Below are 125,607 nucleotides of genomic sequence, written 5' to 3' on the forward strand. Positions count from 1 at the left end.
CCACATTTGACAATTTGTCAGACACCTTGTCATAATTTTCTTTCATTGCCTCTTTAAATTCATTAATTTCTTTCTTCATTTCCTGTTGTGATTTTTGAAATTTATCATCCAGAGCCTGGGTAATAAAATCTTTCAAACTTTGTACATCAAAATCCTTTCCCTCACTCTGCTGACTGGGAGGGGGCTGCTGTTCCGGTTTGTGAGTGGGAGATCCCTCCCCTGCAACCTTTGCTTCCTGTTTCTTTGAAGCCATTCTGCCACGTAAATTAACTTTTCTGAAAAAAGGAAGTCTTTTTTTTTCCCCCTTTGCACCTCCACAAAGTCCTTTAAAAAAGTCCCCCAGATTTGATCAAATTAGAAATTAAGTAAGCTGGAGCAAGCTCAGGTTTATTTTAAAAAGGAATTTTTCTTCCACTCTTCTCTGTTCGCTTGCTACAAGCAATGCTACAATGTAGCTTGTTGAAATAGCTTTGCGAGATCACTCTCCCTTTCAGCTCGTTAACACTGGAGCGGCGCCATTTTTTCAAGCCGTTTCCGCTCGCTCTAACTTTTCCCAAATCAAAAGTTCAAAAACAGGAAAATACTTGCAGTTTCTTGGTTTAGGGGTTGAGGTTGTGTTATAGCAAAATTATTTTTTAAATGTTTGCTGCAGCCGGCTTGCTCTGACAGGCAGAGTCGTCCCACGCCGTCCGGAGTCTCCGCAAGTTAAAAGGGAGCCGCGCCCGTTTCCTCCCCAGTAGCAGACTTCTGGGGGTTCACGGGGGCTCAACCTGCCTCTTGCTTCCCTCTTCTCCTCAAATCCTCAGGATTTTGGAGTTTTCAAGCCGCTCCCCTCGCTCGGAGCGGCTCTACAGGCGGCGGGGCTGGCGGTCCTTCAGAAGCGACCGTCTTCGCCGGTGGCAGACAAACCCGGAAGTCCCACCATAATTATTCTTAATATCTTTATTCTTCTGCCCACTCCCCTAGAAAAATATTCCCTTATGTAAATAAAATCCTAAAAGAAAAAAAACTTTAAGCTTGTAATCCATATAGCATCTTCTGTAATATCCTTCAACTGGATGATAAACTCCATCACCCATGTTAGGGTAACATCGCATCCTTATTCCAGCAGTATTTTCAGTATCTTCAATACTGAATTGAATAATTGAAGATACTGAAAACCCCATTACATTTAGACCACATATGAGCATATGTCCCGAGTTCCACTTTACATCTCCAACACATTTTATCCACTTTATTATCCATTTGAAAAAGTCTTATTGGGGTCAAATACCACTTCCAAATAACTTTATAGTTATGTTCTTTAATCCTTATTGATAATGTCCTCATTATTCTACTAACCCAGTTCATATTCCAATTTTGATCAGAAATTTCAATACCCAGTTCTTTTACCCAATTCTCTTTGATTACCCTTTGTGAATTATTATCAAAGTTAATAATTTTATAAATTTTACTAACTAATCCCTTTGGCCCAATTTCATCTTTTATTATTCGAGATGTCAAGTTTTCAAATTCCGTTTCCTTTCTACTCTCATCATTCCTTTCTTTGCATTTCCTATTCCATTTATTCATTTGAATTCTTTCAAACCAATTAATATTTAATTTTCCATAAATTTCCTCTTTCCTCATTTCATTTTCTATAAATTTCAACCATTCACTAATTGTTTCCACTTTCTCTTCTATTATAATCCTCTCTCTGTTGCTATTTAAATTCATTGGGCAATTCTCTTTCAGTTTACCTAAATACAATGCGTCTGGTATTAATTTTTTTGCTACTCTGTCCCAGTTTTTAGTCAAACTATTTAACCAATAATTACAAATTTTAACCTTACCTTTAAGATTTTCCAAAAACCATTTATAACCAAACTTCTTTATTTCCTTCATTTCCAAGTTACCCCAAAGTTTAACATCTCCTTTTAAAATTTTTACTACTGTTTTTATATTAAATGCTCTATAATAGTTTAATAATTTTGGAATTCCTAAACCACCTTGTTTTTGGTTCTGATACCACATTTTCTTAATCAATCTTGGTTTTTTATCCCCATTACAAAATTTATCTAATTTTTTTTTATATACTTCAATGTCCTTCTCGGTTAAAAAAATCGGAAGCATCTCAAATAAAAAGTTAAATTTAGGAAGTAACATCATTTTACATAAAGCTACTCTACCAAACCAAGATAACTTAAGTTTTTTATATTTCCCAATTTTCTCTTCAATTTCTTTTATTACTATGTCATAATTTAGTTTCTTTAAATTTTTAATTTTAAGTGAAAGTATAATACCTAAATATCTTAAATTATCCTTTATCCTAATTCCAAATTGATTTTGTAATTTTTCTAATTTGTTTTCCCTCTCAATTTCCATTAATAATTCTGATTTTGCCCAATTTACTTTCAAACCAGTCATATCTTCAAATTCTTCCAAATGTATTTGAACTCTTTTTATATCATTTGTAATATTATTTAAAATGAGTGTCATCTGCATATAAATTAACTTTGACGCCTTTATAACCTATTAATTCTGAATCCTCTTCAATCAAAGTTGTTAAAATTTCCATTGCTAATAAAAATAGGGTCGGAGACAGAGGACAACCCTGTCTTGTCCCTGCTTCCAAATTTATATCTTGTGTAAATATACCATTTACCTTCACTCTTGCCGTACCCCTCTGGTACAATTTGGAAATAATATGAATAAATTTATTACCAAATCCTAATGCAGAAATCATTTCTTTTATAGTATCCCATTTTATAGAATCAAAGGCTTTAAAAATATCTAAGGCAAGAATACCTATCTTATCACCGTTATTCTCAGCAATATCAATAACATTTAATACTCTTCTAACTAAATCACACATATAACGCCCTTTAACAAAACCTACTTGATTATAGTTTATATATTTATCTATAAAATTATTCAATCTATTTGCTAGAATTGCAGTAAATATCTTAGCATCTTGGTTAATCAAGGAAATGGGCCAATAGGATTCAATCTTTTCTAGATCTTTACCTGGTTTCGGGATTAAGGATATAATTGTTCTATTCCAGGACATGGGAATATCATCTCCATGTAATATCTTATTATACAATTTCTGTAGTTTTGGGATCAAAATTTCTTTAAACTCTTTATAAAATTCTGCTGGTAACCCATCCTCACCTGGAGATTTTCCAAGTTTTAGCTTCTGAATCACATCTTTAATTTCCTCAGAGGTAATATCCTTTTCCATTTTTTCTTTATGTTTATTATCAATTTTCTTCTGACCATATTTTTCTAAGAAATTTTTTAATTTGCAATTATCAATTTATCGGGTTTGAAGTTTGAGCCAAAGGCTCAGCTACTGGCAGCCTTCGCGGGCGGAGAGCGACCAGCCAGTAAAAGCAGGGATTGGACTACCTTTCTTCTTCTCCTCCTCCTCTGCCGCCGCCAGCCCTTCCCAGCACACCTCTTCTGGGGCCTGCCTCTCTCAGCCTAGGCAAAGCTGGGTGGCGCGGGAGGCGGGCACGGGTAGCTGAAGCCCCGAGAGCGAGAATGTTCAAGGCTGCCCGCCCGCCCCAGTCACCCACAGAAGCGCTGGAGGGCAGGGGGCTCTGCAGGCAGCAAGGGGCAGCTGGGGACCCTGCTCCCTGTGGCCAGGTGACTGGCCCTGGGCCAAGCGTGTGGGAAGTTACTCCCCCTGTCTTTTAGGTGAAGGTGGGCCCAAAATGGCAACATCTACTGCAAGCATGAGAAGGCCAAGGGCAGGAGGTGCCTGGAGAAATTCTGGGCTGGAAGAAAGAAGCCTGCACCGCCCTGAGTCCTATTTGGAGAAGGGCGGTATAGAAATTTAAACAAATAAATAAATAAATAAATTAAAGTTTCCGGGAGAAACATCAGCAAGGCGCAGCCCAGGTCTCTCCATCTTCTCCTTCAAGCGCCATCTGTGCTCTTACTTTGAAATCTCTGCTTTGTTTTCAGGCCACATTTTGTTAGAAACTGGATCTAGCCCAATAACTCAAAGACAGACTCCAATTCTTTTCTGTAGTTTTATTGTTGATCTGTTGGTACTGGAGGTCACTGACCTTGTACCTTTCTCTTTCAGGTATACATCTGGAATCAACTGTGGAACATGTGGTTGGACCTTTGGTACCCAGGAGGAGGGGCTAAGAGGTAAGGAGTGGTTACAGGGATTATGGGATATGTGGTTAGTTAACCCTTGAAGGTCCGGGTGGTCAGGGAGATGTAGTAGTTAGGCATTTATTATGACAAAACCCCCTCTAAATGCCTAACTGGGTACCTGGGGCAATGTTTGCATACATACAGGAAATACACAAGTACAGGCATGAATTACAAGCAAACACGCATTTTTGACATTAGGTAAGCATGTTGTTTATGTGGTAGGGGTTTAGTGAGAATATCTGCTGTTTGCTCCTCCGTGTCACAGTGTACTGCTCTAATGAAGCCTATCTCTGAAAACTGCCTGACGTGTTTGTATTTAATGTCAATGTGCCTAGAATGCTGACCTATGGCATCGGCCCTAGAGATCTCTATTGCTGCTTTGTTGTCTTCGTGGATAACTATTGGATATGAGGGTTCAGCCCAGATGTCGCAGAGCAGGTCATCGAACCATACTAAATTGTTTGCGGCCTTTGATAGGCAGACAAATTCTGCTTCCGTAGTTGATGTGGCCACCAGTTTTTGCTTTCCAGTGTACCAATGGATGGGGCAATTGTTGAGTAGTAGCACGTAGCCAGAGGTGCTTTTTCTGCACCCTATGTCCCCAGCCCAGTCAGCGTCAGCGTAGCAGGTTAGCTTTGGTTTCTCGGATGTTTCTGGTTCTAGGCAGAGTAGGGCATCCGCACTGAATTTTAGGTATCTGAGTAGTCTTTTTATGGCGTTCCAGTGTGTTAACGTGGGCTTGCTTACATGCCTGGACAGTAGATTGACGGCTAAGGCGATGTCGGGCCTGGTCCAGTTGGATATGTACAGCAGTGACCCTATCGTTGATCTATACAATTTGTTGTCTGTGAAAGGCTCAGACTCCTCATACATGGTCTTCAGGAACTCAGGCTGCATGGGGGTCTCGCTGGGTTTTGCTTCGGACATGTTGCATTTGGACAGTAGCTCGATGATCTTTTCTCTCTGGGAGAGGCGGAAGCCCTTGTTGGTTTTCATCACTTGGACCCCTAGGTATCTGTCAATCTTTCCAAGTGACTTTAGGGAGAAGTGGCTACCCAGGTCAGTGGCGAACTTGTCACATCTGTCCTTGTGTTTGCTGATGTACAAGATGTCGTCCACGTAAACGAGCACACCCTCGAATGTGTTGTTTTCTCTCCTCGTAAAGAAGCATTTGTCGGCTGAGGTGGCCTCGAAGCCCATGGATCTGAGTGCCTTGGCCAGGCAGTCATACCACCTTTTGCCTGACTGCTTGAGCCCGTACAGGCTTTTGTTCAGCAGCCAGGTTTGGTCCTCGCCTTTGTTGTACCCAGGCGGCGCTTTGACGTATATTTCTTTATCCAGCTCGGCGTGTAAGTACGCTGTTTGTACGTCGAACTGGAAGACCTCCAAGCCCAGGATGGTGGCCACCACCAGGGCGCTTTTGACGCTTTCCGCCCTGACGGTTGGCGAGTAGGTGTCTGTATAGTCTTCGGGGTATCTTTGGGCGAAACCCTGCGCGACTAGTCTTGCCTTGTATAGGACCTTGTTGTCCTCTAATGTCTTAACCCTGAACACCCATTTGGTTCCTATTGGTTTTTTGTCCTCTGGAACTTGGGCAGGTGAGTATACCTGGAGGTTCCTTAGGCTTTCCATCTCCTTCTCCATGGCAGACATCCATTTTTCTTTTTCTTCCTGGGGGAGCCCGAGGATGTCTTCATATGAGCTGGGCGTGAAATGGGTGTTGTGGATGGTCATAACGTAGTCCTCTAACTTCTTTGGTAGCTTGTTTCTGGTTTCTCTGATTGGCCTGCTGGGGGTTGGCTCGGTTTCCTGCATGTTGTCTGCCTCATTGTCCGTCAGGTCATCTATCTTCAGTGAAGGGTGCCCTTCTTTCCAACCTTTGACGCTTGCCTTGCGATGGTTGGCTTTGTGCCCTGTGACCTCTCTGACCTCCCTTTCCCCTTGGTCATGCTCGAACGTGACCCTATTGGTTGGGATGTCATTGGAGTGTACCCTCGACCAGTTTGCGTTTTCGTGGAAACTGGCTGATCTGGAAACCACAAAACGGTTATTGTTGTCGACAAATCTGTAGCCCTTTGTGCCCGGTTCGTAACCCACGAACCTTAACCTTTTTGATAATTTCTCCCCCTTTCTTCTTAGCTGCCTGGGAATGTGGACATCAGCTGGGGCGCCAAATATGTGTAAGTGAGCAATGTTGGGCTTTCTGTTGTATAGCATCTCGTATGGCGTCTTATTGATAGAGCTTGACCACAGTCTATTCAGGGTGTAATTGGCGTAGTGTAATGCCTCTGACCAGAAATGCTGCCCCATCCCAGCATCCTCCAGGGCGCACCTCATCATGGTTTGCAACACCCCGTTTTTTCTCTCTGAGATTCCATTTTGGAATGGGGAGAAAGGTGAAGAGGTGTAATGCGCTATGCCCTGCTCCCTCAGCCACCTTGTGAATTCTTTGGCCATGAACTCTGAGCCCCTATCAGTCATTATCTGCCTTATTCTCATGTTGTGTTGCATATCTACTCTCCTGTGGAATTCTTTAAACCTTTGGAATACTTCATTTTTGTATCTGAGGGAGTAGACGTACCCGTATCTGGTGTAGTCATCTACAATCGTGAGGAAGAATCGCTTCCTATGTCCTACAGAGGGTTTCATTGGCCCTACCAAGTCCATATGCACCAATTGGAAGGGGTATTCCGTGGTTCGTTTGGATCTCCTGGGGATGGCCTTAACCTTGATCTTAGAACGCTTACAAACTGAACACTCCAAGTAGTTTTCGCAGTTCTTTACTTTGAGACCCTCGGTACATTCCGTCATTTTCTTTACAATGGGGAAGCTTATGTGTCCCAGTCTCCTGTGGAGGAGGTGGGCGCAGTTATCATGTAATGGCTTGCCGATAGATACAGACTTGTTTGTCTTCTCATGGCTACATCCTGCCTCCTGCTGCACCCCCTCTGTTTCTGGATACTTATCTACCCTGTGGTTTGTGCTGGTATCAATGCCTTCTTCCTCCCTTGCGTTGGGTGTGAAGTAGGGAAGTCCCTCGTGTATGGTTACCTTTCCTATCTCTTTCCCTTGCTTGATCAAGTGTGCCTTTCCATCTTTAAATTTTATTTCTATATTTGTGTCTCGTGTTAGCCTTGTGATGGCTAGCACATTGTGGGGAATCTCTGGTATGTACAGTACTTCTTTTAAGTCCCCTACCTGTGTGATGTGTACGTTTCCTTTCCCCACTACTCTGACCTTGCTTTGGTTTGCCACCTTTATTTCTGAGTCTATTTCTGTGAGTGAGTCTAGCAGCTCTGGGTTACAGGTAGTGTGACTTGTGGCCCCTGAATCTAGAAGCCATGAGTTTCTCTCTATCTTATGTTTGTCATTTGGGTCATCGTGCCTGATCCCGTACATGGAGCCAGAGCTACTCTCCCTGGAGTGGTCTCTGCGCTCGTGGTGTTTCCTGGGGTTGGGTGACCACCCTCGCCCCCTTTCCTTTGGGTACCTGCGTTCAGGTGACCTTCCCCCTCTACTGTCGTGCTGTCCCCTATCCCTATGGTTCCTGGGGCAATCCTTCTTTAAGTGGTTCCTCGATCCACAAGAATAACATTCTGAGGTATCCCTGGCCCTATCCTGGAAATCCACCCTCTTTGTGGGTCTAGGGTCCCCTTTGGCTAGTTGGCGTTCCCTCCTCAGAGTGTCCTCTGCAACGAGCTGACTGGTCAGTGAGCCTAGTGTGAGGTATTGCAAGCTGAGGCTATTTAGTTGGGTCATAAAGATGTCCCAGCTGCTATCAAGAGAGTTATGATTATGCTTATCATGCTCTCTTCAGTGATGATTTCCCCCCTCTGCATGAGTTCTGTCCTTGCAGCATTCATCTTTAAGATGTGCTCACTCATGGGGACCCCTGCCTTATGCTTGGTGGAGTGGAACTCCCTAGATAGTCTAGTGGTGGTGGCTCTGCTTTGGCTATAAAACAGGTTACATAGTTTTTGCATAATATCATAAACAGTTAGATTGTCCTCAATAGATGGATACATGGCAGATGGAATGGAGGTTAACATGATGCAAAATGCCCTGTGATGAATGCAGTCAATTTCCAGTGACCAGGGCTTTTGGGGAGGTTTGTTAGCTAGGAACAGTGCATTCTCTCTCATGAGAGCAACCCTTAATTGTTGGCTCCATTCTATAATATTACCCCCATCTAACTGCAGTTTTGGCAAATTGGCATAATTTGCCCCAGAAATGTTAGTAAGGTTACTTACTGGGGGGAGCTGTCCATGGTCCAAGTTGTGATTAAACTCACAATAAGGCTTTGGGATGTCTGTGGCCATTCTGTACTTGCTTGGATCTATGTAACTTGCTTCTCTTATTACAGGCAGGTACTGGGCATGCGCGAAGCTCATTCCGCGCTGGAGTCCATCGGGTGAGGTTCCTGTTGCTGGAGCTCCCAGGCCTAGGCCTAGGCCTGTCGGTGGGAGGCTGGACCCGCCCCCGGTGGGTCCGAAGATTCCTCCTGAAGGTGGACACCACTGCTGGATGGCCGGATCCCCGGCGAAGAAGGGCAGAAGGTGAGGGGGCGACGCGGTTGCAAGTCGAGGACTTTCGCGGGTCGGCGGCGCGGTAGCAGCGGAGGTCGTAGGTCGAGGATTCCCTGCACCCAGCGGCTCGGCGGTAATGGCGGCGGCGGCGGCTGATCCTCCCTCGTGGTCGCTGGTCCCTGGTCGCGTGGACTGGCCCGATGGGTGTCGTGGCGTTGGTGAGTAGCCGGTTCTTCTCTTCTGCCTCGGGCCTCGCGTTGCCGGTGTAGCGGGTGGTGAGTTCGAGTTCTGCGGTTGATTTTTCCTGCAGGTGGGCGGTCTTTTGTGCCGGTTGTTGGCGCGCGCGGTGTTTTTTGTAGGCTGTGACTCGGTTGCCTGGTCTTTGTTGGTTGTCCTGGCCTTCTTGTGCCCTCCAGGATTTTTCTTTGGTTTATTGAGTGCCGCAGGGGGCTCGAAAGCAGAGCCTAGGGCAGCGGTGATGGTCTCGATTGCCTTTTGCAATTCGAGATCGGTAGGCGTTTTTCTTTTTGTTATTGCGATCTCTTCGTGGTCGCTTTCAGAGTCGGGCTCTTCGTAGTCGCTTTCTGAGCCCCCCTCGTCTGTTTCGGGGTTCGGGCATTTTCGCGCCAAGGGATTCAAATCCTGGCTTCCCATTGGCTGGTGCTCGTCCCAAGATGGCCGCCGGGAAGGGGGCGCGGAAATGGATTCTGCCGGCTCAGGATCATCGGGTTGGGGTGGCTTACCCTTTTTTGCTGGCTTTTCTTTCTCGGTGGTCTTTGGGGCCTCAATCGCTGCTTCTTGTTGCTCGAAGAGGCTTTGAAGGTCCGCGATGAGGTTTTCTTTGTCGCTGTTTCCCTCCATCAGTTTCAGGATGGAGAGTTTGAATTTTTTCATTTTCTGTGCTGTTTCTTCTTCCGGGGCGGTGATTTCCTTGGATGGCCCCTCTTCATCTGATTGTGAGTCCAGGCTGGAGTCCTGTTCGCTTCCAGCTTCTGTCTCCTCCATGGCTGTGGCTTTGGTTGCAAGCTTCTCAGCCATCTTCTTGGTAAGAGCTCTGGTCTGTGCTCTGTTTGTTTCTTCAGGGTAGGTGTTGGGTTCAGTCATTGTCTGGAGTTATGGGCAACCGACCTCTGCTACCATTTTGTTAGAAACTGGATCTAGCCCAATAACTCAAAGACAGACTCCAATTCTTTTCTGTAGTTTTATTGTTGATCTGTTGGTACTGGAGGTCACTGACCTTGTACCTTTCTCTTTCAGGTATACATCTGGAATCAACTGTGGAACATGTGGTTGGACCTTTTGTACCCAGGAGGAGGGGCTAAGAGGTAAGGAGTGGTTACAGGGATTATGGGATATGTGGTTAGTTAACCCTTGAAGGTCCGGGTGGTCAGGGAGATGTAGTAGTTAGGCATTTATTATGACACATTTTACCAACCCACAGCATCCAACGGAAATATCTTACTATATACCAAATAGTATCAAATAGCTATGACTGTTACCAAGTAACTACCCCGATATGGGCGGCAAACAAACATAATAAATGTATAACTATTAGAAGTCCCACCCGCCCATAACCTGAATTCAGTAGTTTATGAAGTTTGGTCTGAACTTAGCATCGTCTGTTTTGTTGTTGTTAGTTACGAAGTTGTGTCTGACCCATCACAATCCCATGGACAACTTTCCTCTAGGTCTTCCTGTCCTCTACCATCCTCTGGAGTCCATTTAAGCTCACGCCTACTGCTTCAGTGACTGCATCCAGCCACCTCATTCTCTGCTGTCCTCTTCTTCTTTTGCCCTCAATCTTTCTCAGCATTAGGCTCTTCTCCAGTGAGACCTTCCTTCTCCTTAGGTGGCCAAAGTATTTGAGTTTCATCTTCAGGATCTGGCCTTCTAAAGAGTGATCAGGATTGATCTTCTCTAGGACTGACCGGTTTGATCGCCTTGCAGTCCAAGGGACTCGCAGAGTCTTCTCCAGCACCATAGTTCAAAGACGCAATTCTTTGGCGCTCAGCCTTTCTTATGGTCCAACTTTCACAGCCATACATTGCAACTAGGAAAACCATAGCCTTGACTATACGCACTTTTGTTGGCAGGGTGATGTCTCTGCTTTTTAGTATGCTGTCTAGATTTGCCATAGCTTTCCTCCCCAGGAGCAAGCGTCTTTTAATTCCTTGGCTGTAGCCCCCATCTGCGGTGATCTTGGAGGCCAGGAAAATAAAATCATTACCTCCATTTCTTCCCCATTTATTTGCCAGGAATTAAGAAAGCTAGATGCCATGATCTTAGTTTTCTTTTTTTTTTTCCAAAAAGTTTTTTATTTTTTAGACAAAAACAACATAAAAACATCAACTTTCCAAATGCTTACAGACAGTATTTCGATCGATGAAAATCATTTTGTGCTCTCAAAATTTTCAAACTCTCATTATATGACAAATATTCTTATCTCTATCAGAGAAAAAAAAACAAGTGCTTAACCATTTTATCCACATTTCATTTCATATATAATATTTCATCTCCATGCTTTATTATCTATCCCCGTGATGGCGAACCTATGGCACACGTGCCACAGGTGGCACGCAGAGCCATATTGGTGGGCACATGAGCTCAGCTGATTTTCGGACCTTCTGGGCCATCCGGAAGTAGGGAAACAGGCTGTTTCCTGCCTCCAGGGGGACCTGGGGGGATGGGGAAGGCCCGTTTTTTGCTCTCCCCAGGCTCCAGAGCCTCTCTAGAAGCCTGGGGAGGGTGAAAAAGTCTTCGCCACCCCCCAGAGGTCATCTGGAGGCCGGAAACGGCCCATTTGCCAACTTCCGGAAGTTGGCAAACAGGCTGTTTCCGGCTTCTGGAGGGCCTCCCAGAGGGTGGGGGGAGAGAAAGGCCGTTTTTGCCCTCCCCAGGCTCCTAGAGAGGTTCTGGAGCCTGGGGAGATCGCGTGCCAAAAGCCTGGAGAGCATAGAATTATGGGTGTGGGCACATGACACCCCCCCCACACTTTTGGCACACAATGGCAAAAAGGTTAGCCATCACTGATCTATCCATTGATAAAATAGTTCCCATATCAAATAATATTGTTTATCTTCCTGTTCTCTTATTTCAAATGTCAATCTACTCATTTCAGCACAGTCCAACATTTTCCTAATAATTTCTTCATCAGTAATCATCTTAATTTAATTTTCAATTTATATACCGCCCTTCTCCCTGAGGACTCAGGGCGGTGTACAGCCAAGATAAGAACATAGAATACAAATATTAAAAACAGTTAAAAATATATATAAATTTGGCCCGAAAGTTAAGAAGTCACAAACTGATTAAAAGAATTTAAAAATTTCTTCTTAAGCCAGCCCGGCTTGCTGGAAAAGATGAGTTTTAAGGGCACGACGGAAGGCATCTTCTCTCCTTTCCAGTTTTTTGCAAATACAATTCTAGCCGCTGTTAATATATTAATAATCAAATATTGTAATTCTTTGATAAATGTCTCTGGTAAGATCCCTAATAAAAATATCTCTGGTTTAAGGTCAATATGTCTCTTTGTCATTTTTTCCAACCATGTGTGTATCTTAGTCCAAAATCTCCTTGCTTCTACACATGTCCACCACATATGGTAATAAGATCCTGGGGTCTGATGGCACTTCCAGCACTTCTCTGATTTGTTCTTGAACATTCTGGCTATCCTCGTCGCGGGTAAATGCCACCTGTAAAACATCTTATACAAATTCTCCTTATATGCTGTAGACATTGTCATTTTATAATTATGTGACCACAATTTTTGCCATTTCTCTAAATCAATACTATAACCAAAAATTTTCCCCCATGCTATCATTGTCTCTTTAACTTGTTCTTCTTCCAATTTTGCCTCTAGCAAGTGTCCATATAACTTTTTAATTAAATGGTCATCAGAGCCCATCAGTATCTTATCTAAGGTAGTCAAAGCATTGTAAAAACCTTCTTGTTTGAGATCTTCTCGATATCTAGAAAATATTTGCATATATGAAAACCAATCCATCTTAAATCCCTGATCTTCTAAATCTTGCTTTAATTTAAGTTCACCCTTTTCATCCAATAATTCACTATATCTAACAATTTGTTCCCTTTTGAATATCACTGGATATGAAAAAGCTTCAATTGTAGATACCCAGACTGGAATCTTCAAATAATGATATTTTTTAATCCTCTCCCAATTCAAAAGCACCGCTTCCCGTATCTGATGTCTTCTAAAATACCCCTGTATTTTGGTTCCTTTGTACCATAAAAAGGCATGCCACCCCATCAACAAATCATGTCCCTCCAAATTCAAAAGTCTAGTATTTTTCAGTGTTACCCATTCTTTGATCCACATTAAACTAGCTGCTTGATAATATAATTCAAAGTTAGGTAAACCAAAGCCACCCCTCACTTTAGCATCTTGTAACAACTTAATTTTTATTCTTGCCTTTTTCCCTTGCCAAATGTATTTCAATATCATTTTATTCAAATCTGTAAAAAATTCCTTATCCAACTTTATCGGAATTGTCTGAAACAAATACAACATTCTAGGCAAAATATTCATCTTAATAGTTGCAATTCTCCCAATTAAAGATAGTTGCAAGTTTCGCCGTTGAAATGTCTTGGCTGGATCAAGGACGATGGACAATGCGAAGATCATGTAATTAACTGTTTATTAACAACAGCTGGGCTAACTGCCACAGCTATAACTGAAACTGCTTGGAACTCTGCCTGACAGCTCTTATATTGCCAGCTGTCAGGCGGCTTAACCAATCAACGAACAGAACATTACTTTAACCAATCAACAAACAGAATGTTACTTCCTACTTCAGCAGACTTAATACATTGCACCCTTTTCCACCTGGATGGCGCATGTGTAGTCCTGGAGGTATGCCGATCGGCGCCGGCTTCTGATCGAACATCTTAACCCTGCCTCACTCACAGACTCTTGCGAGGAATTACTTTCCCCAGCAGTTCTAATAACTACAGGTACGTTACTGCTTTCGACCTGTGTTTCAATTTCTCCCTCGGGGTTTGTATTGTCCGAAGTAATCTGTCAGCTCAAAATCTGCTGCTCATTGTCTGGTAGCTTCTCAGCTTCTGGTATGCCCCTTAACCCTTGGCTGAAACTTTCTCCTGCCTGGTTCTCTCTTTCTGTTATATCGTGTTCAGTACCCCATCTGACCCGTAGCTGGTCTTGGTGACATCTCCAAACCTTACCTTGTCTCATATCAACCTTATATGAGCATGGACCTGTAATATCCACCACCTTACCTGGTAACCATAACGGCTGACCCCCATAATTCCTGGCATACACTTTATCACCCACACTAAAAGGTTTAGATGTCCTACTTGAATCCAAAGGCTTGGCAGGGGCGTAACAGGGGTGTAACCTATCCAAAATTGTACGCAGCTGGCGACCCATTAGTAATTCTGCCGGACTCCGATTGGTAACCTGACAAGGGGTGGTGTGTTGCACTAACATATACTCCACTATATGGTCATGCCATTTCCCTGGTCCCATGCGGCCTAATGCCTCCTTTGCGGATCTCACAGCCCTTTCTACAAGGCCATTACTGGCCGGGTGGTAAGGAGAGATAAGGGCATGCCTGATACCTAAGGAACAACTCAAATGTGGTAGAAGTTAATTGGGGCCCATTATCTGACACCAATAGGTCGGGCAACCCGTGGGTTGAGAATAGTGTATGAAGGGCCTTTATGACGGCCTCTGAGGATGTTGAGTGCATAAGTATCAGTTCAATCCATTTAGAGTACGCGTCAACCACCACTAAAAAAATTTGACCATGAAATTGCCCCGCAAAATCTATATGAAGGCGGGACCACGGGCCAGCGGGGTCTTCCCATTCCCTGGGCTTACCCTTAGGGGGCATTGGCCGAGACTCTTGACAAGGGCGGCAAGTGGCCACCCAGTCGGTGATACATTGATCAAGAGTAGGCCACCAGAGATAGGCTCTAGCTAGAGCCTTCATTTGGACTATTCCTGGATATCCGGAATGCAATGATTTTAACACAGAATCCCGTAAAGATTTTGGAATCACCACCGTGTCCCCACAGTAAACAACCACCCATGGTAAATAATTCCGTTTTACAGATAGTGTACGGTTTCCACTTCATGTCCACGGGCCCTTGCGGCCACCCCCTTAGCACCTAGTCCATGACTGTAGAGATCTCTGGATCATGGGATGAAACTCGAGCAATGTCAGCCGCCGTCAAAATGAAAGGTGAGTCTTCAATCATCAGGAATGACGAGGCGGGAGCTGGGTCAGAGAGCAATGTTGGCACGGGGCTGAGGGCGTCAGCATGGGCCAGATTCTTGCCTGGCACGTACAGGAGCGTGTAGTCGTAGGCAGATAAAAACACAGACCACCTGGTGAATCTCAGGGATAGAAATTGCGGAGTTTGATGGTCAGCTGCTAGTAGACCAAGCAGAGGTTTATGATCTGTCACTAGTGTAAAAGGTCGACCATATAGGTAATAGGCTGGCCCTCCAACCACTCTCCAGGCGTCTTTTCCGGCGCTTCATCTCCCTCAGCTCCTCGGAGAACCAGGGACCTAAGTGAGATCGGCGCCGGGTCAGAGGCTGCAAAGGCATGACACGGTCCAAAGCTCCAGCACCGCTCTATCCCAGGCGGCCACCAGGTCTTCAGTCGAGTCGTGAGCCAGAGCCTCAGGGAATGGCCCAAGCTCCGTCCGGAACCTATCAGGATCCATCAGGCGCCTGGGGCGGAACCACCTAGTCAGTTCTGCCTCCCTGCGGTGGGGTGTAGTGGTACGGAAGACGAGTCAAAGGAGAGAATGATCTGACCATGACAAGGGCTCAATCACTATATCCCCTATATCTAGACCATTCAGCCACTGGCCAGTATACTGGACTATAGGTAGTCCAGGCAGGAAGTGACGAGGGCATGAGTGACCATGCGCAAGGCATCCCAATCCAGAAAGGGACGCAACTAGCGAATCAGGCGAACCTGATAGAAAGCCCCCCTGGCTACAGCCATCACATCTTCTTGCTGTGGAGGGAAGGTGTCTTGGAGGCCTGTCTGCACCGCCCAAGCAAGTTGGGCCGAGCAGGGGGTCGCAGGCGGTTGAAGGCCTCGCCTGGATGTTCCATTCTACTGCCTTGACCCCCGGACTGCTTCTGCTGCAACCACTTGGATGGGTGATGGCATCTAGAGCCCTTGTCCCCCCCCTTCTTTCCAGCCCTATAATGGTAGGTTCTCTGGGTGTGATTGCCCGCCGCTGTGAGAGGGCGGCTGTGGACCTATTGTGTGACCAAGTCGTGTTGCGGTGGGAGAGCATCAACGACCTGTGGATCCCACCCAGATGATTGTCCATCTGGCCTAGGAATCTCGCTGCGGTGAGAGGGCAGTGAGGATTACCATCGTCTGTTTTTTCCTATTGCTGTGAGAGGGCGTTTGGAAATGCAGACTTTATTGCCTATTGCTAGGATGGATTTTTGGATTGTAGATCTTGAACTACTGACCTGAGATCTTGATAGCCCCTGCTACCATGAACATGCCCATCTCTATGTTTGAGTATGACTATACGAACTTATACAACCGCGGACTTGGTCGCCTTGAGAAACTCCCCCCATTCTTGGGTATGGCCAGTGGGCCTTGCAAAAACTTACCTTAAGGACGGGTCTTGGAACCCCGAGAGGTGGCACAAGGATTTTAAGGGTTTTAAGGGTTTTAAGGGATATAGATTGAGAGGTTTTCTAACAAAATTCTTAGCGAAAATTTTAAGGGGACCCGGGCGGGCGACTAGGGTGGGTTTGGGGGGTAACCCACAGGGGTCGGGGGAGCTGGGGGGGCTAGTTCCTATATTGGGGAGGGCGTTGCCATCGACATCGTGGGTGGGAGGGGCAGATATGGCGGGAGCAGGGGGCCATATCGTGTTAGGGGAGGACGCATTCGCTATCTGCGAGCGTTTGCGTGCTCCGGCCCTCAATGCTCATCTCGCACCCCGGTTTGTTCAGATCCTCAGGCCCTGGGCCTTTGGTTGATGTTGTGCAATGCCAGGTCTGTGGTAAATAAAGCCCCCCTCGTGATCTGGTTCAGGAGGGGTGTGCGGACCTGGTAGGGATTACAGAGACCTGGTTGGGCCAGGAGGGGGGGTCCCCCTCGTTGAGATGTGCCCTCCGGGTTTCTATGCATTCCATCAGCCGAGGTCCCAGGGGAGGGGTGGGGGGGTGGCAGTTCTAGTAAAGGAAGGTCTCGCCCCAAGGGAGGCCACTGTACCTCAGATAGCCGGATGTGAGTCGCTCCTTGTAAAGTGGGGACAAGGGAGGCAGATGGGCTTGCTGATTACATACCTGGCTCCCTGCCACGTGTCGGTGGCCCTGCCCGAGCTCCTCAACGTGATTGCCGAGGTGGCAGTCGAGACTCCCAGGCTTATGGTCATGGGGGACTTTAACCTGCCGTCTGTCGGCGAAGCGTCTGAGGCGGCTCGGGAGTTCATGGCTTCCATGACGGCCATGGACCTGACCCAATTAATTTGTGGACCCACACACATGGGAGGACACACTCTGGATCTGATTTTTGTCTTTGGGCAGTGGATGAATGATCTCGAGATGGGGAGATAGTGATTGAGCCCTTGTCATGGTCAGATCATTCCCTTCTTAGGCTTGACTTTCTAACCGCCACACCCCACCGCAGGGAGGTTCCGCCCCAGGCGCCTGATGGATCCTGATAGGTTCCAGATGGAGCTTGGGCCATTTCCTGAGACTCTGACTCATGGCTCGGCTGAGGAGCTGGTGGCCGCCTGGGATAGGGTGGCTGCTGATGCTTTGGACCGAGTTGTGCCTGTGCGGCCTCTGACAGGCTCCGACTCAACCCTTCAAAGACCGAGTGGCTGTGGCTTCCAGTGTCCCGATATAGCCAGCTGGTGCCATCGCTGGCTACTGGGGGCGAGTTATTGGCCCCCACGGATAGGGCTCGCAACTTGGGCGTCCTCCTGGATGCATGGCTGTCTTTAGAAGAGCACATGACGGCCGTGGCCAGGGGGGCTTTTTATCAGGTCCGCCTGATTCGCCAGTTGCGTCCCTTTCTGGATCGGGATTCCTTATGCACAGTCACTCAGGCACTCGTCACTTCCCACCTGGACTATTGCAATGCTCTCTACATGGGGCTCCCCTTGAGGAGTACCTGGAGGCTCCAACTGGTACAGAATGCAGCCATGCAGGGGATTATGGGAGCGAGGGATCGCTCCCATGTGACACCTCTCCTGCGTGAGCTGCATTGGCTTCCAGTGGTCTTCCGGGTGCGCTTCAAGGTGTTGGTTACCACCTTTAAAGCGCTCCATGGCATAGGACCTGGGTATTTGCGGGACCGCCTTCTGCCGCTGATAGCCTCCCACCAACCAGTACACTCCCACAGAGAGGGACTCCTCAGGGTGCCGTCAGCCAGGCAATGTCGGCTGGCGAACCCCAGGGGGAGGGCCTTCTCTGTGGCAGCTCCCGCCCTCTGGAATTATTTGCCCCCGGAGATAAGAAGGATATCGGATCTCCAGGTCTTTCGCCATGCCCTGAAAACTTTTCTTTTCCATCAAGCAGGGCTGGCGTGAACCCCGCCCCCTTTTTTAGTTTTTTAATTGTTTAGCTTTTAATCTGTTAATGGGTTTTAATTCGAATTGTTTTAAATTTGGGCCAAAGTATATAATTCTTTTAATAATTTTAAATTTTGTATTGTTATGTGTTTTAGTTCTGGCTGTGCACTGCCCTGAGTCCACTAGGAGAAGGGCGGTATATAAATTGAATAAAATAAATAAATAAATAAATAAATAAATAAATAAAGACAGCTGTGCATCCAGGAGGACACCCAAGTTGCGAGCCCTCTCCGCGGGGGCCAATCACTTGCCCCCAATAGTCAGAGATGGCACCAACTGACTATATCGGGACGCCGGAAACCACAGCCACTCGGTCTTGGATGGGTTGAGCTTGAGCCTGTTTGTCCCCATCCAGATCCGCATGGCCTCCAGACACTGGGACATCACATCAAGGGCATCATTGGGATGGTCTGGGGTGGAGATGTACAGCTGAGTGTCATCAGCATACTGATGGGCTGTACCCCGAAACCACGGATGATCTCACCCAGCGGCTTCACATAAATGTTGAACAAAAGGGGTGAGAGGACCCACCCCTGTGGCATCCCACATATAAGGCGCCTCGAGGTCGACCTCTGACCCACCACCAACACCGACTGCGACCGGTCGGAGAGATAGGAGGAGAACCACCGCAGAACGGTGCCCCCCACCCCTCCAACCGGCGCAGCATGATACCATGGTCGATGGTATCAAAAGCCGCTGCGAGATCTAACAGGACCAGGACAGAGGAACAACCCCTATCCCGAGCCCTCCAGAGATCATCCACCAACGCGACCAATGCCGTTTCCGTGCTGTGCCCAGGCCGGAAGCCAGACTGGAGCAGATCCAGACAGACTGCTTCATCCAGGTACCCAGGAAGCTGTCGCGCCACCACACTCTCAACAACCTTTGCCAAAAAGGGAAGGTTGGAGACCGGACAATAGTTAGCCAAAACAGCCGGTTCCAGAGCAGGCTTCTCGAGGAGGGGCCTCACCACCGCCTCTTTCAAGGCGGTGGGAAAGTAACCCTCACTCAAGGAAGCGTTGCTAATCCCCTGGAGCCAGCCTTGTGTAACCTCCCGAGAGGCCAGCACCAACCAGGAGGGACATGGGTCCAATAAACATGTGGTCGCGTTCAGCCACCCCAGTATCCTGTCCATGTCCTCGGGAGCAACAGGGTCGAACTCCTCCCAAATGGCAGTCTCAAGACTGGCACCCATCATCCCGTCTGTACCTGCCCAGTCAGAGACCAAGCCTTCCCGAATCTGAGTGATTTTATCGTGCAGATACTGGACAAAATCCTCGGCACGACCCTGCAAGGGATCCTCCCGGGCTCCCAGATGGAGGAGGGAATGGGTCACCCTAAACAGGGCAGCTGGGCGATTATCTGCTAATGCGATAAAAGCGGCAAAATAATTACATTTTGCCGCTTTTATCGCCACTAGGTAAGTCTTAATATGAGACCTCACCTGTGTTCAGTCGGATTCGGAAAGGCTGGCCCTCCAACCGCTCTCCAGGCGTCTTTTCTGGCGCTTCATCTCCCTCAGCTCCTCGGAGAACCAGGGAGCTAAGTGAGATCGGTGCCGGGTCAGAGGCTGCAAAGGCATGACATGGTCTAAAGCTCCAGCGCCGCTCTATCCCAGGCAGCCACCAGGTCTTCAGTCGAGTCGTGAGCCAGAGCCGCAGGGAATGGCCCAAGCTCCGTCCGGAACCTATCAGGATCCATCAGGTGCCTGGGGCGAAACCACCTAGTCAGTTCCGCCTCCCTGCAGTGGGGTGTAGTGGTACGGAAGACGAGTCAAAGGAGAGAATGATCTGACCATGACAAGGGCTCAATCACTATATCCCCTATATCTAGACCATTCAACCACTGGCCAGAGATAAAAACCAAGTCCAGAGTGTGTCCCCCCATGTGAGTAGGGCCGTGAACTAACTGGGTCAGGTCCATGGCCATCATGGAAGCCATGAACTCCCGAGCCGCCTCAGACGTTTCATCGATGGATGGCAGGTTGAAATTCCCCATAGCCATAAGTCTGGGGGTATCAACTGCCACCCTGGCTATCACGTCGAGCAGTTCAGGCAGGGCCGCCACCACATGGCAGGGAGCCAGGTACGCGATCAAGCACGCCCATTTGCACCCCATGACCTCACTTCACAAAGAGGGACTCACTTCCGGCTATCTGAGGTACAGTGGCCTCCTTCGGACTAAGACCCTCCTTTATAACAACCGCTACCCCCCCTGCCCCTCCCCTGAGACCTCAGCTGATGAAATGCGCGGAAACCTGGTGGGCACATTTCAACAAGGGGGACCCCCCCCCTTCCTGGCCCAACCAGGTCTCTGTAATACCCGCCAGGTCCGCACCCCCCTCCTGTACAAGATCACAAATGAGCCCCGCCCCCTCACTTAGTGCCACACGGGGGAGTCCTTTCAGAGGTTATTATTAGAGAAGGCCTTAGGCCCAGGGAGACCACTGTACCTCAGACAGCTGGTTGTGAGTCCCTCCTTGTGAAGTGGGGCCATGGGGTTCAGATGGGCTTGCTGATCATGTACCTGGCTCCCTGCCGCGTGGCAGCAACCCTGCCTGAGCTACTCAACGTTATTGCTGCGGTGGCGGTTGATACCCCCAGACTTATGGTCATGGGGGATTTCAACCTGCCGTCCGTGGGCGAGACGTCTGAGGTGGCTCGGGAGTTCATGGCTTCCATGACGGCCATGGATCTGACCCAACTAATTCATGGCCCTACGCACACTGGGGGAAACACACTGGACTTGCTTTTTGTCTCTGGACAGTGGTTGAGTGATCTTGAGATAGGGGATGTAGTCATCGAGCCCTTGTCATGGTCGGATCACTCTCTCCTTCGCCTTGACCTTCGTACCGCGGCACCCCGCTGCAGGGAGGCGGAACCGATAAGATGGTACCGCCCCAGGCGCCTGATGGAACCCGATAGGTTCCAGACGGAGCTTGGGCCAATTCCTGAGGTTCTGGCTCACGCCTCGACTGGAGACCTAGTGGCCGCCTGGGATAGGGCGGCCGCTGGGGCCCTGGATCGAGTCGTGCCTTTGCGGCCTCTGACCCGGCGCGGATCTCGCCTGGCTCCTTGGTTTACCGAGGAGCTGAGGGAGATGAAGCGCCAGAAAAGACGCCTAGAGAGTAGTTGGAGAGCTAGTCTTTCTGAATTGGACCGGACACTGGTTAGATCCCATATTAGGACTTACCTAGTGGCGATAAAAGCAGCAAAATGTACACATTTTGCTGCTCTTATTGCGTCATCAGATAATCGCCCGGCCGCCCTGTTTAGGGTGACCCGCTCCCTGCTCCACCAGGAAGCGCGGGAGGACCCCTTGGAGGGAAGAGCCGAGGACTTTGTTCAGTATCTGTATGACAAAATCACTCAGATTCGGGAAGGTCTGGACTCTGACTGGGTAGATCCAGCGAGAGTGACGGAGGCAGGTCTTGAGACTGTTATCTGGGATGAGTTTGATCCTGTGACCCCAGATGACATGGACAGGATTCTGGGTAGATTGAACGCGACCACATGTTTGTTGGACCCGTGTCCCTCCTGGTTAGTGCTGGCTTCCCGGGAGGTGACGCGAGGCTGGCTCCAGGGGATTATAAATGCTTCATTGGGTGAGGGTGTCTTCCCCGCCGCCCTTAAGGAGGCGGTGGTGAGGCCCCTTCTCAAGAAGCCTTCCCTGGACCCGGCAATATTGGCTAATTATCGTCCAGTCTCCAACCTTCGTTTTGTGGCGAAGGTTGTTGAGAGTGTGGTTGCGGGACAGCTTCCCCAGTACCTGGATGAAGCGTCGTATCTGGATCCGTTCCAGTCGGGTTTCAGGCCTGGATACAGCACGGAAACGGCATTGGTCACGTTGGTTGATGATCTCTGGAGGGCTCGGGACAGGGGCTGCTCCTCTGTCCTGGTCCTGTTAGATCTCTCAGCGGCTTTTGATACCATCGACCATGGTATCATGCTGCACCGGTTGGAAGAGTTGGGGGTGGGAGGCACCATACTAAGGTGGTTCTCCTCCTTTCTCTCTGACCGGTCGCAGTCTGTGTTGACAGGGGGGCAGAGGTCGACCCCGAGGCCCCTCATATGTGGGGTGCCGCAGGGATCGGTCCTCTCGCCCCTTTTGTTCAACATTTATGTAAAGCCGCTGGGCGAGATCATCCGTGGTTTTGGGGTGAAGTACCATCAGTACGCGGATGACACCCAGCTGTACATCTCCACCCTGGACCACCCCAACGATGCCCTTGAAGTGATGTCCCAGTGCCTGGAGGCCGTACGGATCTGGATGGGGAGGAACAGGCTCAGGCTCAACCCATCCAAGACTGAGTGGCTGTGGTTTCCGACGTCCCGATATAGTCAGCTAGTGCCATCGCTGACTATTGGGGGCGAATCATTGGCCCCCACAGATAGGGCTCGCAACTTGGGTGTCCTCCTGGATTCACGGCTGTCGTTAGAAGAGCATGTGACGGCCGTGTCCGGGAGGATTTTTCATCAGGTTCGCCTGATCCGCCAGTTGCGTCCCTATCTAGATCGGGACTCCCTACACACAGTCACTCATGCCCTCGTTACTTCTCATCTGGACTACTGCAACACTCTCTACATGGGACTCCCCTTGAGGTGCACTGGGAGGCTCCAACTGGCGCAGAGTGCGGCCGCGCGGGTGGTGATGGGAGCGACATGGAGTTCCCATGTGACACCTCTCCTGTGCGAGCTGCACTGGCTCCCGGTGGTCTTCCGAGTGCGCTTCAAGGTTCTGGTTATCACCTTTAAAGCGCTCCATGGTTTAGGACCTGGTTATTTACGGGACCGCCTGCTACCACCAATAGCCTCCCACCGGCCAGTACGCTCCCATAGAGAGGGGCTCCTCCGGGTGCCGTCGGCCAAACAATGTCGGCTGTCGGCCCCTAGGGGGAGAGCCTTCTCTGTGGGGGCACCTACGATTTGGAATGAGCTCCCCCCGGAGATACGTAGGATCCCGGATCTGCGCACCTTCCGCCGTGCGCTTAAGACTTTTCTATTTTATCAAGCTGGCCTGGCCTAAATCTTCCCCCTTTTTAAATGTGGAAATTTTAAATTTTTAAATTTTAAATTCGTCTTATTTATAGGGGTATGGGTAAGGCGTTTTAAATTGGGGAGCCATTTTAGATTTAATTCTGTTTTAAACGTATTTTAATAGTTTATATTGTATGTTTTTAACTTTGGCTGTTCACCACCCCGAGTCCTTCGGGAGAGGGGGCGGTATAAAAATCTAATAAATAAATAAATAAATAAATAAATAGAGGGGGGAAGGAGGAAGAGGTAGAGTCCATAGGAGGGACATCCACCCCAAAGGGGGGGAGGGAGGGAGGAGCATGCCATCTGTAATTTCTAGGTTTTGTCAGTGGAGGCTGCCAATCGACTGCCTCATTTCTTTGCCAACTGAGCTCCTCAAACACCAGCAAGAGGGTAGACAGATACAGCTGGAGGGCAAAGGTCGTGGAGATGAACTCAGAGGTCAAAGGGCACCCAACTGCAGAGAGTCCAAACCACCTCCAGGCATGAAGGGGCTGTTGGCGCTTTGTCCTGGGGTCTCTCATGCCTGGCAAGGGCTGCAGGGCATCCTCTGACCCTCCCATGAGGTGATCGAGGGGCAGGAAGGCCAGCCCCTTCCATTGGGGCTGCAGGTGGGTCTCCTCTCTGAGGCCCACAGACAATGGAGGATGTAGCCTCCCAGGGACTGCAAAGGATGAATAATGGAATGGATGAGACTAGGGCATTGTGGCCGGGTCCATCCTGCGGGACTGGAGCGGCTCTAGTCCAGCATCCCACCTTTGGCTATTTTCCTCAGAAGGCAAAAGGCAGGAGGGCCTACAAATATGAAAGCTGAAGTGATAGAAATTTTAACTGTACATTAAACATTGTTCTAAAAATGGGGGGGGAGAGAACCATCCTTCAAAGGGGCAGCAGTCAGATTGTGGAGCAGAGCATAAGATGGGTTTCTAGTTTGCTTTTGTGCAAGATGTTGTGAGAATACAACCAAAGCACTTCCTGAACGCAGGCATTTGTGCTCTGGACCAGCAACATACAGGAGCGAGCTGGGCATCCAAACCACAAGCCCTTGAACCTGGCCTTGTTGATGCCTCAGAAGACCCTGGAAGGAGCCGGCGATTGCCAATCCACCCCCCTCCCGGCCTGGGCTTCAACGTGTGTGGGTGTGGGTGAGAGAGTGGAGCCACTTTCTTTGAGACATCATCACAGCCTCCTTGCTAACATGGGTGTCAGATGACACATCACACATACAGAGAAGAAAGATCCACCCATCAGTGCCAGGAACAGCAAGGCTTAATTATAGCAGGACATCTTCCATGGGGGAATGGGGGGGAATCCCCTTCAAATCTGGAAACTGCAGATATTGGTGGCCGGGGGGGGGGGGGAGTTGGCTATACAGAGCTTTAACTGTGAGAAGAGCTGTTTTACTTTACTTCAGTTTACTTTTACAGGGCTTGAGGGGCAACCTTCCTCCCAGTTTTCTTACCTCTTGTGGAGGCAGCCACATTTACCAGCTTATTTGCCCCTCTCTATGAGGGGTAGGCCTGGGAGGGACTGGAAGGGAGCCAAGTAGTCCGTCTGTCATCAAAGCAAGGAGCTTCCTAAAACAGTGCCTGCCTCCCCCGTTTCTCCAGAAGGTAAGTAGCTTCCCTGGCATCCCCCTTGCCTGTCAGGTAAATGCCACCCCTCCAGAGCAGGAGGCGGGACAGAAAGTGCCATCCGGGGATGGACTTCCCCCCGCCCCGACACGAAATACTGCAGGGAAAACCAGTTCAGGATGCTTGGGAAACCCTTGAAAATGAGATAATAAAGTCCCAAACAGAAACAATAAACAGAGACAGAAAAAAAAGGGACACCTGATGAGACTAGTGTGGTTGCAGAAACAGCTCTCTGACAAAAATGACAAATATAAAATTTGGAAAGGGGGAGCTTGTAACAGGGGTGAAATGCTACCGGTTCGCCGTCCAAACCGGTATTTTTGACGATCAGCTGTGCCACAAGATGTATATTCGCTAGAAAGCAGGAAATCCTGCTTTCTAGCGAATCTAAATCGTGCGGCACAGCTGTTCCCCCTCTTGTTGTACTTACCTTCAAACGGCTCCTTTTTCCATGCAAAGCGCATTTGGTGTGTATTGTGCATGTGCACACGTGCGTTTGGTGTGCACTGTGCATGTGCAGCATGCGCTTGATGTGCATTGTGCATGCAGCATGCGTTTGGTGCACACTGCATTCACGGGCAGCGAACTGGTAGCAACCCGTGGAGGATTTCACCACTGGTTTGTAACCAGAGCAGAATACCAGCAAATAGCCAGTCGACTTCCAGTGCAGCAGTCAGGGCGAAAGGATCGGCGCTGCGTTAGCTCCGCAGGACCGAGCGATTTTCCAGACCTCCGCAGCGTTTTTTTTGCCGTTCTCAGCCCCGGAGAGGTTGGGAGAGCAGAGGGGCTTGCTTCGGAGGTGAGGAGGGGGAGTGCGACCCCTCGCCGCAACGAAGCGTGAGCTCCGAGGATCCGGAGGACAGGAAGGCCGCGAAACAGCGGCCCCGAAGCCAATGACGCTGTGATTTTGACCGGCTCGGGGAGACAAGACGGAATGGAATAGAGAAAGCAGAAGAAGGAGAGGGATTTGAAGATCAAAGGGACTGTGCAGCGACTGGCGAAAATAGTGGCAGCCTAAACTACAAGTGAAAGAAGCGTTTACTTATTAACTTTGCGATCATCTTGCTGCTGTGGAATCAGAAAGAAACGGAAGTAAGATTAATTGGACTACTGAACTATAGTGGACAAAAGAATAATAAGCTTGGATCTACTAACTACAAGAAGTGGGGGATGATTAGGGGGTAAAGCTCCTCCCGATCCCCCTTCCTCCCAGAAGCTTTAACAGTGAGCCCTTTCCGGTTTAATTTAATTATCCTGATGAACTGTATTAATTAATTTGATACTGGCAATCAATACCCTCCTGAAGAGTCAATTGACAATTTATATATACTTGTTTAATATCTTTAATATTTATTAACTGTTTACAATGATTGTGGATTGATTGACTAATTACTTACTCTTCCCTTTTTTTTTCTTTTGATTTACTACTTAGCATAACTTAAGTGTATTAATATATATATATTTATGCTTAGATTGTATTTAATTGTAGATAAGACAAATTAGATCTGATTTATAATTATATAGGATTGAGATTGAACAATAGTAAGAGCTTAAAGAGCTCAAAGGGGGGTGTTAAGTTAAGCAAACGAAATAATATTTGTGTATGATAAGTTGGAAAAACCTCATATTGCTTAGCCAATATGTCCACCACAGTCACATCTAGAAAAGTGACAAAGAAACATATAGCTTCTACAGTGGCATCCTCCCCGATAACTACTCCTCCAGGGTTAAGAAAATCGTCTGAAAACTTACCAACAACAGAGAAGCCAATTACGATGCAAGTTATGCAGGCGATGTTTCAAAATATCCAAGAAATTATGGAAAAAAACCAAGAATCAATTGCTAAAAATTTTGATGATCTGAAAACCGAGATGAGTGGGTTAAGAGGAGAAATTATACAAATATAATGTCCAGGAGCCTGTTTTAGCTCAACAGAAGCACTGTAATTTAACACCAGCTATCTGCAATTAAAGTAAGATCGAATCTCGCCAGGCTCAAGGTTGACTCAGCCTTTCATCCTTTCTAAGATAGGTAAATTGAGGACCCAGTTTGTGGGGGCAATAAGCTGACTTTGTATAAATATACAAAAGTATGAAGGCTATTGCTTAAGGCACTGTAAGCCGCCCTGAGTCTCCGGAGAAGGGCAGCATATAAATCAAATTAAAAAAAAATAAAAAATAAAAAAATAAAAGAGACTTTGGGAGAAATGAAATCAACCATCCTGGAACACGAAGAGCGATTGATAGAGGTGGAAAAAACTTCCGAAAGAGTTGAAATTCAGATTGATAAATGTGAAAAGAAATGTGTGCAAGTGGTGGGGAAACTTGAGGATGAAATAGTCTTCTTAGAGATGGAAAAATCCGCCTTTTTCCTTCGTCTCCAAAATGTGGTTGAGGACAAAGAGGAACAGCTGGATGAAATTGTGGGAGAAATAATTGCAGAAGTAGTGGGGAGGAAAAAAGAGGAAATATGTGGCGCTATAGATGAAGCATATCGTGTATACACTAACTATGCGAGACATCACAACCTGCCTAGAGAAATACACGTGAGGTTAACTAAAAAGGCATTAAGAGACGAAACTCTCCACAAGGCCAGGGATCAGAGTGTTACATATAAAGGACGGCAGATTACAATTTTAAAACAGATCCCTAGAAGAGTGAGAGAGCAAAGACACAATTATCAATTCATAACCTCACAATTGAGAAAACACAACGCGCCGTATCGATGGTTATTACCTGAAGGACTCTTAGTGACATGGCAAGAGCGGAAAATTAAAATTGAGAGCATATACGACGCACAAGACTTTTGTGAGAATCACTTTGGACATGGCGAAAGTGAAAGAGACAAAGAAGTAGTCAAAGAGAGTGAGAGAGATCAGAAAGAGGAGTGGAGAAAGGAGAGAGGAGCACAAGCAGATTATGGAAAGGGGAAAAGAAATGGGAGGAGGGGGAAGAAGGAGGAGTAGAAGAATACGGGGTAGAGACTCGCTTAGCAGCTAAGACTAAAGGGGCTAACAGATAGAAATGAATCAAGGAGTGAGATTACTGACGGTAAATGTTAACAGTCTCAATGCCTCGACAAAAAGAAGACGCATTTTATCCAAAATAGTCAAAGCCAAAATGGATATAACATGTTTACAAGAGACTCACATCAAATTGTCACAAACAAATTTACTGAAATGCCCCAAGGCAGGGAAACTATTTGTAGCGGCTTCAGAGGAGAGGAAAAGAGGAGTAGCTATATTTGTAAAAGAACATCTCTCGCCAAAACAATTATTTGCAGACGAAGAGGGAAGAATACTAATATTAGAGGTGGAACTATTACAAAATAAGGTACTATTGATTGGAATCTACGCCCCTAACACTAAACAAATCTCATTCTTCCGAAGAATACGAAGAGAAATCCGAGAACTGGAATACGAGCAGGTAAGTCTTATGGGTGACTTTAATGCAATTATTAACAGGACACAAGATTATAAAACAGGGGAAAATAAAGGACAAGAGGATTTTACCAGCCATTTGCAAGGAAATGAGAGACAAATTAGGACTGAAAGACACCTGGCGTGATCACAATCGGACTATGGAGCAATTTACTTATTACTCTTCCAGACATAAATCGTGGTCCAGATTGGACATGATTTGGATGTCACAGGAACTCAACTCCCAAATAGCAGAAATTAGAATTCTACCGAATGATTGGGCAGATCATAATCCAGTTTTGGCAGTGTTAAAGGAAGAGGGGAAAAATAGAAGGAGATGGATGATGAGAACAGAGATTCTAAACGAAAGTGAATTTACACAAAAACTGAAGACAGAAATAACCCTTTTCTTTCAAGAAAATAAGACACCAGGAATGCCACTACAAATAATTTGGGATACTGCTAAGGCTTTCATAGGAGGTCTTATTATAAAACATATGGCCATCAAACATAAAAAAGAAGAGCAAGAAAGGGGTGGAATATTAAACAAAATAACAAAAGCTGAGGAACAGCTACAAGATAATCCACTATCCAGGGAAGCGAAAGAACAGATAATATTGCTAAAACACTGGCTTAATCTCCTAGAGCTGGACAAATTGAAAAATAAGATAAAAGTAGCAAAGCAAAAACTTTGAATCAGCTAATAAATTAGGAAGATGGCTCACTTATAGACTTAAAAAAGAAAAACAAAATAGACGAATTGACCAGTTAGAAGGAGGGAAATTTAATAAAAGATAAAAGAGGAAAGGAAAAAATTGCAGTGGATTTTTATAAAGAATTATACAAAGAAGAGACTTTAGCAGATGCGATAAAAAATTATATAGAGAATTCGGATTTACCTAAAATACCCAATTTAATGAAAGAAATATTAGAAGAGGAAATTACCTTAACAAAAAATTGAAAGAGCAGTGAAGAAACAAGGGAATCTGAAAACACCTGGCACAGATGGACTCCCGGCGGAGCTATATAAGACAATGTTTGAGGTAATGGGAGAACATATGAAAGATCTATTTAATGAAATTCTGGGAAAAGCAGAAATTCCCCATTCATGGAGGGAGGCCAATATTAGCTTAATTCCAAAAGAATACCCCCCCTCGACAGACATAAAAAATTACAGACCAATATCTCTTCTGAATTCCAATTATAAAATTTTCACAACAATTTTGGCAAATAGATTAAAAAGTTTCCTGAATGAATTTATACATACTGACCAGAATGGGTTTTTACCATCACGTCAAATACGAGATAATTTGAGAGTCATGTTAAACGTATTGGAATATTATGAAGAGCATCCAGGCAAACAAGTTGCACTAGTTTTTATAGACACCCAGAAGGCTTTCGATAGGGTTATCTGGCAGTTTATATTACTACAGCTAGAACATATGGGTTTTGGACAGAGATTTATAAATGCAATCAAAGCTATTTATTCTAAACAGCCAGATTATTGATAAATGGGGATTTAACAGAAGAGTTTTCTATTAACAAAGGCACAAGACAGGGCTGCCCCCTCTCCCCCTTACTTTTTATTTTATCATTAGAAACTTTACTACGAAAAATAAGGAATGAGGGGAAAATAAAAGGCCTTAGAATAGGACAACAGTATATAAGACCCAGGCCTTTGCAGATGACATGGTTTTCATCCTGGAAGAGCCGATAAAATCCTGCACATACCTATTAGAGATGTTTGAGGAATTCGGGGCAGTAGCTGGATTATTGATTAATAAAAAGAAAACAAATTTATTAACAAGGAATATTTCAGAGGAAGATAAAAAAGACCTACAGGAAGTGACTGGGTTGAAAATAGTTAAAAAAATTAAATACCTGGGAATTTGGTTATCTGGTAGATGTTCGAGTATACAAGAAGATAATTACAATAAATTATTAACTCAAACAAGGAAAGATTTAGACAAATGGAGTAAAATACAACTCTCATTTCTGGGACGAGTAACAACAGTCAAATCTTACATCTTACCAAAATTTAACTTTCTATTTCAAACTGCCCCAGCGAATTTATCCCAAAAATTTTTTAGGGAATTAAATCAAATAATAAAACTATAAAATAATAAAATAAAAAAAAATTGGGTACTCAATCCACTTAGACAAATGGCAAGGGATATGGGGGGAGAATATGAAATTAGTAGTTTCTACGGCATACAAAGAAAACATTTACAAGATGATATATAGGTGGCACCTCACCCGATAGACTGGCTAAAATGTTTACTGGACAATCGGCTGATTGTTGGAAGTGTGGGCTAGAAAGAGGCACTTACTATCATCAATGGTGGACATGCCCGGAAGCAGAAAAATTTTGGGGAAAAATAAAAAAATGGCTGAATGAGATTTTAAATCAAAAAATCGAATGGTCACCAGAGACATGCCTGCTCGGCTCCAAACCGGATAAGATTAAGAAAGATTTATAGTATTTAGCCCTTCACATTATCACAGCAGCGAGATTGACATACACTCAATTTTGGAAAAATCAAAATATCCCATCAGAGGAAGCAATTATAAAAAAGATTTTGGACTGTGCGGAAGCAGATAAATTGACTAAAAAATTAAAAGATAGAGACCAAACACAAACATGTTTATCCTGGGAAAAACTATATACTTGGCTAGAGAAGAGAAAATCATAACCCAACCAAAAAGAGGAAAGGTTGTTATGGAGAAAACTATATTATACAAGGAAAGTGAGGTCGGTTAGACCTAATTGATATATAAAGAAATATGAGTTGTTCTATCTCCCCTAGAATGTAATACTATATTGAATATATAGTTGCTAAGGTGCTATCTGCACCTATCACTTGTTTGTTATTTGTAATGTTTTTGTGTTGTATGTTATTTATATGGTGTGTTGTTATTTTTTGTTTGTTTTTAATGGAAAATGTAAATAAAGATTTTTTTAAAAAAAAAAAAGAATACCAGCAAATAGCCCAAATCTGCAAAGACCAATTTAAGAACGTTTAGGCTCCAAAAGAGCAACAAATGCCAAAAATAAGTTTTTTTTCAATATATAAGCACCAAGAGGAAAGTCAAGAAAATGATTGGTCGACCTAGTGGGTAAAGATGGCCAGGTGACAGGTAACAAGAAAAAAGCAGAACTGCTTAATTTCTGACTTTACATCTGTTTTTACACAAAAGGAAAAAACAGTCCAATCTATCAAAAGCAGCACTATGGGAGACAGAACAAGATAGGCGAGGATTTGGCAAGAGAGTGCCTGTCTGCTTTTGATGAGCATTTACATCCCAGGTTTTTGAAGGAGCCAGCAGACATGATTTCAGAACCACTGATCTGAATCTCTCTGAGCACCAGCAGCACAGGGGAACTGCCAGTGGGCTGGAAAAGAGCTCATGTGGCTCCAACCTCCAAAAAGGGTGAAAAGGAGGTCTAGGAAACTCCAAGCCAAAAAGCTTGACATCAATACCTGGGAAAATCCTGGAAAAGATATAGTAATCAAGCAGGTGGTTTGTGAGTATCCAGAAATGAATAAGGCGATTCCTGGAAGTCAGCGTGCATTTGTTAAAAGCATTTGTTGTACCAAATAAACATTATTGCCTTCTTTGATAAAGTGATCAATTAGCAGATCAGGCTAATGCTGTGAATATCATATATTTGGACTTCAGTAAGGCATTTGACAAAGTAGACCGCAGCCTACTTCTTGGTAAGATGGAACAACGGGACAGGCGGCATCACCACCCGATGGATTGGTCAGTGGCTGACCAACCGCAATCAGCGTGTGGTTCTCAGTAGAGCTGGATCTACATGGAGGGAAGCGTGCAGTGGGGTACTGTCTTAAGGCCAGTTCTCTTCAATATTTTCATAAATGTTTTAGCTGAGGGGATAGAAGGGGAACTCATCAAGTTTGCAGAAAACAGTAGGTTGGGGGGAATTGCTAACACTTTGGAAGATAGGCTCAAAATTCAGAAGCATCTTGACAGGCTTGAGCATTGGGCCCAATCCACAAAGACATACATCAGTGGTGGGAAAAGGAAGGTGCTGCACTTAGGCAGGAAAAAGATGCCCAGATACAGGATAGGCTAGTCCAGGCTCAACTGCAGTGCCTGTGAGAGATCTCAGTGTGTTACCATTTGAGCTGCAGCTCTCAAAAAAGCCCCGATTTAAAAGGCCCAAATGCCCACAAAGCCAGAGGCCTGCAGCAGGACGAGACCCACCTGGGCCTGACTCTAAAGCCGAGGTGGCCCAAGGTGGCCTGGGTCGGGCCCTCCTGCCTGCAGGGGGAAGCGCTCGGTCTGTCACCCAGGTTTTGGAGGAATGTGCAGGGTTTTTGCCCCATTTCAAGACAAATAGTCAAAGAATAACAGCCTTTGCGTTTTCTTTCCAGCTACAATAAAATGTATTTCAGTTCTAAAAGGTTTACATTTCATAAAAATCCTACAATCCCAGTTTTCAAATAAGTGCCAGCAGCGACTCCTTAACGTTGCAGTGAAGCGCACAGATCCTAAGAGGCACTAGGAAAATGGGGCAGCAGCCATCGGCCGTGGCATAAGGACACAGACGTCCCTGCTGGGAAACTGGCTCCATCCCGGCTCTTCTGTGCCAAAGGGAGGCAGGGCTCTTCAGAGGTGCAGCAAGCCGAGCCAGGCCACTCTGGAGGCTGAGCCTGGAGTGCCTCACGATGCACATGGAGGTGCTGAAGCAGGGACCTCAGAAGTCACAGGGCGGCCTCTCACAAGGAAGGCGTTCTGCACTGCTGGCCACTGGCCAGCCCGCCTGCTGCTCAGCTGACTTTGAGCTTGGCTGGACCTGGAAAGAGAGAGAGAGACGCGCATTCGAATGCAATTCTGCCCCCCCCCCCACTCAGCAAAGATGAAAGGTACCCCTCCCAGGGTTCGGGGGGGGGGGGGCTCCTCTTGCCACGGGGCCGAGAACTCTTGCAGAGTTAATCCTGGCCAGACCCCAAAGGTGGTGGTGGTGGGGGGGGAGCTGGGTAAATTCTGTCTCTCCAGAGGGGCCTCCCCCACCAGCACAAGAGACGTTTGCTGTGACAGGAGTCTTCCAGCACCCCAGAGACACACGCACCCCTTCAGGAGCAGAGACGATGAGGAAGAAAGCAGCGCTCACCTGGACCGGCTGGCTAAGGCCCACGAGGGACCGCAGCGCGTTGCTGTAGTACCCCAAGAGGAATTCTCCCCCCAGTTTGGGGAGGCCCTCGGCCCCGAGATAAACCTGCAAGCAAGGAGGCCGCCATCAACTTTTCAGCAGGAGCAGAAAAGCAGCCAAGCAGAAGAAAGTCCCGGGAGCCGTCCTTCACCTGCTTTGCCCCGTCCTCGGAGGAAATTTCATTGTCCTGCACCCAAACGTACGTGACGTAGTCATTCACATGTCGGAAGGATACCTGCCAGGAGAGAGGAACAGCTACAAGGGGAGCCCACAGGCCCACCTGCCAGCACAGGTGAGGGGCTCCCAGTGAGAGGGAGCAAATGTCCAGACCAGCTGTCCCTTCAGGCTGAGTGAGAAGCAGTTGCCAGGCCAGACGGGCTCCACAAGGGACCATTCTCCCTGGAGCCCATCATGCTCTGGGCAGGCAGGAGCCTTTCCCATCCTTTGGGGGTGTTAAAAACGGGAAGAGGGTCTTTCCCGGCAGAGGCTGCTGCTCTGAGGCAGCCAGCTTGCTCCCCTTCTTGCAAGACTAAATTGGGGGGGGGGGGCATTGCAGCCTCTGCTGAGGAGGCTGGGAAAATGACCTCTATCTGGCCTCAGAAGAGCCCTGGTGCCTGGGTAGCAGAGCAGGGCTGGGCCAGGCCTGAGCACCAGCCTAAGCACCCTCCCTTCTGCACCCCTTGTGCCATTTACCCGGTAGAGACCAATCCAGTCCCAGGCGCTGCTGGTGAATTCTGAAGCGGTGACGTAGCTGACCGTGGCGTCCTGCTCAGCACTCCAGGTGCCCACTGGGCAGAGCACAACCAGGGGCTCCGTCTGCAGGGGCTGCACCTGCAGGAACAAAGCCGCCCAACCCAAGGTGAGAAAGGCCAGGGAGCATCCCCACCCTGGAACCCAGCCAGGCTCTGTTCCTTCTCCCAAGACGCAGCCCCCTTGGCACCCAGCCTGCTTCACACTTGGGGTCACAAAGGCCCTGCTGTCAGGCTAAGAGGCCCACCCTGTAAACCAGGACAAAACAACAAACTGGGATTTAATATGAGTTTCAGCTTACTAACAGGCTTGCTTCAGTATGGTTTGGGGCTGCAATTCCTCCCTCCGCCCAAAGGCTCGTCCAGAGGAGCGCCAGCTTCGGCCAGCCCCTCCCCTGATCAGTCCTCTCGGTCAGGTGGCACCAGTCCTCCTTACATCCCCTTGAGGAAAGGAATCCCTTCCGTTCCATCGGGGAGCTGGACCTGGGGATTGTACTTACTTTGCTAAGGCTGAGTTTTAGTGTCGGGTTTTTTTTTTCTGTTGAAGGGGGCTGCTTCTTGATAAAGGTGCGTAAGGCAGAATCTCCATAGACAGAAAAGTTGCCAACAACCCACAGAGGTCCTGGGGGCCATACCTGCGGGGGAGGGGAGTGACATGCAGCCCTTGGGCCATCGTCAGTGCTTGCCTTCATGCAGGGTCTGTGCCCAGGCAAGGCTGGCTTATTCAATCCAACCTGGTTAAGCAAGCCACAGCTTGGCCTGAAGTGCCTTGGTACTACAGTGGTTTAAAGCACCCTGTTATTAACACAGCTGCCTGCAATTTACTGCTGGTTCGAATCTCTCCAAGGCTCAAGGTTGACTCAGACTTCCATCCTTTCTAAGGTAGGTTAAATGAGGACCCAGTTTGTGGGGGCAATAAGCTGACTTTGTATAAATATACAAAAGTATGAAGGCTATTGCTTAACGCACTGTAAGCCGCCCTGAGTCTCCGGAGAAGGGCGGCATATAAATCAAATTTAAAAAAAAAAAAAAAAGTGCGCATGGAGCCCCCAGTTCGGACATGCAGGACTCTGTTCCTAGCTGGAGGCTTCAACAGGTGCCCCTTGGAGACCCTGCAGCAACCACAGAACCGGTGGCATCGGGGAAGACTTCCGGTTTGGCGTCGTGGCGATGAAGTCGGGGAAATAGCGGGGCTCTCATGAGCCCTGCAAAAACCCCAACTGGCAAACCGCAGCTGACAGGTCTGCGGATCGATCCTGTCCTGAAGGGACAGGGAAAGAGAGGGACCCCTTGGGCGACCGAGAGGAACAGGCAAGTTCCTCGGAGGCCGGAGGCAACCCTCTGAGTCAGCGACGGGGGACAGCAGCCATGGCGGCTGCCATGAAGCCGCGACAAATCGGGACAAGAAATGCGCAGGAGGAAGGAAGAAAGGACAATGTGCTTCGGAGCGGGGTGAGTGACACCAACCCAGGCGAGAAACAACTTGTGAATAAGGATATTTACAAATAAGACCTCCAGCCTTACCTAACGGCTGAAGATCTGAGGAGCTTGAAGATTTTGCAAAATAAGGAAAGGAGTTAAAGACCCTTTAAAAAATTTACTTTAGCACTGATTGATTGGAATGAATTGCTTATTAACCAAATAGAGCTGGATATTTGAATTTTCTTGTTAAAATTGAAATGGATTTGACTTTTGGAAAAGAGAAAAGCAATAATTAAGGATTTAGCATCTTTAAAAGCCAGACAAAGAGATTAAACGGACAGCTACATAAATGTTTCAAAATGGCGATTGAAGCTGTGACTAAGTGAAAGTGTTGATTGCGGAAACTTGTTTTTTCCTGAAAAGAACCTATTTGACTTGTTACATAATGTGGATTACTTTGAAAAGAACTATGGTTTTTTGAACTTTGGAGATTGCTATTCTGTCTTCTAATGGCTTTACAAAGAAAGAAGAAACACAATGGAACTAATAAACTTTTAACTAACTGGCGCAGCAACAAAAGGTCTGGCGCAGGAACGGAAGTGGAGAAGCTGATTTACTGGAAACAGACTTTACAATAGAATTAAAAAGGATATGCAGAGTTTTAAGCGTGGAAGTATTGACTTTGAATTGAAATGCTTATGGACAGATAAGGAAATGAAGAAGCAAAATAGATAAGTCAGATGGCAATGTTTGAATGCTTAATTGTTTAAATGGTTCAAAGTTTAAGTGAGCTTTAAATAAAAACAAGACGTGCTTATGGTATAATATAGATAGAAAATAAAAAATAAAAGATAATTAAAATAGAAGTGGGAAGTTAAGGTGACTAAAAGTGATATCTTCATAAAAGCATAATTTGATGTAACATATTTTAGTTTTAATTTGATAACAAAGTGGATGATAATTATGATCAATTGTTAATGATTATAGATGATATAATAAGGTACACAGATGAAAGTAATAACTGAGATTGAATTTAACACATGTTGGAAATGATTAATATTAAGAAATAGATGGGGATACACCCTGGAAGAGTATAGCTGGAAACAGTGGATTAATAGACAAAATATTGAAAAAGAAATTTTTAAAATAATTTAGCAGAATAGTAGTTGGAGTTATGGAGGAGAATATGCTGAAAACTCAGCCAAAATAATGTAATGCTGGAAATCAGCCAAATAATAGGTGGACTTATGGAGGAGAATGCTGGTAATCAGCCAAAATAAAGCATGCTGGAAATCAGCCAAAACCATGGAAAATGCTGGAAATCAGCCAAATAATAGTTGGAGATGGAGGAGAATATGCTGAAAACTCAGCCAAAATATGTTATGCTGGAAATCAGCCAAAATAAGAGAAAATGCTGGAAATCAGACAAATAATAGTTGGAGTTATGGAGGAGAATATGCTGAAAACTCAGCCAAAAAATCTTATGCTGGAAATCAGCCAAACAATAGGTGGAGTGATGGAGGAGAATGCTGAAATTAGCTAAAATAAACCATGCTGGAAATTAGCAAAATAATAATTGGAGATATAGAGGAGAATACATTGAAGAATAATTATTAATAAGGGGTGAAAAAGAAAATGTTGGGCGATAATTAAAATGAAATGAAAAATTCTGAGATGTCTGTGTAAAAGTTTAAGATTAAAAGATTGGATGAATTGGGTCTAGAAAACTAGAAAAATAAAAGAAATTTTGATTAATAAAATGAAATAAAAATTGAGTTGTATACATTTGGAAATTAAGATTCGTGGTGATAAAATTGTAAGGTAAATATATAGAATAACAGATTAGACTGTTTTTGTGTTTAATATTGATGTTAAAAGGAGTAATGGAGAAAAATTTAGACAGAGCGGTATTGAATTTTGACTTATAATTGAATATAAAAATGAGTTTTGCTTTAGTAGGAAATTAAGATGTATGATGAAATAATAGAAAGACTTAAATTAAGATGTTGGAGTTTATGTTAAAAATATCTGTCTTCATTTGTTAAACTAGTATAGTTATTTGTGACCGGACCAAGACTTCGTTCTTGGGGGGGGGGGGGGAAATGTTTCTGTTTGAGAAAAAAAAAAAATACAAAAAGCTGAGTTAAGGGCAGGATGTCCTGCTTCGCTTTAGAAGCCAGTGGCAGCAATGCCGAGGGCGGGTGGGAAAGGCCTGCCTCGGGATGCCAGACTTCTGCAGCTGGGTGCTAAGGGGACAGACCAGCAGCCGGAATCATCATCTCTCCGGAGAGGAACAGCTGCCCTTGGGGAGCCAGAATACTACCTTCAGCTCAAAGGTGCCAGTGACCGGCTTGTGATCGCTGATATTGTAGTCCATGTGGCTGGTGTAGCTGCCCAGAGACAGGGAAACCCCTCCCTCCCTGGGCTCCTCCTTCGGCTCGGAGCACGGAAGACATTTCACTCTCCAGAGGATCCGATCAGTCCAAGCGGGCTTCCGTTTCTTCTCACTGCAAAAACAAGGGGAGGGGGAGTGGTGGCAAGGACAAAGGCCAGCTGGCTCCCTAGGGCAGCCCAAGCGGCCACACACCTCCACCCCGAGCAGAAGGAGAAGCTCAAGCCTCAATCCACTTTGCATTAAGAGCTGCACTCAGCGACTAAACTTGGGCAGCTTTTTATCTGAAGGGGCCACCCAGGCAGGAGGGCTGCTGGTGCATAAAAAGCCCCTTCTTCCCCCAACAGCTCAGAAGCACTTTGGCCACAGTTGTGACAGTTCTGGATCCAGAAAAGGGCTCGTTCTGAAGGAAGCTGCTGCTGCTGCTGCGTCTTTCCAGCCGGTCAGTGCTCGGGTGGCAGAGTGCCTGGTTGAGCACCTTGGGCTGAATACCCAGCGGTGCGAGCATGCATGACAGACACCTACATTAATTTTTTAGCTGCTGCTGTTGCTATTTTAAATGCTTTCTGGGTCCTGCCTTTTGCAGTTATTTGGGGTTCCTACCGGCAGTTCTTTGTGATCACTATCTCTGGGGGATCTACCCGTGCAGCCCATAAACAGTGAGGGGAGGGCCGCTGCTGCCCCCTGTATGCCTCAGGAGGGTCAGAAGCCAATTAACACGCCAGGATCATCACCCCAGCAACAACCAAATCAGAAGAGGCGACTGTCTGAAAGTCAGCAGACTCACGCAGCCCAAAGCTCTAAGATTTCCAAAACTCCCCACATGCAGGGGAGTTAGACCCAAGCAGCGCCTCCTTGGCTCTGCAAATAGAGAGAAGGGGAGAGGGGCAGCCAGGCTTTGCCAACCAAGACATCCCCTCCACATGTCCTGCTTATGCTCGGGCCACTCGGAAGCCCTGGTGATTTCTCTGGCTTCTTCTGCCCAGCCAAAGGCCAGTGCAACAAACATCTTAGTCCGAAGCCCCCCACAGACCTCCACAGTTACCTGGTGTCATACTCATCCGAGTGCAGGTCAAACTTGTAGGTGGGTTTGAACTTCAGGGGACCTTCTGAGAACTCCTGGAGGAAGAACATCTTCTTCTTGGCCATGTTTAACTGGGAATGGGAAGCAAGAGCCGTTTGGTGCTGCAGGCCAAGTGCAGAAGCCACGGCAAAGAGCCTAACCCTAACCCTAACCCCAGCGTCCTTCATTTCCCAGGGCAGAAAGCCTTGCAAGCAGCTGCCCCATCAGAAAAGAAAGAAACCGGGGGGGGGGGGGGGGGGACACAACACCAGATGGGGACTGGCTAGACAGTATCAGGAAGTAAAACCAGCCACTCCTCCCCATTCAAAGGCTGAGGGATCTGGGAATCCCAAGGGGAGGGCAGGCCAGGGTGGTGGTGGTACCTGGTCCTTCTCCCAGAGAAGGTTGAAGCGACTGCTGCTGATTGATTCTCGGATAAAATGCAGCCCATAGTCCTCAATCCGGAAGTTCAGATCACCAAACCAGAAGAGGAGCCTGAAAGGATGCAGATAGCAGCAGGGAAGGGAAGGCCCCTCTATGCCCTCCTTGGCTTCTGCCAAAAGCAACCGACCCCCAGCCCCTTTCCTTTGCCACAGCATGATTTCATCTAAGCAGGCTGTCAGAGCAACAAGCCCTTCCAAAAGGCTGGTGGCAGTTACCAAGGCGGCTTTCGGAAGGGCAGCTCCCCTGGCAATTCCTTCACTCAGGCAGGCAGCCCGCGTTCATCCCAAGGGCAACACCCTCTCCTGATTTTTCTGTGCTGGCCCCATCCTCCCCACCACCACCTCTGCTGTTCCTTGGCGTCCCCCCCATGAGACCAAAGGGGCCAGGGGGGCACGATTCGCAAGAAGAGTAGCTGAACAGCCGTGGGGCCTGCCGGCTGGACTCCCAGCCTCACTGGGCCGGGTAGCAGGACCCTCTGGGGAGGCCACTCACTCGTGGTCCAGGGCGGAGGGGAATTTCTTCTCTTCGAAGTGCTGCATCTCCAGGATGTGCTCAAAGTCGTCCAGGCGCTGCTTGGCGTTCTCCTGGTGGGCTGGCAAGTGGCAGTTCAGGAAGCAGACCGAGTGGCCATAGAGAGACAGGCGGATGGAGACCCCTCCCTTGTTGCCCTACGAGACAAGAGGCTGTGGTTGCCTCCACACTCCTGGGCTCCGTGGGGCACATTTTTTGACACTCTGCCAGGTTAAAGCCCTGCCTTCAGGATGGACAAACTCACAAAGAAATAAATTGCAAAATACAGGTAGTCCTTGACTTACAACCATTCATTTAATCACCTTCAAATTTTCCATTCAAAAAAGTGACTTAGGAGCAGTTCTCATGCTTCTCATGTGAACAAATTTTGGGAGCCTGGCAACCAGCATGTACTTTGGACGGTTTCAGCATCCCCCCACCCCCGGCATTTGCAACCTGCCTAAGGAGCTTCTGACAAGCAAAGCTAAAGAGAGAAGCCACATTTGCTTAATGGCCACATGGTTGCAACTGCAGCAATTTTAACAACCATAGTAAAAAAGATGGTAAAATGGGGCTGAATTCACTTAACAACTGCCTTGTTTAGCAATGGAAACTTTTGGCCTTCACTGTAGTCATAAGTCAAGGACTACCTGTACATCAGGAGCAAGGACGCAATCCCTAGATTGCTGTGGCGTTTTTTCATCCCTTTGTTGACAGTCGCCCTGTGGCCAAGAATCAGGATTCACATGGCAGGTTGGGTCACACCCCATTCGCCAGGGGCATTCAGGGGGTTCTCTCCAACACCCACGAGGGCCACCAGGAAGTCAGGGCTTCTACTGGCTGCCCAGCAGGGGCAAGCCTGGACTGGTCTCTGAATGCCTGCTTCAGCAAATTTCAGAAGCTTCTGCTTTTAAATTTAACACCGTTTGTGACGGTACAACTTGCTTTGGTGCCTTGAAGCAGGAAACACATATTCTCAATCAATAAAATGTGGAACTCCCTACCTGAAGATCTCCATCGCTAGAGATTTTACTGGGGCTTGAAAGCTGTCAGCGAGTTCTTTATTAGCCAGCTTTGCAGGTTTCCCTTTTACAGTTAGCATTAAAAATTAAATACTGGTTATTTCATATTAGTTCTTATCATGGTGTGAAGTTTCCCATTTTGCCTGCCTCCATTAGAAAGATGGAAATGTGCAAAAGCATGCAGGCAAAAAATGAAGGCGTGCGTGCGTGCGTGGAGGCTTGGCCACAGCAGAATTCGGCCTCCCTGCTTTTCCTGCATCTACTGTACCTGAGGCTTTAACTGACCGGAGGCCTGGCAAGGTCCCTGTGAAGCAGCTCACCCAGTAGCCGTGCAGGCCGGTGCGGGTAAACTGGCTCCGCACACCCCAGATGAAGGGCAGGTGGGCTTGCTTGGCGAAGAGGAGCAGGAGGATGCCCTGCATGCGGATGGAAGACACCTGAGAGCGGAAGAGGAGCAGCCCTGAGCCACACAGGCAGGCAGAGCTTCTTCCACTGACCGGCTGCCAGCAAATGCCCAATGCTGGTGATGCCCAGAGATGACGGGTGGGGGGGAAACACAAGCCCTTCACCCTCCAGCTTTGTGGTAAAAGAACCCCATGGCCAAGATCTGTGCGGGAACCCCAAAGCACTGCATCCACTCCCATGCAGAAGGCCCCTCAGACCTCTGGAGGAGGAGGAGGAGGAGGACGGACTGTTGATTTAAACCCCCCATTTGGGGCTAGACCCCCCCTCCCGGAGCATTTCAGACCAAGCCGTCTCAGGCCGAAGGGACTCGGAGGGCGCCGGCCTCAGCAACCCAGGGCGCCGCCTCCAGCTTTGCCCCCCGAGAGCTCTTTCCGCTCCAGCAGCCCGGTCCCCTCGGAGCTCCCCTGGGGAAGCGGCGGCTCCCTTTCTTGGGGATGAGAGGCGCCCCGGGGCCCACCCGGAGCCTCGAACGAGCCCCGCCGCTTACCCGGACGTAGCCCAGCGGGGCGAGCGCTGCCGTCAGGGAGGCCGTCCAGGGGTCCTCGAAGGCCAGATCGGAGAGGAAGCTCAGGATCCGGGAGTTCACCTCCTGTAAACTGAGCAGCGGAGGCGCCGGTGATGCACCCGGGCGAGGCGCCACCCGAAGCGCCGCCGCCGGGGACCCTCCGGGGGAAGCAGAGGGGCGCCTCCGCCGCCGCCGCCTCCAGGGGCCGGGCAACCGCTGGGGTCGCGGGACAGCGCACCCACCCGATGGCGTAGAGGTCCACGGGCGGCTCCGGGGCGCCGAGGCCAAGCAGGGCGGCCACCTCGCCGGGGGGCTGCGCGGTGCCCACGTTCCAGGTGACCAGGTGCAGCCTGCGGGGAGAGACAGACGGCGGTCAGCTCGGGGGGGGGGCGGGCGGGCGAGCGGGGCGGGGAGAAGCTCCTCACCGGAGCCGCTGCGCCGCTGCCGCCGCCTCCATCTCCTCCGAGGCGGGGAAGCAGGATGAGAGCGGCGGGCAGCGCCGGCCCGGCTCCTCGCCCGTGCGCGACGTCACGCGCGCCCATTGGCTGCCGGGGCGCAGGCGCAGATTCACAGCGGCCCCGCCTCCGCTGCTGGCCTCCCGACGCCCCGCCCACCCGGGGGAGCTTGGCGCCTGCGCACGGCGGCCACGGGAGGCAGGTTGGGGCTCCGCTTCCGCCTTCGAAGGGTCCCCGATGGCCTCTCGGGCAGTGAAGAGGCCGGGAGCCCGGACGACCGGGGTGGTGGTGGTGGTGGTCTGGCGCCTCCTCCGCTCTTCCCCCGAGGGGGGCCCGGTTTGGGCCTCCCATCCGCCAGCCACTCAGTCATTCCGAGATCCGGCCTCCCGCCATCTGCCCGGGGCCCAAGTGGCGATGCCTGGTGGCTCCGTGCGCGGCCCCGGCCCCGGCCCCACCCCAGGCGCCCCTTGAGTCGAAGGCGGCGGCGGCGGCGCCAACCCATGCACGGGCAGTCCTCGCTTACCGACCGTTCATCATCCAGTGACTTGTGAAAACGGTCGCAGCGCGGTCCTTGCAGTCAGTGCCGGCTGTCGCGTGCCTTGCACAGCAGGTCGCAGAGAAACCGATTGCAAGGCTTCCACCACAGCGTCCTCTAACCGCCGGGTCGCCGACTGGAACCGGCCAGTGCAAGCGAAGCTTCATCTGTGCATGTGCGGGATTCCCCCCCCCCCCGCCCGCGGAAGATGATTTTCTTCCGAAACTGCATCCTGATGCCAGAAAGGTGGGGGACCGCTGTCTATGCGGTATCCATCAAAGGCGGGGGGGGAGAGGGGGGAGCCCTGGGCGCGCCATGCAAATGGCATACGGTGCTTTTGGAGTCTTTGCCTCCAGTCTCTGTTCTGTTGGGACGGGGGAAGAGGGAGAAAATGTCTGTATTTGGTCATCACAACAAAAATTTTTGAGACTCAAAAGAGCACGATGGTTAGGGGATGATTGGGGTTGCAGGAATTGGGTATGTCTAGTTTAACAAAAGGGACTGGGGTGATATGATAGAATCTTCCAGTATTTGAGCAGCTGCCATAAAAGGAGGGGGCCAACCTATTCTCCAAAGCGCCTCAAGGCAGGACAGGAAGCAACAGATGGAAGCTAATCAGGAGAGAAGCAACCTGGAACTAAGGAGAAATTTCCTGACAGAACAATTAATTAGTGGAACAAGTTGCCTCCAGAAGTTGTGAATGTTCCAACACTGGAGGCTTTTAAGAAGAGATTGGGCAGCCATTTATCTGAAACGGTATAGGGTGTCCTGCTTGACCAGGGGATGGACTAGAAGGCCTCCAAGGTCCCTTCCAACTCGTTATTCTGATGTGTAGATGAATCAACACCTCTTAAAATCTCTCCAATTCCTCTGCTCTGCAGTGAAGGAAGGTCAGGCAAAGGAGAGATTGCTTATAGAAATTACTTGCTCCTCATTCTGCAAAACAGAATGGAGAGGAAGGGATTTTAAGAGAATAAGCTGTGTGTGTAGGATTCTCACTCAAGCTGTGACTTTCAGTGTGAGCAAGCCGGCACGTGGACTCCCCAGAGGAGGGGAGTAGCTAGGAGGCATTCCAAAGTTGTGGAATTTACTTGTGTTGTCTCCTTCCAGCAGGAAAGCACAGTTGCAGTCACCTGATTTCCCACTTTGCAGCTGCTTCAGTTAGTGGCAGAATTGCCACACTTAATTAGGATCATTAACTGAGGACTACCTATATGACTTCCCAGCTGTCACTGCAGTGGTGGGTTGCTACCGGTTTGCCCCGAAACCCCAATAGCTATGGGTTTTGAAACCCGCCCCTGTGTCACTGTAATTGATTAATGGAAATTAATCTAAGAAAGGTGGCCTAAGGAAGAGATTGAATTTCCCATTTCCCAGAATCACTCGGAATAAAAGCTTAGTCAGGGTGCTCTTCTGTCTATGATTTTATTAAGAGTTATTTCCAATAGGCCTGTATTGGAAGATTGGGAGACCAAAAAAGGCACAACTCACAGTAAAGAAACAATGGAGATCATCTAACCTATCCTACAGAGCGAATGCCGGATAAACAAATAGCACGGGGAACCCAGCTGGACTGGTCAGGGAGTCCTTGCAGGTTTGGCAGAAAAGAGAGAAAAACAAGAGCATGCTAAAAGGGGGAGGAGGGGTGTTTACCCACCGGAGCTTCGACCATCACAATGCAAAGCAAGCGGAATCTGCTGTTTGTGTCTCCGCACTTGGCCCGTAGCCCCTGCCACAAACCCCTTTCAGGGTCGAGGATTCTGGAGCATGAAACCAGATGCCACGCAACGCACTGGAGCAGCTGCATTGCTCTCCATCGCCACTCACTCTCCTTGGTAGGAAACAAAGGGGGGGGGGGCAGTCATCACTGCCAATGGGGAACAGGGGGCTCTACAGGAGCCTCAGCTGCAGCTGGGGAGGGGCGCACTGGGTCAACTCCAATGCAGGACACGGGGGGGGGGGGTATCTGCACTTGTCTTGCTCTTGCTGCTAAGCAAGGAAGTTATGTTTTAATAAGAATTCTTGCCTTTTCCTACTAGAGTCGTTTTAATTCTTTCCCCCATCCTCGAAATGTCACCATCTGTTCCCAGAGATGCACTGCCACCCGCCAGAAAGCCTCCGAGTTAAACCCAAATCTTTTAAGCAGGAGTGGGAACAGTAACGTGTTTGAGCAGATCCTCTTAGCCACACAATAATTCTCTGTGTTGTAGTTCTCTGCGTTTTGGAGGAGAGAGGATTACTCGGAACCCGCGTGCCTCAGAGGAGAGGGAGGACTAGTGGGACACAGCCGGATCCCAAAGGACTTGGCCTGGCCGGCCAGGGACATTCCAGCCCCGCTTTAATTCTGCCTCCTGTGCCCAGGAACCGCCAACTTCCTGAAAAGCCCTCTCGGCTCAACACAAAAGCCACAGAGGCCCTGCCAAGGGAGACCCCTTCGGCCACAGCAGAACAGGCTTGCTTATTGCACTTTAAGGCAAGAAACGAATCGGCTGGCAAGGAATGGGGAAGAGCATGGGGGGGGGAGCCTCTGTCCTTCCCAAAGGCCACTCTAACCTCCCCTCCGACATTGCTACGGAGGGGGAGGCAGAGATCCAGGGACCGAATCCCCCCACTGTGGTGGATGTTCTCTCCCCCTTGCTCATCTGATTGTCTGAAGGGGAGTCCAGCGCCAGGGCTGGGCTTGGGGACCTCCTCCAAAAGCACAAGCCCCAATTCAAGCAACCCTGGAAAAGAGGAGCTGAATGTGGTTTGGTCAGATGAGTGAGACCCTCCCCACTCTCAGAGTGGAGAGGGGCTTCCATTGTTGTTCCTGAACTCCAGGACGCACAGCCCCAAAGAAGCAGCAGCGGTGGCCTCAGGACAGGGCGGGGTAAGGAGAGGAGACCACAAGGTGATTGGGGAAACCGTGTGCCAGCAGCCACACTTGCGCCAAGGGTGCCAGAGATGCACCCAAGACAAGAATATTCTTTACAGAGAAAAAAGGCTTCCGGATCCCAGCATTTGTGGCGCTCAGTGCTGAGCTCCCGGCTCCACAAGTGCAGCGCCATCCCAGAATTCGGAAGAGGGGAAACAAAGATAGGGGCCGAGGAACTCTTAAATCACCACATCACAAAACTACTTCAACAAAACCTGCCACTTGGAAATCAAAGAGTCACATGAGAACTGGTGTGTGCCCCTCCCTGGGGAAAGGGGGTGGTCACAGAAGCAGCTGTCCTGAAGGGCCACCTCTTCCCCGGACACCATGGCCCGGGCGCTCAGGACCAAAGGATTTGCTCACTAGATTAAGGGCAACTAGAATTAGCAAGGGGGGCAGAAGTTGCCGGCCAACTGGAGGAAGAGGGCTTGAATGTCCAGAGACGGTCCGCTGGTCAAGAGGGTGGAGTTCCTTGGCCTTCCCGGAGACACTCTAGCAAACTAGAGGGAGAGAGAAGGCATGAGAGTGAACCAGGGGCTGAAAGGCTGGCTGAGTGGCACTGCCAAGCAGCTGTGGGTTTGGGCTGCTGCTGCTTGAAACATCTTGGACCCTGCCTGGAAAAGGCTCTGCCTGGTTCTGACTCTCTGCCAGCCCTCAGGCCCCACTCAGCTTATGGCCTCCCCCCCCCCCCCCAGCAGCAGACCCCCATCTGGAGTCCCTGTAAAATTATTTTTCAAAATCCTGGGTCCAATTCGATGAGGGAGACAGCTCCCCCCACCCCCCTGGTGCAGCTCCTCTTTCTGAACCTGGGAGCGAGTGCAGGGCACCACTGGCCACATACCGTGTGGTCAAGGAATCCATGCTACTCGTCTGAAGCCGACATGCCTTTCAGAGGGTCTCTCTCTCTCATCTGCGGCAGAGAAAAGGCCGTTCACCTCCAGTCCTTGGAAAGGTGAGTGAGACCGAAAGAAAACCAGGTCCAGGTGGGAAGCCCCACCTCAGGCCCGTCCCTGAAGCGCTCACCTCATCCAGCTGCCTCTTTGTCTCGTCCTCCATCCTACGAATGTCCTCCATTGTCAGGTCAACCCATTTATCAAGCCAGCAGAACAGCTGCCGGTGGAAATTCGTAAAAAGCCGCCTCTCTTGCTGCAAGAAAGTGGGAAAAACCCCTGAAGCTGAAAAGCCTGGCTGGAAGTCCCTGCACAGCCACACACAGCAAGGGGGGCTGCACTCCCAAAGGGCCCAGGCGCACTGCAGCCCCTGCACAAATGCCGCCGGGGAACTGCCGGTAGCTTCTGCCACAAACTGCTCACCTTCTGGATAAAGTTCTCAATTTTGTTTTGCAGACCCCACCACTTGAATTTGACTGTGACCAGCTTGTAAGCACACATGTATGGGCATTCGGCCTGCTTGCCCAGCTCCTTCTGAAAAGACAAAAGGCCACCGGCCACCATTCAGGACGGCCGCCCTCTCGAGATCTGCCCGGGCTGTCCGGGGGGCAGTCTTGGGAGACCCCTTTGGCCATCTCCCCTCCAGCTCTAGTTCTGCTCAGCCCCCAACACACTCGGAGGGAGGTCCCAGAGCCACCCCAAGCAAGCAAGAGGCGCTCCCTACCTTCCAGTTGGGGCCCAGAGGGCCACGGCCAGTCTTGACCGATTTAAATTTTGCTGGGTCTTCTTCTGGCTTGTAGTCCTGCGTTGGACAAGAGAGGAACCGGAAGATTATGGAAAGGGAAGAGACAACCCCCCCCCCCCGAAGCTTTTTTCTTCTTCCAGGCTCTGAGGAACCTCTAAGGAGGGATCGCTCCCCACCCTCCTTCCCTGCACTTGCCTGGGTGGGCCTTCTCCCTTCCTTCCTGCCTCTCCTCCTCTCTGCCCTCCAGCCTGGTGGGGCTGCAGGCTCCATGCCAGTAAAGCCATGTGAACTGGGACAGAGGCCTTCCAATCCCCCACTTTAGCTCCACAGAAGGCAACCCCCCACCCACCTGGATTTCAAGCCAGCATGCCCTTCTCAACTCCAGTCTTGCCATTGCAGGCGAGTGGCCTCCAAGGGCACCTCAGAGATTCCAGCCAGGTGGCTCCTGAGTGGCCATCCTCCCCGTCGATCTGTCCGCCCCCATCCCCTCGCTGCCGCCCTACCCTGGAAAGCACATGGCTCCGGTCCCCAATGTCTATATAAACGGCCTCCACGTTCTTCCACTCCTCAGGATCCAGTTTATGGACCTGCAGGAACAAGGAGGGGCAGGTTTCAGTCTACATCTAGGGCTCTCCTCTGCTGCAGCTTTCAGGATATCCCTGAAAGTGAATTTATTGGGGGGGGGAGAAGCAATTGCAAAGGAATTCCTCAAGAAAAACATACAAGAACAAACTGCTATCAAAAGTGATGGGAGTCAACATTTTAAAAAGAGCAGCTGGGTGTCATCTGGCCCCCTTCCTCCTTGCAAAGCAAAAAGCGGGGGAGGAGGGGAGGACTTGAAAGCCCATCAGAACAGTGAACTCATCAGCCAGGTGGGGCAAGGTGGAATATGGGAGTAGACAACCTGTTCCCCTCCTCCATCTCCTGTTCCTGCCAGAAAAGTCCCCAGGGAGGGTCCCCCGTGTAGTTGCAACCAAAAGACAGACCACCCCCCAAGTCCCTGCCCAGCACTTACATTCTCCTGCATGCCCGTATCTGCTTTGTGCCAGGTTTCAATTTTGATCAGGAAGTCATCCTTCATGTACTCATTCTACCGAGGAGAAAGTTCTCTCAGCTGGGAAGGAGAGGCCAGGCCTGCAACCACCTCTAGATGCCCAGGGTCTCTCTCTTGTCTCTCCCTTTGGAGAGCACTTGTGGGGGGGAGCATCCCTCTGGCTTGAGAGCAGAAATGCTGCAGAAGCCTTGCTCTGGACCCCCGGCAAAGGACTGGCTGAAGCCCCAGGGTGAGAACAGGGCTGCCAGGCAGGCACACCCGGGGGTGGGGGGAGGTGTCTCTTCCAGCTCTAAGAGAGGAGTTCAACTGGGGGCTGCAGAGCTGGGAAGGTGCAGCTGGCAGAGGACTGGCAGGGTCTAGGGGATCCAAGAGCCTGGAGGAAAGTGAAGAGCAGGGACAGGAAAGTCTTGGCCAAGCCACGGAAGGAAAATAGGATGAATAAAAAAAAAACTGGAAGGCTTCCCATTCTTGCCTCACAAGCCATCCGAGGGGATCAAAATGACCTTCCCCGGAAACTGCCCATCCCCCACAGCATCCTAAATAAGTCAAGAAGCCAATGCTGGATCCGGCCTCCTTAAAACAATTTTCGTCCCGTCTCCAACCTTCGCTTTGTAGCGAAGGTTGTTGAGGCCATGGTGGCCTACCAACTTCCACAATTCCTGGAGGAAACAGATTACCTAGACCCGTACCAATCGGGTTTCAGGCACGGTTGCAGCAGGGAAACGGCATTGGTCGCCCTGGTGAATGATCTCTGGCGGGCCCAGGATGGGGGTTGTTCCTCCATTCTGGTGCTACTTGACCTCTCAGCGGCTTTTGATACCATCGACCATGGTATCCTACTGCGACGGCTCCGGGGGTTGGGAGCGGGGGGCACTGTTTTACAGTGGTTCTCCTCCTACCTCTCGGGCCGTACGCAGTTTGTTTGGGCGGGGGGTCAGAGATCCTCTCCGAGACCCCTCACTTGTGGGGTACCACAGGGGTCGGTTCTCTCTCCCCTGCTCTTTAACATCTACATGAAGCCGCTGGGTGAGATCATTCGTAGTTTCAGGGTGAGGTATCATCAGTACACTGATGATACCCAATTGTACATCTCCACCCCGGATCAACCCAGGGATGCCCTTTCCATGATGTCTAAGTGCCTGGAGGCAGTACGGGTCTGGATGGGTAGAAACAGGCTCAGACTCCAAGACCGAGTGGCTGTGGATCCCGGCATCTCCTGATCTAGTCACCCTGTCACTTTTGATGGGAGGGGAGTTGCTTACTCCCTTTGAAACGGCTCGCAAACTTGGCGTCCTCCTTGATTCACGGCTGTCCTTGGTGGATCATCTAACGGCCGTGACAAGGGGGGCTTTTGCACAGGTTCACCTAGTGCGCCAGTTGCGGCCTTTCCTAGACAGGGATGCCCTCCGCACAGTCACTCAAGCTCTCATCTCTCGGTTGGATTATTGCAACGCTCTCTACATGGGGCTGCCCTTGGGGTACACCCGGAGGCTCCAGCTGGTCCAGAATGCGGCCACGCGGGTTGTTACAGGAGCTTCCCATTACTCCAGTGCAACACCTCCTGCGCGAGCTGCACTGGCTGCCAGTGGCCTTCCGGATCCACTTCAAGGTGCTGGTACTTATCTATAAAGCCCTTCATGGCATGGGCCCGAGGTACTTGCAGGACCACCTCCTACCGGCCTCCCACCGCCCTGTGCGTTTTCATAGAGCTGCCCTCCTCTGGGTGCCGTCGGCCAGACAATGTCGGCTGGCGACCCCCAGGATGAGGGCGTTCTCTGTGGCCGCACCGACCCTCTGGAATGGGTTACCCACCGAGCTCCGGACGGCTCCCAATCTCCGCACTTTCCGCGCTGGCCTGAAGTCATGGCTTTTTCAGCAAATTCCCTGACCGACTATGAGGCTTTTAATTTTGGGGATTTTAAATTCGAATTGGTTTTTAGTATTTTATTGTTGTGGTTTTTATTGTGTGAGCCACCCCGAGTCCTACGGGAGAAGGGCGGCATATAAATTTTAATAATAAATAAATAATAAGTCACCAAGAGTTACCTCAGATAGTGAGATGGGCTGACTGATAAGTAAAATTTTTTTGTGAAAGCTCTCTAGACCTCGGTTCTGGGTCCTCCAGACAGTGAAAGGGAGCTTCCTGCCTTACCCAGACTATGAAAATGATCCAGTACTGCCGGCTGTGCGCCCGAGGCCAGCATGTCCCTGGCAGTCCAGCCACTTACCCAACAGGGGCTGGAAGCTCTACTTACTGTTATAACTGTTCCAAAACCGAGACATGGAAAGAAAAACAGAGCTTTAATCAGGGATGCAGCCACAGCTCCCGGCCTGCTCCCCCCACCAGCAACACTGATCAGCGGGAAGGGCCCAGCCTAGCCAGAGTCCCCGCCTCATCCTATGCAGCAGGGAGTTCTGCCGCTTGCCCCCCCACCCAGCTTGAGCACCCCATGGAGTGGGGGGCTGCCAGGGACTGCCTCGCACAAAGATGCCTATTTTAAGGTCAGCTTCCACCAGCCCCACACAGGGTAGGCACAACCGAGGTCCTACCCACCGGGTTGGCAGTGCGCTATCCAATGCCGCCCACCCCCACCCCGTCTCCACCTGCCATGCTCTGGTTGCTGCCTGGGAGCCCAGCCCCATGGCCCCCTTTCAGGTTTGGATTCATTTCCCCCCCTTGAGAAAATTGGCAACACCAGCAGAGCTTTTCTCTCCAGCAGGTAAGCAGTCCCCCCCCACCACTCCGGGGAAAAGCCTGGCCCTCCCCACAGCCCTGGCCCTCCCTCCCTCCCTCCTAACTCATGGGTAACTCAACCCAGGTAACCCAACCCAGGGCTGCGCTGGGCAGTAATTGGATGCCCTGGCGCCAGGCTCCATGATTGAGGGGAAGGTGGCAGCTCCTGTAACTGGCTGCCACCCCCCGCCCCCCGCTTCTCGCAGGAGAGGACCCCGGTCATAGCAGCAGCAGCAGCAAGCCCACCCCTCACATTCAGAGCTCAGACACAGCAGCCACATAGGGGCCCCACCTCCCAGGAGGTGCAGGCAGCCTGGACATCTCAAAGGCTGAGGACACCCCACAAAGCACGGGCGGAGGCCAAACTTCCAGTGAGCAGCAGGGCAGCAGCTTCCAAGCAGACCCAAGTCCTCCCAGCCCTGGACACAGCCTCCATCCTCTGCAGTAGCTCCTGGTGAAAGGTGGCCTGTAGTTTGCTAATCCAGGAGGTCAGCCCTCCTAGACTCGCCCTGTGCTGAAGACCCAGCTCCCACTGTCCAGACCACGGGGCCTCAAGCAGCTGAAGCAAGCCAGGCAGTGCGGAGGAGGAAAGGCCAGGGCAGGGGCAGAGCCGAGCCACAACAGCAGATTAGCTGTGCATGGAAGGATCTCTGGGGCAGTGAGGCCACCGGCTCAAAGGGCTGAGCTGAGGGGCTCCTGCAGGACAGCCGAGCCCAGACCCAATAGCTGCTTCTGGGCTGCCCAGCAGCCATAGGCCGGTTGCTGTTCTGGGAAGGGGGGTAGAGAACGGCCAGGCTTCCCCCGAAATGGTGCCGTGCCGCTGGCAGAGGTTTTCCTCCCTCCCTGAGTAGGCAGAAGAGCGGCTGAGCCTGAGCTGTGGAAATTCTCTGAAGTAGCTCAAAGCATCGAACAGCTGCCCAGAGCAAACCCACCTAGGACACCACTCTAACACCCGTCCCACCTCCCACCGGAGGAAAGGGCTGGCATCCCCAAGCCCCCTGGGAAAGCCACCCAAAGTCCAGCAAGACAGCGGCAGTCGCCCTGGCAGAACTCACCGGTCCGGCAGAAAGGGTAGGCATTCCAGGCCTTCTCATGAATGTCCAGGGCACCCTCAGGGGCCAACATCCTTACAAAGGGAGGGACTTTGCTGCAGGACAAAGGAGAGGTCAAAGCTCACCCAGGCCTCCCAGCAGAAGGTCCCGACGGGATCCACCTGCTCTTCTTCCTGCTGCCAGCGACTGTGGTGGTTAGGGTTCAAGATTAAGCAAGGTTTCCAGAAGCAGAGGGGTTTTTCCCCAGCTCCTCCCCAACAGTCAGGCACCCGGATGCCACCCTGCCTTCCCTCTGCCTGTCCCAATGTCACCGGACCAAAAAGGTTTCCTAGGGACAGAAGGCACCAAACCCCTTCACCCTTGACTATAAACCGGCAGGTTGTCTCCGTAGGAACAGGAAGAGAAGCTGGGACCTGTCAGTGTCAGAGGTGGGCAGGACTAGCAGTCACCGCTTGAGAGGTTTGCTCGAAGCCGAGGAAAGGCCTGGGGGGAATCCCTTAGAACAAAGCCTCCGCTCCCAACGGGAGAAAGTATCTGCAGCTCAGGGCTGACCTGCGGGGTCCTTGGTGCTCTCTGAGCAGGTGTTTTCCTTGCAGGCGTTTCATTACCCAACTAGAGAACATCATCAATGCGGGGGGAAGGAGGGATGCCCGTGCTTGCTCTGCCAGGGTTTTTTTGTTTTTGCTTTTTGAGATGGGTTGATTTCCTCCTTATTCCTTGATTATTGCTTTTTGCCTGATGGTTTGTCTGGTGTGGATTTTTGCTTCTCTGAATGCAGGAGGGGATGGTATTTTTAGTTCCTTCCTGGATTTTTTATTGTCTCTTTTGAATGTTAGGTAAATGGGTTTATCCTGTGAGCATTGATGGCCGATTTGTGTGAATGCCAAGCAGCCAGGAATATCCCAGCTTTTTTTGGATTTGGCTCTTTTTGTATCCCCGGCCTTTTCCTGTGAAGGGGGGAATCCTCCAATGCCACCTACCTCTGCAAGTGGTATATCTTGTGTGTGAATTGCCCTCGCTCCCCATCTCGCTCGTAGGGCTCGTTCACCAGCACTTCCACCCCTTCGCCCCCGCCAGTTTCATTCTTGCTGGCCTCAGCAACAGAGTACAACTGCCCCACCTGGTACTGGAGGAGGAAAAACACAGCAGAATTAGCAGCTTCCAAACAGGAGGGCTGAGCACAGAGCGAGCCAGCAAGCAGGCTGGGAACCTGGTGCTCATGTCCGAGATTTGGGGAGAAGCAAAGCACAAGCGGGGTACTGGGGCAGGATCCTGCAGTTTTGGGCCTGCAAACGACTGCCACGCTGCTGGGGGTGCTGGGAGGTCCGCCTGAGCTGATTCTGCACCCCCTTTGCAGAGCCTTGGCATCCCCAGCCCTGCCCGAGAGTTCCAAGGCCAGCTGGAGGGCATCGGGGCTTAAGGAAGAGCAGATGTTTCCATGGGAACCGCCTGCCCAGCGCATCTCCTCCCCCTCTGCAAGGTACAGTTCAGGCCTGAAGAGGTCAGGCTGCTGGTCACCCCTCCACACACCCCGTTTGTTTTGGCCCCACCAGAACAAGGAGGAGCTTGGGCCCCTCACGGCAATGCCTGACCCTCCGGGGATCCCAAGTGCTGTTTACAGGGGGAGAAGGACTTGCTGCTTCTGCTCTTTGGCCCGCTGTCCCAACAGACCAGCCCCCTTCCCTGCCCTTCCTGCATGGTGGCCTAGCTCCAGAGGGAGAGGCAAGCCGCTCTGGCAAAAGCCCCCTCCTCCCCTACCCATGCCTCAGGAAGACACAGGAGTAGCAGCTGTAGGAGCACAGAGGGCGACTGAGCAGACACTCACACATACACTGTGCCCAGACGAAGCCTAATTCAATGACCAGACCAGCCAATCACTCTTGCAAACCCAGAAGCCTCCTGCATGGTGCGCCCAAGAGACACCTCCAGAGGGGCAGCCTCAGCTCTACATCTGTCAAGAAGGCCAGACCAGGATATCCCCTCTGCCCATAAGGCGTTCCAGCCTGCCTGTAGAACTGCCCTGCTGGCAGGGGCTTCAGAGGCAGGTCCACCTTGGCACCCATCCGTGACAGCCTCAAGCAGAGCAGAGGTGCCAGGGAGCCTCCTCCTCCTCCTGCTGCTGCTGCGGCAGTGGCTTCCACACCCAGGGCGCCTTCCCTTGGAGGAACTCTGGTGGACTTCCTCCAATGGCAGCCAGGAATTATGGACACTGTAGTCAACACATATTTGAAGACTGTGGTTGGGCACTTCAGGGCACAATCTAGAGGACTAGAAGAATGGGAAGGTTTATGTGACGAGAAGCTTGATCCTAGGTGAGTGCACAAACACGGAGGAACGGCAAAGGACGGCTAGACAAGAGCATAAGCGCAGCCCTACGGGATGAGGCCGAGGCCCAGCGTTTCATTTCTCACATACACCTCTCACGGCGGCTCCCTTGGCATTAGGAGGCCTGCTGCTCCAGCCCGCAGTACACAGCCAGACACGTGATAACTCTGTGGCGATGACTGGAAGGGCACTGTCAATCAAAGGGTTACAACACGGAGTTGTAGGGTGGTCTGAGAGGGGACTTGAGAGGTGCAGGTGGAAAGACAGTCAATGTCTCCCCATCAGGGAGACACAATTAGGAACAACTGCAGGACCAGTTGATGGGATACAGAAGGGGACCCACTGAAAAGCTACTTATTTATAAAAGTTGGTTTATTCCTTTGTTTCTATGTTAACTCATGTCCTAATTATGGTATTTCCCCTGCATTCTGCCCAGCTTGGATACCTGATAGACTTGAGCCAAAATCAGAGAAAGGGTTTTAGTGGGGGGAGGCAGAACAAAATAACAGTAAGAAAGAGACTTCCTCAAGGAGGGTGCGTGATCCGGTCCTCCAGGAATTTTCCAACCACTTTTACAGCCATTCCAGTGAGAGGTTATCCCCAGATCATGTGATAATGAATTCCTCAAGTTTACTGGCCACTTCCTTCAACAATCAGTGCTTGAGAAAAAGCAAGAGTCCCAAAAAGGAACAGTAATGCTTTTTTAGGAAGCCAGTTTTGATACAATAAGTGTGTTTCACACAAACTTTCTTGCAATCTTGTTCCTGACTATAAAAAAAGCTCAAGAAAGAAAACAACCAACATAAGAGGTTGTACAATTCTTGCAAAGTGACAGTAACACCCCCCAAATAAAAATTAAATTTGGGCAGAGAGCTGTCATGCAGAAAAGCGATCACACCTCTGAGCCCAAGAAGGCTCACAGGCAAATGGCCCTTTCTACAAGTGTATCAGAACTTCCCCCAAAATTGCTAGGAATTGCTTGAAGAATTCATTTCCCTGTTTCCCCTCCACTCCTAATAGTTCCCCTACTGCATCTAAGGCAGTTCCTTGCCTACGAAGGCAGAAGCTGCCGTGGTTAGTTTTCAAAAGGCCACACAGCAAGCCCTCAAGTTTGGCTAGATGTCTTTAAAAGCGGGGGAGGGGGCAGGGGGGGAGGAAGGAAGGAGGGAGGGAATATTAGTCTCCATTTATTTTTCCTCAGCTTTGGGAATAGCCACAAGTTTGACAAGACGAGGACGAAAAGATTTTGTCAATGGGCTGAGGGCAATCCCCCACCCGTGAAACCGATCAAGTGGTCCATCCCACTGTGTTGTTGCTGCTGCTGCTGCTGCTGCTGCTGCTGCTGGAGGGTGGGGAGGGGGGTTCATACTGTTTTTTTTTTTTAATGTTGTAAGCCAACCGGAGTCATCTGTGTGTGAGTCGGGTGACTATACACCTTGGTTTAGAAAGTAAAATAAAAGCAGACAAGAGAAGAAGGCACAAAAGACCTACCTCCTCCACCGACACAGGCAAAACGACGCGGCTGCAAGAGAGCAGAAGAAACGCAGTTAGGCAGCAGCCTCGCTCGCCGCAAGAGGGGCAACCCGACACCGCCCGGAACGATCCAGAGATCCGCAGCCGAGTTACCATCGCCCCGCTCCCAAGAAGACAATACAGGCTTACTTAGACGCCGCTGCCCTCACTCACCCACCCACCCACCCAGGGAAAGGATTCATGGCGCAAGCCACGGCAGGGCATCTCAGCCCCCCACACACCACCACCACCACCACCACTCCGCGGGGCTCTCCGGGGCCAAGCGGCTCCCAGCGGCAGCGCCCGGGGCGGCGGAGAGGGGGACCTGCACCGACCCACAAGGCCGCCAGCGGGGGACGGACGGACGGGTGGCGGGCGGGGGAGGAGGAAGCTGCTTCAGGCCAGCCCGGTCGGCGCTTCCAAGCTTCGGAGGAGCCCCGCGAGAGGGACGGAGGGGGGCTGGACGGGCGAGCTGCTCCGCGCTGCGGGCCCTTCGCGGAGCCGCCCGCCCGGGCCATGCGAGCCAGCCACCTCCGGCAACACCGCACCGGGACAGAGGATCCCGGGCCCCCCCCCGCCCCACGGAGGTCACGCGGGGGAGCCGGGAGGGGGAGGCCGCCCCACGGAGGCCAAGGAGGGAGCGGCTGGAGCGGGAAGTCCCGGGCGGCCAAGGCCGAGCGGCTTCCGAGCCAATCCCGCCCCGTCACGCAGGAACCGGAGGGGCGCCGCGTCTCCCGGGAAGGCCGGGCCGGCGGCGGGACCTTCAGGGGTCCTTGGCCGGGGAGCCCCGCCTGCCCCGCTTCCCGCCTCGGCGCCCGACTGCGGTCAGGCGGAGGCGGCGCCTGCGGGCCCGGGAAGGGAGCCGCCAGCCCGGCCGAACCCCCCCCCCTCGTTCCGTTTCCCTCCCGCCGCCGCCGCCGCCGCCCGCGGAACTCCCCGCCCGCTCGCTCGCTCTCTCACTATTCTTTGACGAGCACCATGGCGGACGCTGCTCCGCTGGCTCCGGCGCGGCCCCGCCGCCCGTCCGCCCGCCCGTCCGCCCTCCGCTCGGCTGTCCGTCGCCCTGCGGCCCCTCCGTCCCCGGCGCCGCGCTCGGGGTTCCGGCGGGGAAGGGGAGGCGGGCGCACCGGGCGGCGTTCCTCGGCAACAGGCTTGCGTCACCGCGCGGCGTCCGACGCACGGCGTCACGCGCGCGGAAGGGGCGGTGCCGTCCTGGCTCCCCTTAGCCGGCGGCAGGCGGGGGAAGGAAGGGCCGGGCGAGCGCCCCCGCGCGGTGAGCTGGGAAGCGGCGCCCGTGGAGCGCGAAGTGCCGCACTGCCGGCCGAGCGCCCTGCGAGGCGCGGCTTGGAAGCAAACTCTCCAATGCAACCCGATGAGGCGCCGAAGGGAAGCGCGAGGCGGAAGCGAAGCCCGGATTAAAAAGCCACGGAACAGCCCCAAAGGGCGCCTGTCGAGGGTCCCTGCAAGGGGAGGCGCCTCAGAAAAGATCTTGCAGGGGAGGGGGGGGAGTTCGGGGAGGGCCTCATTAGACGGGCCCAAGGCCCGGACAGAAGCCGCTTTGAAGGTCAGAGTCCCGGGAAGGGAAAGTCTATGAAGAAGGGACTCGCGGCGGCGGGGGGTGGGTGGAGGGGGCGACCTGCAAGATCTCCCTGTGGAGTTCGATGTTTTGATCTACCTCGTAAGACTGTCGTCGTGATAGGGATCTGGGTGTCCTTATTGACCACAAGGCAAATATGAGCCAGCATTGCGACAACTGCTAAAAAGTTACCTTGAGCGGCAGAGTTACCTTGGGAATGCAGAGTTCTGACCCCAGGAAGAGCCCTCCCCTTCCCCCTCGGAGATTCTTAGAGTCCTCCTCCGTCCACTTGTGTGTGCTGACGTTCAAAAAGGTGGGCGTCCAGGGGGTGGCTTCAGGATGGAAAGGATGCAGAATACAGAATAACAGAGTGGGAAGGGACCTTGGAGGTCTTCTAGTCCAACCCTCTGGCCAAGCAGGAAACTCTATGCCATATGGCCGTCTGATGTCTTCTTAAAAACCGCCAGATTTTACTGCTTAAAACAGCAGTAACTGCAAGAGGGCCCTAGGAGTCCTAGTGGACTACCACAAGAGCCAGCATTGTGCTGCACCCGCCAAAAAAGCTAATGCAGTCCTAGGCTGCAGCAACAGAGGAAATAGCATCAAGATCATGGGAAGTGTTGATACCGCTTGCGCTGACTCTTGGAATACTGACTCGAGTTCTGGTTACCATGATACAAAAAAGATGTTGAGGCTCTAGAAAGAGTGCAGAGAAGAGCAACAAAGATGTTCGGGGTGGGGGTGGGATTGGAGGCTAAAACATACGATGAATGGTTGCAGGAATTGGGTACTCCTAGAATTAAAGAGAAATTTCCTGGCAGTGAGAACAATTACCGTATGTTTCAGAGTATAAGACACACTTTCCCCCGCCCCCCAAAAGTGGGTGGAAATGTCTGTGCATCTTATACAGCGAATGTTGCTGAAGCCCCGCCCACCCACCATCTCCCACCCTTTGGCCGTTTTTGGCCTCCGTGCATCGCGTTTTCAGCCTCTGCACACTCCCATTTTAGAACAGTTCCAGGCTGCAGGAATCGCCACAGTACATCGCTGCCGATTGCCACCTCTGCGTCTTGCGTTTTTGTCCTCCGCACGTCCCATTTTTGGCCTCCATGCATCATGTTTTTGGCTGGCTCCAGGCAGTGGGGATCGCTACCGCCGCCAATCCCTGCCACCTGGAACCAGCTGAAAACGCGACACACGGAGGCCAAAAACGGGGCATGCGGAGGCTGAAAACGCGATGCGCGGAGGCGTTGATCAACATCAGTGTGCTGTGGCAATCCCAGCAGCCTGGAACGGGTCTGAAACAGAGTGTGCAGAGGCCAAAAACGCAACATGTGGAGGTAAAAAACGCGTCGCGGAGGCGGCAATGGGCTGTGGCAATCCCTGAGGCCAGGAACAGCTGATTGACGGTATTCCAGGAGGCTGATCTAACTGCCAATCAGCTGCTTGTGCAGAATCAGGCTGCAATAACGTGCTGAAGCTGGCCAGGCTGTGTGATGTTTGCTGCAAGGATGTTAGCCAGATGAATACCGATGGATGCTGGCAGGCAGAGGCAGAAAATTTTTTTTCTTGTTTTCCTCCCCAAAAACTAGTGTGTGTCTTATACTTTGGAACGTCTTATACTCCAAAAGATACAGTAATCAGCAGAATGGGTTGCCTTCAGAAGTTGTGTGTGCTTGAACACTGGAAGTTTTTAAGAGACTGGATAGTCTTTTGTCCAGATTGGAATGTTTGAGCAGAGGGCTGGATTAGAAGACCTCCAAGTCCCTTCCAATGGTGTAGTGGTTTGGGTGGTACTCTGGGACCATAGAGATGTTTTGAAGTTTCCCTCAGGCTCAGAGGCCCCCCAAGGTCTCTGGGACAATCCCATTCTCCCAACCTAGAGTGGTAGCTGTGTGAGGAAATAGCAAGGGGCATTGAGGCTGCTGGCCTGAGGTCCCAATGAAAAGCCAGCCCATAAGCCTACCAAAGAAGTCCCCAGACTCACAGACCCATTGGTGGGACCTTAGCAGGCAGGGTTCTCCTCTCCTGGCTTGTCTGGGAAAGCAATTCTGCACAGGGTAAGAAGGTTGGCACAGCCCCCCCTCTCCTCCCTGCAGCACAAGAGCCCATGGCCTGGCCCTGCATGGCTTCCACTCTAGGACTGTAGCAATCTCCATGGGAAAAGCTCTTTAAAAGCCAGGGTGTGAGGGTCTCCCAGAAGAGAAGGCCTTGTGCACCAGGAGGAGGGGGCCAGGCCTTTGGAGGACCACGAGGCTGAGGTTCCAGGTCCAAGTGACCAGAGGCGAGGAGAAACCGGCTTGGCCAATGCAGCCATCCACAAGGGTGGCAGAGGTGGAGGGGGCTACTGTCAAAGTGGCAGGGAAAGCTCTGAGCCTGGAACACCCTCGGCCACCTTCCACCCATCTCAGAAATGGGGTGCTGAGCAGAGACTGGGAGGATTGGGCCCTGCACACGACTTGCAATGGGTTAGCCAGGGCCCGCTGTAGCCATGCTGCCCAGCCTCCTCGCACTCTTGGCTAAAGGCACCAGAAGCATCAGCCAAATTTGATGGCAGTGCCAGATTAGATGCTGCACCCTCTGGCCTTGTCAGCCCCCCAGTGTGCCCCTATTAAAGCGAAATGCCGATGAGGATGGCCGTTTGCTTCCCTGCAGCCTCCTTTTCCTCTGCCTTCAGTCTCCCTCCTGGCCAAACCAGGGTTTGCTGCCTCACTGGCACTTGGCACACGCTTCAAGGGCACTTGCCTGTCCTTGGCTCAGCATTTGTGGGAGATGCGAGAACAGAGCGGGATCATTGCTTTCTTCCACATGCCCTCTGTGAAGAACAAGCTGTGCCACGGCTTGACCTGGCAGCTGATCTGGAAGCTGCCAACCCCGGTACAGCGTTGGGCAAGTCCCGCCCTCTTTCCTCTGCATGAGCAAGGCTACAGTTGAGCCAAGAGGGAAGAAGCCCCCTTTTGGGAGCTGGCCATTTCTTCCTCTAGCTCTTTGGGAGGGAAGCAGGGCAGACAAGCCCAAGGCCTCGGCTGGCACCAAGGGCCCAAGGAAGATGTGGCCCACCAGTCCTAGCTCCGTAGCCAGCCCGAGCCACTCCAGCCTCTGCTGCAGCACTTCCGGTCTCCACGGGGAATGCCTTGACCAAACTTTCTACCAGGTCAGCCTTCTGGCTGCTCAGAGTAAAAAACACGAAGGCCAAGTAGAGTGGTGTTTTGGGTTGGTTTTTGTTTTGTTTTTTTATGCTGAGAGACAAAGACAGTGCAATCCGCCTGTGGCATCTTCGCCACCTCCCCCCCCCCCGCCCCAATGGCTGCTGCAAGGGAACCAGCGCCCTGCCTATGAGGATTCCCGCCACCAGAGGGGGCAGTTGCTGTTCCAGGGGCCAGGAGGCTGAACCTGCCTTTGGCAGAGCCAGAAATGGGCAGGGGATGGCAGGGCAGGAGGCGGTGCGCATCAGCCCAGGTCATGATTTGGGCATCTCCTTGCCTCGGTCTGCAAGACCCCCTAATGTTTGAGACCTTGAGGTTAATTCCTGCTGCAGCCAAGATGCCTGCGTGACCCTGTGCAAAACTGCCCCTCTTCGGTCATGCCCCAAAAAGTCCAAAATGGGGGAGGACAAGACACTGCAACCCCCAGCTTTTGTCAAGCTGGTCCTCAATCTGCAGAGAAGGTGAGGGCCACATTCCCCCCAGGACAGGTGCAAGATACAGGCAAACCAAATGCTCTCCTTGCTCCTCCTTGGCCAGCAGCTGCAGAGGCCGAAAGGACCAGGGGAGTGGCTGGAAGCCATCACCCAGGAAGGGAGAGCAGGCAGATGGGGAGGCCGGAGTCTGTGTCCTGCACAGACACAAACCAAGCCGTTGCCTGTGTGCTCGTGCGCGTGTGTCGTGCAGGTGTGTGCCGAGAAGGGCTAGATCACAAGAACAGGCGGGGGCAGGGGGGCATTCCCTTTGCAAAGCAACCGAGACCCGTATCGAGTTAGGCGTCTCTGAGGCCAGCACCAGAGACTGTGGGCAGGGGAGACCACAGCAGGGTGGTGCCACGGAAGAGACATGGTGGTGTGGCTTTTGAATCCAAAGCAAGGCCCGTGAGATGGGAGCTGTGCTGGGGGGCTTCTCAGGGTGGGGGGGAAGCCCTCCCCCAGCCAGTCTCTTAGACAAACGCCTCCTCGCTGGGTGTGCCGTTGATCTTGAGGAAGAGCTGAGCATCGTCATGCTTCTGCTGCTTTGCCCGTTCCAGGTGCCGTCTGTAGCAGATGAGGTAGACGGGCAGGCAGAAGCCCAGCATGCTCACCCCCAGCAGCCCGACGTTGACCTGGCAGGAGAGAGGGCGAGGGCAGTGAGGGCCGCTGGCGAGGGATGGCTCTCCACAGGGTGGCCTGGAGGGACGGCTCAGTCCGCAGCTGCCTCCTCTGCTTGAAGGGCCCCCTGCCCTTCCCCTCCCTCCCCTGGCACAGAGGTACTAAGCAGCCCTGGAGCCCCGACTGCCTGCTGACCCAGGGTGCCAAGCATGCCACCTGTGGTGCCCAGGCCAGGCACAACTCTCTCCCGAGGGGGCAGCCGCCCAGGACGAGAGGCCAGGGCCTTGGCCACGCTTGCTCAGTTTCAACAGCTCTTCGCTACCCGAGGGCCAGGCTCGCTAGCTACACAGCCCCCACCCCGCAGCCAGATAATGGGCTGCCTGTGTGTTTTGCAGCTGTGGGGGAGAAAGGAAGATGGCATGAGAAGAGGAAGCTCTTGTCCATCTGGGACTGGCTGGAGGGGACCTCAGAGGCCTTCTAGTACAGCTCCTTGCCAAGGACAGGAATGCTTGAACCATCCACTCCTTGACTGCGAGTCAAGGAGGCTGCGAGTCCAGGAGGCTGGCTGCTTCAGAGCGCCCCCCCCCACCAGGACACCCCTCCTATCCTAGACCCCTATCTGAAGGGGGGAGGGGCACATTTGTGTTGCCCCCCTGAATGGGCAAGTCTTGCCTGGGGGAGAGAATGAGCGGGCTATAGCAGCTGCCAGGCCAGATCTGCACCAAAGGGCCCTGAGATGTTTTGCCAAAGTCAGAGGCGGCTGCCAAGAGAGCGGCTGTCCAGACGCCTGGAGTTGGCCTTCCCTTCCTCATGTGCCCAAGACGGACGGAGTCTGTACGACTCCAGCCAGCTCTCTGCACTGCACAAACAAAGCCCACATGGTCTCTGGGAGCCAGTCCAGGAGGCCTCTGACACCCAGACCGTGACTAGGCAGCCTCCTGGGAGAGTTGGCTTCCACCACAAGGCCAAAAGGCTCCAGGTGTGGGGCAGGGGATTCTTCTGGTGGGCTTCCCTCCCCGGCACTGCCAGGCAACAGGAGGGACCCTCAAGGGAGATTCCAAAGCACCTCCCTCAGGGATGTGTGCTTTGATGGGCTGGGCACATATCCTGCCCCCCCAGAGAAGGTCCAAGTCCCCAGACTGGGCCTACTCTGCCGAGTGCCCCTGTTCACCTCCTGGGCCTCCATGGCTGATGGACCAGCCACCCAGGGACTAGGAAGCTCTGCCACAGGCATGCACAGTCCTTTTGGGGTGCAGCTCCCTCTGAGCCCCAGAAGCCAGAAGTGGCTGTGGAGGGAGACCCTGCCAGGCACGACTTGTTTTCCACCCTTTTCCCTTCTCAGGGGCACCAAGGCTGCCAGTCCAGCACATCCTCAAACAGCCAGCGCCCCCAGCCTAAGTGGCACCACTTACCCAGAGTGGGTCTCCTTCCAGGGGGCCCATCATGGCCAGGAAAAGGGGCTGCTGCAGGAGGGCAAAGAGGGCGCTGACGAGAGATTGCAGCCCGGTCAAGCTGCCAAACTGCGTGGAAGGATACCTGGGGAGGGGAAGGGGCAAGTGACCCACATGTCTGCAGCTGCTGAGCTGCCCTCGGGCCAGGTCCCTGGGGGTTGGAGGTCGGGTTGAGTGACAGTGGAAGATTGGGTCTCTCTGCAAACAAGGAAGTGGCTGGGCCAGGGGCCGGTTTGGGGCCCCTCCTAGAGGAACAACCCCTCCCCTCATTACAAAGTGCTGAAGGCCAGCAGCATAGAGCAGGAGCCTGGGAGGCAGATAAGCCCGTCTCGGCCTCTCCTGGTTGAGCAACCCTTGGAGTTGCACCCAACGCCCTCCGTGACCCACGGCCCAAAATGTCGCATCCAAAATAACAGGCGTCTGAGCAGGGCAAAAACATGTGAGTCAGCCCTGGCAAGCGTCAGACACAACAGCAACTGGATCCAGGGCCTGTGTGTGTGTGTGTGTGTGTGTGTGTGTGTGTGTGTGTGAGAGAGAGAGAGAGAGAGAGAGAGAGAGAGAGAGATACAAGGAAAGAAGGAAAGAAAAGCTGGCCCAGGGAAAGCTCTCCAGAGCAGGATGCAGATGGGCCGGGGCGGGCAGAGGGGGCCCCCTCAATGTCTTTCAGCTGCCTTCCTTGGGGCACTGAGGGTTTGGGGCAGAGGAACAGCGGGGAATGAGGAAGTTGTTTTGCTCCCCAAGGAACACAGCCTGGCCCGAGCTGACCTCGGCCTCCATCAGATACACGGGAGGCAGGTGGGGGCGGGCAACACCCGCTCTGGAGCAACACCCAGAGGAGCTGGCCAATATCCAGAGGCAAAACCACGCAGCAGGGAACCCAGGGAGGAGGAAAGCATGACCCAGAAACGGGGGTGACCCACTTTGCGATGGGCAGCTGAGGAGTGGATGCTGGACTTACACAGCAGCATAGAGACCCCCAACCGCTGAGTGGATGAAGCCTCTGACGATGGTGTGCAGGATGAAGGAAAGGATCTGGAAGGGAGAGCAGGGAGGCTGCCTTCAGAGCAGGAAGCCCCCCGCAGAACCCCCGCCCTCCAAGGCCTTGAGTGAAGCTGGGACACTCCCCCCCCGCCCAATGGAGGCGGAGGGGGGTCTCCCAGCACAGGGCCAAGCTGGCAGCCTTTTCTCCAAATGCCTGCCAGGCCCAGCTGCCCCTTTGCCCACATGCCCCTCCTTCACCTGCAAAGGCAAGTTGGGGATCAGGCAAGTGACCCCAAAGCCCACCAGCAGCACGTTGGTGAAAGCGAAAGCCCGGGTGGCGTTGCAGATCTTCTGGATCTGGCGGTCCCGAGGTCTCTTTTTTTTCTCACCCCTGCAGGTGGGAGGAAGGGTCACATGGGCTGCCACCCCTCGAGCCTCCAGGGCCCAGGAGGGCTCCTTCCCTGCCCACCGCTCTGGTGCCAGCCGGTGCCCGGTGACCCTTTCCCTACTTTCAAGGACCGGAGGCTGCCCATCCGTGACAAACAAGGCCTCCCAATGACGACACTGTGGTTCCTGGCCCAGTGACCCAGTTGCCTCAAGGCCTCCCCACCCGGGCAGGGCCCTTCTCTGCAGCAGGTGGCATTCCTGCACCCCACAGCATGAGGTGCCAAGGGCGTGTGGGAAGCGGCACCCCTTTCCTAAGCTTCAAAGGGGGAAGGAATGCAGGTTGGGTACGCAGCTGGCAGGGAGGGACCCTGCAGCTGCCCCACCCACTGGCCACGTACGGGGGGCTGGCGTCTCCCTTGTCTGCCGCCTCAGGGCCGTCATCACACTCCTTCAGCTTCCAGTCCATGATGTAGCCGATTACCGGCGCTGTCAGGAGGCAGAGCAGCTGCAGGACTCCGAAGATGGAGCCATAAAGCCCCACTGAAAGACAAGCGGGCAGGCCCCGTTAGGAGCAAGAAACCCCCCAACCGGAGCCCTCCTTGCAGGAGGCCAAGCACAAACCCAACCTCTCTGGGCTCTACTAGGGGCCGCCAGTCTTTGCCCCAGGGCAGAGTTGCGCAGCCTAGTGAATGTGGCAAGAGAGGGCATTGCCCCCTACCTGGCTGAGGGCGACTCCTCTCTCTGGAGGAGAGGCAGAGCCAGGAAGCAGGCAGGGCTGGGGCTGAGAAGGGGCTGGGGCTAGCCCCCCAGGTCACAGTAGGCCCTGAGCCCATGGCCGGGCACCCCAGAGGCCTCCGAATGCTCTGCCCCACGAGGCCCTGGGGGAGCCAGGCACCAGAGTAGGGGGTCTCCCATGGGCAGGCCCTTCCTGGCCCAATACCACCGCTCTCCTCCCTCCCTCCCTCCCTCCCTCCCTCCCTCCGGGAAAACACTGGGGCCGATTCCTCTGCTTCAAGGGATTCCAGATTTAACAGGCCCAAACTGGCTGTCACTACGTAGGAGGCGTGCATGGTTTCAGCCTGTTGTGCAAATGACACAGTGGTGGTGGTGCTGCTCCTCCTAATGCAAACCTCTCCCTTCCTCCTGGCTTCCTTCCAGCAGCTATAAATAGGGGCCTGACGCAGAGTCTGCGGCCTCCTCCTTCTCCCTGTTGTAGCTCTTCTGCTTTTCAGGGGGCAAACAGGCCCCTCTGACCCACTGGCTGAGGTGCCCCACCCCCACCCCCGGATACCCCAGGGAACAGTGGAGCGTAGCCCAGGCTCCCAGCACCCTGCCTGTCATGGCAACACGGCTGGAAGGAGCACCACAAGAGCCACCAGCACCTGTCTGCTTTGCAAAACAGCCTCTGCCGTGGAGGGGGGGGCAAGGGGGGGCATCTGGTCCCCAGCAGACAGCGCAGGGCTATCTGGGTGAGAGCGACCCTTGGGGAATCCCCTGCCCGCCTCGCTTTCTTTCAGACATAAGTGGAGCACCAGTGTACTCTGGCCACCTGAAGGCCTTCTGGGCCCCTTCTGTTCTACAGCTGTTTCCTTCGCCAACTGGTGCCCACCAGGGTAGCCACCGAGATGTCGGAGGAGTGAAGCCCAAGAAGGGCTGCGCTCAGGATTTGGGGCGTCTGCTAATTCAGGCCCAGCCTCGCTGGTTCGGAGAAGCACCTGGCTGGATCCGGCGGTGGATGCGTGAAGGACCAGCAGCCGGAAAGCAACGGCCAGCCTTGCGAGGTAGTCCAAATAGGAAGCAGACCCAGTTGAACTACTGCATTTCTCCCCTCCTCACTGTTTATCCTCCAGAAAACTAGGCTGAGTCCCCTTCTGACGTGTTTCCCATGCTCCCCCCCTCAGACAATGCCTCTGATCAGACGTTGCCGGGGGGGGGGAGCTCTTCCGCTCTCCCATGGCCAGCCCCACAGATCACTGCAGCCCGAGGCAGCCTCCGAGTGCCAGGGGGGTTGAAGCCAGGCTCCCATGGGCACAAGAGGGCCCCCACCTGTCTCCAGGTCGCCCTCCACCAGGAACTCCAAGATGTTGTTCATGGCCCCCATGTAGAAGATGAGCCGGAGCTGCGTGACGCACATGGTGACCAGGCTGAGCAGCAGGATGGGGCTGAAGACGCTGTTCATGAAGGATGGGGAAGCTGCGGGGGGCAAGGGATGCGGGCAGGGGAGAAGAAAGGAAAGATCCATCAGGCTTTCTCCAGGAGACACCACAAACAGGGCTGGGAGATCTGCACAATCCGGAATCCCAATACTGGTCGGCTGGCTGGCCATTTCTCCTGGGCCTAGAGCACCAGCTCAGCCTCACTTTGGCCGGGCCCCAGGGCCACCCCGTAAGATGGCTGCCTGGCCCAAGATCTCAGCACTGGCTGAGTTGTCCAAGCGGTCACCTCCACCCACTTCAGCAAAGCTTTGGGCCATGTCCTTTTAGGGGCCACCCCCGCCCTTCATGAAGGAAACCCCCAGGTGCAGCATTTTCAACCCAAGAGTCTGTTACTGTATAAAACCAGAAGGGAAATGTCTCCTTGCAGTCCCTTCCTTCTTGGCTGACTGAGGCCAGGGAAAGGCTCCTGCACAGGGAAGGACTTCTGGCCCTTTGGCCCCCAAGACCAGACCAGACCCGACCCACAGGGCCAGGGGCAGAGAGGGAAGTGCAGGCAGAGGGACTCCCAAGGCACCCCAGTTCTTGCAGGCAGGAGAAACAGGCAGGGCTGGCTTCTTGTGATGGGTGTTCCAAGATGACTGTCTTCCGGGGAGGGGCTAGGCAATGGAGAGCCCCCTCTGCAAAAGCCATGCCACAGCAGCAGGAGCCTGCCAACCTTCCCGTCCAATTGGCACGGCAGCAGCTCCTGGCAAGAGGGGTCAGCCATGCCCCCTCCTCGTGCTCCTCACCTGCACTGTCCGGCTCGCACTTCACCTCCAGATCCACCGTGGAGAAGCAGAGCTTGTTGCCGTCCTGCAGGGCTGTGGCCTCCTTGTTGCCCTTCATGGAGCTGCCCACACTGAGGCGGCGGCCGACCGTGGTCACCTGCTTGTAGAACTGCTTCCCGGTGATCTTGTGGTCAAAGCCCAGCCAGCTGAACTTGATCTTCACCCTGGGCAGCAGAGAGGTCAGTCCTGCTGGCTCTTGGCCCCTAGGCTCAACAGGTCCTGGGAGCCAAGTGAGCACATCTGGCCTTGCCCTCCCTCTTAAGGGGCATTCCCAACTGTGAAAGGTGAGGGAGGCCACAGCCTGGCCGGGGGCGGGGGGAATCAATAGCCGCAAAGAGCAGCAGCCAGCATGGGAAAACCAGCCCTGGCACCCATTTCCCAGAAGGGCCCAGCTGGACCACGAGTTCCTGGATAGCTGGGCAAAAGGGGGGCTGCCTGGCACAGCTCTGCCCATGTTCAACACTTGAGGGGCTGAAAGAACCTCAGCCAGGCCGGCAACGCAGGGTCCCTTTCACACCCAGCTCGGCGACTCCTGCCCCGAGCCACTCACGTGTAGTCCATGTCTTCAGGGCCTGGGAAGGGCTCCAGGGGCCAGTTGAAGAAGCAGTTGAAGAAGACAAGGCCCGCACAGCCAGCCCAAACCAGCAGGATGAGGATGAAGGAGACGCCCAGGTCGTAGATCACCTGGGGAGCAGGAGAAGCAATTGGGAAGAGGCACCTGGTTCAGGCTGAGGAGAGGTCGACCTGAGGCTCATGGGGGGGGATTAGTGGGGAGATCCCTTAGGGGTCAGCCCCATTGGTCACTTGAGGCCTCCAGGGCAAGGCATCACAGCAGCTCTAAGCTGGGCCCTCCCATTGAGACGGTCACGGCCTTTAGGTTAAGGACAAGCGTGCACATAGCGACCGGATGTGGCTTAAGTGGGGTTAGGGTTCATTTTGGGGTGGCCAATTCCTCTGGCATCCATAGGCTGTGTGGGGAGCCCATGGAGGGCTTGGACAGCCCCCTGAAGCTCTTGAGGTAGGAGGAGAAAATGGAGATGTGCCTCGATCCCCCCCGCCCTCGGATGGGCTCCAACTGCCAGCCCGAGCACTGCAACACGACCCCCATGAAAACAAGGAGGCGGCCCTTTGGTCAGCCATCCTCCAAGAGGCCCTGCAGACCAGCTGCCCACTGAAATCCATCCACGGAGCTGTCTTGCCCGTGCCAGGTGAGATCTGCCCAGTCCGTAAACCAGGCTGAGGACCTCAATTCAGAGCCAGGCCATGGGCCCAAAGCAACTCGGCTCCCTTCCCAGCTCCTGGTGTGCCTGGGCTGCTGCCTGGCCACTCCCCCAAACCCTCCCATGATGGCAACCAAGCCCCCCCCTCCTTCCCCCATCCCCCCCAGGGGGGCGGCAGCTGTGCCCAGGGCCAACTTCTGGGGCTGCAAGAACAGCTGTGTTTTCCACACAGCTTTCCCTTTCCTGGAAATACCACATGGCTTCCACAAAACAGGGCAGAAATGGGTTGCCATTCGCAACACAACTTTCAGTAAGCATGCCAGAGGAGGAGTGAGTGTGTATGTGCGTGAGTGAGTGAGTGAGTGCAGGTGTGCATTAAATTCCATCAAGCATTTGGCTTTCACTTGTCCAGGTGCCATCCTGTGTTCGTTCCTGCCGTTTGACGTGCATCCTGTCTACAGAGAGGGTGCAGATCTTGGGCCCGCGTAGCTTGGTCCAGAACAGCCATGGGCATGCCTTGGTAGGTGAGTTGCCCTGGTTCCCAGTTTGCTTCTGGGTAGGATTTAAGGAGCCGGTTATGACCTCACGCAGAGAGCAGGGATGGCAACCTCCACAGAGAGAGGCCAGGTCAAGCAGGAGAAAAATGGGAAGCTGGTGTGAGAGCCCCCCTCGCAGAAGGCAGCTGCAGCCTTCCTGTGAAGCTGACTCTCGGTCTGGTCCAACTGGTGGGGCTGACATGGGGCCTGGTTATCTGAGGTGCTGCCTATCTCCAGTGGCGCCTTCCTGGCCAGCTCAGACTGAACAGGTGCACATGCCGTGGGATCCATCTTTGGGATGCCTTCTCTGGTGCAGGCCTTGCCCTCTGGAATGAGGGCCCCCTGGGATCTGGGTGGCTCCCATCCTGAGGGCATCCTGTAAATCCTTGGGTGGGGGGCTCCCTTGGTGGGTGTCTGACTGGCTTTCCTCTTGACCACCCCATTCCTCTTATGGGCTCCTGGGTGGCTTTACCGTTGTGCTGTGAGCCAACCGGAGTCAACTGGACTCTGGCACCATCTCAGTTGGATAAAGAAATGCATAAACTCGTCCGACAGGCAATTGTGACCCCAGGGGGGGGAGTTGGGGGATGTTTTCTAGTCCCCAAGGGGAAAGAGTGGAACTGGGTTCCCATTCCCAGCCTGCACAGCCCCCCCTCCCGCAGTTCCACCACCACCACTTACCTTGATCCCGGGAAACGTCACTGCTGAGGAGGCATAGGAGCCGATCATGAGGGCAATGAAGGTGGACCGGAGATCCCCGAACATGTTGGGCAGCTGGGAAGGGAGGAAGGGAGGCAGGAGGGAAGGTGTAAGGGCAAACAAGGCTGCCTAGAGGAAGGCTCTCCACAGTTGCCTGGAGCAGGGGAAGCTGTAGGGGGGCAGTGAGTGATGGAGAAGACCCTAGAACCACAATTTGGGAGGAAAGGGGGGAAGGGGAGGGGGAGCATCCCTCCCGGACCTTCCACACCTTTGGCAAGGCTGGACTGGAGGCCCTGTGGAGGGGAGGGGGCAGCTTTTGGATCTGACCCAGAAGGCTTGGAAACGGCATCCTTCTAAGCTCCCCAAAATGAGCTGAGGTGCAACTAAGGGAAGAGCAAGGGAGTTCACCCCAATGCCAGGCAAGTGGACTGTCCTGGCCCTCACTCAGCTCAGGCCGATGTGCACAGGGTTGCCAAGAGCCCAGTCAAGGCTGCGCCCATCACAGCAGGCACTTCCCCCCCTTCCTTACACATTCAGGAAGGGCACAGAGCCCCCCCCCCCAAAAAATCCCCTCCAGTGTGAGTGCTGGGGGGGCAGACACGAAACCAATCTGGGGCAAGACTGGTGCCCATGGAAGGTGGCGCAAGGCTCACCTTGCCCACCAGGGAAGTTGGCACTTACTGTGAGAGATGTGAAGGTCATGCACATCCCTCCAAAGCCGTTCAGCGACAGTGAGATGAAGATCAGCACCGACAGGGCTGGGGCAGAGGGAGAAAGTGCTCAAACGCCACCCTGCCAGGCCAGAAGCCCAAGGTGGGCGCACAGAATGGACGAGTGGCTTGGTGCCCTGCCCATCCCCCAGCCCCCCACTGGGTAATGCACCCTGGCTCCCCCCGCAGAGAAGCCATGCCCCCCTGCCCAGCCTCTCCCCAGAGCACCCACGGTCACACTCACAGTCCGGGTTGCTGGCCCCATAGGCGATCATCACGCAGGAGACTGCAAAACAGGCGCTGCAAAGACACATGGGGAGGCCCATCAGTCCCCCGGATCGGATCCCCAGGCCCCTCAAACCCACAACAGGCCTCCCTTCACCCACCCACCCACCACACCCTGCCTTTGAAAGGCTCCCCTCGATCGGGGCTCTGAGCCAGCCCCTCCCAGCTGCCGGTCACCCACCCCGATGATGCAGGAAGCCACCAGCCAAGGACCAGAGCCATCTCTCCATGCTCCCTTTCCCACCCCAGGAACCTCAAGTGCCAGCATCCTTCCCACCCCCGAGTTTGGGGGGGATTCTCTGCCCCCTGAACAGGGCACAGAATAGGGTCCAGGAAGCAAGATGTTTTCTCTCAGGAAGCCCGAGTAGGCCAAGAACCTCCGATGGGAGGCAAAGCAAAGGTCTGCCCTCCTGCCAGCCACACTGACCTCTGGCCCTGTGCTCAGGAGACATTAGCAGCAGTCCCCCAGAGAAACCGGGTGGATCTCCCTCCCTGGCACGTGGATGAAGTGGCTCTCCCTCTCTCGTAGGCTCCCGTTGCGAGGGAAGAGCCTGCCCGGCAACTGGGAGGGGAGGGAAGTTCTCCCAGGTGCAGAGGGCTGCGGGCGGCTGTGCTTTGGCCCCAAGCATTCCCACCCTGGCATACCTGCCCAGCAGCCTCAGCTTGCGTGGCCCATACTTGTCCATGACGATGCCCAGGGGCAAGGTGATGGCGCTTAAAAGGAAGGAGCCCACGGTGAAGGCCAGGTTCAGCATCTCGTCCTGCTCCTTGCAGATCAGCCAGCCGTTCATGCGGGCCACTTCCGGCTCTGGGGCTGCCGTCCCGTTCCCGGGCGCCATGGCCGCCCCCGTCGAATTCTCTGCAGGAACAAGAAGGGCATTGCAAGAGATGTCATTCAGGAGGCTTGACCTCCCCACCCACGCCAACTCTGCCCCGGACGGGAGGCCTCTCTTTGGCCTGAAGTCACCTACTCATCATCTGACTTTTTAAAAACTTTTAAGATTGTTTTGATTTTAAACGAGAGAGTTTAGTATGTTTCAAAGCAAAGACTTCATCTTTATTTCAAAGGGACCCGAACAGGACCAGAAGCTTTCCTGGAGTGGGGGTCCATTGCACCCCAAAGGCTCGTGCCTAGAGAAAAGGCCCAGCTGAGCTGTGAGGGGAGATGCTAGAGCCAGTAGGTGTGCAAGCCCCCGCCCCACTAGGCATGCAAGAGTGCCCCCCTTCTCAACCTTGGGGTTCAAGAGTCTGGGGACCCCTCACCCTCGGATGCCCTGGAGGAAGAGGGCAAGGTCTCCCCGGGACTCCTGCTCTTTTAATTATCATGCACTGTGTGGCCGCACGCTCCCAGCTGACCAACCCACACTGGTTTACAACATCAATTTGAACAATGCACCCATCAATTTAAGAGAATAAAAACAGGCAATAAATAATGATAAAACCATAAAATCATGTTATCGGAACAGCCATCGTGTGTGAATAATATAAAACCTCCATTAAGGGGAGGCCAATTGACAGAAATGGGTTTTAAGTTCAACACTGCAGAATTGGAAACAAGATGTCCTTGCAAGCAGTGGAAAGTCCCTACGCTGATACCCCCCACCCCGAAGATGCCTCCCCCCCCCCCGATTCCAGCCGAGGCTCCTCCCTTCCAGGGGCATCTCCGAGAGGCCCTTGGCAGAAGAGCAGAGCTGCTGGACAGCCAAGGTTCCCCCCAAGCTCAGAGGGACAGCAGCCTTCCCAAGAGATCCTGCCAGGCCCCAGGGGACGGGGCCTACGCCAGAAGAGGAGACCAAGAGGATCTGTTTCTGCTGCCGTGCCAGGAAGGCCTTTCAAGCCTTTGAGAGCAAAAGATGCCAGCTGGGAGAGCCAGGGAGGTGCAGGGGCTGCAGGGTTCGGACCAGGGCCAGGGAGCTCGACCTCTTCATGCAGGGAGGCCTAAAACCCAGACTGGACCACAAGGACAGCAGGGCACAACTACTTCCGAAGAAAGGCCAAGGCCAAGGAGGAGGAGCAGACCTGTGTGAAGGAGGCCAACATGAGTGCCACATCCAGGTTTTGGCATATGTGGGTCCTGTCCAAAGCCAACGTCCTTCTGTCCTGCTTTTCTGCTAAGAGGCAGCCAGGTCAAGCAGATTTCAGCAGGTTCTGGGAAGGGACTTGAACTATTGGACATCTGCTGCTTCCTCTGGGTGTGGCCTTTTCCCTTTCTAGGGATGAAGATGCCCCAAGGGAGATGAGAGCCCAGCCGTGGGGAATGCCGGTTGCAGAGGGAAAAGCTGTGGGAAGTTTGGGAGGAAGTGGGCATGCCGCCTTGAGGCTCAAGAGAGCCCATTGGTAGGTGAGAGAGCATTCACACATACACATTCAGCAGCAAGAGAGCCATCCTCATATCAGGAGAGCCGTGGGTGCACAAGGGGCCTCTGACTGTGTCAAGAGCTAAAAGGGAATGCAGGGAATGGGGCGAAGGGCCAAGGCGATCCGTCAGCAGGAGCCAATATCTGCAGAAAACCGGTCAGAGGCTCTCCCCCACAAGGGGAGGCTGGTCTGCCAGGGCCGCTGAATGCCTCACGGGGGCCCTGGAGGCTGCACCAGCACTAGAGGGAGGGAGCAGAAGGGGTGGGCATCCAGCTGGCAGTGGGAGGCAGCCAGGAGGCAAGTCAGGGCCAGAAGGCCAAGCCCTCGGCCACCCCTTAACTTTCTCCCCAGAGGGGGCTGGCTTCAGACAGGCCAAGCGACTGAGGCAGCCAAGTGGGCACCTGGCAGATGGAGATTCTCCTCCCCAAAGCAAGGATGGGGGCACTTGGGGCTTCCCACCCCAGCTAGCCCTGGCCTCCTAGGAGGGATGTGCTGGGCAACCCTGGGCAGCCAGTCCATCTAGGCAGCCGGCTCAGCCCTTGGCGGCTTCCATGGTTACCCCTTGCCTGCCCTCCGCCAGAGGAGGCCTCTGCGGCTGGTTAATGCTGGGTGCCCCCCCCCGCACCCAACCGTGAGACCACTTTCACAGGTGGCTCTAGAGAAACATTAACTAACCTGCCATAGACATGGAAGAAGCAGGCAGAGCCATGGGGGGGGGGGGGGAGGGGAGCCCAGCAGGGAAGCCAGGCGAAGGGACAGTCACAGTTGGTGAGCCCAAGAGTCCGTGGGAGAGGTGGCCCCGGGCAGAGGGAAGGCACACCTGTTGGGGTCTGGCAAGAGGGAGGCCTCCTACCACCTGCCAAGCTGCCCCCTCCCCGCCCCAAGTTTTAAACCCCGGCAATGGCTTTACCACAAACAAGGCCGTGTTTGTGGTGAAAACACAGTTGGGCTGGCAGGGACACAAGTCTCTGGCTGCCCTTGAGGCACTTCAGCCTGCCAGCTGCCTTCCTTGGAGAAGGGAAGGGCATAGATGGTGCCCTGCACTGGAGACCCAGAGGGCCTTGGGCCAACATAGGGCCAGATCCAAAGCCACCCCAGTCAGCCTCCAAGTGCAGTTGGCCCTAAGATCCCGGGAGGGGTCAAGTGGTTCTGGCTTCCTTCTTCTAAGGCACTGGAGAGGAGTGGGAGCCCCATTGCCCAGGGAGGGCTGATTCTTCCCTCCCCCAATGCAACCCCGACAGAATCCCCCCACCCCCATCACTAGTGGCCGGCTTGATCCGAACCAACGTGGAAACGGCAGAAGTAATTCACAAGCATGCCTGGAATGATTCACAGACGGTGCCCTTGGCTCAGCGTCCCTCCAGGGCCTGCGGAGCACAGCCTGCTCACACACCGGGGGGGGGGGACGCAGGGGCAGGGGCAGGGACAGGGGCAGGGTCCAGGGCCTGAGCTGTGAAGAAAAGCCACAGAAAGTGCCTTAAGGCACTTTGTGAAGATCAAGCGGGGCCAGGCAGAAGGCGCTGTCTGAGTGTCACCTGAGGAGCGAGGTTAAAACGAAGGGAACCCCTGAGCCCAGCCCAGCCCTGCTGCTCCAGCTTCTCCCTATCAGGCCCGCCTTCATTTCTCACTTCACCAACTGGTGTCCTTCCTGGATTCGCCCGATGGGAGGGCAGCCGAAATCCCATTGTCCCATTTCTGATTCCTCTTCAGGCAGAACCACCATTTCCTCCAGGAGGAACCAAGTTGCACCACCCGCCATCCACAGCATCGGTTGCCCAGCGCCAGGGACACCCACCCCCCATTGTGAGGTGGCACAAGAGTCTCAGGTAAACCATACCCTAGGGCTAAGCCCCAGTCCCAGAACCCCAGCATGCCCCAAAGGGTCTCCCTTGAGCCGTGGCCATTCCCCCTCTTACAAGATGGCTGCCCCAAGGCAAGGTCAGGTCAGCCGAGACCAGCAACACTGCAGCGCTAACTAGCTTTTGGCAGTCCAGGAAGGAAAGGGAGGGAGCAAGCAGGGCCCTCGGCGGTCCCCCCCCACGGCCCCACAGCCTTCAGCCCCTTGCCACCTCCAGGGGGAACGGCCGTCATTGCCGGCAGCTGCAGGGGCCCTGAGCGGATGCGAGGCGGCAACTCAGCACTTCAGCCGGAAAATGCCAGCTCAACAGGCAGGGCTGCCGAGTCGGAGTGGAGCAAAGTTGCTGCAAGGAGCCCCTGATCCGGCTGTAGCCGGCCACAGGGCACACCCTGGTCTCTCTCCCTCTCCCTCTCCCTCTCCCTCTCTCTCTCTCTCTCTCACACACACACACACACAAGGGAGCATACACACTGTGCCCCTCCCATGAGGAAGAGCAGGGTCACCAAAGTGCAGCGGAGAGGCAGAGCCCTCCCCCACACCCAAACTTTGATCCCTGCCAGAGAGCCCCCTGCTGAGAAGGAGACCCCTCTCGCTAAGGCCCCCCACCATAAGATGAGGTGGGTGGAGGCTGTTTTGCTTGTCAGCAACAGAAGGAAGTCCTCAGAAAGACTCAAACCGGAGGCTCAGGGCTGCTCCAGAGAGAAAGGAAGAAGATGACAGGAGTCGAGTCCTTCCTTCCTTTGCAAGGGGAAGCAGCCAGCTGCCCGCTCCCTTCTGAAAACTCAGTTGCTTGCTCTGGACAGGCCGGAGAAAAGCGGGGGGGCTCATTCTCCTTTGCTGCTTAGGTGGCCTTGATTGGGGGTTAAGCCAAGCCGCGGAGTCTGTGGAGTTTCCCTAGGCTGCACCCTGGGTTAAACTGTGGTGCACAGGAATACGCAACCGCCCAGGGGTGGCTACGGGAAGGGCACAGCAGCCCTAGCTGGTACTGAGGGCACCTGCCTTTGACTCTCACCCATGGGTTTTCCTCCCCCCCCCCGATGCTGCAGAGCCCAGTTCTTTCCCCACCCGCCCTCTCCTGCCAGCCTAGAATCCGCTGGTTCTGCGGGATCTTATCATCTTCCCTCTTGGATAAAGTCTCTGCCACGGCAATTTTTTTATCAAGGTCTCAGCCTGTTCAGACCCTGTAAAAGATTGACCGGGGTCCAAAGGGCAAGGCTGGGGGGGGGGGGCAAGGAGGAATGGAGACAGAGGCAAGAGCTTCCTGCCCCCCCTCCCAAACCCTGCCCAGTGTGGCTGATATCTTTGGAACAGAGTGCAAAGACTTCCAAGAAGGAAAAGGATTTATGGGGGAGGGTCCCAAGGCTGTCCTGGCCCTTCCCCAGTCCAAAAGCCAATAGCCAGGCTCACCTAGAAGCAGCCGAGACCATGGCAGGCAGGAAGAGGAGACGGGCTCCAGGCCCCCTCCCCAAAATGCAGACCCCTCCCCTCATGATTGCAAGAGATGCCCCTTCCCCACTAAGCAGCTAGAGATGGTGCACACAAGCCCGATTGTGGGGGGGGCTGGCTGGCTTGCCCAGGAGACCACCAGTGGAGCCCATGTGGCAAAGGCCTGGTGCTCAGGAGGGCCGGGCCAAGGTGCTTCTTACCTGGGAGGGGGCACAGGTAGGAGTAGAAGCCCTCTGACTTGAGCATGATCAGGAGGGATCCCCAGCCCAGGAGGACGGCGGAGAAGAAGAGGTTCTCCACGACAGCCGTGCAGGCCATCCACCAGCGACGCCGGTGGGCTGTGGCGAGGGTGGGAGCCATGATAGTGGGTGGCAACAGGCGGGGGCTCTTCTTCACCAGGAGGGTCTTCCAATCTGTTGGCACACAAGGCTTTTTCTTGAGCCCCTTTTTCCTTCGGGGACTCCCTTCCTCTCCAGACAGTGACTGCTGCCTCCTCCTGTAGCTCCAGCAACCCTCCCCTGTTCCCCCCAACCCCCGTTCTTCCCCAAACATTCTCAGAAGACTGAGCAGCTTAAAAAGAACAAAATATGCCATAGGGCAGAAAAGGAACACAGAGATCACCTAGTCACTCCAAAAATCCCCCAGCAAATGGTCATCCAGCCTCTGCTTAAATGCCCCTAGCAAAGCAGAGTCCCCCCTCCCCCAAGCAGGCAGGCCAGTTCTTGGACCACTCTGCTAGGAAATTTGTCCTGGCGTCCACTGAGTCCTACTGCCCTGCTGCCTAACCCCCCCCCTTTCTTCTCTAAGAGCCCCAAAATGTTCGTACTCAGAGGGCATTGATGAGGGAAGAGACTGGCCGGCTGATCCAGGCAGCCATCTGCCAGCGGAGGGCCTCTGCAAAGGGATCTTTAAAGGGTCCAGCGGGTGCTGGGAGGAGGGAAGCTCAGTCGGTAGAGATTGGTTCAAGCAGCAGCAAGATAAGGGCCCAAACTCTTTATTTATTTTATCAGGACTTCTCCAAAGCACTGGATAAACTTATCAGCCTTGGGATAAGAGGATGAGGTCAGCATGACAGGTCAGTAACGTGGCTCAATCAGAGGAAAGGGGGGCCAAGTCCCCCTTGCGGGGGGGGGGGGGGAAAGTGGAGGGAAATCTGAATGATACAGAGGCAGCCAATGGACGGGCAGCCAGCCACCCACCGGGAGCCTTAGTGGTGCCAAAACATTCAAAAGAGCAAAATAAAAGATGCCCAGAGTTACTCAGGGGGCAAAGAGGGAAGCCCCTGGGCAGAACAACCCCAAAGTGCCCCTAGATCTATTGGGGGGGGGCGATGTCTGAACAGAGGTGTGTGTGAAATTGCCCAATGGGCTGGCCTGCTCCTTCTCTTCACAGCTAGCAGCAGTTTTGGGGGAAAGAATTAAATGGGGAGGGGAATGGGTGAAGTACCCCTCAACTAGCTACCTGGCCCGACTACTTAGACTCAGGAGAAAAGCAGACGTGGGAGAGTCAGAGAGGACTCAAACAGGGAAACAGGAAAGGAACCGAGAATTAACTGACCCGAACCTCTTGCTAGAGGCCTCTGGGCAGCTTGAGCTGCAAATTGCAAAAGCCCCTCGCCCTGCAACTATCTCACAGGGGATACCAAAGCCCGGACAATGGCAGTATAAGATGGGCTTCAGTGGGGGCACAAGGAGGAGGGCAGAAGGGGAAGGAAGGGCTCCATCATATGACGGGTTGGACACAAAAGATCAACCGACCCTCCCGATTTAGAGGCCTTGTTCCTAAATACCCGACGCCTGGAAACCTTGAGGTGGGGATGCAGGAGGCTTCATAAGATCACTTAGGATGGATCCTTGGACTAGCAAGGACCTCGCCTCACTCCAACGATTGACCTCGCACTGGAGATGGCTGGGACACCGCGCTGAGCCCCTCGCCAAAGACCAGGCCAGTTGGGCAGGAGGGGAGCTCTCTAAACCAACACATACCGGGGGGGGGTCACCGCTTTAGACCTCTGCTTGCCCCCGGGATGGGGTGGTGGAAGATAAGAGCCCGAAGTTCGGGGGGGGATTCTCTCCGAGCCTCCCACGCGGGCGCAAGGAGAAGACGGCGCTGGCAACCGGGGCAACGGGAGTCCCGGAGGCCGGCTGGGATATGCGCGGGGAGCAGAGGCCCTGCAGAGATTCGTCCTTTCCCGCGGAGGGAAGCCAAGCAACTCCCACCCGAACTCGCCCCACAGCCGGGCCGCCGGCCGTTCCGTGCGCTCACCTGGCTACCCAGCTGGATCCGGCCGGCGCTGCGCGGTTGCGAACGCGGCGGCGACGCTTCTGTTGCTCCGTGCCCGGCGCAGAGCCGCGTCTTTTATACCTTGAGGCGGGGAGGGGGAGCGAGGCGGCGCTGATTGGCCCCGGCGCCTTGCCAGCCGCCGCGTCTCGGCCAATCGGGCAGCGCGCCGCCAAGCCAAGGTGGCGAGGTGGGAAAGCGGGCGTTGAGGGGGGTCTCCCGCCTAAAGGAGCGCGCGCCGTGGGGTGGCGAAGGCGGCTCTCCTTCCAGCTGGAGCCCGCGGAACGGCTGGCCACGCGGAGCTCCCTCGGCGACCCTCAACAGGCCGGCGTCGCTTCTTTTCGCCAGGCGTAACTCTTGAGCCCCAGCCTCCATACTGGGTCCCGATCGGGGCCGGCGCCGGGCGCGTAAACCGGCCTTCGTCCAGGAGGCCACTGCTTTGAAGGCCGCCGGTGATCTGAAGCTCCGCGGAGCCGCTGATGCGCCGGACGGTTCCGACCGAGCCCCGAGCGTCGTCTTTGGCCCCCGCCCAGTGCCGCGGAGCTCCCTGTACCGGGAGAAGGGCAAAATCCCCGGGGGGGGCAAAGAAAGGAGCTTTTCCCGGCCGCCCCTCTTTCCGCGTCCACCGGTATCCCCGCAGGATGATCCTCACCCCGCAGTTGCCGCCACCTGAAAGAGACGGGCCGGTAGAAGGGCGTCGGGCGCTCCTTGGAGAAGGGTGCCGCGTTCGCCTGTCTGCCCGTGGATGCCATCGGAGCTTTGCGGCTGATTCTTCAGGGGTCTGTGAGCAAACGCCTCCACCCGGGCGGGGCTTGTCACCTCCGGCACGCAACGAGAGCTGCCCTGGGATCCCCTCCCCGGTTGACCCACACTCGAGGGCGATCGCGGTAAACAAACCTCTCCTGTCCCGGGTGCTCCTTTTTCCCGGGTGGGCTGGTGAACGAGGCCGGCCGCTCCATCCCTTGGCAGGGAATCTTCGGCTCAGCGATTATTTCAGCCCGAGCGGCTGGTCCCAGGAGGTCGCCCCTCTACCTGGGGCTTCTGGCCGGGCGATTTCCAAAGCCGTGAATTTCTCCATCTCGCCCATACGTCTGAACCGCCACCTGGTTGCCTCGCCCGCTAGTGCTTTAGCCTGACAGACGGACCAAAGTTCTCCCGCTGGTTCCTCCGGAGGGCAGGTTATGCGGGTTCTGAGTCAACCAAGTCCCCCCCACCCAATGCTCAGTCCCACCTGCATGCCGGACGGTAGCCCTGCCTCCTCCGGGCTCTTTGTCGGTGTTTGTGCCCTCCAGGTTTTTTTTTAGTAAACCTGAGAGGAGCACCAGGGTAGGGAAAACGGAACACTTGACTTTATGCAAGGTGAGAGAGGCCTGCAGACCTCCTAGAAGCTGTTCTGGGGTTCTTTTTGCCTTGTGCAATTTCACACCGTGCTCTTGGAGAGATTTTGCCCTTCCTGAGAAGAGACACCCACATCCCCATTTGGGACCTACATCTGACAAGGGCCTGACGGAGCCCAGAGCTTTGGAAGTGGTTAATTCTTCCAGGCTGACAGGCATTCAGAACCTTTTGGGAGGACCGTTCAGGAATGTATTCTGGGCAGGACATGATGTGCCTGCAGATTCCGAGAACGGGCCTTTTGGGGGGTGGGGAAGAGACAAACCTGGTGAGGTTTCTGTAGGACAGGGCTGGCCCAACTGCTTCCTCTGACTCCCATGGTCCCCTTTGATTCAGTTGGACTGTAGGGGCATTACTTTTCACAAGGACGCCCTGCATGTGGGGTAGTTGTGATTGCAAAGCCAGGCAACAAATCACAACTCTGGTCTTGCATATTCATTCAAACTCCATTGAAAGATTACAGAACCCACGTGAAGTTGTGATAACGATAACATTCAGAGGCAAAAATAGCCTTCCCCCTTTGGAGAACCCAGCAGGGGTGAGGACTTTTCCACCAAAGAGGGGACGTGGGCTTGGGTGTAAAGGCTGGTCTGAACACAGCTCAGATCTGGCTTTTTAATCAGGGCCCCTCCTGACCCACAAGGGCCGGGGGAGGCTGAAATGCAGATCCTAGGTGGGCATCCCGATACATCCTTTTGTGTTCTGGGCACAAGTAATTGGCATGCTTCAGTCGGGGTTCAGGGTGTCATGTGGGCCCAGAAGGCTGCACTAAGTAATCCAAGGTTTAGTGAACCATAAACTATAAACCAGGGTTTAGTTAACCATAAACCACTGTTGGCTGCTATAGTCCAACAAGGGGACAGGCCAGGAAGAAGTAACTGGGGTTTAATAAAGCTAGAATCATTTTAATCCCAATTCAGATTGAGTCCATAGTTAATACAGTCTTAACTCTCGTTCATCCTTTTGATAAATGTTTTGTTTAGGTGGCCACTGGCTCTTCCATGTCTCGGCTTGCCAAGCGTTTCTGCTCAAGGGTGCCAAGGAGGTTTCGGGGCATGACTGCCCCTTCAGCCTCTACAGATACAGCTTCTGTCCAAGACCGCCCCCTGCTGGTCACCACTGGCAGCTCCCCAGACCCTTTCAAGGCTGGGTATCCACAAGAAAAAGAGCCCAACTGTTGGCAGCAGGGGTGGCAGGTGCCCGCAGTTCCAGGCCAATTGCCTTATCAGGGCAATGCAGCGACTGAGAGATACCCAAAGCAGCACCTGTCCAGATGCCAGACTATTGCCACAGACTTTTCTGAGCGGAAGAGAAAGGAAGGGCTCCGTGGGACATCAGGCAACCACAGGCAGGCTCTGGGTTCAGCGTTTCCAGTGGTGAGGGAAATCTCCCAAAGGACTGAAGGTTAGGGGCCCAATCCCTTCTAGGGAAAGGCAGGATTGGCCTCCTCCACGCAGGACCCCTTGAAGCTTTGCTCCCCCCCCCTTGTTTGTGGGCGGGTGCTGGACACAGCTGGGCTCCTGGGGCAAACCCAGAGGCAGGGCATGTTTGCTTCGCTGGCTGTGCCCCTCTGGGGGGGGTCATGCCTCTAGGCTGCCGCTGCTCCCTCCACCCTCCATCGGCTCGTCAGGAGCCAGCAGGCCTTGATCTTCAGCCGTGCTGGGCTCCTCTGGTGCCATCTTCCTTGAGGTGCCCTTCGCAGCATCCAGCGCCTTCCAAGGCAGCTTCTGCAGACTTGTTGGCCAGGCAGCCTCCTCCTGCCCACTCTCCTGATGCCATTGGGCAGCCGGAGGGGGGTCTTTGCTGCCCCTTCTGGCTTGGCCCACGGTCACGTAAATGGTGGTGATGCTGGGCTCATGGACGCAAGTTTCCACAGCGTCTGCCTCCGAGGGCTCCGCTCTCTGCACCAGGTGCTGGGAGCCGTCAGCCCAGCTCCTGTGGCTGCCGGGATGGTGACCTGCAGGGGCCCAGCCACTGTCCTCCCAGGCAGCTGGTGCCACGTTCTCATAGCAGCTTCTGCCCAGGGAGTGGCATGAGGCCCCCGTGGGGCGGTTGACCTGCAGAGGAGGAGCTCCTTGGACTGAGCTCTCAGAGGCTGTTGGCTTCCAGGCGGGGTTGAGGGCCTCTGGGAGGGCCCTGGGGCTCTGAGGGCCAAAGTGGGTCCCTTCTGCAAAGGAGACGGAGGGCCTCTTGCCCTTGGCGATGCTGGAGGTGCGAGGGATGGCAAAGGGCGAGGGGTGCAATGCTGCTGCCCCGGGGAGAACGCTGCCCTCTGGCAAGGCTGAAAGAGCAGAGAAGGGGATTAAAAAAAAAAAGACTGGGCTGGGTTCACCCTAGTAGGGCACTAACACAAGACAGTCTCTGCACCCCAAGCAGGGGCAAGGGGTACAGCTGAGCAGGCCCCCTGGGGGCCTCATCCCACCATACCTGGGGGTCATGACACACCTGCAGCTGAGCCTCACCTGCGCATTAGGCACAAGCAGCCCCTTCCCTTCAGGGCTGAGCCAAGGCCACAGCAGCCCCTCCCCACCACCACCCACCACCAGGAGAAGGAAGGGGGGTCCATCTATTTTCCAAAGTACCTGAAGGCAGGACAAGACGCAACGGATGGAAACTAATAAAATAGAAATCCAGCCTAGAACTATGGAGGAATTTCTTGACCATGAGAACAATTAACCAGTGGAATGGCTTCCCTCCAGAAGTTGTGGGTGCTCCAACAATGGAGGCTTTTAAGAAGAGACTGGCAGCCATTTGTCTGAAATGAGATGGTGCCTCCTGCTTGTGCAGGTGGTTGGACTAGAGGATCTTCAAGGTCCTTTCCAACTCTGTTATTCTGTTCCCTTCCTCCCAAGGGGTCAGCAGCAAAATCAGAGTGGGACACTCGGGGATTTCCCTAGTTTGGCATTACGATCCATTGGCACTGGGCAAGATTGATGTAGACTTACTGGGGAGGGGGGATCCTACCTTTCCCCTCACTTGCACTCCTACCTTCGCTGGGAGGGAGAGCAGACTGAGGCCCTTGGCAGCCCCCCATTTCTTCGTTGGCTCCCTCGAAGGAGCCAAAGGAGCTGTCCGAGGGCCAGGCAGTGGATGTAGGTTCAATGAAACTGGGGTTGAAGGGTACCTCCGGGTCTCGGTGGGCAACTGGGGGAGGACAAGCATCAGAACATGGCTATCAGGCCCAACCCTTTCCACCACAGGCACTGCCCCTCAGCCCCCCTTAGTTCCTGGGAGAGCAGGCAAGCGGGGGCAGGGGGCACAGAAAGGCAGGCCCCTTTGCGCTGGCATTCCTTGGGGATAGATCCTCACCTGTCACCCGTGGAAGCTTTGAGCCCCCTGGTGAGAAGCAGGGCAAGCTGGAAGGGAGGCTGGGCAGCCCGGCTATTAGGCGGTGCTTTGCTGGAGGGAAGGGATCCCGTTCGGCCCCTGGTGCCCTAGGAAAGAGGGGGAGCTCAGACCGGGAAGACCCACTTTTTCCCGGTCCAGGCCCCCTCCAGCTCGGCAGGGTCTCATTTCGCTGGGGTCATAGGGCAGCTTGAGCAAGGAGGCGCAAATGAAGCTTTTCAGCCCCCACCCAATGTTGGACTAGACATTGCCCACGTTCCCCTGGCTATTCTGCTCAAACCAGTCTGGGATGGGAATCAATCCAGTCCCAAGAGAGAAACCCCTACACACACAAACACATACACCTGCTGTGGACCCAGCCAAAGAGGGTCCATTCTGACTCTTCTGGCTGTGTATGGGGGGCTCTCACCTGACCACAGAGGCTGCCCCACGGCAGCGGTGGTGGCAGCAGCAGTAGCAGCAGCAGAGGCCCAGCAGGAGCAGGAGGGGGCCCAGGATGCCTGCAAGGAGGGCCTCCTGGCCCTGGACTTCTGGGAGAGGGAGGAAGGAGTCATTGAGGAAGCCCACCTCCCCAGGGGGCACCTTCTGGATCAGCCTCAGATCAGGCCAGGGAAGGCAGACTCACCCCACGGGCAGTCTCCGGAGACAGGGTGGCACGGTCCCTCTGCACAGGGACAGGCCGCGGAGCAGTTGGGGCCATGGAAGGCTTCCGGGCAGCTTTGGTTGCAGCTGAAAAGGAGGCAGAGAGAAAATGGGGTGCAAGACTGGGGGAAGCAGGGCATCACTGCAGCCACCCCACCTTGTTACCTGGTGCCCCAGTAGCCAGGCTGGCAGAGGCAAGTCCCAGAAGCAGGATCACAGCTCCCGTGGAAGCAGTTGGGACAAGAGGACCGGCAGCCTTCTCCGAAGAAGCCGGGGGGACAGGGGGCCTCACACCTGCAGCAAAGCCATGGAGGGCTTGAAAGGCAGAAGCAAAGAGAGGACAGGTCCCTCTCTGGGGCAGGAGCAGATTCCCCACTGGCCACGTCCCTCCCACAGCTCTGCAAAGCTGCCCTTGCTTCCTTCCCTCCCTGTTTCTGGCAGCCAGAAAGACCCCAGCTGCTGCTGGTGCAGAGGGCCCAAGCTCAGACCCCACCTGGCCCCCATGAATCCTGCCTCGCAGTTCTGGCATCGTCCTGTCTGCGGTTGGCAAGTCTCTCCTTGGAGACAGTGGCGGGGGCACGGCTGGGTGCAGTTGTCTCCATACAGCCCCAGAGGGCACGGCTGCAAGCAGTGGGTCCCATTCCAGCCGGGGTCGCAGGCCAGGCAGGCCCCCTCCGTGGGGGAGCAGGGCTCTTGGTTCTTGCAGTGGCCGCAGCTGCAGGGGCAGGAGAGAAAGGGCGAGTGGGCATCCTGGCAGCCGAGCACTCAGATTTTCCCTCAGCCTCTTTGGGTGGGCAAAGGGCATGCCCGGAGTCACAGGCTCCTCACCTGTGGGCACACTGGGGTCCATAGGTCCCCTCAGGGCAGGGCTCTGTGCAGGTGCGGCCCCTGTAGCCAGCATCACAGGTGCAGCGTCCATCCTGAGGGGTGCACAGGCCGTGCACACATTGGCAAAGGTTCTGGCAGGCTGCCCCCCACCACCCTGCCGTGCACTCGCATCGCCCGGACTCCTGGGCGCAAGGTGATCCATTGCAGCTGCAGAGAGAGGCACATCGCCTGCCCCACCAGCTCCGACGGCAGAGGCAGCGGCCGGTGGCTGGGTCACAGCGGGAGCCCAAGAGATTGCACTGACACTGCCTCCGACAGTCAGGGGCCCACCAGCCTGGATCACACTGGCAGCTGCCTGTGACGGGGTGGCAGTGACCTCGCTGCCCACACTGGCAGGCCAACTGGCAGAGCGGCCCCCACCAGCCCAGGTGGCAGCTGCACTCTCCGCTGGCTGGATGGCACCTGCCATGGGGGTGGCAGTGGCAGTTCTGCTTGCAGTCTGGGCCCCAGAACTGCTCCGGGCACCCTGAAAGAGAAGCACAAGCCTCCTCAAACCCTGGACCAGCCCCCTTACCCTGCTGTAGGACTGGCCGGAAGCAGGGTCTGTCCCAGGAGCCAAGTTGTCATGGACCCTGGTGCCCTTCCAGGTGCCAACCTTAGGAGCGCTTTCCTGCCCAGCCAGGCAAAAGGGATCAGGAGAGAAGTCAGCCCACGGCCAGGGCGGGCACCCAAATAGAGCTGGGGGAAGGGGTTCCCCAACAGGCCAGGAAAGCCAAGGTAAAAGGGGTGAATCCGACCCCCGTCAGAATTGGGGGAGCGGTTTCTTGACTCTCCCCCAACTGGGCGGTACTCACGGGCGCTGCAGTTGGCCCCGAAGAAGCCCGGCCGGCAGCGGCAGACCGCCGGCCGAATGCAGATCTCCCGCTCTTGGCAGGCGTCGGCGCCCAAGCAGAGAGCTGCGGGGAAAGCGAGGGGGGGGGGCGAGGTGAGGGGACCGTCTCTTTCCGCCCACCCCTCGAAGGGGACGCAAAGCATCAGTACAGCCGCCGCCGGAGGGGCCATCCTGCAGCTCTGCCCCCCCCCTTCGGCGTTCCCGGGACAGAAGGAACCGCGTCGGGTCTGGGTCCCTGCCTGACTTTTGCCCTCCCCCCGTCCCGAACTCCAGGCTGGGGGAGTGGCGATGGGTGTACAAGCGGGAGGCCCCTCGCACGGAGAGCCACTCACCCAGGGGGCACTCGGGCCCCACTTGCTTCCATCCCGGGCAGCAGACGAGGGCGGGCGGCAGGCTAGCGGGAGAGAGACCGCCCTTAGCCAGAGAGCGGGAGCCCAACCTTGGCCATAACTGCCCCCGGACCGGACCGCCCTCGGCGCAGCCACCCGCCTCTTCCCTTAAGAGGCTGGACACCCCTTCCGAGTCTCCCGGAGCCAAGCGCTGCCGGGCCCGCGAGCCGAGCAGGAGCGTCCGGGGCGCTCGGAGGCGAAGCGGCGCTGCTCCGGACAGAGGAGCGAGGCTCAAACAACCCCAACAAGAACCGGGAGGCCTCCGCCGGGCTGCCACCTCGACTCCCAGCTTTCCCGGCCGGTCCGAGCACGGGAAGTCCACTGGGGCCTCTGGCGGAGAATGGGCGGAAAGGGAAGGCGTGGGCGAGGGCTGGGAGAGAGCCGCAGATGGCAGGCGAAGGCCGAAAGGCGCCCCCCTCCAGAAGCCCCGCCGGCGCCCTCCAGCCCCTGGAGCGGAACGCGCCGCCACCGTCGGGGTTACCCTGCCTGACAGAGCGGGGCGCACGGGCAACCGTCGGAGAGAAGCGTGGCCGGCCAGCTCCCCCCCCCCCACCTTACCTATCTTCCATCGTGCACACGTGCCTTCCCCCGAGCTCCAGCTCCGAGGAGCCGCGCCCGGGGTCCGGCAGGCCGAGCAGCAGCAGCAGCAGCAACGGCGGCGGCGGAAGAAGCCAGCCGCGCTCCATAGTCCCGGGGACCCGGCTGGGAGAAGTCGGGCGGCCGCGACCCTCAGCGCAGAAGCGTCTCCCGCCTATTTCCTGCGAGTCTTCCTGAGGAAGCTGGCCGGGCGGAGGAGGAAGGGGATCAAGGAGTATCGTCGCCTGAGAGGCTTATCAGGGTCTCTGGCCCCAGCCTCCCGGGCCCCTCTTGGGCGGCTGGAGCGACCTGCAGGAGGGCTCTAGGAGGCCCCTGACCAGCGGAGCCCGGGGTGGTGGGGTGGACGGGACGAGACTTTTTTGTCTTATGGATTCTGGCAGAACCCCAGGCTGGGACCCCCACCCCTCCGCTCCCCTCCCTCAGCATTCACAGGCCCCAAAGGCTTTAAAGCGGAGGGTCTACGGCGGGACCCCACTGAACCCGGATTGTTCGGCTAGGCTGGAGTCCTAGCAAGCACGGGCAGCAGCAGTAAAAAACCCGAAAGAGAACTTTATTTGGTTCCAAGCTAAAGAACTTTCTGTGCTTGTTCCCTGGGGCCAGATCAGATGCCCCCTTCCACGCTCCCCCCTGAGCAGGAGTCTCCACCCCCACGATTGACCTCCACTTCTGCCAGCCCCCCTCCCCCACGTCTCTGTCCAAGCATCACAGCTTCCTCTCTGAGACCTTCCTGGACTCAGAAGGGGAGCCCCAGCCCCCCCTTCCCCCTTTCTTGGAGATCAGAGCAGGTTGAGCTGCAGCTTCCTCTCAGGTTAGGGAAAGGGGAGGGAGGGGCACCAGGAGTTGTGTCTTGAGAGGGAGTTCAAGGAGGCTCCCAGTTTGTCCCCCCGCCTCCCCCCCCCAGAATGAAGGGGTGCTTTATCCACGGTTAAGATTTGCATGAAAGGCTTGTTTTGAGTGGCATATGGAAACTGGTGGGAGGGGGATATTGGGGTAGGATATCCTGCCCTGCCCCCTCCCTCTGCTTCAGTAATGGAGGGGGGGATTTCCGCTTCCTCCCAAGGAGGCTCTTCATTCCCTCTTGCACATTTTCCATTTTATTGTCCTTGTTGTTTTGGTGTTAAATGTTAAGGTTGCACACTAGCTGGCCATCCTGGAAATTGCAGGCACAGGACAGGGTACAACTCTTGCTCCAGGCAGTTACCAGAAGGCGCAACCTTGTGTGGAGGGAGGGCCAGGTGGAAGGTGCCCAGGATGGAGGCCCGGCAGCCGGTTCTGGGCACAGCACCTGCAGGGCAGGTTCTGGCTACCTTCTGCACAGGGAACAGCCTCGTTGGAGAGGGCGAGGGGTCTGGGAGGGCAGCGCCCCCAGGCTCCTGGCAAAGCTGGGTCAGCGCTTCCCAAAGCATCTCTCCTGGGGCCCAGAAAGGCAGAGCTGCAAGTTCAGCAATGAGTGTCCCGTTTCAAGGAAGTGGGGAAGTTGGGCCTGGGGAAGAGGAGCCACTGGGGGGCATTTCTTCCCTCTGCTCTTCTCCTGGACTGACATCTTCTGCGTTGATGATCTCCCAGGTTCCAGGCCTGCTTTCTGGGGGGCTGGGCTGGGAGGTTCTGTGATACCACTGGTTGAAACTGGGAGGGAAGAGACACAGAGGAAACCCCTGAGAACAGAGAGCAAGAAAATGTCTCCGGCCATTGCTCTGACCACTGGTGCCCCTGTGGTTCTCAGCAGAGGAGCCACTGGAGGGACTGGCCTTGCTGTGGGGAAAGCTGCACATGGAGTAGAGATACAGTCAACACCCCCCCCCCGGCCCCTCTGCGTCCCAAGCCAATTTAGGAAGCCTGATGGCAGGAGACGGTGAGTTCTACTCTTGCCTTAGGCACAAAAGGCAGCTGGGTGACTTTGGCCCAATCACTGTGTCTCAGTCCAACCCGCCTCACAGTGTGGTTGTTGGGAAGAAGGGAATAAGAGGAGGAAGGAGTACAGTATTCACCACTTTGCCTTACTTATAAGAAAAATAAACAAACAAACATAAATACAAAAGAATGATTCTCCCACTGGGGAACTCAGAGCTCCTTTGCTCTCAATCCAGAGTTCCTGGGGCTGTGAGGAGAGAAAAGGGGCCTGGCACTTATTGGGGTCATGCAGAATTTAGGGAGTTCACCAAGGGCCAAAATGACACACACACACACACACACACACACGGAGTCTGGCTGATGAGAGGAGGCTAACCTTGAACTCCACCAGGAAACTTCCAGGAAATCCCCAGCCTTTAGGCTGGACTGGGAAAGAAACACCCTCCAACTTCCCTGCTTCAGCCATGAGACCAGAAGCTGCTTCATCCATAAGCCAAAAGCTTCACCTTCCTAGGGAGGGGTTCCCAGAAAAGCCCCCCAGGGCTGGTGGTCTGTTTACTTCCCCTTGTCCCCAGAGACATTGCGGGACCCCGGCAGGATTCCCTCCCAGCCAAGCAACTGCCCCCCTTCTGTCCAGCCCAGACTCACAAGCTCTTGATCCTGGACTCGGGCAGGTGGCCATCGGTGCAGTCAGAACCAGGAGAGCCTATCGGCCACCCCTCACCTTCCTCCTCCTCTCCCTCCCTGAAATAGAGCAGAACAGAGCAGGCATTGCAGACACCTCAATGAACTTTGTGAGTTTTCGTGCATGTGCTGAAATTGGGGGGGGGCACATTTCCTTGGAGTGCTGCCACTGCTAGACCCTCTGGACCATCTGATTAGATGAACGGCTACAGTTTGCATCTTTCTCCCTTTAATTTTGCACCCTCATTAATGAACCTCTTCCTAAACTGGCTGATTTTCTTCTATTTCCCTTCCTGAACTGCAGGAGATGAAATTATGGCACTTGCAAACTACTGAATGATACACACATCTGATTAAGCAGCCTCTTTCCATGAAAGTATGTTACCATGCCAGGTTATTTCTAAGAGAGAACCAAGTTGGAGAAACTATCTGAGGATATACACTTCTGTTTAGTTTAATCTGATTCGCTGCCTCCGCCCTTCCTGTGCTCTCTTGGAGAACCTGCCTTGAGTGGCTGCAGAATAAACACGGCCCCACCTTCCGGTCAATGCAGGGAGCTACAGAGCACCAGCCTCACCTCCGTACCTGCCAAGAGTTTGGAGTTGGTTATAAAGAGATGGATTTATAAAGGTGAGCCAGCACAACGGCAAAATGTGAAGGCAGCCATTACTCTTTCTTTCTCAGGCCAAATGCCATTTCTTCGGCCTGAGGGGACCAAATTAATAAATCCCTTTTCCTCTTCCCAGGTGTGCAAGAGGCCAGATCCTCTTTGCTTCTGATCTGTCCAGGCCAAGGGGAGCTGGACTGCCAGATTCTTTGTGGCTAGTGGGTTTGTTGGAGACCACACATTTGCCAGAGAGTGAGCGAGGGAGAGGGAGAGAGAGAGAGAGAGATGAATGATGCCTGAGGAGGACAAAGCTGGCCTAAGGCTGGCAAAAGACCCACCTGCCTGCCGGCTCCTCTTCTGTGCCCAGCATCTTGGCCCAGATCTTCTTGCGCTGCTTCTTGATGGCAGATTTCACTGCATGCAGGAGGAGGGCAGGGACTCGCTCTCCATTAAGCAGCTCCCTGGAGGCAGAAGCAGCTCAGTCTCAGGAGTGGGATGGGGGGGGGGGGAATCTACTGGTACCTCTCCTCTAATAACTGCAAGAGGATCCAGGTGTCCTAGTGGACAGCCATTTAAATATGAGCCAGTGTGTGTGACAGCTGCCCCAAAAGGCCAAAGCAGTCCTAGGCTGCATCAACGGGGGTAGAATCACGATCATGTGAAGCGTCAGTCCTGCTTCATAAGGCCTTGGTAGGACTACACCTGGAATGTTGCCTTCCATTTTGGTCACAGGCTAAACGTGAGCCAAGAGTGTGAGGCAGCAGCAAAAGAAGCCACTGCTCTCCTCTCCCTTCTGCACTTAGAATACGCCATTCAGATGTGGGCACCGTATTTTAGGAAGCTGCGTGGGAAAAGACAACAAACAGCAGAGTAACAGAATAACAGATTTGGATGGGACCTTGGAGATCTTCTAGTCCAACCCCTCTCAAGCAGGAAACCCGAGACCATTTCAGACAAAAGGTGCTTTTGCTGCTGCCTGTCCAGCCTCTTCCTTAAAGCCTCTAGCAAACCTAGACAAGCAATCGGGGACCACTGGAAGGACAGATTTATTGACATTTTTTAAATTTATTTAGATTTTGGTGCTTCCCAACTCCACGGTAACCCAGACTCACTATATAAAAAACAAAACACAAATGCAGTAAGTTAAATACAAACACAATAAGGGAAATTACAAAATGGCAACTTGAACAACCGACATCAGAACATGTGTACCATGTGTCAGACCACAGTGTGGTCACTAAGAGTCAACTCAACCATGACGTCAGGTAAACAGTCAGATGAATCGAAGGGCCGAGTCCCTAAGCTGGAAGGCTGGAAGTTCCAGGGGGATCCCTGGGTGGGAAATAGGCAGTTTGCCATTGCAGGCAAGGACTCCAATGTGTGGCAGAGCCTCTGCGGTGCCTCTGAGGACGATTGTGGATAGGTGCTGGTTTACTGCACTTTGGACAATGTCAGATGGTGGGTTTTTTATATTGCCTTTATACAATGGTTTTTTTTTATAGATTTAGTTTTTTAATATTTTAATTACTGTGAGCTGCCCAAAGTCATATATTTTATTTTTACGTTTATTTATTAAATTTATCCCCTACTCCCCCCCCAATCTCATCAGTAAGGCGACTCTGGATGACTATTTCAATGGATGGCTACATAAACTGAATAATTTAAGAATAGAATAGAATAGAACAGAACAGAACAGAAAGAGAACAGAACAGAACAGAACAGAATAGTATATAATTTTTTATTGGCCAAGTGTGATTGGACACACAAGGAATTTGTCTTGGTGCATATGCTCTCAGTGTACATAAAAGAAAAGATTCGTTCGTCAAGAATCAGAGGGCTAAAATAAAGAGGGCTGAAATATTCTTTAAGTCCTGGAAAGCAAGATAGTATTCAAAGCAAGATAGTATCCAAAGCAAGCAGTGATTAAGCTCAATCAGGCTTGCAAAAACTCTCTTATCGTGGTCTTATCTCTGTGAAGTAGAGTTCCAGTCTTCCTGGGAAGTTTGTTTCCTAATCTGTTTTACCCCAAAGCTCTGACACAAACTCCCTCCCTCAGAAGCCTCTGGGTCTACCAACAGCCTGGTCCTGCCTCCGGATCTGGTGCAGTTTCTTGGTTCATTTCTCATGCCATTAATAGACAGTGACAGAGAGCGAGAGCTGCCTCTGCAAAGAAGCTAAAGAAGCAGTGGATCAACTGGTTAGCTGCTGCAAGAAGATCACACAGGCAGCATGGCAAAGTGGCAACTTTTCTTGCAGATCATTAGAAGATTTGCAAGAAATGCCACTTGCTTGCAAGCAAGAACAGGTGGGACCATAAAATAGAGAAAGTCATAGAAAATCATAGAAAATGGAGAAACTAAAGTGCTCTGGGATTTTAGAATTCAAACAGACAGGCACCTGCCACATAACACTCCAGACTTAACAACTGTTGGTAAGAAAAACAAAGAAGTTTGGTTAGTGGACGTTGCAGTACCTGGAGACAGCAGAAGAGAAGAGGAAGAACTGGGGAAGATACAAAGCACAAAAACCTGCAAATAGAAGTAAAACAACTGTGGCAAAAGAAAGCAAATGTGGCACCAATTGTCATAGACACCTTGGGTGCAATCTGAAAACATCTGGAGCACCACTTGATCACCATCGGCATGGAAAAAAATCTCCATGGTCAATTACAAAAGGCAGCTTTCCTGGGAAACAACCATCAAACCAGCACACCTGCCCATCCCAGGTCCTAGGGAAGGACTGGATAGGTGGATAAAAATGCCAGACCCAGCGGTGGCCTGTGTGACCAACAATAATTTAAATAATGCAACCTCTTGACTGGAGAGGATAAAGCAGTGGTGGAATTCAAATTTTTTTACTACTGGTTCTGTGGGCATGACAGGGGAAGGATACTGCAAAATCTGCATTCCCACTCCACTCCAGGGGAAGGATACTGCAAAATCTCCCTTCCCACCCCACTCCTGGGGGAAGGATATTGCAAAATCTCCATTCCCATCCCACTCTGGGGCCAGCCAGAGGTGGTATTTGCCGGTTCTCCAAACTACTCAAAATGTCCGCTACCAGAAATCTCCAGAACCTGTCAGAACCTGCTGGATAGTATCTCTGGGATAAAGCCATGCAATTAGAAACTTCTGCTGTTTTCCAAACTCCATGGGAGACAGACCATCAATAACTAAAATAAAAACTTTATTTTTTTAAAAAAAGAGAAAATGCAATAACTTTTTTTATGTTAGGTATTAAAATATAAACATTCCCAGTTGGAAGAAAGAGTTGGGATTCAAACCTTTATTGCCAGTGCACAACATATGTACAATGAGATTGGTTAGGGTAACCCGATAATTATAAAACAATGTTTCTGCATGAGATTAAAAAAAAAGGTGCAATGATCCAATTAGTGAGCTCAGAAATGAAACTGCTTGTAAACTGTATTTTAGCTCAAAAGAAGTTAATGAAAAGTAGTTTCTGGGATGCAAAAAGTTAGGAATTAAAAAAAAAGTTGATTACACAGAATTTTCTACCTGTAGAGATACGCCAATGTTCAAAATTCAAATGCAGTTTTCTGGCTAAACATTTTAACCCCATTTTTAAAGATAATCAGATTCCTGAAGTAAACGTCATTTGCCTGTTTCCTGAACTTTTTAAAAGCTGCTTATATTAGAGGCTCAGAGAACTATGTTAATTCTTTTCTCTAGCCCAGGGACTCAGCTTCTTTCACTGTTTCCTCTAGCTTAAAGTCAACATGGTTTTTTGGAGACCACCTAAAACTAGGGGTAACATGATAGCAGTCTTCCAATGTCAAAGGGGCTGCCACAGAGAAGAGGGGAGTCTACCTATTCTCCAAAGCACCAGAGGCAGGACAAGAAGCAACAGATGGAAACTAACCAAGGAGAGAAGCAACCTGGAATTAAGGAGAAACTTCCTAACAGTGAGAACAATTAACTAGCGGAAGGGTTTCCCTCCAGAAATTGTGGATGCTGCAAGACGGGAGGCTTTTAAGAAAAGGCTGGACAACCATTTGTCTGAAATGATATAGGGTATCATACTTAAGCAGGAAATTGGATTAGAAGACCTCCCAGGTCCCTTCCAACTCTGTTATTCTGTTATTCTATCCCCAGGTGAGCTGGCAGGCTTGGCCTCCGGCTCCCTGGGCAGGTGAGCAAGGCCAGGCCTCATGGGGAAGGAGTGAAGGGGTTGTGCCTCTCTCAGAGTCTGGGGCTGGGACCAACTCCAGACACCACAGAAGGAGCCTGGCAAACTGGAGCTTCCTGGGGAAAGGAAAACCACACGGAGACGTGGCAGCCATCTTCAAGTACCAAAGGGCCACCAAGCAGAAGACCAGGTGGAATTTTCCAAGCTGGTTCCGGAGGGCAAGAAAGAAAGGGTTTAAATTAGGAGTGTTTGGGTGGGAAGTGTTTCCGAACACTAAGCGCTCTTTACTCTGCTTGAGGGCTGGAGGTGTTTAAGTAGAGGCTGGACAGGTGTCTCTTGGGGAGGGGCAGTGGAGGACTCCTGCACTGGAGGGTCTTCAAGGGATCGCCCCCTTCCTTTGGGTGGGCTGGGGGCTCAGTCTTCTGAAGGAAGGCAAAAAATCCTCTGCTTTTCAAATTGGTGAAAAGTAAAAGAAGATTACAGCAGTACTATAGGATAAGGATCACAGATTTTGTGGTCTTAAGAAGAACTTATTATTTCTTTTGATTTCACCCATCCCAATAAGCCACTCTCAATAGCCAAAAGCTTCCTGACGGGGACAAGGGGACTCTTGCCAGGAGACACCAAAGAAGAGGGGCGGTCCCGGGGTTGGTAGCACCCTGTATTTTCAGCAGGGCTGGATCCCCCCAAACCCCTATATAGAGGACCCTGCAGCAACTACTCCCTGTCAGAAGACCAACTTGGGCTCCCTGCCAGAATCAGTCCAGCTGTCCTGGAGCAAAGGCAGTTGTGGGGCTGCAATGGGTCCATCAGGAGAGAAGCTCCCCCTCCTTCCCCCACCTCATACCCGGGGAGACCGACTGACCGCTGGTAGTAGGCCAACTCCTCCTCCACCAAGAAGAGGCTAGTCTTGAGCTCGTTGCGTTCTTGCAGGATCTGTTGCAGCTCTTCCTTTGAGAAGGTGCGCTGGTCAGGGGGCTGTTCTGGGGGGACTGCAGCCCCTCCCATATCCCCCTCCTCCTGTTCCTAAGGAAAGATGGGGGACATTTACATTGTCTTGCTCTGTGAGCCACCCAGGTCAGTCTGATGTCATGCCTAAAATCATGAATAAAATGATTTGTAAAATGAAGCTGATCGCTGGCCACCTGCTTGTGGGCACCACCTCCCCCTTTCATCTGAAAAGTGCCCAGGCTGGACTCAGGGTGCCATCAGCCTCATGCTCCTCAGCGAGACCCCCTCCAGCGCTCCCCCTATCCCAAGACTACTTGGAGCCCAACTTAGAAGGACAAAAGGTGCTGTAGGGAGGCACTGCAATGACCTTGGAGAAGCCGTCCAGAAGCCCTCAAGCGGGGCAGAAACTCAGCAAGGCCAGGCAGGCGGGGAAGCCTTATAAAAAGGCTCGACTGGCCCGCCCCGACTCCCTGGGGTCTTCCTGTGGAGTCGGTTTCTAATCTGGTCTACCTTGTAAGGTTGGCAGTGCCCACTGTAGTTGTCCACAGGGCTCTTGTTCAGCCAGACGGAGGAGGGGTCCAGGAGGCCATAGCCCCTCTAGGTTGCACTGGCCCCAAGCCCTCTTTGCCCTCCCTCCACGCATTTGCTCTGTCCCGCTCACCGTGGGGGTGCCAGTGCTGGCGGGCTCTGCCGCTCTGCCACGCCTTTCTGCTTCCCAGAGGGCCTCCACCTCCCCCTTCCTCTCCAGGGCACTCCTGAGCTGGGCCTGCACCACGGCCAGCTTCCGGCGCAGGTTCTCATTCATAGTCATGAAGCGGTTGAGCTGCTCCTGCAGCTGCAGGACAGACCCACAACCACCCTCAGCAACTGGGGGGAGGTGGGAGGCCCCCCACCCTTGCCTTCCCCTCCAGCCGGACCCGCTGGCACTCACAGCCTCTGTGTCCCGGGCCTTGAGCTGGATCTCATGGTCCTGGGCACGGATCTTGTCCCGCTGATGGTCCACCACCTCCTTCAGCTGCATCATCAGCTTCCGTTCTTGGCGGCCAGGGCCGTCTGGGGCAGGAGAGAGAGCGGCTTTGTGGCGTCCCTTTGGCTTTGCCATCGCTCGGCTGAGCTTTGAGCAGAAGGAACCTCGCAAGATTGATTCTCATTGGCGGCACCCAAGGGCAGGAGAAGCCACCACGCAAGCAGGAAGTAAGCAGCAAAGGGAGCCCTTGAAGGAGGGGCCACCTTGCCTCCCCCACAGCTGCTCAACCCGGCTGCAGCAGGCAGGATGTGCTCCCTCTGCCCATGGACATCAGGTGCCCTGGCAGCATCTCCTGCTCTTCTGGCACAAGGGGGCTCCAAGGGATGATGCCAGGGACCCACTCTTCAGCTACTTAGCGCTTCAGCTACTTTTCCAATCAAGAGTTACCCTACAGCATTCATGGATACATTTCTTTATTTCTTTATGTTCTTCAGACCTGGAAGTTCCCAATGACACTGCGTAGCTCACACAATCCAAACAGGGAAATTGTAATAAAACCAATGAAACAGATGATGGAGGACGAAAGATGGCAAGAACAACATGGACCCGATGGAAGAGAAAGAAGAACCTCCGTCTCTCATCAAAATCCTGCTAGTGGCAAATCACTGTTTGTAAAATAAACCCACTGACCAGATCTGCACAGAAAGCCAAATGGTAAACTTACAGCTGGAATTCACATCACCTGCTAAATCCAAACCAAGCAAACCACATGACAGCCTCTGAGCTTCAGCCATCCAGCTGGCTGGGGTGAGTTTAACCCCCTCCCTTGGGAAGAGTCAGCCTCTCTCTCCTCCCTGCCAGGGAGTGGCATCCTCAAAGGCAGCACCAGTGTGTGTCGGGCACCCAACAAAGGTCACACCTGCCTTTCCTCTCTGGATGCCCAGATTTCATTACTGGCTGAGCTGCAACTCATGATGCATAACTGGAAATTTCCGGTGATGAAGGAAGCCTCCCTCTCCTTCTCTCCAGTCCATCTTGATTCTGGATTCTCTCCTGGCCCATCTAGCCAAGGAGCCGGGAGCACAACGACACATGGGAGACCAGGAGGCTGCCGCCTTCCCCAGGAAGGACACACCTGGGCTAATGACTTAAGCAACCAGGCTAGATTTGTGGAACACACCCCCGCCCCACCACAGAGAAGCCTGTTGTGCAAATGGAACTGCTCACTCTGCGTCACAGGCACACCTGCGGGGTGGAATTGCTCACTGCAGCCTTCCAAAGTGCGGTCTGTTAAAAGGCACTCCCTGCCCCCCACGCCACTTTGGGCTCTGTTTGGGGCTACCATTAGTGGCAGGAAGCCTATGGGGCCAGCCGGCCCTTCACAGCACAAAAACAAGGAAGTCAGCCAAACGGCTGCTGGAGTTCCCGCAGCTCAAAGTTCAAGCGAGGTGGAAGCAACAGGTGGATGCGCAGAGACTCTGGCAGAAGCAGCAAGAAAAGATACTGGGCTCCCTCTCCCTCTCCCTCCCACTCCCACTCTGCCCAAGGCAACCTCCAGGAAAGCCCCTCCTGACTAGGTCGCTCAATGGCTAAGATACCGAGTTTGTTGATCAGAAAGGTCGGCAGTTTGGGGTTCGAATCCCTAGTACAAGTCTGGGTGAGCAGGGAGTTGGATTAGATGACCTCCAAGGTCCCTTCCAACTCTGTTACTGTTACCGTTACTCCTTGCCGGGCCCGGCCTCACCTTCCTGGGCTTGGCCCCCCGCCAGGCAGCTCAAGGTTCGCTGCTGCTCCTCTTCCAGCTGGGCCAGCCGGTTCTGGAGGCGCTGCTCCCGCTCCCGGGCTTCGGCTAGTCGCTGCTCCGCCACCTGCCAGGGGAAGAAGCGCACCGCTCGCTTCGACCTGCGCCAAGCGCTCAGCACCCAGAGGCGCCGGAGAGGCCCGACCCGGCCAGGGAGGTGGCGCACACTCGGCCGGCTCACCTCGCCCTCCCTCCGCCCAAGCCGCCACCGGAGAAGGACGCGGCAGGACCGGCCGGGCCGCCCGTGCCCAAACGCGGGGAAACGCCGGAGCCTTCCCGGCCGGGGAGCGCACCAGCCTCCGCACCTGCCGCGAACGCTCGGCGACGCCGGCGCCGGGCGGTTCCTCTCCCGACGGCGCTCCCAACAGCAGTTCGGCCGCCCCGCCGAGCCCGCCCGCCGCTCCGTCCGCGGCCAGCGTCTCCAGGAGCTCGAGGAGGCGCACCACCTGCGAGACCAGCCCGGCCAGGGCGGCCGTCCCGAAGTCATCCGAGAGCCGCTGGAGTTCGGAGCCCAGCGCGGCCGCCAGGCGGTACACGTAGGCCGCCTCCATCCGGCCCCGGACAGGCGACGGCGGCTGCAGAGCGCGGCTCAACGGCGACTCCGCTCGGGCGGGCTAAGAGGAAGCGCCGCTCCGCCTTCTCGCTCGCTCGCCCCGCCTCGCTCGCGGCCGGAGGGAAGGCGCCCCTGCCGGGACTCGGGCTACCGCTGGCCCAGCCGTGCTGCGGAGGGAGGTCCCGAAGCTGCCTCCGGGCGCGCCAGAAGCAGCGCAAGTGGCTCGGGTGGAGCGTGCGTGCGGCCCCGCTTTCACTTTCGAGGGGAAGCAAAAGTGGTATTTTCCTTCAGGGCGGGGCTCCAGCCCAGACACCCCCCAACAGTCCTCGTCCAGGCTGGTTCGCCTCAGAACCGTTCCAAGTCCTGCCAGCCTCATGGTGGGGAGAGCTTCAGGAACCAACCGAGAATCCCCCCCCCCCCGGTTCCTCCCCCTCTTTCTGCCCTCCCCCAGAACTGAGTTGAGTCTTGTGGGAGGGGCTGAGCAGCTGAGAGGTTCCACAAGAGACACCTTTACAGTATACAAAAATTTATTAAACAACTGAAACATCATGTAGACACTGACACTATACAGAAACACTTCTTCGCACAAGCCCAATGGGATGGGGGGGGGGCGTTCAGGCACGGGGGGGGGGGGGGCACTGTCAGTCTAGGCATAGAGGTCCTCCCGGTCTGCTGAGTAGACCTCCCCTTCCTGCAGAAGGGCGAAATTGAGGAAGTGGGAGGGGCGATGGACCTCATGGTAGAATTCCTTCGGGTTGGCCAGCTGCAGCTCGTACTTCATGTTGGGGTCATGCCGGACACCTGCAAGGGAGGAGAGTCCTGTTCCAGAACCCAAAATGGCCAGGGACCCTCTGGAGGGGGGGGAGTCACAGAGGTGCCCGCCCCACTCCTTATGCCACTTCTGCCATTCCTTGGCCCCCACCAAGGGCAACAGGCAGGTTGCGACACCCAGGACCAGCGGGTGGGTGGTGGGTGGGAAGGGCTCTGGACCCCCATCTCTCTCACTCACCCATGAAGTTGTAGTTCCAGGAGCTCTGGCCCGGCACCATGAAGAAGCCCAGGAAGCGGTCCGAGAGCAGCATCTGCACCCGCTCGTAGTGGGAGGGCAGGTAGCCCTTAGGATTGTTGCCCTTGTCTGTGTTCTGCCGGCCCCACTCGTAGCCGCTGGGGGTCAGCTTGTAGGCGGTCAAGGTGCAGGAGCCTGGAGTGAAGCTGCGGGAGGAGGGGCTGGTCAGCGAAGGGGGCCCATCGGCTCTGCTACTCCCCGCCCCTCCCCAGCCGACGAGCGAGCAGATGCCCGGACTGACCTGCAGGTGATGATGATGGTCTTCTCCCCGTCCCAGGAGGGGTTCTCGGCCATGACTTTGGCGTGGGTGGTGACGTCTTGTGGGGAGAGCTGGGGAGACTCGTTGGGCTGGGTGTGAATCCACCCCAGGGGCTCCATTTCCTACATTTGGGGAAGAAGCCGGGTGGGGGGGTGTCAAGCAGTGTCAAGCGCACAGAGGCCCAGCCTACCTGCCCCCCTTCCCTCCTAGGAGCGTTTGCAGCAAGACAGTAGTGCCCAACTGTCTCCTTTAAAGAAATGAAAGATCCCAGGGACCCCCCCCATACACCTGGGGCACCCCAAAGAGATTACTTACCTTGAGGTACTCATGCTGGGGCAGCTGGCCGGGGAGGTGGACGGTCTGATGGGTTCCCCACTGAGGCACCATCACAATACACCGAATCTCCTTCACCTGGGGGTTGTCTGGGGGGCTCACCCCATAGAGGTAGCCTGCAATCTGGGGGGGGGGGGGACAGAGAGGCCGGGTCACCCGGGCACTCACAGCCAAGGGTCTTGGCAAAGGGAGAGGGCCACACTGCACTCAGCTGAAATTCATGGGACGTGTGGAGGGACAAAGACATCCGGGCTAGCACCTGCGCTCTTTGTGGCCCCCTCAGGCACAGCTCAGTCAAAGAGGCTCTGGGGCAAAGGTCAGTGGCCGTTTTGGCTTTCTCCTCCCTTTTCAAGAACCCACTCAAGCCGAAAACTTGATGCAGAAACAGAGATGAGCAAGATTCTTAGCGAAAACGGATCCCTGGCAGGCAACCCCAGAAGGCAAACGGGTGGCAGGGAGCACACCTGAGCTCGCAGGTCGGAGATGCAGATGAACTTCTTCAGGACGTTCTTGGGCAGGATGTAGGTGTAGCCGGTCTCTTTAATGTCGTCCGAGGAGACGTAGATGTGGTTGGTGCGCAAGTGCAGGTTGGCTGCAGAGATGGCCCTGGGGGAGGAAGCGAAGGGTGTCAAGCAGCACCTGAGGAGGAGGGCGGGGAGCCCTCCCTCCCTCCCGGCTTCCGCCACCCACCTGACCCGCCACTCGGTCTTGGAGGAGAAGGTCTGGGTCTCGTAGTTGCTGGTGGTAGAGGTGATGATCTCGTCGCCGTGCTTGTTGACCGTCCGCGTCTGGGTGGCTGTCAGCTGGCTCTGCTCCTTGGTCTGCTTCTCGATCTCTGCGATCTGCTGACGCTGCTGGGAGGGGGCTGAGATCTCCATGCCGAGGATGATGTCCCGGATCTCAGACTGGGTTAAGGAAGCCACATTCACACTGGCAAAGAGCGAGCAGGACAGGGCAGGTTAGCAAACGGAAGCCTTCGGAGCACTTCTGTCAGGGCTTTGGGGCGCTGGCAAAGATTCCCCCGGCCTCAACCTGGCGGGCAGGGCAGGCCCCTCCTCCGCACCAAGGGAGGTCAAGAGAGCCACCTGGCCACCTACCAATAGCACTTAGGCTTCTATACCGCTTCACAGTGCTTTCCAGCCCTCTCTAAGCAGTTTACAGATTCAGTCTATTGGCCCCAACAACCTGGGTCCTCATTTTACCGACCTCGGAAGGATGGAAGGCTGAGTCAACCTTGAGCCAGTGAGATGTGAACTGCCAAACTGCAGCTAGCAGTCAGCTGAAGTAACCTGCAGTGCTGCACTCTAACCACTGCGCCACCTTGGCTCTCGACCTACTTGTTCTTCTTGCCATAGTCGGCCAAGATCAGGTCCTTCAGCTGCACCTCCACTTTGATCCACTCCTCATCGGTCAAGGTGGGCCAGATGTGGTGAGGCTCGGTGATGGTGGTCTTGTCCGGCTTCAGGATGACTTTGGCCCGATCGTTGTTGACATGCAGCGCCCTCAGGATGAGTATCAGGCGGGAAAAGGCCTGGGATGGGGGGAACGTGATTGGCATCCCACGCCCACCTGGGAGAGGAGCAGAGGCCGCGTGGCATCCAGGCACACTCAGCCCTTCAAGCGTGCCCATGCCTGTGCCCGTGTGTGAACGGCAGGTGGCTCACCGTGTAGGAAGAGATGGTCTTCAGCCAGTCATCGTAAAGGTTGAAGAGGACCATCTGGGGTTCGGTTGCCTTCAAGATGAGGTCCCCAAACTTCTCTACCTTCAGGCAGGCCTGGAAGGGCAGCTGCAGCTCCGAGCCTTTGATCACGATGTTGGGGAAGTCCAGCAAGTGCACCTGTTGGGGGAGATTAGGGGTCCCACTGGTCATTGTCCAGAGCTCCAGGCTATGGCCACAAAGGGAGGAGGAGCCTCCTTCCCATCCTCCCTCTCCTCTCTTGCCCCTTGGCCTACCTCCAAAGGATCCAACATGCCCTTCCGGGTGACGATAATCTGCTTGGGCTGCTCCTCCACAGGCAGGGACCGGATCAGAGCCGCCACCTCCTCCGCTGTTTTCCACTTGGCCAGCTGGCAAGAGAGGAGACAGCAAGGGCATGAGAGGGGTTTCCCTCCCTGCCCCAAGAAAACAGGGCAATGGGGCTGGCCCAAGACCTCACCTGGCCCAAACGCTTTTGCCCAGCCCAGACGGAAGTGTGGATGATCTTCAAGAAGAGCTGCCCGGTCCGAGGGTTGAAGATGAAGATGGCCCCGTTGATTGGCTTCGTTGTCAAGTTCCCCTCGAAGGTCTGGAAAGAAGCTTCTGCTGATTAGGAGGCGCTCAGCCCCACCCCTGACCCCCGCTTGCCAGGGAGAGGGAGACCAGAGCCCCTCACCTTGTGGATGGTGACCCTGTAGACATTGGTGTCGTCCACAAACCAGATGATCTGGTTGGAGAAGAGCTCCCCGTAGTTCTGTGAGGACAGGTAGGGCTCGGTGGGCTCCGAGGAGTAAAGTTGCAGCCCCTTGCGGATCCGTTCCCTCAGCACATACAAGGCGGGGTTGGCTTTCATAATCTTGGCCATGGCCTGCTGGATCAGCGGCTTGCTTCCAGGGAACCAGTTCCCGTAGGCGCTGGGAGGAGGGTGGGGAACAGAATGAGTCCCTGAGGGCCAGACCTCCGCCCCCACTCCACCAAGAGAACCTGGCTCATCTGGATGTGGCCCAAAAGTTCGACCACGTCACGCCCTGCTTTCTGTGGCTGATCCACCGAGCCTGCCGGATCCCTGCCCCCCTCCTCACCTGTGCAGGTTGTAGGCCAGGTCAATGGCAATGAGGACCCCAGTGGGGGAGGGGTAGATGCTCATGTTGTCCGTCGTGTAGTCCAGGAACTTTGCCCGGGCGTAACGCTCGATGTCGTGTGAATCATAGTCTCCCCAACGCAGCTGGATGTCGATCCAGTACTTCTGGGTGGTGGTGCTGTCCATCACGTCCCTGATCAGCAGCAGCAGAAGGAGGAGGAGGAGGAGGAGGAAGGGCAGGAGGCCATCAGCATGGGAAAAGCAGGCAGGAAGGGGGGGCTGGGGAGAAGCCCCCTTCTCCCACCTCCAAACCCAGTGGGCTTACTTGGAGTCTGCCAGCAGGGAAGGCCGGGAGACGTTCCACTTGTAAGAGGCGAAGAGGAGGATGTCCGCGCAGGAGGAGTTCATCTTATAGGACTTCCTGGGGTGGATGGTCTCTTTCTGCACCGTCTCAATCTCCAAGGCGTCCAGCTCCTGGTCAAACACCTGGAACCGGCGGAGAGGGAGGAAGGGGGGTTGGGAGCAAGTGGGGAGGGGGACCCAAACCCCTGGCCTGGAGGAGCTCGGCCACCTGGGGCTGCTTGTTGGGGGCCTGCAGGGAGCTGGGCTGGGGGAGAGCCAAAGGACCCTCACCTGGCAGAGGTCCATGACAATGCTTTCGTGGATCTTCTGCCACAAGTGAGCCCGGAAGATCTGGATCAGGGAGATCTTCAGCGTGGGGATTTTGCCGTGCATGAAGATGCCAGTCAGGTCCAGCTGTACCTGGAAACCCACGTACACCTGCCGGAGGGGAGGCAAGGGGGGTGAGGCCTCATAGAGCCTTAGCCCAGAGGCCCTCTTCACACTGACCCCCAAAGCCCTGCCAGCCCAATCTCAAAGGGCACCCCCACTGCACCAGATGGGAGCGTGACTCACGTTGGCCCTGTTGATGGTGGGAGACCACCAGAGGGTGAACCTTCGGTTAGGGATCTGGTTGAGACCCGAACGCTGGGCATTGGTCAGCTTCTTCCACTTCATGGACTCCTCGAAGCCACTGGCTTTTTCCCTGGACAGGAGAGCAGGACGCGTCACCCCAGGAGTTGCCCACAGCCCCCCCTCCCCAAAGGCCATGGCACGGAGCGATCCTCACCAGAAGAGCCCCTCCCAGGTGGGGAAGTAGGTGCCCTTGAAGAGCGTGTGCTCCAGGATGCCCTCCACCCCGCCCAGGGCCTGGATCATGTCCGTGCGGTAGTTGTTCAGGTTCCAGAGCTTCCCGTCATGGCGCTGGTGGGTCCACCAGAAGGGGTTCTGCTTCAGCACCTGGAAGGGGGGGGAGAGAGAAGGGGGCCTTGGGAGGGGCCGCAGAGCTCTGGGAGCCTTGTGATCTTCCACAAGCACCCGCTACCAGGAGGGGGCATGCTGGGGTGTGGGGGAGGGCAAACCTGGTACTGCTTGAAATCCGTCCTGACTCTCCAGCCCTTGTCGTAGGCCAGAGTGTGCCGGTCCTTCTGGAAGAGGGTGTTGATGCGTGGGATGCCTCTGTCCCACGAGTCCTCCAGGTCCTCCAGGGTCAGGCGCCTGCCACAGGGAGAAGGGGCCAAGGCTAGCTAAACCAAAGGCCGCCTGATCTGAACCACAGGCCTCTCAAGGCCCAGGGAGGACCCAGCAGCTGCATTCACGTGGTACACTAAGTTCAGTCCCTTTTAAACCTGGGCTAACGGTTTCTGGGCCTGGCACAATCTACAGAACCAGCCCGTTCAGTTTGCTTCTGGTTCCTGTGCTGACCCAGAACATGAATGAATCCAAGAGCTCCTTTAAAAGCAGCGTGCCAATCTGGCCTTAGCGTGGTAGCTAGCATTGTAAAGGTCACAAAAGCCACCCCAGGAGATGATCACCCTGCGGTGGGCTTCTTTCTCCTCCTCCTGGCAAGTCTGGCCGAGGGTCCGCCTTCCCCACCTCCCAGTAACCCACCTGTTCTGAGCAATGGCTTCCTGCCGCTTGAGGGCATATTCGGCCCACACTCGCTGGGAGTCGATGAATTCGCTCTCCCACGGCTGGATGTACCGGTACAGATTGGGGATCAGCTGGTCCTCCTCGTGGCTCATCCCGGACCGGAAGTGAGTGATACCCACATCCGTCTGCTTGGACCACCTAAGGAGCAGACCCGATTTGCTCAACCCAGGGAGCTGAGGCCGACCGACCTGCCCCAGCAGACCGGGCAACCGCCTCCTCACCTGAGGTCAGATTGAGGGATCAGGACGTGGCCCATGGATAGCATGCCCAGCCCCCCAAGCTCCTTGGGGGTGTAGAAGACCACGGGTGGGAAGCGGCTGGGCATCTTGGAGTTCAGGCCAATCTTGATCCGAGTCTGGATCTTGTTCTCACACTTCACCAGCAAGTCCAGCAGCTCCTGGGTGTTCACCACGGCCTCTCGGAAGTAGGTCATTAAGCCGATCAGGGCCGTGTTCCACTTATTCACAATCTGCCAGCAGAAGAGGAGACAGGACGGGAGCTCAGGTACTCCTCTTGCCAGTGCCTGAATTGAGACCTCCTCCCTCCTCCAGGCCTCCCTACCTTGGTGAAGGTGGTGGAGCCTGAGGCCATCAGGATCTGCCTGACCCGGTTGTGGAACCGCTGCATGGACTCATCGTCCACTCGCAAGAAACATTGTGCGGTGCGTTCCTTGGTCACCTATGACAGCAGAGAGCAATGAGTGTGGGGGATGGCACTTTGTCAGCCCCCACGCCCCTGGAAGCAAATACCTTCCTGGAGGCCACCCACCTCATTCTGCAAGTTCCACACGCCGTCCTTGTGGGTGAACTCTTCGTAGCTTGTCCGGCACTTGGGCAGGATGCGACACTCAAAGCCGCACATGTTGAAGAGTAGGTTCGGGTTGTCCTTGCTGTACACAGACACAAAGCTGTTCTCCCACTGCACTGTGGTGACGGAGCGCGGCAGCCGGTTCTTGATGTCCCAGAAGACAGCGCGGCCCCTGCCAGGGAGAAGCGCCGAGTTTATGGGTTGGCCCTCCAGCCTCCGCCCCTCCAGGAAGACAGCTACCCTGCCAGCCACATGCTCACAGGTTAACGTCATGCTTCATGAGGCGCATGCGAGCGTCACGAGGCCAGCACTTCTTGTTGTTGTAGCCTACAATGTTCTCGTTGTTTGGATCCGGGTGCTCAGTCAGGTAACGCTGGATCAGGTCCCTGGCCTCATCCGCGGTGAATCTGCAGAACAGCAGCCCACAGGCGTCAACCCTGTCCACGTGCTGTCCCTGGAGATGGGGACGGGGATGGGGCCCAGGACAGGTGTACCGCCACTGGTCTGTCTGTGAGACCCCCCAGGCTGACGAAATAGCCCAGCCTGGCCCTGGGACTACAAGCAGGCTGCTTCCAGCTTGCTGGACAGGCAAAGAACCAGCCACTGAGAATCAACACAGACATACAGGACAGTGACATCTCTTTAGTCCATTATATCTGGTCCCTGCCAGGACACAGCTCCCTCCCCACGAGGGCCACCCATACCCAACTTGTGGGAAATGGGCAATGTGTGTGGGGGAATAGGGGATTTCTCAAATCACAGCAGTGCCGTCCCTGCCAAGCATGCCAAGTGCCCCCCCCCATTGGTACCTGAAGAAGATGTGGATGCGGTCGATGTATCTGCAGAACAAGCGTATTGGGTGGGCCACCTCTGTGGCCAAGTCTTGGAAGCTGAGGAAGTCATTGGGCATCTGCGGTGGACCGGCCATCTCACTGGCCCGGTGCAGGCCAAGCACCAGCAGATCCATCACCAGCCCATAGTACTGGACAATGAAGGAGGCGAACTGCAGGCCCCGGATGATCCCATAGGAGTTGGTGTGGTTCATGTCCTGGGGGGAAAAGGAGAAGCAGAGGGTCAAGGGCGCCTCTGGGGTCAAGCCTGTGCCAGGAGCCTAGCAGCCAGCTCAGCCTACCTTGTAGTTGATGACCACGTTGTTCTTGGCGGTCATGTAGTCGGCGATGTTGTGGTCGACAATGAGACGCAGCAGCCTGTTAAGCAGCGTCAAGTCGATCTTCTCGTACATCTTCTCAAAGCGGGACTCGAGCATGACGTTGCACTCCCCTTCGCTGGTCTCCCACACGTCCTGCAGGTTGTTAATACCTGGAAGCCACCAAAACCATGTCAGAAGATTGCAAGGGAGGAAGGGCCCCCTTTGCACCCTGCAGCGATCGGGGCCAGAGGCCTGGCTGGCCAGTCACGTCCTTCTCAGCCATCCTGGAATAACGATAGACGCTCCCAGCCTGGACCACCCTGCTTTTTCCTCCCTCCAGAACAACCCATCACTGCCTCTCAATTTAGGTCACCCAGTCTTAGGGAGGAAGGGGTGGCTTCACCAGTGAGACCCTATGCCCAGACTCACCCTGGCACCACTTGTATACTAGCAACGGAGGGGGCTCTGTGTCAGCTGGCTTGATCCACGGAGGGAAGAGACGTCTCTTGTCAGCCTCGTACCACAGGTATTGGTCCAGGTAGGCATCTGTAATCTTCTCCAGAGGCTCCACATCATAGACAGGGACCAGATGGCTGTAGAGGTCCATAAACTCGATGCCCACCTGGCCAAGGAAAACACTGATCACGGCACTCGTACGTCAAGCCCTCGTAAGCAGCCACGCACTGGTGCGAAACGCTTGACCAAGGCTGCCCTCTCCTCTTGCCGAGGCTCACCTCCTTGAAGGCTCGCTGGGTCAGCAAATGTCGCTTGATGCGTGAAAGGGCCTCATGAGGGTTGTCGTAGGCCTGCTCGATCAGGCCCAGCTCCTCCCGCTGGGACTGGTTCAGACGAGACTTCACACTGGAGGAAGGAAGTGAGGTTTGGGAGAGCAGCTCAGATCCCTTCAAAGAGAGCTCTGGGAAGCAAGACAGGTAAGCAAGGAGGCAGGTGAAGCCAGTGGGATCTCCTGCCACATGATCTCCCAGACATAAAAGAATGCACTCGCAGCCCCATATGCTCAGGGGAAAGAGTTGGGGTAAAAACAAGTAAGGCCTTTTCACAAAAGAGTGTTTGGGTGCTGCGCTGTGAGATGCTGAGCACCCCACCACCCCTCAGCATCGCACATCCCCTCCCTCCCAACGGCAGCCTCTCCTCAGGGTACCTGTAAGCCTCTTTCAGCCTCTCCAGGGCCAAGATCAGGAGCTTGGTGTCATGCTTGTAGGAGAGGGGAGGGAAAGGGATGGGGGAGAAGCGCCGACTCTCCAGCCAGTGCACCGTGGTGGTATAAACAGCCACAGCCTCCTCTGCGGTGATGTAGGGACCATCCTGCAGACGAACCACAGCAGAGTCAAAGCCAGGCCACCCGCGGCAGGCCGCCCTGCCTCCCCCAGCGAGAGGCACAGGGGGCTGCCCACCTTCAGGTAGTTGTGCTGCCTCTCCTGCTCGGCCTTCAGGTAGAGGCGAGTCAGGCGGCCCAGGTTCTTCTTGCAGACCGTCTTGTCCACAGTGGCCCCGCGACGGATGCGCTCCCGGTTGTAATGCGCTGTGTTGGTCCACCAGTCTGCTTTGGCCTTCACGTACCGCAAGATCATGTTCTCGATGGGAGTTGGCAGCCCCGGGACCTGCAGTGGGACAGGAGGGAAAGGAAAAGCTGGCCCAACCTGAATGGCCTGCCCCATGTAGAGGGAAGGAAAGGAGGGAGGGGGACTCGCCTTCCAAGGGATATTGGCCTTCCAGCATCGCCATGCTTCACTCAGGTGCTGCAGGATGGTCCGAGCCTTGTTCTGCTTGATCCCCTCGGGCATCATGTCCAGGATGTCGTGCATCACTGCCGCCCGCAGCTCCAGGTCGAAGTGGGACTCCACCCGCTGCTTGGTGACAGTCTTGGCCACCCCCTTTGAGTGGCGGCCTGCAAAGAAGGGTGGGAAACAGATTCCCTGGGTGGTCACTCCCTGGACCTTCCGGGAGGCCACTGGATCTCCCCAGGACAACAGAAAAGCTCTCAGCTTTTCTAGGATTCAAGCTTGATTTGAAAGGACTTTGATTTTTAGAGAAAAAGTGATCAACTATAGCACAGAAGCAGCAGGGGAAATGGGTGAGAATTGCAGCGACTTGTCCAGCCACAACAGAATTTTTTTTGGCCTGGAGCCGCAGTGTGTCCTGGATGAAATTTATCCAGCCAGGATTCACACCGGGTTGACCAGTTGGCTGGTCTTGTGATGGCTTCAAACGACACCAACTATGCTACCCATCTGGGCCAGCAGTGAAGGTGGGGAGTGGGGCACAACTCCCGAGGGGTCCTCCTCTTTCTGAGTGGCCAATTCATCTAGAGCAGTGGGAGGGGAGAGGTGAAGCCCAGGGATCTCCACTAGGGAATGCCAAATGTTTTGATCTTCTCTCTCCTGTTACTGGGCGTCATGATAATCACTAGGGTAGACCACCCGCTACCTTGGGGTGAAGCTACTCAGTTATAAATCTCTATGCCAGGCAGGAGAACCAGTGGAGCATGAGACCTAGTGCCCTAGGAGCTATTAGGATCTGGCTGGGGAGGTGGTGTGGATTTGGAAACTGTTTCCTAACCTAAGTAGTTCCTGTGGCACTTCTGAAGGATTAATAAAACTTCAGGAAACTTTTCCAGGAAAAATAAAACCCCACAGGATCACAAACGACCCAAAACTATTTGAGGACTCACAAGTGGGACATTTCGCTGACCATCGTCTCATTTCCCCCCAGGATCAGGCTGCTCAAGGAATGACCTGACTAAACCCAGCCAGAAGAGAGGCTCTGCTTACCTTCAAACTGCCTGGCCAGGAGGTTCCCGAGCCATCGCTCCAGCAGAGGTGTAATCCCTCTCATGAAGAAGAGCCACACACGCCAGCCTGGAGCCCAGAAACCACAGCCGGGGCCCTTCCCCACTGGCCCCTGGACAAGGGAAGGAAACGCTGAATTGTTTCACGGGGCAACCAGACACGGCCTGGCACCCAAGTACCCTCACAACTGCCAGAAATGGAATGGGCCCACCTGACTTTTGGGTCCCAGGCCGGTCCACGAGATTCACTTGCTACAGTGCCCCTATGTCAGAAAAGGCTCCCCCCCACTTGAACCCAGGTTGACCTGCTGGAAATTACTGCCCGCAGAGCAATTTGTACTGCCAGCATGCGACTGTACTACAGGTCAATGATTCTGCACCCCAGCAACTTAATTTTTTTTTTACAGAATATTATTTCCTGTAAACCGGCGAGCCTCTTCTTCTCTTGGGATGGCAGCCGAAGCTCAACCTCCCCAGAAGCTCAGCTGCACTCACTGTGTTGAAGCGGTAATAAATGAGGTGCTTGAGGTCTTTGCACATCCGGATCTGCCTCATCAGCTTGTATTTGTACCGGTACATCCCAGTCAGCTGCCCCACGTGAGCAAAGATGTACTGGAGGCCGTCTGCCAGCTGTGGGGAAAAGCAGCGGGGCTGAGAGGAGACACCCAGCTCAGGGTTCAGCTGTGGGGGTGGTGGGGGTGGTGTTGGGGTGTTATTCCTGGGCACTCTCTGGGCTGGGGGAGGGTTTGCAGTGTGCCACAGGGTCTCCCAGGGCCCCAGCGTTCAATAGGATGGCGCCACCCACCTGGAAGGCATCCACATTTCCTAGCCTGTACTGGACATGGCTGTCCACCACCAGCTTGGTCAGACGCAGCACCTCCCGGCACAAGTGGAAGGCGTTGCCAAAGCGAGACTTCTTCCTTTCCTACCGAGAGAGAGGAGAGACTCTGAGCAGCATTGGGGGGGGGGACCAGGGAACCCCGAGGAGGAGGGGAGGGCAGTCCAGCAGGGACAGTCCCAGCATGTTCCATTGCCCCCCCCTCTTCTCCACGGACACAGTTGCCTGAAAGCAGCACTGGAGGGGGATGCACACGGCAACATGAGGGCCTTACAGCTCTCTGCTACAGGACAAGGGAAGGGGGAGGCACCTTGGTGGTGAGGGTCTTGACGGGCTTCAGGTTGAAGTTGTAGTCCAGGTGGAGGTAGTTGAGGTTCTTGCGGTGGATCAGAAGGTTGAGCATGTTGTAGCCCTGACGGCAGACCTGCAGCCCCACCTCCACCCAGTCCAGCTTGGTGGACTGGAAGAACTTGGTGGCCTTGAAGGAGCGGAAGAGGTATCTGGGGGCAGGAGACAAGGGGAGCTTTGGGTGGGCACGCTGGACCGGCCACTGGGTCACCAGGCCCCCGCTCTCGCTTGTACCCACCAGCCAGTCTGAGCTGCCATCTCCTTCCAGGGGACGGGAGACCCCAAGAATGAGCTGGGAGGGACGGGGGGGGGGGCTTTTTCCCAGGGCCCCCCACTCACCTCTTCTTTTGCGCCTTGGGGGGCCTGTGCTTGAGCGCGTTCAGGACGTAGTACTTCAGGAGCTTCTGGTAAGAGACCCGCACCTTCACAGGCTGCCCGGCAGGGCAGTGCTCTCGGTACCTGACAGCCGGGGAGGAGGAAGCTGTGAGTTCTCAGCCTGCCCAAACTTAGAGCAGAGCCCCAGACGGCAAGCCCAGGTTCAGCCAAGGCTGGAGGCGAGAAACAGAGCAGCCGTAAGGGGCCTTCAGACGGAAAGGCAGCAAATTGGGTCACCTCAGCTACGCTTACCAGTTCTTGACCAGAGGTATGTCGAGGGCTCGCCGGGTGCGGCCAGAGCGCAAGTTAAAGGGCCGCGGTGCCCAGAGCAAGGCGATGCCATTGGCCGTGTTGTCCGTGTAAAGAGGGGTCTCTTTGAGGAAGGGCTCCACAAACTCTGGCAGCTCAAACTCCTCGTCGTCATCAGGGAGTGGCTCCTGGCTCTGGGAGGATCAGAGGCGGTCACAGAGGCCCCCAAGCCCACCTCTGAGGCCCCCAAGGGAGCCCACCTCTGTTAAAAAGGGGGCCAGTCGGCAGCCCTCGAGAGCCGGAGGAGCCCAGGACCAAGAACCACCTCCCCCTTCAGACGTCCCTCCGGACGGTCGAGCAAAAGCCGCAGACGGGGCAGAAGGTTCCCTGCAAGCCCTCCTCCTTTCGCCATCCCTAGTCCCATTCTACGGAATGTTATCAAAACGAGCATTTCCCCCTTATTTCCGCCCCCTTATTCATTTGTTTTAGTCCCTCACGGTGGCTCTTCTATCGCTCAAACTGTTCTTTGAAGTCATTGCTGCGTGTATGTTGTATTTTCATTTCTACTTGGAAGACCCTCCAGGTTCCATCCGGAGATGGAAGCAGGCAGAAACAGAAATGCAGGCTTTTTCACACCCCCACATGGTCTCACCTTAACTGAATGTCTGTGTGAAATGGGGTTAATGAGAGGATCAAAGTAGAAAGCTGGCAGGTCTGGATCCTCTGTTTTGATGAAGACCACGTTGGGGGTGTGATACCTGCAGAGGACGAGATGCTGTTAGGACAAGGACACCCCCCCCCCAAAAAAAAGAGCTTCTCCAGGTGCTGCCATTGCCTGAACTGGATTTAACACCAACTGAACCTCCTGGCCCACCCCGTCGGGGTAGGGCAGTGTCCAGCCTGCCAATGGTCAGCCTAGCCCTCTCCCCTCCCTCTGCTCTCCCTCCCCCAACCAGCCTCAGCAGCTCCACTCAGCCGATCTCACCAGGTGAGGTGGACGTGGTGGGGAAGGTTGTTGTAGAGGTAGGGGAAGGCAATCTTGTACTCAGTCCGGATCGGCTGCCGGATGATGATCTTGTTGATGTCATTGAACTCATTCCAGTCCTCGTCCCTTTGAAGCCGGAAGAGGAAGAGCTGTTTGGGAGGGGGCCGCTTGGAGAGGCTCCCAGGTAGTGTCCCCTCACCCCCGTCCCAGCAGAGGTCAAAGGATCCACTCTCACACACCTTCAGGCTTTTTCCCCAAACCAATTCACCCAACTGACCATGCCCCATTCTGACTGTCACTCAGCAGCAACATGGGGAGGTCCAGCAAGCAAGCAAGCCCTGCCCACAGACTGCCACCCCTCCCCCAATGTCCACAAGGCAAAGTCTCTGCCACTCACTGCAGGTTGATGTCTCGAACCAGGGGCTCAAACTTGGGCCCCCCCGGGATAGCCATGTTGAGGGCCTTGGAGGTGAAGAAGGCCTTCAGGTCGAAGAGGTAGAAGTAGTTGTCGTCCACGAGATCCGTGAGGAGCTGGTTGGCCAGGCGATAGAGGGTGGACATCATGGGGAGGGTGAACTGCCATCGCTGGTAGGTGGAGCCGTTGACATACCTGCGGGCCCAGAAGAAGCAGGGAAGTCCCCGGGGGGGCTTTAGCAATTGCCCTTCCCCACAAAGCCTTTGTTCTGCACGCAAGAACTGAGAGCCCCCCGGGTTATTTCCACAGCTCTTCTGGACCCTCCATGAGGTCAGAGCATGAACTGCAGAGACAGAAGACGGCTTCTCTCCTGGAAGCAGGAGGCGCCCAGGGCCCTTTAACTGACCCAGCAAAGGAGATCCACACCCTGCTCCGTGTTCAACCCCCCCCTCAAGTCTGGGAGCTGGAACCCCATTGGTTCTCCGGTCAGGGATGGGGGGGGGGATATTTGGCACCATTTCTTACTCCTCCCCCATTCCCCACCCCCACCCGTTAGGGTGTGTGTAAAAAGTATTTTTTCCCCCAGAAGGGAATGAGTAGGGGTACGCACTTGCGGCTGTCCTTCAGGGGCTGGTGGTCATAGAACCAGTCCAAGACGGGAGCATCTTCCTCTGGGTCCAGCTCCAGCTGGATGGCCTCCAGGGGCTCCACGTCCAAGATGTTGTCTGCGTAGTCGAGGGGGGGCTCTTCGTCATCAAAGGGCGGGAAGCGCATTCGCTTGAAATGCCGCCGGTCCCTCTTCTCCCGCCTCATCATGATCCACATGGACCTTGGGATGCATCCAATGCCAAAAATTAGCCACGGCACAAGGCCAATTGCAGCCAACCTGCCCGCCCTCCCCCCCAAGTGCCAGCTGGGGAGTCTCCCTTACCCCCACTGGGCGATATACACCGGCTCGATCACCCATGGGATCTCGTTCACAAAGGAAATGGCCCCAGTGATATGATAGAGGACAGGCACATCCCGGATCTGCTCCCAGGGCATCGGCATGTTCTCCAGGAGCTTCAGAACTGCGTGGGGCATATACTTCAGGGCCCTGGGAAGAGGAAAAGGGGAGAAGCATGTGGTACCCACAGTTGGCCAGCACAGTCTGCGCAGCAATGCAGGGGAGGATTGGCAGAAAAAGTCTGCTCAGCTACCAAAATGCAATTCTTGAAATATGCAGGAATCTCACTGCAAGATACAAGCCTGGTGAGTGTAGCCTGGTGAGTGGGAGAGAATGTAGTTTTGGCTTTGAAAAGTGGGAAGAGAGCAACAAACTATTACGGGACAGAGAACTCCGTCGTGAGAAAAAAATCAAAATAACCCTGTCTCAATTTTGTCTGATGTAAGGGAACTCTGGTTTTCAAGGTTCTGCTATTCTAGCCTACAATACACACGTTCCTAGAGTCTGTGCTGTTGCCGCTGCTTGTCTGATCTCAAAGTCTGACATCCATCGTGATGCCCCGTCTGAAGAGGTCAAGGCAAAGTATCGCTGGCCCTTGCAGCAGGAGATTCCTGGGAGCCAGGGCTCCAAGGAATCCTTAAGATTCTCACACATTGGTCCTGCTGCCCAGAGGCCACCTGCAAGCCCCCTTAGGCTCATAGCCTGAGAAGAATCTGAAATCTCTTCCTCTTCTAGGGCTGCCAAGGCCGCATCCGGATCAGCAGCGCCTTGTCCAAGACAGGAAGTACAGGGCATCTTCTGGGGTTCAAACTGCTGCGAGCTGAACCACAACACTCAACCTGGCCACCCACAGCATTTACTGGGCAGTGTCAAGTATCCTCTCCCCACAATGCTCTTCACCTGGAGATCTCCTCAATAAAAACACCTGTGCTGGAGATGCGCATAACTCAGCCAAGCCGAAGCAAGCCATGGCATTTTCCCCAAGTCTCACCCCAAATACACTCGCTTGTCATGACGGAATTTCCTGTTGGTCATGTCTCCGTGATCACGGATGATCTTCCTCACGTGTTCAGGTGGCATGTCCTCCTTCTGGGCATCCACAAAGCCAAATTTCCTCTTCTCGGCATAGCGCTTTGCCTGCAGCTGCTGCCATTTGCGGGCTAAAAAGAGAGAGAGAAAAAAACCCGGCACGAAAGCCTCTTCACTCAGCCCCTGGTATTCCGCCCCCCCGCCCCCACAACTGCTGGCATGGGAGTAATGGGGACAAAGTCTCGTCCCATGACTGTACCTTTCTCCTGCAATTTCTCCTCCGACATGTAGTCGGGCAATGGAGTCAAGGGTGTAGGCATTGGGGGGCAAGGGCCCCGGAAAGGGAAGACTCCTGCCATGGTGAGCAACGCAACCTGGGAAAAAGAGACAATCTCTGAGTGAGGGAGAGGCACAGGCAACTCCTGGAGAGGCAGAAGCAGCACAAGCAAGTCATGTAGAATTGCAGAGAAGACACAGCAGCAACAGTGCCTTGGGGGCTTAATCTAGAAAATGTCTGTAGTGGGATAAATAATATTCTGCAAAAGCGCAGAACCACCACGAAGACCAAAGACTACCAGTCACCCCGCAGTCCCAACAGGGGGCCACATTCACCCAGAGCTTCAGATAAGGAAGGCAGTTGCTTCTTCACAGCTGACCCCCTCCTTCCTCTTTCTGCACCAGCTCAGAGCTCTGGATGGTTTCCACCAAGGGACCTTATAAAAAGCACAGTGGCAGCTTTCCACCCATAGTTTGCATGGTGAGAAGGTTCATGAACATGGAAACTCCATGTTCACGGAGGGGAGCTGCAAGGCTGCAATGACGCTCAGCACAAGGCAAGTGGCGCTGGACTAGCGGCCCAGGCTCTTGACCTGCTTCTCCCCACGTCTCTCGTTTTCTCTGACTCTGTCTGTCTGTCTGTCCGTCTCTCTCTCGCTCTGCGCGGAGGAAGGGCACCAAAAGGGACCATCCAAGCTTCCAGGAGCATCTCATCTCCCAGGCAGCCTGAGGGCGACTGGGCCGCATCGGTGGCCTTTCCGGAGGCGACCAAAGCAGCATCAGCAGCCGCCTCCTTGCCAAGAATAGACCGGGGGGGGGGTTGCGGCTTTCCTTCCGTCCACGGAGGCCCAAGACCCGCCTGGTCCCTCAAGGAAAGTGGGCGAAGCGGGTCTTCGGCTCCACGGGAAGCGGGACGCAGATCAGCCCAGAAATCAGCTGCGGCCCGGACGGGCGTCGAAGGAAGGGACCTGGGAAGGGAAGGGGAGCCCCGCACCTGCCTTCCCCTCGCGAGGGCTCCGGGCCCCGCCGGTTCCGACCAGGGACTCCCCTCGCTCCTCCGCAACAAACTCCGCTAATGGCGACGGCGGCGACGAGCACCGCTTTGCACGCTCCCCGCCGAGAGTGCGCGTGCGCAGGCCTCCGGAACCAGATGTGAAGGCGGGTCCATGACTGCCTCTGACCAATCAGCGCCGGCTCCGAAGGACGGGTTTTCTCCGTTCGCCTCGGAAACGATCGGAGTGCTTCCGGTGACGACTGCGGGGGTAGCATGGCGGGGGCAATTGGTCCGTGGATCCGTTAGGCCCCCCCCATCTCGCGTGCCCCCCTTTCGGGCGGGACTCCTCGCACCGGACCGTCCGGGGCCTTGGGGCGGCCCGTCGCCCTCATTGCCGCCCGCCGCTCCGAACAGGTCCGGGCTCCCTTGGGAGTCCCACGAGCGGCGATCGAGCACCGACCCCCCCCCCCCGCGAGGCACTAGAAGCCGCAGGAGTTTCTTCAGGAGAGACCAGGCCAGCCGACCTGGCTTCGTCCTTTGCCGAAGGGACCCAGTTAGCGGACCAGCCCAACGCGGCGGACGTGGCAAGCTTAAGATTTCAGCCAGGCGTTCGGCCGGCCAAGTGGGTGGACCGCAACCAATTGACCAAATCCAATTTAAAACCCCTTACCCATAAAATCCCCCAAATGAATAGATTTTTAACCCAGCCCAGCTTGCTGAAATAGAAAAGTCTTCAGGGCCCGGCGGAAGGTGCAGAGGTCCGGGATCAGTCGTATCCCTGGGGGTAGCTCATTCCAGAGGGCGGGTGCACCAACGGCACCCTGAGGAGGCCCTCTCTGTGGGAGCGTATTGGCCGGTGGGAGGTTATCGGTGGCAGAAGGCTGTCTCGTAAATACCCTGGCCCTAAGCCATGGAGCGCTTTAAAGGTGAGAACCAACACCTGGAAGCGCACCCGGAAGACCACCGGGAGCCAGTGCAGCTCGCGCAGGAGAGGTGTTATATGGGAGCGCCATGTCGCTCCCGTAATCACCCGCGCGGCCGCATTCTGGACCAGTTGGAGCCTCCAGATGCTCCTCAAGGGAAGCCCCATGTAGAGAGCATGGTGGTGTGGTGGACTTGTCCCGAAGCAAAAATTACTGGTACAAGATTAAAATCTGGCTGGAAGAAATGATACAGCAACGTATTGAATTTAAACTGGCCTGGTAGCTCAGCAGACTAAAAGCATTGTGATTAACACCAGCTGTCTGCAATTACTGTAAGTTCGAATCTCACCAGGCTCAAGGTTGACTCAGCCTTCCATCCTTTCTAAGGTAGGTTAAATGAGGACCCAGTTTGTGGGGGCAATAAGCTGAGTTTGTATAAAATATACAAAAGTATGAAGGCTATTGCTTAACGCATTTTAAGCCGCTCTGAGTCTCCGGAGAAGGGCGGCATATAAATCAAATTTTAAAAAAAACAAAAAAAAAACCCAGAGTTGTTCCTACTGGGTATCTTTCCAGAAAAAAATAGTAAGGAAAATGTATATTTGATTATACATGTAATAACAGCTGCAAGAATTGTGTATGCTCAAAATTGGAAATCAGAGAAAATACCTTTGGAAGAAGAAGTAATAAAAAAAATTTAGATTGTGCAGAAATGAATAGATTAACTCTGATGATTAAAGATAAGGAAGAATCAGAATATTTTTTTTTATTTTAAAAAACAAACTATTGAATTTAAAAAGTTTAAAATACAAAATTATACACATTTTTCTCAATCGTAAAATTGCATATACAATACACAACTCCACCAACAAGCTAAATATATGTACCTGTGTGTACATATATACATACATATATAAACAGTGATTTATTCCTTATTCTATCTACCTTACGGTGCTTATTTGTTACCTTTGATTTTTCCTAAATTTAGTCTTTACCCTTTTTTCTTTTGATTTACCCACTTATACCATCTATTCCATACTTCAAAATATTTTGAGTCTTCCTTGTCCTTTAATTTTAAAGTTAATTTATCCATTTCTGCACATGCGTAAATTTTTTGAATTATCTCCTGGTCTATTGGCAGACGATCTGTTTTCCATAATTGTGCTAGTACCAATCTTGCCGCCGTAATTATGTGTAGTGTTAAGTAGTTTATGTCCTGTCTAATGTTCCTTTTGATCATGCCTAATAAAAAGATTTCTGGTTCTAATTCAATTTCTTGATCTGTTATTTCTACTATCCATGTTTTTATTTTCCTCCAATATTTCTTGATTTCTGGGCAAAGCCACCATGAATGGAAGAAAGTACCCTGAGCTTGCTTACATTTCCAACAAGCCGAATTTACATTCAGGTACATTTTGGCTAACTTCGAAGGAGCTAGATACCATCTGTACCACATTTTATAATGATTCTCCTTATATGCTACTGATTTTGTCATACTGTAATTGTTTTCCCATGCCCTTTCCCATACTTCTAGCTGTATACTGTGCCCAATGTTCCTTGCCCAAGCTATCATCTGTCTTTTAACCAATTCTTCTGCCAAATCGAATTCTAGTAGGTATTTGTAAATTTTTGAAATTGATTTTTCTTCTTTTAATTCTGATAATTTGTCTAATCGATTTGGTTTTGGGTCTATTCTTCCCTCCTCCTGGTCTTTCCTATATCTTGTCTTAATTTGTGACTAGGGCCACCAGTCTATTAATATTCCTTGCTCTTTTAATTCCTCTCTTGTTTTCAATATTCCTTGTGTGTCTAGTATCTCTCTATATCTTAACGATTTTTGTTTGGATAGTGTGTTGGGGTATGTTATTGCTTCTATTGTTGATAGCCAACCAGGTATTTTCATATAATGTTTACTTTTGGTTTCCTGCCATGTACTAATTAATGATTTCCTAATTACATGATTATTGAAACGTCTATATATTTTATTTCTAGGGCTCCACAGAAAAGCATGCTATCCCTTCATTAAATCGTGGCCTTCTAATTGTAATAATCTTTGATTTCCCAATGTTACCCATTCTCTAATCCATTTTAAACTTGAAGCTTTATAATATTTCTCCCATGCTGGAAGTACGAATCCACCTCTAATTTTTTCATCTTGTAATATACTTAATTTAATTCTTTATTTTTTTCCCTCCCACACAAAATTGGTAGTTATTTTATCCAAATTAATAAAGAATTTCTTATCTAATTTTATTGGAATTGTTTGGAATAAATAAAGGAGTCTTGGCAGTATATCTGATTTTATTGCTGCAATTCTTCCCAGCAATGACAATTTTAATTTCCCCCATTTTACCAAATCTCCCCTGCTAGAACCTCCAAACAAGCTCAAGAATCAGAATATTTTAAAACATGGAATTATTATTATTTTTTTTTATTGCAAAAGTTTTACAATTACATTTTCACCCCTTTTTTTTTTCACCCCCCCACCTCCCTCCCCAAACTTCCCGTCCTCCCTAACCCTCCCTAATCCTCCCCCCCCCAGACTTCCCTATTATGTACTCATAACTAATAACACTGATATATAAACCTGAACCCATCCCTCCCCCTATATAATTTTTCCTCTTTTTCTCTTTACATTAAGATATTTCTAATACATTATTTTCAAATAAAAGCTATTTGATACTTTCTAGTTTGGTATTTGTTCTGAACATATTCTATCCAGCTTTTCCATTCCCATTCATAAGTCTCTTGTGAACAATCCTTTAAGTATGCTGAAATCTTCGCCATCTCTGCAAAACTAGCCATCTTCAAAGTCCATTCCTCGATAGTAGGCAAAGCTTCATTCTTCCAATATTTACCTATCAACAATCTTGCTGCAGTTATCATATACAATATTAGTTTTATTTCACCCCGTGTAAAACCCTTAACTATACCCAATAAAAACAATTGTGGAGAGAATTGAATTTTTTTCTTCAAAACATTCTGCATAACCCACCATATTTTTATCCAAAAAGCCTTAACTTTCCTACAGGTCCACCAAACATGATAATACGTAGCATCCAAACATTCGCATCTCCAACATTTTGGCTGAACATTAGGGTACATACATGACAACTTTTTAGGATCTAAATGCCATCTATAAAACATTTTATAAAAATTTTCCCTCAGGTTCTGCGACTGTGTAAATTTAACATTCTGAACCCAAATTTTTTCCCATGTTTCCAACATCACTGGTTCTTCAAAATTTTGTGCCCACTTAATCATACAATCTTTAACTAATTCAGTTTCTGAATCCCTTTCTAGCAAAACATTATAAAGCCTTTTAATATGCATTGGACCTTTCTCTCTTATATGTCTAACCAATTCTTCCTCATGCAACATAATACCAGTTTTTTGGTCCTCTTTCCATCTCAATTGTAGTTGATTATATTGTAACCAAGTTAAATTAATTCCTTCATCCAACAGTGTCTGTAATGTCTTCAGCTGCCATCTGCCCGCATCTGTAAAAAGAACCTCTTTATATAAAAACCCCCCGAGTGACATTATATTTGTATTCCACATAGTATGACCAAGATCCAGCCATAACGGTATTTTGTAATCCCATTTGAGTCGGTGCTTCTTCCAAACTCTCATCAAAGATTCTCTAAGTATATGACTTTTAAATACTTTGTCTACTTTGTCATCATAGAATAAATAAGCATGCCATCCAAATTCAAGATCAAAACTTTCTGCATTCAGTATTCCAATCTTTTTACTTCCAAACCAATCACTTATTAAAGTTAAAGCTGCTGCATCATAATATAACTGTAGGTTTGGGAGTTTAAGACCTCCTCTTTCTGGAACATCTTGCATAATTTTCAATTTCACTCTCGGCTTCTTCTCATTCCAGACAAACTTATTCACACCAGACTGCCAAACTTTCAGTTGTTTGTCACTTTTAAGCACCGGAATCATTTGAAACAAAAACAGAAATCTTGGCAAAATGTTCATCTTAACTGCTGCTATTCTTCCAAGTAAAGACAGTTGCAGCTTTTTCCAAGTCTCCATGTCTTTCTGAACCTCTCGCCACAACACCTCATAATTATTTTGGAACAATTTCATGTTTGATTCTGCAACCTGAACTCTAAGATATTTTACCTTAGGTACAATTTCAAAACCTGCCCTCCTTTCAAGCTCATGTTTACGATCTTGTGTCATATTTTTAACTATCATTTTAGTCTTTTTTGAATTCAGTCTGAAACCTGAAACTCTACCATAGTCTTGTATAATGTCGTTCATCAAGATTATTGATTCCATTGGTTGTGATAGGGTAACCACCAGATCATCTGCAAATGCCTTTATTCTATAATCCTCTTGCCTTATCATTATACCTTTCAAAATTTTAGAGTCCCGTATTGTATTTAGCAAGACTTCCAATGTTAAAATAAATAAAAGTGGGGACAACGGACATCCCTGTCTTGTTCCTTTTTCAATTTTAAACTCAGTCGTCAGACTTCCATTAATAATAATCTGTGCTTTTTGCTCTTGATAAATTGCTGAAATCGCCTGTATAAATTGGTCCCCAAAGCCCATCTTTTTTAAAGTCTTTAGTAGAAAATTCCAATCCACTCTATCAAAGGCCTTCTCTGCATCCAGAAAAACCAGCACTGCAGGGATCTGTTTATTCTTATCAAGATATTCCAATAAGTCTATTACTTGCCTTACATTGTCCTTCATATATCTGCCCTCAATAAATCCCGCTTGGTCCTCATGAATCACCTTTTGAATTACTGGCATCAACCTGTTGGCTAATACCTTCGCATAAATTTTATAGTCTGTGTTCAAAAGAGATATTGGTCTGTAATTCTCTGGTTTTTTAGGACCAACTTGTTCTTTTGGTATCAAAGATATATAAGCAGTTGTCCAAGATGGGGGTATTTTACCCCCTTGTTGAATATTGCAAAATAAATCTCTAAGTTGTCCCACCATTTCAGCTTGTAAAGTTTTATAATACACTGCAGTCAGACCATCCGTGCCAGGAGCTTTGGCTGTTTTTAACTGTTTAATTGCTGCTGTTATCTCCTCCTCTGTTATAGGATAATTCATTCTTTCCTTTTGTTGATCAGTAATTTTTGTAACTCTCTTATCATTTAAATATTTTTCTATAAGTCCATTCTGCACCTCTTCTTTGGCATATAGTTTAGTATAATAGTCCACAAAAGCTTCTTTAATTAAATTTTGTTGAAAAATTTCTTTCCCTCCAATATCAATACTATCAATAGTCCGTGTACTTTGTTTTTTCCTCAATGTATAAGCCAACCATCTGCCCGGTTTGTTAGCGTTGCAAAATGTATTATGCTTCGCGTATTGTAGGCTTGTTGCAACTTGTTCCGCCATAAGCATTTGAAATTGGTCTTTCAAAAGTTTTATAGCACTTTGTATTCTTTCATCTGTTGGATTTTTAATAAGTAACTGTTCTTTATTCTTTATTTCCATTTCCAACTCAGATCTTTTCTTTTGTCGGAACAGTCTATGTTTAGAATTCATGTAGATAAGTACCCCTCTCATATAAGCTTTACTTGCGTCCCAAACAATTTCAATTGGGGTACCTTTGTTCAAATTTATTTCAAAAAATTCTTTCAAATGCTTTTTAAGTTCTATTGTATTTTTTTCATATCTAAACAAGTTCTCATTTAATCTCCAAGAACGTCTCTCAACCCTGTCCATCTCAATTTCTATCCATACAGGGCTATGGTCAGTCAAAGTTCTTGGAAAAATCTTTGTTCTTTTTATTTTAACAAGTAGATCATTTGACAACAGGATAAAATCAATCCTAGAAAAGGATCTGTGTCTATCAGAAAAGAAAGTGTAATCCAATTCATTTGGATTATGTATTCTCCAAACATCTTTTAGTTCCATATCTTCTTTCATATCAAAAAAAGTCTGTGGTAGTCTAATTCTAGACTTTGCCAAGCTCTTTTTATCTAGTTTAGAATCAATTACTCCATTCCAGTCTCCCATAATTAAAATAGATCTATAGTCCCATTGCAATATTTTAGTATGTAACATCTTATAAAAATAATCCTGTTGTTGGTTGGGAGCATAAATTCCAATCAAAAGAATTTGACCATTTGCTGTGAGCAATTCAATTGCTACAAACCTACCATCTTGATCTACTTCTATAACTTTCGCTGTTAATTTTTTATTTACATAAATAACCACACCATTCTTTTTCTGCGAAGTTGAAGATATATAATGTGCTCCTAGTTTTGAGTTTATCAAATATTTTTGATCTTGAGTTGTAATATGCGTTTCTTGTAAACATATTATATCATTATTAAATTGTTTCAAGTATGTAAATAATTTCTTCCTTTTCTGTGCTGAATTCAACCCATTGACATTCCAAGATAGACACTTAAAGGTCATCAGCCTCTTTCTGGAGCGCAGAGCAAAATATTTGAAGTTCATCCGAGAGCTTCGATCTCGCTCCTCCCATAGCGCCACTCTCTTGTATGATACTCTTAACTGCCTTCTTGTCTTGTCTTTCCTGTTGTTGTTGTTGCTTTTGTTTAAGTAGCTTGGATTGAGCTCTAGTTATACGTTGATCTTTAACTTCAGTCAGCTGAATCAAATCCAAAATTGGAGAAGAATCCAACAAGGGCTCGCTCAGAAAACCTCCTTCTGCACCTTGCACTATTTCTAATTCCTGCTTAGACTGTTCTTTCAATTGCCTCTCTTCACTCTCCTTAATCTCCAAAACTGTAGATGTACGTGGAGATGGTGTTCTTTCCTTAAGAATAGTACTGTAAAAGTGTTGTGCCTTCTCCACGGTATTCAACCGATATCCTTCTCCCTTATATCTAAAAATTATCCCAGCTGGTGCGTCCCACCGGAAGGGTATCTGTAAATTTTTCAATTCCTTAACAAGAAAACCAAATTCTTTTCTAGCTTTCAGCATTTTAGGAGGTAATTCTTTAAAAATTTCAAGTCGTGAACCCCCCACTTGTACAGAAGTGTGAAAAGATTTTTGCAGGATATCATTTCTAATTTCTCTATCAGTAAAGTATATGACCACATCTCTGGGCAGTTGTCTTTGTCTGGCCACCCAAGAGTTCACTCTGTATATTTTATCTATTTTATGAAATACCAAATCAGGATTAGCTTGTAAAATCTTAGCCAAGGCTTCAGAGCAAACTTGTCTCAAATCCTGTCTCTCCTCCTCTCGAATTCCCCGAAGCCGTATGGCGAATTCCATCGCCCGGAATTGTATCATAACAATCTCATCTTCAATTCTCTGCATTTTATTGTCAACCTCATCAATTTTATAATCATTATCTTTCATCTTAACATTAACTTCTGATTTAAATTCTTCAACTTTAAAATCAACTGTCCCAATAAATTTTGCCAGGCCAGACGCCACTTCTGAAATTTTTTTGGTCACCTTATTTTGATTCTGTTTCACCATGTCTTTAACTTCATTAATTTCCTGCATAAATTCCTGATGTGATTTTTGAAGTTTATCATCTATCTCCTGTTGAGATTTTTGAAATTTATCATCCAAAGTTTTAGAAATAAATTCTTTTAAATCTCCCACATCAAATTCTTTTTTCTGAGTTTGTAGCTGTTGAGCAGGGGGAAGTTGCGTTTCATGTTTATGTGTGGGGGATCCCCCCCCTAATGCCTTCCCTTCCTGCTTCTTTGAAGCCATCCTGGCTCGTGATCTAGTTTTTCTAAAGAGGGAAGTTCCTTTTCCTTTCCCTCCTGCACAAAGACTTCTAAAAAAGTCCCCCAGATTTGATCAAATAAGGGTTAAAATAAAGCAAAGTCCAATATTGAAAAGGGAAAAATTTCCCAGTTGTTTCTCTTATAACAAGCAAGGCAACTTTGTAGCAACTTGGAAACTTTGTAACAAAGCAAAGTAACTTCACCAATCCACACTCGCTGGCTCGTTAACTCTGAGGCTAGGCGCCATGTTTTTTCAAAGCACTTTCACTCA

At 52.9% G+C, this 125,607-nt stretch overlaps 6 protein-coding genes across 6 annotated transcripts; all 6 read right to left on the minus strand.

The window, feature by feature from the left end:
* Nucleotides 1-32,769: 32,769 nt before the first annotated feature.
* On the minus strand, nt 32,770-42,646 carry INPP5K (inositol polyphosphate-5-phosphatase K). The gene is made up of 12 exons (XM_070956520.1): nt 42,552-42,646; nt 42,369-42,476; nt 42,109-42,217; nt 41,477-41,593; nt 40,117-40,292; nt 39,564-39,675; nt 39,163-39,272; nt 38,049-38,232; nt 34,248-34,385; nt 33,706-33,789; nt 33,516-33,620; nt 32,770-33,197 (listed from the first exon to the last, which is right to left on the minus strand). Exons 1-12 carry the CDS (start codon nt 42,581-42,583, stop codon nt 33,099-33,101), a joined length of 1,374 nt encoding a protein of 457 aa, XP_070812621.1. The 5' UTR covers nt 42,584-42,646; the 3' UTR covers nt 32,770-33,098.
* A 1,876-nt stretch (nt 42,647-44,522) lies between these two features.
* On the minus strand, nt 44,523-57,473 carry PITPNA (phosphatidylinositol transfer protein alpha). Its single transcript, XM_070956523.1, has 12 exons — nt 57,303-57,473; nt 56,322-56,352; nt 53,486-53,631; nt 52,509-52,600; nt 50,975-50,982; nt 48,681-48,755; nt 48,169-48,252; nt 47,645-47,722; nt 47,344-47,454; nt 47,054-47,176; nt 46,872-46,940; nt 44,523-46,530 (listed from the first exon to the last, which is right to left on the minus strand). The coding sequence occupies exons 1-11, from the start codon at nt 57,320-57,322 to the stop codon at nt 46,893-46,895; spliced, it is 816 nt and encodes a 271-aa protein (XP_070812624.1). The 5' UTR covers nt 57,323-57,473; the 3' UTR covers nt 44,523-46,530; nt 46,872-46,892.
* A 3,744-nt stretch (nt 57,474-61,217) lies between these two features.
* SLC43A2 (solute carrier family 43 member 2) lies at nt 61,218-79,454 on the minus strand. Its single transcript, XM_070956515.1, has 14 exons — nt 79,395-79,454; nt 77,330-77,542; nt 72,113-72,326; nt 71,427-71,482; nt 71,154-71,230; nt 70,455-70,547; nt 68,568-68,701; nt 67,979-68,181; nt 67,081-67,227; nt 65,433-65,574; nt 64,906-65,038; nt 64,625-64,698; nt 63,628-63,751; nt 61,218-62,229 (listed from the first exon to the last, which is right to left on the minus strand). The coding sequence occupies exons 2-14, from the start codon at nt 77,487-77,489 to the stop codon at nt 62,068-62,070; spliced, it is 1,719 nt and encodes a 572-aa protein (XP_070812616.1). The 5' UTR covers nt 77,490-77,542; nt 79,395-79,454; the 3' UTR covers nt 61,218-62,067.
* Nucleotides 79,455-82,237: 2,783 nt separating this feature from the next.
* SCARF1 (scavenger receptor class F member 1) lies at nt 82,238-87,586 on the minus strand. Its single transcript, XM_070956518.1, has 11 exons — nt 87,459-87,586; nt 86,844-86,905; nt 86,474-86,575; nt 85,620-86,145; nt 85,285-85,506; nt 84,957-85,085; nt 84,775-84,878; nt 84,559-84,679; nt 84,114-84,238; nt 83,793-83,948; nt 82,238-83,085 (listed from the first exon to the last, which is right to left on the minus strand). Exons 1-11 carry the CDS (start codon nt 87,584-87,586, stop codon nt 82,385-82,387), a joined length of 2,376 nt encoding a protein of 791 aa, XP_070812619.1. The 3' UTR covers nt 82,238-82,384.
* A 610-nt stretch (nt 87,587-88,196) lies between these two features.
* Nucleotides 88,197-99,058, minus strand: RILP (Rab interacting lysosomal protein). Its single transcript, XM_070956516.1, has 8 exons — nt 98,813-99,058; nt 98,451-98,574; nt 96,671-96,792; nt 96,401-96,574; nt 95,654-95,814; nt 90,978-91,100; nt 89,997-90,092; nt 88,197-89,123 (listed from the first exon to the last, which is right to left on the minus strand). The coding sequence occupies exons 1-8, from the start codon at nt 99,056-99,058 to the stop codon at nt 88,958-88,960; spliced, it is 1,212 nt and encodes a 403-aa protein (XP_070812617.1). The 3' UTR covers nt 88,197-88,957.
* A 523-nt stretch (nt 99,059-99,581) lies between these two features.
* Nucleotides 99,582-116,804, minus strand: PRPF8 (pre-mRNA processing factor 8). The gene is made up of 43 exons (XM_070956521.1): nt 116,710-116,804; nt 115,699-115,813; nt 115,402-115,570; nt 114,396-114,560; nt 114,075-114,293; nt 113,447-113,659; nt 113,050-113,175; nt 112,717-112,822; nt 112,068-112,258; nt 111,780-111,899; nt 111,403-111,592; nt 111,060-111,179; nt 110,750-110,884; nt 110,238-110,367; nt 109,158-109,354; nt 108,861-109,067; nt 108,608-108,771; nt 108,180-108,306; nt 107,875-108,067; nt 107,428-107,615; nt 107,105-107,343; nt 106,556-106,702; nt 106,257-106,467; nt 106,050-106,166; nt 105,710-105,957; nt 105,447-105,626; nt 104,918-105,053; nt 104,626-104,795; nt 104,412-104,541; nt 104,130-104,276; nt 103,822-103,982; nt 103,498-103,689; nt 103,092-103,329; nt 102,876-103,004; nt 102,673-102,786; nt 102,383-102,556; nt 102,056-102,249; nt 101,409-101,648; nt 101,183-101,324; nt 100,701-100,841; nt 100,368-100,507; nt 100,070-100,272; nt 99,582-99,861 (listed from the first exon to the last, which is right to left on the minus strand). Exons 2-43 carry the CDS (start codon nt 115,796-115,798, stop codon nt 99,707-99,709), a joined length of 7,008 nt encoding a protein of 2,335 aa, XP_070812622.1. The 5' UTR covers nt 115,799-115,813; nt 116,710-116,804; the 3' UTR covers nt 99,582-99,706.
* Between the last annotated feature and the right edge of the window lie 8,803 nt (nt 116,805-125,607).

This window comes from Pituophis catenifer, unplaced genomic scaffold, assembly GCF_029215685.1.
Source record: "Pituophis catenifer annectens isolate HBS135680 unplaced genomic scaffold, rPitCat1.0.hap2 SCAF_48, whole genome shotgun sequence".
Lineage (NCBI taxonomy): Eukaryota > Metazoa > Chordata > Lepidosauria > Squamata > Colubridae > Pituophis > Pituophis catenifer.

Excerpts from the sequence above, each read along its gene's own strand:
- INPP5K (XM_070956520.1), bottom strand. The coding sequence starts at position 42,583 with ATGGAGGCGGCGGCAGCGGCGCAGCGGCTCCG. Across the intron at positions 39,273-39,563 it reads TTCTCTGGGAGAAGGACCAG|TTAAACATGGCCAAGAAGAA; the intron begins GTACCACCACCA and ends TCCCATTCCCAG. Across the intron at positions 34,386-38,048 it reads CTGGCACCTTTGAGCTGAAG|GTGCAGCCCCTGCAGACGGA; the intron begins GTAGTATTCTGG and ends TTGTTCCTGCAG.
- PITPNA (XM_070956523.1), bottom strand. The coding sequence starts at position 57,322 with ATGGTGCTCGTCAAAGAATA. Across the intron at positions 52,601-53,485 it reads AAGATATACCACTTGCAGAG|CAAAGTCCCTCCCTTTGTAA; the intron begins GTAGGTGGCATT and ends TTTGTCCTGCAG. Across the intron at positions 46,941-47,053 it reads CAAAGAGGCAGCTGGATGAG|ATGAGAGAGAGAGACCCTCT; the intron begins GTGAGCGCTTCA and ends TCTCTGCCGCAG.
- SLC43A2 (XM_070956515.1), bottom strand. The coding sequence starts at position 77,489 with ATGGCTCCCACCCTCGCCACAGCCCACCGGCGTCGCTGGTGGATGGCC. Across the intron at positions 72,327-77,329 it reads CTACCTGTGCCCCCTCCCAG|AGAATTCGACGGGGGCGGCC; the intron begins GTAAGAAGCACC and ends TTGTTCCTGCAG. Across the intron at positions 71,231-71,426 it reads TGGGGCCAGCAACCCGGACT|CCCTGTCGGTGCTGATCTTC; the intron begins GTGAGTGTGACC and ends CCTCTGCCCCAG.
- SCARF1 (XM_070956518.1), bottom strand. The coding sequence starts at position 87,586 with ATGGAGCGCGGCTGGCTTCTTCCGCCGCCGCCGTTGCTGCTGCTGCTG. Across the intron at positions 86,146-86,473 it reads CGGGGCCAACTGCAGCGCCC|GGTGCCCGGAGCAGTTCTGG; the intron begins GTGAGTACCGCC and ends CTTCTCTTTCAG. Across the intron at positions 84,239-84,558 it reads GGGGCAGCCTCTGTGGTCAG|GGCACCAGGGGCCGAACGGG; the intron begins GTGAGAGCCCCC and ends CCTCTTTCCTAG.
- RILP (XM_070956516.1), bottom strand. The coding sequence starts at position 99,058 with ATGGAGGCGGCCTACGTGTACCGCCTGGCGGCCGCGCTGGGCTCCGAA. Across the intron at positions 96,793-98,450 it reads GGGGGGCCAAGCCCAGGAAG|ACGGCCCTGGCCGCCAAGAA; the intron begins GTGAGGCCGGGC and ends CTCCTGCCCCAG. Across the intron at positions 91,101-95,653 it reads GAGTTGGCCTACTACCAGCG|GGAGCTGCTTAATGGAGAGC; the intron begins GTCAGTCGGTCT and ends TTCTGCCTCCAG.
- PRPF8 (XM_070956521.1), bottom strand. The coding sequence starts at position 115,798 with ATGGCAGGAGTCTTCCCTTTCCGGGGCCCTTGCCCCCCAATGCCTACA. Across the intron at positions 111,900-112,067 it reads ATACCTCTGGTCAAGAACTG|GTACCGAGAGCACTGCCCTG; the intron begins GTAAGCGTAGCT and ends CCCGGCTGTCAG. Across the intron at positions 102,787-102,875 it reads GGCAAAAGCGTTTGGGCCAG|CTGGCCAAGTGGAAAACAGC; the intron begins GTGAGGTCTTGG and ends CTCTCTTGCCAG.